We start from the raw sequence: 114,000 nt of genomic DNA, 5'->3' as shown, positions 1-114,000 counted from the left end.
GATTAATATCACCGTGTATTATATTACATAGATACATAATTTTATCAAAAAAAAAAATGTAAGATTATAAACATTTGTCTAAATTTTTGGCTTAAAAGAACACCAATTATAAAATGCACACTTTACATTTCCCTTTTGTATAATTTAAAAGTTGATGATCTAATTTCAAGAAAAAAGAAAAAAAGAGGGTAAATTAATTAAGCTAGCCTCAAACTGGTTCTTGTTTCACACAAGAACCAGTTTGTGCCGCCCAAATCAACCAATGGGGCGCCACTTATAATTTTTTTTTTTTAAAAAAAAAAGAGGAAAATTTTCAAGCGGCACTCATTAATGAAATGGTGGCAGACGTCAATACACATAAGCATAGGGGTTTCCAAAAAGAGAGGTTAGTAAGAGATCAGCGCATGAAGGCTAGCAGGTTAAAAAAATGTAGAGAGAGGGCCGGGATTTGGCATTTGAAAAGGAAAGAGAATGTCCTAGGGCGATTTAAAAAAAATGAGAATTAAAAAACAAAAAAAAACTTAAATCAAATATATTTGATTTTATGTTTTAAAAATATTTTTTAAAAAGATTAAAATATTTTTATTTGTTTTAATTTCAACGTCAACAAGCAGATTCCAAAGCCTCAGGCATTCTACTTTAAAATTTCCTTGGAATTCAATTATTTTCTTTTAGGTTACGTTAATGTCAATTGTCAATCTCATCATGATTGAAGCAAGGGTATTAAAAAGAGAATTCTAATAATATATACCAAAAGGGAGACAAATGGAGAACTGGTGGGTAATAAAAAAAAACAATTGTCAGCTAAATACTGTTTGTTGTTGTGATTTGAATGGAGACCTGGACTCCAAGGCGATAATTATGATACAAATTAAATAACTTGTCCTAACAATAACTTTTAATCTTACATTCTAATTTTATTTTTTTAATTATCCAGTTTTATTTTCTTATTTATTTAATTCGTGTCCTGATAATTTTATTAATCCATCAACATTCATTTTCTCATTCTGCAGTACATTATCTTTGTTTTTGCCTTGTGGTTTCTTTATTTAATTCCTGTAATTCTCTTGTTTGTCATTCCTTATATCTTCAACTTTAAAATTAATGGATAACCTGCTGTTGTTAATCAGCAATTTGACATTCACCAATAATTTTACAATAAAAATTATCCGACAACGGAGTTTTAGGAGGTTCGCAAGTAAAATGATTGTTAATCAAGTAAGATGATTTTTTCAAAATAATTTATAAAATAAAAAATAATTTTAAGATTCCATCAAACAAGCTGGGGGATTTTAATATGAACTTGATATCTAAAGATAATAAAATAATGAACATTGTTAATTAACGACTTGAATATTTATAAATATTTTTATTGTAAGGTTCATTCAAGATGGAATTTTAGGAGGTTTGCGAGATGATTTCTTGAAATAATTCATGAGGTGAAAATAGTTTTAGGATCCCACTAATTTATTGAGAGGTTTTCATAATAATTATAATAAAACTTTGGTATTGGAGAACAATAAAAGAGGAATACAACTCTCATGGTAATTTTTATATTGTTAACTACTTGACTCAGGTAATTTGCAATTGCAAAGTTACCGGGCTGTGAAATGGGAAGGCGATTTATAATTATTTTCTAATTATTTTGAAAGGACAGAAGACAAAAATCGAATAAACATACATAGCTAGGAACTAAAATATTACAAAATTTTGGTGAGATTTCCCTTAAGAACTAACTAGCATTAACAATGAAAAAGCATATTATAACATTGTATTTACAGTAGTTTAATTTTTTTAAAATTAATATGAGTATTCGAACTAAGCTTGTATTTAAATTAATTATATAAATCTTAAAGTTAATGATTATGTAATTTTTTAATAACCTTAAAATTTATAGAACTTAAATTAATAAATTTTAAAAAATTAATTTAAAATTTGATTAGTTAAATTATATTTATCTAAAATTAACATGGGGAATCGCGACAAGTGAAAAATTATGGAAAACTTAACATTTACATCCGAATTAAGACGTGGATTAAAAACATGAGGAACCACTTATAAAACACTGGTAATAGATGAAAGCAGATTTAACTGTCTTTGACCCATGATATGACAGCAAGTAAATATGAAACACGGGTGCTAAAAAAACTAGTAGAAAAAAGAGGAAAAGTTATTGTTACTTGAGGACATCGACAGACGACAGTGATGGAGGACGATGGAGGCTTTTTTTTTTTTTTTTTTTTTTTTTGGGTGTGTTGGGTTGAAGAGTGTTTTTTTTAAAAAATAAATTTTTTATTTTTTATTTTAAATTAATATTTTTTAGTGTTTATATATTATTTTGATGTTCTGATATTAAAAATAATTTTTAAAAAATATTATTTTAATATATTTTTAATTAAAAAACATTTTAAAAAACAACTATAACCACGCTTTCAAACATGCTTTTTGTATATATATTTAATTTTCAACTTGGTTTAATATTGTTTGAATTATATGATTTTATCTGGTTTCAGTTTTAAATTTTTAAAACCAAAATAAGTTTATTCAATTATTTTCTTGATTCAATATTTTTAATTATTTTGATTGTTCAGGATTTTTCTCACCTCTAAAAACTACAATATACAATTTTTCAAAAATAATTACACATAAATAATATATATATATATATATATATTATCATTAATTTTTATATTAATTTTTCCAATTATTTATTCTTTTATTTTTTCATACTTTACATACATTAAGTTATGTTTTTGGTTAAAAACTTTTTTACATACCATGATAAGTTTTTTACTAAAAGTTATTATTCTAATAACATTTTTTTAAATAAATAAATATATAATTTTTTTAAATAAAAACATAATTAATTTATTTTTTTAATAAAAAATCATTTTTTTCTTTTAAAATTTAAATCATCTCAATTTTTGTAGTATTTTTAGTTGCTCTAAGTTTTTTTATTAAAAAAAATGTTGTTAATACAAAATGTCAAATAAAAACATATAAATAAAGAAACTTGTTTGAATTTTGTTTTTTTATTTTATGATTTAATTAATTTGAATTTTTATAAATATTTATTTTAATAAATTTAAAATTAAATAAAAATAGGTTGTGAAGATGTTTTGTTGCATGGCGTTGGTAAAGATATAAAAGAAAAGAGTGGCACTGTCACTGTCCATACTCTGCCTTACCAAAAAAAAAAAAAAAAGTCTCTCTAAAATCTCACTCCCAAATCTCAGAGATACTCTCTGCTTCCCCGATCTCTCTCTCATCTCGGTTTATGAGGTACACACATCTTTCTCTCATTCTGTAAATATTCATATTTACTTACCGATCTGTTTCTTTTCTTCGCCGTTTCCTTCAAAACATCATTTTCTATTTTTTTCTGTTTCTTTTACTTTTAGGGTTTTTAGATTTGGGTTATCTTCTTGATTATTTTACATGTTAATTCTTTTTGTACATATCTTCTTGTTAATCCTTTATCATGTGTCATGATATTTGTTTCTTTTATTTTGGGTTGTTGAATTTGTATTAGAAAATTGAGATGGCTTTTTATATACATTATTTTTAATATTCCTGATAGGTTTTATTTTTTCTTATTCGCAGCTCGAAGGAGAGACCCACTCTTGGGTAAGGTTTTTTTTGTGTGTGTGTGTGGGGGGGGAGGGGGGGTTATTTTTGGCTTTTGCTATTTCCCAATTAAATTATAGGATATGATCCTGTATTCTAAGACAAACATGCAAAATCAGTGGGAGAGTTCCGGTTCCTGGGTCCTAGTCAGTGAATTGGGTTTTTATTTTTTTTATTTTTATTGTTTATCATTTTGTTGAACGATTTAGTACCGATACTGATCAAATTTCAGTCTTCAAATTCAGATTTGAAATAGGTTTATCACACTTCTAGTTTTTAGTTCATGCTGCTTGTTTATATATTAGTATATGTTAAAAAACTGATCGTGTCTGTTCTTGTTTTGGATGTCTTGATTTTCATATATTTGTTTTAGATGATACCTCTTGACTCAACCTTCCTACTTTCAGTGGCACGCGGATTAAGACCCGCAAACGGAATATCGCTGCACCACTGGACCCTGCAGCATTTGCTGATGCAGTGGTCCTGATATACTTGGATAATGCTGGTGATCTGGTAATTTCCTTTTTCTTTCTTTCTTGCCTTCCTTTTCTCGTGTTGTTTCTAAATCTTATACACATTGACCGCCTTATCTTTTTTGTTGTCTGAATATGCATGACTGGTTCATGTTCGTGGCTCTTATTGATATTCCCTATGTGCAGGAACTTGTTGCTAAGAGCATTGAATCCTCAAACCTTAACTTCTCAAGATACGGTGACACCTTTTTTGAGGCAAGCTCTCCATTTATTATAAATCTACTTTCATTGAAGGGAACATTTCATTGCTAGTTTATTGTTTTTTTTTTTTTTTTGAATTCAAGAATGTTGATCCTAGTGAAAAAAAAAAGATTTAAGGGAAGTTATATCTTTTTGCATACACTTGCCGGTGGTCTATTTGTAGAACATAAAAGCAGCATCTTGCTAAAAAATGCAGGGTCAAATCCTTTGGATTAGCAAGCATGGGATTGCTTTTAGAGGAAATGGGGTGTTTTATAGAATCATGCTATACTAATTCTACAAGTTACCTTCAAGTTCCAAGTTCAATTTTTTGTTTTTTTTTTTTAACTTGATTTGTCTTTTCTAAATGCCAAAGGAAATGTCGTTGAGAGCTAAAATGCATCAGCTCAACATCAGTAATGAAGATGCTAATCTATGCGATATATGGAAATATGTTAATAATAGTGTCCTTATATTTTCACCTGAAGTGAATTCTTAAATTCTCAGCCAATCTAATTTATCATATATACATGCAGGTTGTTTTCACAGGAGGCCGCACACAACCTGGCACAACAAAACCTGATGAAGGGGAGCGCCATCCTTACTCTATTATAGATTGTGAGCCTACACGGGAAGTCATTTTACCATCTGTAATCTACATACAGAAAATTCTGAGGCGCAGGCCATTTCTCATAAAGAACCTTGAAAATGTTATGCGAAGATTCCTGCAGTCGCTGGAACTTTTTGAAGAAAATGAAAGGAAGAAGCTGGCCATTTTCACGGCACTTGCATTCTCCCAGAAATTATCTGGGCTGCCACCAGAGACTGTTTTCCAGCCTTTGCTTAAGGATAACCTTGTGTCCAAAGGGATAGTTCTTTCATTTATAACAGACTTCTTCAAGGTGTATCTGGTTGATAATAGCCTTGATGATCTGATTTCAATTCTGAAACGGGGAAAAATGGAGGAAAACCTTCTGGAGTTCTTCCCATCCGCAAAGCGATCTGCTGAAGGTTTCTCTGAGCATTTCACGTGAGTTTTCCCTCACTTCCTCCTTGATAGCAGAATGAAATCCTTTTTGAGATAATTTATAATTTTCTTGTAATTTTTAAACTTTTTTGTATTTCTAAATGCAAATCTACACTTTGTAATGCTGGTTGATGAAATTGTTGTGGTTCTTTATTGCATTTGTGGATTTAGCCTTTTAAACCCTTTGATTTAGTGTTGCTGATAGGATATATAATGTTTCATGGCCATGGAAACAATACATGAATTTTTGGTACATGTGGATTCTGCTCAATTTTTTAGTCTTTTTCTTGTTAGTTGTTTCATGTGGAGAATTGTGGTTCAGTTCATCACCTGTTTAACTGCCTGATCACAATGGAATTTGTGATGTGTCTTTGGATGATGGCTTCCTCCTTGGTCATTTCCAGAAATGGACTGTATTCTTGTCATTTGCAAATAGTAAGATCTCATTGTTTTGGAAATAAATAAATAAATACAATTTTGGCGGTTGAATTTGGAAATTGGCGAATACATTTGTGATCAATGGTGTGTTGCTTCATTATCTGGGAATGGAATAGAGCCTGACATGTTTCAGCTTTTCTGATTGGAGTTGAATGGTTGTACTCATTTAATCATTATTAATTATTTCGGTGGAAAAACTTTTAACTGAGATAACAAAGGTAATTTATAGATGCTCGATCTAACAAATGTTTGGGCCCAACATTGGTATAGTGCAAGTGTGGTGAGATTTGGTGATTTTTGTATTTTTGGGTGCGTTATATGTCTTGAGAAGTTTTGATGAAAATGTTAGTCAGTTGATCTCCCTTGACAAAACATTAACTAAAACGTAGCTGTAGCTTAAAGCAGAAAAGTAGTGCTAGTTTCTATGCTCAATGAAATTTGCCAAAGAAAAAGATAACTAAAATGTTTGCTGTGAAATAATAGGTGTGATGCTATTTGGGTTTGGTCATGATATGTGGTAGGCAAGTTTTGATACAAGTAGTTTTTCTCTTTATTGTTTAGTGAATTAATTCCGTGATAATTTTTTTCATGTTTAGATTTTGAGATACTAATTTTTCCCAATTGACTTTTTGTACAATTTTGTCAATTTAAGTTCTTTGGCGTATATGTTCCAACGATGCACTCAAACTCTTCACTTAGATGGAAATGATTATAAGAGTTCAAGGAAGATAAATTATGCGCAAATGAATTGTATATTCAATTGCATGATAACTTGTCCACCTAAAACTCTCTTGTTCTCAAAGCATGTGCAAATCTATAGTCTTTGTGCTTCCCTAGCACTCAAAACTCTTAATTTTTTTTTTACTTGTAATCTGGAACTTGTCTATATCTAAGCATTGTTGATTTTCAGCAAGGAAGGACTTATACCTCTGGTTGAATATAATGAAAAGAAAATATTTGAGGTGAAGTTGAAGGAAATGAAATCTGCATTAACAACTCAGATAGCAGAGGAAGTTGACATATCTGAAGTCATAGACACTGTGAAACAACGAGTTAAGGATGCTAAGCTACCAGACATTGAAATTGTGCGTATTTTGTGGGATGTATTAATGGATGCTGTTCAATGGTCTGGCAAGAATCAGCAGCAGAATGCCAATTCAGCTTTGCGCCAGGTATGGCTTAAGCACAACCTTGTTTTTGACTCATTTTATGAACAACATTGAGGTCATTTTCCATTTAATCTATGGAAAATGGAAAATGACCTCAGGTTGATGCAAATGAATGGAATTCTCTTCAGTTGGAAAGGAAAATTGACTAGATGCAGGACAGCTTAGGGGGCTGTTTGGGTCTGAATTTAGGTGCTGTTTGAACAGTAATATAATTGAGTTTTAGGGGATTTTACTTTGATGGGTAATTGTTGTAGGGTTGATTAGGTATTTTTGGGAGGCTGTTTAGTGATTATTGATGCGTGTTGTATTTTCTCCTGGAATGTGATTCACATTACTATTCATAGGAAGCACACCTAAGAGAAGATTGAGTTTTGCTTGATCAAAAGCAAACTGCTGGAAATTTTATTCAAAAAGGCTGTCTGTTCCGACAAGGATTTATTATCCTATTTAAGAAATACTAATGGTTTTATTTAGGAAAGGAAAAACCTATTAAAGCTAATTACTGATTATCAACAAATAAAATACAAATAAAACCCAGACCTAGAGAATTATACAGATTATCAACAAATCTGGAAATTATGGAAATACCCTTGTCCACAAAAATACAATAATTTTGCATCTTTTGTTTTGATCCTGTTTTTTCTTTGTACTTTTTATACTTGCAAGTAGTTTTCATTTGCTGATCACATTTTATTTTAAGTTCCATGAGTTCATTTAGAAGCTTGTTTTGTGCTGGTCTTTACCTAGAGATGCTAAGTTTCTTGTTAACTGGTACTTGTGTGCAATGGTAATGTCAGTTCATGCGGAGAATCTATCTTTTTTTTATAACGTGCTGATTACTGAGTGCATGACATGGTAGGAAGGCTTAGCCTATTGATATTTTTTTTTCCTAAGTGGGTTGTCTTGTCCAGTGTCATATAAGAAAAAAATTAAATTTCATGGTACTTTTTTTTTTTTTCTTCTATTGATCAATTGGTTTGAGTTTCAAGTTACAGTGAAATCTCAAATCCTAGGGTAGCCATTCTTGTTTACCTTTTGCCTTGAATTTCTTATGGTTATTGGGGCAACATTTTTGTGAACTTTCAAGTGCTTTCACATTTCGTGTCTAGGTTACCTTATTTCAGCATGTAGTTTGGTGGACTAATTGTATATATTTGAAGAAAAGGAGAGCTGGATTTTAAAGATCTTGCTTGTTACCTGGATACATTTATTTAAGTGTGAAGTTCCCTGTCAACTTGTGGCATCTACATGTCAGTTTATTGAATAGGTCACCAGTTGTAATTTTAATGAAATAATGTTGTGTTTGGGACGGGTTTTCTTTTCATCAAGCAGGTAAAGACATGGGCTCAACTCTTAAACACATTCTGCACCAATGGAAAACTTGAGTTGGAACTCGTGTATAAAGTTCAGATGCAATGCTATGAGGATGCTAAGCTGATGAAGCTATTTCCTGAGATAGTGAGGTCTCTCTATGATCAAGATGTGCTTGCAGAAGACACCATTCTGCATTGGTTCCGCAAAGGAACAAACCCCAAGGGCAGGTATGCAAGCTTAATTCATATACTCTATCAGGCAACATAAAAACAAACAAGGCTCATCATTAAGTGAATTAGGAAAAAAAATAAAATTCTCTGGAGGTGTGCTGTGTAATTCACTTCATTCCATCAAGTTTCTTCACTTTTGGCATCTTGTACTGGCATTAAGCTCTATATTCTTTAAATAACTTTGTTATCATTAAAATCTGAGGGGATCAATAAGGCATACAGTGGGATGAATTCTTCATTTGTATCGCAATAATAATTAGAAATAAAAGAACAGAAAACCTGGTATAACATCTTCCTTACAAGTTGAAAATGCATTATTTAACCTTCCATTATGACATGGGAAGGTAGAGTGGCCTGGTTTCATACCAATTCTGTATACATTGCGTGTTTGGTCTGGTCTTCTTTATATTTAACAAGAGTTTAGCTTATTATATTCTTAATCTGACATTTGGTGCTGCATTAATGAAGCTAATCTCTCTCTCTCTTGTTACTGGGAATTTGTAGACAAACCTTTGTGAAGGCCCTGGAGCCCTTCGTTAAGTGGCTAGAAGAGGCTGAGGAAGAGGAATAAGGGCAGCTGGATCAAATGTTGTTCACCTCCTTTTATGCTTTTCTTAGCTATCCATTCCTGAGATGATAATTACTCGTAAATTTCCAGCTTTCATAAAACTTGGCGTGCCTGCTCTGTTGATCACGATGACAATGACAACCATTTATGGCTATGATAATTGCAATAATTAAGTGCTCTTCTCTTTTCCAGCTGATGTGATCGTTTAATGTGAGTTCTTGAACTAGACCTCGTAGGTTGAGCCACCGGCCAATTTGCATCCTTGTTTGTGCAATGACTTGAAGGAAATTAGCCGTGCTTTTCCTGTCATTAGATTGCGTGAGGAAGCTGTGCCACATGCAATTAGTTGTAACTTGTAGTAGCAAATCCCCTGGAAAGAAGATGTTTATTGAAAAAGTTGCATACTACTTGGTATTCCTTCAGTTTTGGGATTGGAACACTGGATTTGTGGTGGTGTGCTGATGCTGACCAGTTAGGGTCATGTCGAACCGAGCAGAGTAATTTGCGTCGAAGCAACTCCATGATTTGTGATCCGGAAGCTGCTGATAAGTCTTGGTTTGTGTGGGATTGTGGCTGTGGATAAGTCTTGTTTAAAGTGTTTTCTTGTTTATAAATATATTAAAATTATTTTATTTTTATTTTTTTAAAATTATTTTTCATATTAGTATATGTGATTTTAAAATATATTAAAAAAAAATTATTTAAAAAAAATTTAAAAGTTTTGAAAATACGGTTTCCACTATAATTCTAAACAAACACACTGAAAGTTAATTATATCGTGCAAAATCCATAAGCTTCAAGAAAAGCTAACTTCATAGTGGTATTTGAAATTTTATTATTAAAGTTGTGGCATGTCTTTCACGTTTTAATTTATATATTTAACATGCATTTATGGATTTTATCTATTTAACATGCATTTATGGTATTATAGAATATGATATTTTAAAAAATATATTTTTTATTTGTTAATATTTTTATTTTTTTATTTTTAACATTAACATATTAAAATCATTAAAAAATATTAAAATAAAAAAATCAATTTAATATTTTTTTCAAATAAACATATTCTTTAAAACACACTTCAAAACATTCCTTCAGGAATTCATGAAGAATCTTGTTTATTGATGAATTTAATTCATTCAAGTAATTTTCACACGTGTGCGGATACGGGGAGAGATGTGCATTTATTATTTCTGATTTTTTCACGATTGGGACTTGATTCCTTTATCATGTGTCAGCACATCATTGAAATAACAAAAGGCACTATATAAATGAAATAATAAAAAAAAATCAAATTTTAAATAAAAAAATACAAATTATGTTTCTACCAGTTAAGCCATTTCAATTTGATATTTTTTTAAATATAATAAGGGGTCGGGCCCCCTCATTCCCTGCCTGCAAGCGTCTTCTAAATGCAATTAGTATAGCATGGTGAAGTAGCCATTGTCCAATAGTGTTGGCTAGAACTAATGCACGGGATCCTAGAATATGATGTTTTTTAAAAATATTTTAAAATTTTTTTATTTTTATTTTTAACAACAACGTTTCAAAATCATTAAAAAATTACTAAAAAAAATATTAATTTAATATTTTTTCAATGCAAATACATTTTTGAAACACAATTAAAAGCATACTTTCAAACATTCACGAAGAATCTTGTTTATTGATGAATCTTGTATTCCTTCATATAAGTTATTTTGTTTTTCTTAGTGGAGAAATAAATTTGTTAAGCTTGGAGATAGTAGAGGTTCTTCTCTTTGCATTTTGCACAATTGAAGCTTTCCAGCATCAGACCTGTAGTGTGAAATGAAAAAGCATGGCATGCCATCATATTCATGGTTTTTCTCTACAATTATAGATGTCTATAAAAGGATGTAAAGTTTTGTATTGGTAACTCTAAGGAATTAATTTGGTATTTAAGGAGGTTTGTTCCTTCTTTGATTTTTAAGGTTTATACTTTAAAGCTCGAGAAAATAATAATTTTTTTTTTCAAGGGGATGTGCCTTTAAAATTGTGTAAAAATAACTTAATTTTGGTAGAGAACCCTTATCATCAACAAAAAAAACAAGGGGTTTTTTTGGCTGTTAATCATCTCCCAATACTTGTTATTAACATTTTTTATTTTTTTGTATGTCACATTAGATTACACAGTAAAGAGCTATTTCTTCGGCTTGGATTTCATTTTAAAATAAATATTAAATCATACAGTTAATGTTTTCATATAATCGTTGTACTCTCTATTTTTTATATTTAAAAGATCCTTTTTCTGTCTTAATATAGTAAAAAAACAAAAAAAAAAAAGAAGCTAAAACTGTAGGCATTTTCATTCCACACACAATTCACTACTCATTACAATTGTTTAATTATATTTTTCCCTTCTAAAAAAAAACCCAATGACCTTGGTGTTCAGGTATTTTTATTTTTTCACACACCTCATTAGTCATTAAAAAAAAATATAAGTGTTTTTCCAATTTGTTGTAGCACAGTAAAATAATCTAATTATCCTCCAAATCAAAATTTTTATAACTATCTAAAAGGTACTTTTGTCTTTTGATTTTTTAAAATATAATAAAATGACATGTTTACCCTTGGAATCAAAGAAACTAAACCATGTGTCTAGTTGTCTTTTGATCTTTTCACATTGATATTTTTTTTTGTTATTGCCAGTTTCACAGAGAAAGATTTGATTTTTTTTTATATAGATTAATTATTAATTAAATGAAAAAAGTACTTTGAAACGTGTTAGTTTCTTGATATGCAATTGTTATATAAACACAAAATTATATCGTTTTAAAATAAGACTCATAATTTGTTCCTTTAGGTGAGTGTTTCAATCCACATGATATCAATTATATTGTAAGCCATGATCCTTAAATTTAATCATAGTTTTAAAACTTAATTCGGGGTAAGGCTCATGTCACGTGTTAAGAAGATCAACTCGAGTTGACCTGAGTCAACATAAAATAAAAGTGGTTATTATCATAGTTTTAAAACTTTATTTAAGGTAAGGCTCATGTCACGTGTTAGAAAGATCAACTCGAGTTGACCTGAGTTAACATAAAATAAAAATGGTTATTATCATAGTTTTAAAACTTGATTTGGGGGTCAACCAGGAGCAAGGCCCTGATCACGGACCAAAAGGGTCAATGTAAGGATACAAGTTGTTAGTATTGTTGTTTTAAAACCCGACTCGGGTATCAACTGGGGTAAGACCTAAATCATAGATCGAGAGGGTCAATATGGGCTGACCCAAGTTAATATGTGTATAAAAATAATAATTATTATAATTTTAAAAAACCCGAGGCAATGTTCAAGTCATGAGTTGGAAGGGTCAATTTAGCTGACCCAAATGTTTTATTTTTTTTTCAAAAAATTCAATGGGTTTTCAACCCGTGTTTTATCCATCTATTGTTTATGAAACTTTGCCTAAAATTTTACAAGCACCGTAGAGTCATTAGGCACACTATTGGAGTCTACTCTAAGGCCTTTTCAATTAGTGGGCCCAGTAAGGTCAGATCTTAGGACAATGTAATTGCAGATCAAATGAGGCGGGATAATGTTTTTTGAAGGTTAAGATCTATTGTAGACACTTCTATTGTAACCAATAAGGAAAGAAAATGATTGAGGATCATTGTTTGGATCCAATGCAAGCTGAAGTTGAAGTCGGGGCTGGTGACTGAGAAGTTATCATGGTAAAAAGGAATAAAAAACATCACAATTCTCCTATAAGTGGATTGTTTGAAGGTAATGCTGCTCAGGTTGTGTCACATAATCATAAGGGAAAGAATACTGTTGAGGTTGATGTAGTCATAAAAGGAAGGGTTTGTGAAGGAGTCGTTATAAGTGTAACCACCAGAAGTGGGGTAAGGAAGCATACTCTTCCCCTTAATATGGATGTTGTTCGTTGTGGCCGATGTCTTGATGAAGCTTCACATGTATTTCCCTTAGTTATAGTTTCTAATGATGATATTAAAAAGGCTTTATTCATTATTGGAGATGACAAATCTTCTAGGCCTGATGGTTATTCCTCTATCTTCTTCAAGAAGTCATAGGATGTTGTTGTGGAGGATTTCTGTGTTGTTGTGCATGACTTCTTTGTTTTCAAGAAGCTTTTGAAGCATATTAACCACTCTATTATGGATTTGGTTCCCAAGTCTGCTAATGTAACTTCTGCCAATGATTTCAAACCAATATGTTATTGTAATGTGGTTTATAAGGTGATATAAAAATTTTTAGTAGCGAGATTGACTCAAGCTCTTGATGGCATCATCAGTCCTATGCAAAATGCATTTTTGGGTGGTAGACGTATGGTTGACAATATTAATTTGGTTGAATAGCTTCTTAGGCAACATGAAAGGAAAATGGCCTCTCCTAGGTGCTTTATTGAAATTGATTTTAGAAAGGCACTTGACTCGATTCAATGGTCTTTCCTAAGACATCTCTTTTTGTTGCTTGGTTTTCTTGTTAGATTTGTTTACTTAGTCATGATATGTGTTGAAACAACTTTTTACTCGGTGGTCATAAATGGAGAACTTTATGGCTTAAATTAGCTTCTCAAAATCTACATTTCATTTCCATCCAAACTGTGGTAAGCTTGATATTTCTCACTTTGTTTTTGTGGATGATATCCTTCTTGTGGTAGGCTTGGTATTTCTTACCTTGCTTTTGCAGATGATATTTTCCTTGTCTCTTGTGGAGATAGAAGTTCAGTACAAACTCTTTTTCAGCAATTGATAGCACTTTGTTACGATGTCATAGTCACACAAACTAATTAACCTAACTTAAATAAATAAGGTAGTATAGAACAAGCATGGGGTCGATCTCATGAGAAAGATTTAGTTCATATTTTATGCTATATGATATGCAATTGGGGGGGGATTTTGAGGTTATCTAGGCTATAACATAACAAAACAATCAAGCTGAATTAAATAAATCAGAAAACTATTAAGAGAACAAACATTGGTTTCAAATAGATGTCTACTTACAGAAATCAGAATCGATCATTGAAACGATACATCAATTTATACTATAAATATTTATCTTTTCTTAACACTGGTTAGTTAACAAATTCACCATATAACTAACCCTAACCATCAAACAACCACAATGTCCGCATTAATAATTTAATTCAATTGCAACCTTAACAACTAGATAAGTTGATTAATCTAGATAACATAACTGTTCGCAATTCATTTTTGATTTGATCGAATATTTTCCCTAACATTAATAACTTAGATTTGCCACAACTATTAATCTCAGTTGTTTCTCAAGTTTATATACCACAACTCTGATTCTAATAGCAAACTTAGCAATAGATTGTTTACAATAATAACTTAGAGTCTGTTCTAGCAATTAAAATAAACAATCATAGGAAATAAACATAGGAAAACAAGCATGTTCATCATATAAACTAAAAAGAAAAGGTGAGATAAATCTCACAGTTCTTGAAATCCGAAGGTTTTTGTGTCCTTGCAACCAAGAAAAAGAGCTTAGTTTTGAATGTGTATTGAACAACTAATAAAAAAGAAAGAAGAATGCATGATTTTAGGTTTTTTTTTTTTTGCATAGGAAAAGGTGTGTTTTTCTTCTCTTTTCTGGCTGCCCCTCTTTCTTTTCTCTCTTTCTTTTTAATTCCTAGGAAACCCTAATTTCTTTTCTATAAAATAGTTATTTTCTAAATAAACAATTTACATTTAAGTATTTCAATAACTATTTGCTTAAAAAAAGAAGATATAGCCTTGCATAAAATCTTCAAACTTTGACTTTTAACTTAGAGGAGCTAAATTGCTAAAATAAAGACTTGGATGTCATTTTGGATGCTTTTAGAAATACTTTGAACTTGTTTCTTCACAAAACCTGTTTACTGGCAGAATTCATATGTCATCTTATAAAAATTATATCTGTCTCATATGAGATCCTTTTCTACTAAAATTTGGTAGACTGATAGGTCTTCGAGTTAGGAATCCAAAAAAATTAAGTTTGCATCTAATAGACTTCTGAAGCTCAAGATATTCAAGTAAGAATGGATGAAGGTCAACATTGATAGAATGCGAGATTAGTCTCTAAAAGCTGTGATTTTTATGCTCTTTCTATTTTTATTTTTCTTGCAATATATATATATATATATGTATGTATAGAAAGCTATGAATATTAGCTTTTTAATGTCATTGGAATCACTTCATTTTAACCTCTAGAGCTCAAGCTCTCACAAAACATCAACTAGACATCAAATTTATCAATTATCTTCAAACTTTTTTTTTAATCTTTTATTCAAAAGTGCCTTCAAAACATAAAATAAAGAACATCAAGGTATTTTATATATAAAATAAAAAAAAAATTAAATAAATATAGATAAAAATTATCAAATAATATGATTGCATCACGATGTTATATTCCGTAAATTTGAAGTTTTGTTTTATATGGTGTTATATTTTCATGAAAAAAACCATTTCTTTATCAATGGTAGATGATGTTAGAGGGCTTGACTTGCTGGCAATCTTCTTTAATTGATAGTCTCACTACTGCTTTGCTGTTGTTGCTTGTTTAAGGGTTTCCTCATAAGCTTGATTACGCTGGCTTATAAAGATATCCTATTGCTTGGAAATTTCTTCGGGTTGCTGCTGCTGCTCCTGGCTGTCTTTGTATGTTGCTGGGGTTTGCTGCTGGTGGACATTTCATGTGTTGCGTGTACTTGTTGCAGGGCCATCTTATCCATGGTTATTGCTACATCTTGATTTGAGTCATATGGATGCCTCCTTATATGTAGTTGCTTTTTCTGCTACTGTATCTTTGGTAGCTGCTGCAGAGATCTCCTTTTGCTCCATTATGTTGATTCTTCCTTGCTGTGCAGTCTCTTTTTTGCCGATTTCATGTCCTGATGTAAGGTGGCTTGTGCTGCTGATGCTTCTTTGGAAGTTGATGCAGGGATCTACTGTTGACCTTGATTTCAGTTTGGACTGGAGTTTTGGGTTGTGTGTGGGGTCTGTTCTCATTCTAGTTTTGTTTATGAGGCATTCTGCCTTGATCCTTGGTTTATATTTCTTGTTCTCCAAGGATTTTAGTGCTACCTCTATTGCTATTGTCAGCCCTGGTGCAGTGGATAGCTTTGGACCCGGTTTCATACAAAAGATATGTTGGGTTATACGCTTGTGGATGGCTGGTCTTTCCTGGGATCTGTCCCATCTATGTGTTGTCTTCATTGCTTTGTGGCTGGCGGCTGCAGCTATTGTTGTTGACTCCTTACCGTGAATGCAAGATTAGTCTTTGAGGTCTCGGTCATCTTTTTCTGTTGTTTCACTTAGTGTGCTTACTAACCTCTCTAGGAAGCGTTTCCTTCAGCGGCTATTGTATCAGCTGAAGTATTTGCTTTGTGGTGGTTGCCTGATTGTTCAGGCTAGATCACTTTTGAAGGATCGATGTATGTCCTTCCTTGTGTTTTCTTTCTCTTTGCTTCGATGGATGTCACACCAACTCAGCTATATATGATGTAGCTGCTCTTCATGTTCACTGTTGCTGTGCTGCTTCCATTTGTTGGTAGCTGAGTTGGTGTTGGTTGTTCAGCCATGTGTCTGATCGATATGGCTGGCTTCTTACACAGTTGCTTTTTGAGCTCTTCAGCTGGAACATGTTTAATTTGAAGCCTCTCCAGGCGGTGCTTCAACTTTGCTGCGGCTCCTCTTTGATGCTCCAAGCCTCTGCTGGTTTCTGTTTGTAGCTGATCTCTCATGGCCTCTTTCTGTTGGTCTGCTGTGATGATTATGCTTCGGTGCGTTTCATGTTTCCATTCAGGCTGGTTTGTTGCTGATCTACTTCGGGGGTTTGATGATTGAAATCTTCTCTATTTGGCGGCCTTGGTTCTAAGTCCAATGCTTCGTCTGCTGGAGTCATGGATGAGCTTCCTTCCTTTGACCGCGTACGGTGGCTGCTGCGGTTGTCAATTTTTGCTTATATGGATGAATATGGGCTGCTCCTCATCTTGATATATTTTTGATGTGATGCTTCCATTACTTGGTGACTGTGGTTTTTGGTGTTCATCAAGCATGCTCGTGTATGTTCTCTCTTTTTGCCTGTTGGTTAGGTTGTGCACCTTCTTATTGATTAGGTTTCTGGGTTAACCAATGCTGGTTGTTGTCCCTCATGGCCTTGCATGGCCTGTTTCTTCATGGAGCCTGTTCCTTTTAGTTTTTGCTGTGCAAGGTTAGGTTGACCTTGTTTTTGATGGCTATGGTGTAATTAGGTTTTTTCTTTTTCTTTTTTTAAGGGAGCTTATTCCCTTGAAGTTTTTTCACTTATATATATATATATATATACTTGTATATTTTAACCTGCTAGTTCTCTAGCTTTCTTGCTTTTTTATATTTTTAAAAAATAAAACAAATTGTTTTATATTTTATTTTATTTTTTCTATTGTACAAAAAAAATTGCTTTATCTTATATATCATTTAACTGCCAAATATAATTTTATCCCAGTCTTATTTTTTTTGTTTTGTTTTTATTTTTTTTTGTTTTATCTCATATATATATATATATATATATATATATATATATATATATATTAAAGGTCTTATCCTAATATAGAATTAAGGTTTTTCAGAAATGAATATCTATAATAGATTAGATTTATATTTTGTAATGTATTAAAAACTAAATTTAAATATGAGTAAAAACCCGACCCATAATGTCTCTTAGAAGAACATCTTTCTCTAGAAATTGCCTCTCCCTCTCCTTTTATCAAGAGCGAAATTTGCGTCGGTTTTCTTCTCTTCTGTGCTGTTAGTGGTTGCTATTATTTCTGCTAATCCAATCCTGCTTCCCATTTATGGTTCTTTAGACATTAGATACATATACACAAACACTCCCTCTCTCTAAACATTCAATCTCTCTCTGTCTATCCATTTTTCTTGGGATGGTCTTACCTCTATGAATGCATTGTTTTTGTGCCCATCAATGCTTCTTTACTCTTTTGAAATTTTGTTGCTGCCCAAATAGTTTGTTTTCTTTTTCTTTTTCCTGGGTCTCTTGATAAAAAAAAAAAAAAAAAAACACAACTTGATCTGGTCAAATATTGCTCTTTATGGGTGGTTTAGGGATGATTTGAAGCTCAATTTTATCAACTTTGCATTGAGTAAAACATATATATTCTCTTATGATAGATCTTATAACATAGATCTGTTCTTTATGAAATATATGCTCTTTTGTAGTATTTTTTAATATAAAATGGAAAGGACGGGAGTGAAGATTCTTATCCCTTATCTCTAGTGCTTCGTCAACACCAAAAAGGGTCTATAAAAAAAACAACTTTTCCTTGTGTGTGGGTAAGTAGAAAGCTTTGGATTTCCCTTCTATTTGGATGCTTCATTCTTTTTTGGTGGATTGCTTAATCAAGTGCTCCTTGTTTGAAGCCAAATCTAAAGCTTTATTTCTGTATTTAGGCTGTAGAATTCCAAAGGGTTTTCTTTTTCTGAGGTTTACTATCCAGTTGAATTTGGTTGATTAATCCAACCATTCCTAAAACAGTTTTTAGGATCTTCACCAATCAGTTCTTACGGGTCCTCCTTCTGAAAATAGTGGTTGTGATTGTCTGGCTGGTCTGGAGTGCATATCAAATATCATCAGGGCCCTCAGGATGGGGTCCTGCTTGTCTGCAGAAAGCAGGAGCCCTCGCCCTGGAACGCCTTCCTCTCCTGCCTTTGGCGTCAGGAAGAGGAAGAAATCTAAAAAGCGTCCGGGGTCTCGAAATTCTTCGTTTGATTTTAGGAGGGAAGAACCACTTCATAGGATTCCAGGAAGGTTGTTCTTAAATGGGTCTAGTGATATCGCTTCATTGTTTACCCAGCAAGGCAAGAAAGGAACTAATCAGGATGCTATGATTGTTTGGGAGGTTAGTTCTTTCTTCACATTCTTCTGTTCATTAAAGGATTATTCTCATTGAAATGCTCACAATAATAATAGAAATTTGCAATATATTTTAATCACCTTAATGTTTCGCTTCTTACCTCAGCAAAATAATTATAGTTTGTTCTTTTCTTGAATGCATTGTTGCTATCTCGATGCAGTTGCTTGTGCAGTGAACGTAGTAGTAGTTAATTAATTATTCCGCTTACAAGTCAGTCTGTCATTCTTTTTTTAAGAAGTAATTACTTGTAGCTTCTCTAGTGTCTTTCTTTCAGTATAGTAGCGAATCATTGAGTTGTTTCATGAAATTTCGCATCAATGATAAAAATAAAAAACAAAAAACTGGACACCCTCTATCTATTTGCATTTACCATGTTGAGCCTGAGTTCAGAAACAAAAGATTCCGCTGATCCCATTCGTTAACGATTCCGCTGAGTTCAGAAACTCTCTATTTGTTTTGATCTATCTTACCATTATCCTGTTATCCTTATTGGACAAGGGTTTGTTCCTGTAAGGTATGTAATCAATCAATCAATTGTTTCCTTGTTGTGACTATTTCTTACTTTCATGTGATGTGTCTATATTGAAAATGAAGCATATCCTGCTTCTGGTTGGTCTGGATTAATTGTAGTGAAACACTATCATCAGTTCTGGGAGCATGACAATCTCTGCAGGTTTATGCCTGTATGCACTATGATGGAAACTTTAATGTTTATCTGGTAATTAAAATCATACGATGAGATTGAATAGATCTTCATTCTTGTGTTGTAATGGGCTTATTTTTGGTATAGTTTATAAATTTGTGTCATTGCCATACATTAAATATTTTTCCTTCTTAACTTGGATAATTGTACAAGCTATGTATATTTTTTGGAGCCTGGCTATTATGCAAACTCTATTTGTTTGTTTTTTCTTCGATGTCATCTAAGTATTTCAGATTAAGAACTGCTAATATTATCTCTGCCATGCAATATTGCTGGTCTCTTCTCTGTATTAGAAGTACAATGTTATTTATTCTCCGTGCTTTAACCTGAAATCAAAGAGAAAAGAATAAAGGAATAATAATTATAAATGAAAATAAATCACACCCTTTGAAAATAAATCTCACTCTTTGAAGCTTTGTACACTTCCAGAATTTTGGCTCTAGGACAGATGCAGTTTTTTGTGGTGTTTTTGATGGCCATGGACCTTATGGTCATATGGTTGCTAAAAGAGTGAGGGATTCTCTCCCCCTGAAACTGACTGCTCATTGGGAAATGAATGCAACCAGTGAAGCTGTTCTCAAGGAGATCAGCCTTAATACCACAGGGAGCATGAACTCTGAAGACGCTTCCTTTATATCTGCTGATGAAGAACCTAGGGCCTCTGTTGATCTCGAGGATGCTGAGAAGTACCCGGAAAATTTTCAGACTCTGAAAGAGTCATTTCTGAAGGCTTTCAAAGTCATGGACAGGGAACTGAGGGTGCATGCTAATATTGATTGCTTTTGCAGTGGGACAACAGCAGTTACTTTAGTCAAGCAGGTTTCTACTCATGAAGACCTTAATGACATATAGCATACTTAGGATCTTAAAATTTTGGGGCTTAGTTCTTGATTATAATTGTCTGATGTTTGTGTAGGGTCAATATCTTGTCCTAGGAAATGTTGGGGACTCAAGAGCTGTACTTGGTACAAGGGAAAAGGATGATTCTCTTGTTGCTGTTCAGTTGACTGTGGATCTCAAACCAAATCTTCCAGGTAGCTCCCATCTTCATTCTCTGTCCATAATGAATCTTTCCAATTGTATCTTTTATTATTATTATTATTATTATTATTGTGTATGCTGTTGGTGTGCTGTGAGGCCAGGAGTTTTATTAGGCAGGAATGGTTTGTCCATCACTTACAGTTGATGTTGTTGAGGGAGAGAAATGGAAAATTCTTATGTCCTATTTATGGATATAGCTTTCCTTTTTCTATCTCCATTGGTACAAGGAAAATCAAGACATGCAGTAGAGTACAAAATCCTATGCTCTAACATGGATTATAGACTTGCATATTCTGATACATAGTTCAAATGTTACCAATATTCCTTGATGATCTAGATAGCATTGGTGATTTGATTTGTGTGTTTGATCTGTGGTCCATTCCTGAAGCAGAACACTGACAATTTATGTTTTCAAAATTTGATTGACATTGAATCACATTTTGTTCTATTTAACTAAATATGATCAAGAGAAAAGCTGAGGGAGCATGATGATTGATGACCTAAGATATCCTATGCAAAGAATACTTGTGTTGTAAGAGAAAAATGGTGCCATCAATGGCAGTGATCAAGCATATGTGTGGTATAAATTGCAAGTGAAGTTTGTATAACGGACAGGACAAGGAAGAACTAAATGATCTTGAATAGATACTGGAACTGCATTAGTCCAACCACAATTGATTTGCAGGTAAATTACTAAAAGGACAGATGGCTTAAGGCTTAAAGGATGTCATTTTAGTGATCAACATCCATCCTAATTTCCAGTCCCATCTTTTCTTTATAGACAGTTGCAATCTCAAATCTTCCTGCATAAAAACTATCAAATTGTTTTGACAGCAATACATGAATGGTTGTCAACTGGACAAATGTTTGCCAAATAGAGCTGTGTTAGCATGTTTGCCGCTAGTGTCTTCCATTTTTGTTGGCTACTGTTTTGGAACATGTGTTTACTTGCTATATGCGTCTATGGTTTCATTGCCCAAATCCCTAAACCAAGGCGATAGAGAGAGCCCAGGGGCTGTAATCCATGGTTTTCAATATCTACAGTCTCGTATCTGAATTTCAACAATAATATGTTTCATGCTGCTAACTACATGGCATTGTTTTCCATTATCAGTATGTAACATCTGTGTTCTGTGGCACAACTACTGTGGCTGCATCTGCAATTGAAAACTGTGCTGTAATCAAATTTTGTAGTTTTTACTATCCTATTTTTTTGGGTCTCCTACAGCGGAAGCAGAAAGAATTAGAAAGTGTAAAGGGCGGGTTTTTGCTCTTCAGGATGAACCTGAGGTAGCTAGAGTCTGGCTACCGAATAATGACTCCCCTGGCCTGGCCATGGCACGGGCTTTTGGAGATTTTTGTCTAAAGGATTTTGGTCTCATCTCTGTGCCTGATATATCTTATCGGCACTTAACTGAGAAGGATGAATTTATAGTGTTGGCAACAGATGGGGTAAGAGCCATTCTTATTCTTTAGATCATTCTCCGTTTACTGTATAGTCCATGAAACTAACGTTCTATCTCTCATCAATGGGATCTTTTGCTGTTTTGATTTATTTTAGATTTGGGATGTGCTCTCGAATAAAGAGGTGGTGGACATTGTTGCGTCAGTGTCGTCACGTTCCTCCGCTGCTAGAGCCTTGGTCGAGTCAGCAGTTCGAGCCTGGAGGTACAAGTATCCAACCTCCAAGATTGATGACTGTGCTGTAGTTTGCCTCTTCCTCGAAACGAATGATTTATCTACTGCTTCCAATATCAAGGCAAATGAACAGCTTGCTTCAGTGGACCAAGCTGACAATGGCAGGCAGAAAGAGGATGATCTCCCCAGTCTAACCTGTCTGGACCGCGCAGGAGGAAATGCAGAGGAAGATTCCACAAAACAAGATGAAATGCAATTAGAATGTGGAATAGAGTGGTCTGCTCTCGAAGGAGTCTCTCGTGTTAACACCATGTTGAATCTACCAAGGTTTGTGCCAGGAAAAGAGGGGAAGAAGGCCGCAGGAGAGGCAAAGACTCGGAAATGATAGAAGGAAGGTGTGTGTGTGTGTGTGTGTATATATATAATGGATTTATCAATTAATTTCTGTTAATGTTAGGTTTTCTACAGAAGGGGAAAAGATTGTTAGGGCCATTCTCTGTCTAGGGTAGAATTGGAATTTTTGTAAAATCCAACTCTCCGTTTATTTTTTTTTCCTATTAAATTTTATGTGACCTGTTGGATTTTGTTGATAATAATCTGGTCATGGTGAAGCCTCCTTCCTTCAAAGTTTGAATTTCTTTTTTTTAATCATATTCAGAAATGGACTCCTTGGAGAAGATTTCACCTCTCTTCTTGCGGGTTTCTATTTTATTGTTTTTCTTTTTAGTTGTGGGGATAAAGCAAAGCAACGTTGTTTTGCTTCCAACCATTTTTGCCTAATCTGAGATGGAAATTATTGGAAGACTTGTGATCTATAACCCAATTTTGTACCCTAATTTCTTTTAAGAAAAGAATTACATTTTTTTTTTTTAGTGCCATTTCTACGTGTTTTCATGCTTTTTAATATTTTTGTGAGTTTCAAGTTAAAAAATAAATAAATAATAAACAAAAGAATGGCTGAAGAAGGAAAAAAAGAAAAAGCAAAAATCTTAAAGTGCAAGTCGGATCTCTCATGTTATCCAAACTTGTATAATTTGGATTTTATTCGAAGGTTAATCCAGTGCTGATGAAAGAATCTACCTTAAAAATCAATCCACGTGCACCTCTATGAAAGATGATAAACCTAAACATAAATCCATTTACTCTCCTTTTATTTCCTAACATCTCATCTCTCCTCCTGACAATCCATGTTTTCCTCGCTAGTGACAAAGCAACTTGAGTTACAGGGAATCTCTTGTCTCCTCATCTACACAATAGCTTAATAAATCAATAAATTTGTAATATTTATATTATCTGACCCAATTAAAATAAAATATTATAAATGATAGTGAGTAAAAAAATTCATAAAATAGATATCATGAGTCGAGATTTTAAAAACTTGCGCAATCTGAGCTAACCCGTATATTTTATACTCCTTTAATTTTAATATTTGATAGTTTATGGATTAAACATTTATTTTTATTTTATTCAAAAATATTTTGGTTCTAAAATTTTTATTAGTGGATTTTCTATTAGATTTTTTTAAGGTAACAAAAAAAAAAAATTATCTTTTTGCAAAAGGAGAGGTGAGTAACTAGAATTTAATGGTAGTGAAGACATGAAAATTAGACCTAACATTAGAAGTGTTATGACACATATAGTTCATATTGTGGGTCTACCTCTAAATGCAAACCCATGAAAATTATTAATATAAGCCGTGAATATTTGTAATGCTTATAAAAAAATTAGCCTAACCTATGAATATTTTTAATATTGATATAAAAATAATAAATTAGCCTAACCTAATATAAAAAAATTAGCCTAACATGTGAATATTTGTAATATTTTATATAAAAAATAAATTAGCCTAACCTAATATATCCAACCCGCTTGAATAAAAAAAAAACAAATGGGTCAAGTTTACAAGTTGTAAAATATCAGAAGATGGGTTGAATATAATTTTAGATCTAAACCCGACCTAGCTATATCCATGAACACCCCTAGCTGTAATCATCGCTAGTAGCAACAACTTTGGCTAAAAGAATAAAAAAGGAAATGATAAAGATACATCTCGATCTTCCTCATCAATTGGCGATGATTGACACCACCTTCATTGATGGTTGAAGAGGTCAAGAGGCATATGTTCAGCCTAAACACACACACCAATAAACATCGACAAGTGCGGTCAAACGCCTCCACCGAGTCCATTTGTCATTGCATGTAAGCTCTCATGCCTACTCTAGTTCTCATTTCTAGTATGTTTGTCTCCTTCTAAAATTCATTTATAATTATTTAGGTAATTTTCATCGTGTTCTTTTGTAATTTTATTTAATATTGAAGTGTTGTGGTCATACCATTATGTGATACCTGAAGGGTATAATGTTTTCGAGGAGCTTGTTAGAGTGATGTAAGATTAGTGGTTAATAATTTTGCAAAGAAAGTAGGAGGAAGGTTTTAGAATTTATTTGATTTATTTAGGATGTAAAGATTTTTTTTTACTGTGAAATTTATTTTTTGTTGATTTCATTGAAATGATTTCCCAGATCATTACAAATATGATTTTCCTCGATGCATAAGGGTTCCTTAAAATTATTTCTTAAATTGTTATCAATTTGATTTTTCCTTGTTATGAGAAAATTATTTAAATGGTTTCTGAAATCATTCTCGATTTGATTCTCCACGTTGTACATGAGTTTTTTAAAATGATTTTTCATGTCATTGCTAAAATGTTCTCTCTTTTTTTCAAGTAGAGTTCTGAACTATTTTTATGATTGTTAATGACCTGGTCATGTTTATTTTTTAGCAGAGTTTTTAAATGATTTTAATTCATTGCTGAAATGTTCTTTCTTGTTTTTCAAGAAGAGTTTTTAACTATTTTTATGGTCGTTGTTAACCTGATCTTGTTCATTATTGTACAAAGTTATTTGTTATAAAATTATTCCTTCTTTCTTTTAAGCAAGGTCTTAAATTGTCGTGTAGGGTTTTCAAATGATTTTTTTAATTCATCATTAAATTGTTCTATTTTTTTTCAAGTAGAGTTTTGAATTATTTTTAAGTCATTCCTAGCTTAGCCCTGTTCATTTCAAATGATTAATAAATTAGTTGTTGAATTGTTTTTGCTTATTTTAAACAAGTTGTTTGTGAATTTAACTCCTTAAACTAAACTATCACCAGTTTGCTTGTTTCAAGTCATTGCTCTCTCTCTCTCTCTCTCTCTCTCTCTCTCTCTCTCTCTCTCTCTCTCTCTCTCTCTCTCTCATGTATAAGTTCTATAGATATGAATTTAAATTAATGCAAGTTGATTTTATTTCTTCTTCTTTTATTTCAAAATCAATCCTATATTATTTAAAGGTGATTTGCAAATTCTTTCTTATATATTTTTTAGACATATCTTTGTTTAATTGCTTTGTGTTTTGTTTTCAAACCATATTGCCTCTTTACCAATTTGATTTGATTCTATGTTCAATATAAATATGACATAGATGGAACAAACACAAGAAAAACAACCATCATAAGAACATATAATTATGCTGAAAAAGGATCACATATAAAATTTTACTATTGAATATTTTTGTTTAGTAAGCTATGATAGGTGGGTTAACCTCATCCGTATTGATGGAAATATAAACGACTATATAGGGATATTAAAGATGTGTCTAGACACAATTATGTGTTTTAATGATGAAAACTTGTCTTTAGAAACATGTAAAAATGGTTGATATGATGGGAATATATGAAGATGGTGGATTATCAAGCTCTTCATGCAAAAATAAATAAATTAATAATAACGCTTCTTCATTGCTTGTATTAACTATTTATCTAGTGCAATAAAGATGATTTTATGTATGTTTTTCTTTAAAGATAAATTCATTGATTTCTAGAATATATATTAAATATTATCTTACTAGACATGTCAATCTATATATTGCCAATTGATTTTTACTTAGAATTTAACTATAATATGAAAAAAACTACCTTAATTAATCAAGAACTAGGATTCTAGACCTCAAACTCTAAGAAAGGGATGTCTCTTCCAAGAAGCACAATCATGTAAAAAGAATAAGAGTTTAGGGAAATAAATTGTAGGAGTTTAAATATACTAAATGACAAAGAAAAAATATAAATCAAAACAAGAAAAACTATATGGTGAAAAGAATAAATAAATTAAATAGTAGAAATTGGATATGTAGAGTTGACCATTATTTATAGTAGTATATGGCCCCATTTATATTTTTATAGAGTTTGAATCTTATTTACATAGGTAATTCTAATTCCATACAAATATCAATATCAAATAAATATGTTTATTAAATCCTAATACAAACAAAACTCTTTTCAATTGAAAGTTTAATGATTCCTAGGCTAATCTTTGAATTTTGATTAATTATTATGTTGAGGACTTCACTCTAAATAGAATTGTATATTTAGTTTATCCACACATATTTAAACTCTATCAATTAATTACTTTCTCTTTATTGAAAATAAGTTCTGGTTGCTTGGTTGATTGTTCGACTACTCTTTTAACTTTTCTAGTTAATCAATGACTCTTCCAACTTGGTAAATTCTATTGATTCACAATCGACTTCAACTTTCTTCCCTTATTTTATCATGAACAATCATTATTCTTTATGTTTGACAAATGTATTTTTATTTTAGGTGTAAATAAACTTCAACCCGATATTTATTTAATGTCTTGTTTACATAACTGAGAATAAATGGTCCTAAAGCTATGGCTCTATCCTCAACTAATGCTATTATTAGTTAAACTAATGCCATTATTATCTTTAAATAGGTCTTAGTTAGCGTTTTGACCTAGAGAAAATCTAATATCGATCTACAAACTAGTGTAAAAGGAAGGTTATATGATTATGTCAGGTTGGAAAGTTCTATTTTTTACTCACTTTTTAATAGAGTGTATATCTGGGTTGATACTAAAATGTCTTTGAATTGAGCCATTAGGACTTGTGAGGAGGCACAAAGTTCCTTAAATAGTATAAATATAACTTTTTTTATTATGTGCATTCCAATGGTAAAAAGCTATTTAGAAAAGCTAATTATATTTTAATATATTTCATGTTAAATTAATGAAGTAATATGAAAGTTAAAAGATATAATTTAAAATTAAACTTAAAATTTATTTATATCAATATTTTTAATTTTCAGTTTTATATGTTACTGTTAAAAATTTAATTTTTTAAAAGTAAATTCAAATTCAAACTTTGAAAAAAACCGCCAAATTTTAAATTTTGATTTTCAATTTTTTTTAAATTCATGCTTTGAAAAAATGACCACCACCATTTAAAATTTTAAAATTTTAAAATTTTGAAAAAATGACCGCCAATATTTTAAATTTTAAAATTTCAAATTTAAAAAAATAAATGTCAACATTCTAAGATTTCAAATTTTGAAAAAATAATCCATCTATAAATATTCTCATATACCTTAACATTTTTTCTCATCATTTCATTTTTTTCTCTCCAATCAAAAATATATTTCATTAAAATTCATCATGAATCATTCTAATTTGAATTTTTATGATACTTTTGATTTTGATGATGACACTTCTTTGTTTGCTTTTCAAGTTGCTACTGCTATGGTTGCTGAAGAAGAATCGAATAATCAAGGGTGAAGAATAGGGTATCGTGGCTTTATTCTTGGTCACAATATTGTCAATCGTAATGAAAGAAAGGTGAGTTAAGGTTATATAATGATTATTTTGCTGAAAATCCTAAATTCACTGAAACTCAATTTTGAAGAAGATTTAGGATGAGTCGTCGTCTTTTTCTTCGGATCGCAAATGCAGTGGAAGCTCATAATTCATATTTCAAACAAAATATAGATGCTCTTGGTGTTCTTGGATTATCTTGCCTTCAAAAGGTAATTGCAGCTCACAGAATACTTGTATATGGTATTCTTGTAGATCTTACTGATGAATATCTTCAAATTGGAAAAAGCACTGCGATAGAAAATCTTCGAGCCTTCGTCAAAGCAATCGTAGAAGTTTTTGGTGATTGGTATCTAAGGGCACCAAACGAGGCCAATATTTATCGATTATTATCAATTGGAGAGCAGCGTAGATTTCAAGGGATGTTAGGGAGCATTGACTGTATGCATTGGAAATGGGAGAAATGCCCAATTGCATGATTTGGGATGTATACTAGTCATTGTTATGAACCAACTATAATTCTAGAGGCGGTGGCTTCACAAGATCTTTGGAATGTCTGGATCATTAAATGATATTAATGTTCTTGATCGGTCACCTATCTTCGTTGCACTTGCTGAAGGTTATACTACTCTTGTCAATTATAAAATTAATGAGCATGAATATACAATGGGATACTATTTAGCAGATGAGATGTATCCTAATTGGTCAACTTTTGTTAAGACAACCTCAAGGCTATTAAGAGCAAAGAGAAAATATTTTGCAAGTAAGTAAGAGTATGCAAGAAAGGATGTGGAGCGGACATTCTCGTTTTGTAATTGTACATAGACCTATTCAATACTGGGATGAAGAAACACTTGAAAATATTATGAAAGCTTGCATAATAATGCATAATATGATTATTGAGGATGAACGAGCAATGAACTTTGAATTTGACCATAAATGTGAAGTCAATTCCTTTATCTCAGTGTCACATGGTGAAATACCAGAACTACATGATTTTCTTCAAACTTATAATCGAATAAGGGCTAGAGCAACTAGCTCTCAACTACAAGAAGATTTAGTTGAACATTTATGAGAACAATATAGTAACAAGTGGAATCATTAGCTTTGAACTTCTTATGTCATCATAATTTTCAAGTTTTTTATGTTTTTTTTTCATTATGGTTGTTATCTTTTAATTTAATTAATCCTACTTATTGTTGTTAAGTGCTAGAAGAACTTCAATAAAGTATTATGAATTGATACCACTTTTATAATAATATATTTAAAATAACCAAGAAATTTATAAATATTTAATTAAAAATACATTACATTAAACAATAAATAAATATAGTTAATTAAAAATACATAACATTAAACAATAAATAAATCTAGTTAATTAAAAATTTAAACCCCTCTTTTGCATAATTTCTAAATTTCTATTTTAAAAATACGCTGCAGAAATTGGATCCAAATTAGAAATATCCATTTTCATAATTTGTTCTTCTTTCTCATTCTTGTCCAATTCTTGTTTCTCTTGACTTTGTTGAATCATCATAGCTTGTTGCTATAATATAACTTTTCTGTCTTGTTTCTTCTTATCCGCAATTTCAACTAGAGTATCCCTGAATTGTTGTAAGAGATTTGTTACAGTTGTCTCCCCAACTTTATCTTTTCCTTGTTTACATTTTATGTCGCTCCTTTGCAGCCTTCTGACCAATTGGTCTATCTTGATAAATCAACGGTTCACTATCTTCTCATGAACTAACAGAATTAGGGATAGATGGAGCTAATGAAGTCGAACTTGCATTGATATGACTTTTTTGTTTCTTGTTTGACTGTTGATGTTGACTTTCACGCTCAAATTATCATTTGGGTTCTTTTCTTAAGATAACCCAACAATGTTCTAGTTGAATCGTTTGTCAACGTAAGAACCATACATTTGTCGAACATCATTAATCTGGTTAGTAAAAAATTAGAGAAATTAAATAATGTTAAAATATATGTTAAACAATTTAACATGAAAATGAATATTAAAATTACCCTTAATTATTCGGTCATTCTACTTTGCTGACGATTTTTAATTTGAGTAACAAATCCAACAAATTTACCAACTTCTCTATTTATTTCTTGCCATCTATTCGAGATGCTTCTTTGGAAATGATTATTCAAGTTTCCTCCATTCTCTACAAAGAAAGCATGTACTCAAGCCCAGAACTGTTTTGTTTGTTGTTCAACTCCTGTAATTGGATCTTTGCTTATATTTAGTCATGTAAAGACAGGTAAACAATCTTCCTCTAGTGAGAAGTTTTTACTTCTTTGTGATTTTTTTATTGTATGGACATTTAAATTTGAGTATGTTAAGTAATCAATTAATTGATTAGAATAACTTGGTTGAGAGAGAATATCTTCTTACTCACTCATAAGAAAGTTGGTGAAAGAGCTTGAAAATTTGAATCCATCTACATAAAAAAAAAAAAAAAAAAAAAAAAAAAAAAAAAAAAAACCCTCAAGTTAAAACCTTTTAAGAGAGTGTAAAATAAGCACACATTCAATGTCTAGCAATTTTGTAGCTTACATACATGTAAATTAATAATAAACATTGCATCTTATTTGTTCTAACATTACAATTTGACTATTTTTTGGAATTAAAAGAGGATTGATATATTGGTTTAATTGCATTTTTAACAAGACAAAATATAATTAACCTTAAATTAAAACATACAATCAAAAATAAATTTTAAATATGTCACTCTATATTTTTATCAATATCAGCTACTATTATTACTTTTTTTCAATTTTGTCAAAGATAACAACATAAATAAAAAATTGTTTTCCTTAACCCATATCAAAAACATAAAATAACAAAGGAATAAAAATCATCATAAATATCAAATTAAAAACAAAAGGTCTACAAAATCAAGAGATATTAAAGAGAAAATAGAAAAAGCTTTTAAATAAATATACCTTTTAATATCAGCTAATTAACACAACCAATGTTATTAATTAATCAGAGAATAATTGATTCTTGTTTTTCTAAATTTGAGAGAAGGGTGAAGCACAATACAAGATTTAATAATAATAATAATAATAATAATAAAACAAGTTTCTTTCCTTCTGCTTTTAAAAAAAATAAAAAATTGTTGATCAACAACTATAAAAATAGTCGTTGGCAATGGTAACTTTATTTTAGCTATTTCTACATAAACATGTAAAAATAACTTTTCACATATTGAATAGCCATTTTGGTTATTCTTTTCTCTATTGTGTTAGAGTTATAAAAAAAGATATAAAAGTTAAAAATACATATTTTTAAATTTAACTCTTCATTTGGCTCTCCGGTTAGAGATGTTCTTAGGCCCTACATATTCCTCAACCATGCATTCTAGGGCTTTGCTCATGATTACCTAGTTGAAATATAGGACACAATCATTGAGATTTGGGTAACAAGTGATTAGGGAATATCTTGGTTGTGCATAGTTATAAGATGTCATTGTTGATTATTGTAGTTTTTGCAGATAAAATTAGGGATTTTTGGAGAGAAGTTGAAAAGCTAAATATTAATCATTGTATTGAACTAAATTAATTAGCATGTCAGTTCCTGTGCAACTCTAAGTAATGCATCTAAGCTTTTCATCTTCTCTCAAAAAATGAAAAGCTAATTAATTTAGTAGCATATTGATTTTGTTATTTTGCTATGTTGCCATGCAAATGATCAGCTATAGATTAACAAATTTACATTGTAGTGATCAACAGTAATGCTCTGGCGTAATACTATTTAGTGGGTTCTTATTTTGCTATGTTGCCATGCATCTCTGTCCCTTTACTGATTTAATCTCCTGGCCTTGCAAGCAGTGCATATGAAGTTTCAAGAAACACTACTCAATACTAAGATTATCGGGAATACCTTCGTTCTCATGTTTTGAATTCTCAAAACTTGTCGAATAAGGAATTATTCAGCATATTGGGCATAGTACTCCTCTCTTACAAATAGGAGTATAACTTCTAACATACCTAATATGTCAAATAATTTGAGTATAAAATAAATACAATATATTAAAGACAAGTTGCAGGTATCTTGGAACAGAACTGAAGGAACAAAAAACATTTAGGCACCCAAGGTGGAGGACATAACTTTCTATGTGGTTATAAGGCAGTAATCACTGGCAGATTGGTACACTATACAACCCAAGTTTGATCTACAACGATTAATAGAGGAACATAGGCGAGGCAGGTCTTACAAGGTTGTCCTCAAGAACTGTACCACAAAATATAGGACTGCCAGAAATAGCGCAATCTGGTATGCATCTCTTTGGAAGCTGTCATCCCTTTGAAAGAACTGTATATCCAAACAGATTATATGACAAATTAATTAAGAATACTGGACCAGGAGACGACAAATACCATGCATGTTCAAATTTTTAAAAGCTGTTTTTGCTCGAAGCTAATAGTAACACTTACCTTTGTTGGATCACCAGAAGGGTCGGGATATATCTCCAAGTTCTCCTTTTTGGACGACGGACGGTTTGTCAAGCTTTTCACAAGATCAGATAAATCCTTTCCATTTTCAATTGTAGCAAATAATCTACGAGAAGTCCAGAAAAAAGCCTGACCAATAACTGAAGAGGCTGACAAATCCCAGAACTCTTCGTGCTCAATCACTTGGCCACTGATCTGGTTTACAGTGAACTTGGAATGCACTTTAACTGTCAAATCTCCCCCCACACCAGCAATAAAAGATTTGGGCTTTCCTGTTATTGTCCACTTGATACTCAGGATACTTGTTGACAGCATTATCATTTCTTGTACAGTCTACGACAGTCAAAGCATGCAGAACTCACATAAATTAAAGGGAAAACAGTACAGAATCATACAATTTTAGAACGTGTAATGGCTAGTCAGAAATGTAAGATGAACAAACGTTATGCTTATAAACAAATCAGCAATCTGTTTCCCGATGAAGTTGTTCGTGTTGTTTATTTAATTGTGTTTTTTGAAAAATGCAGATGAAGCCAAGCATGTAAATGTGGCTCTCAGTCTGATATATTTATGCATACTACCATGTTTGACTAAATGTAGAAAAGGAGTCTTCGAGCAGCGACTTTAAGAAAATGGTGACCATGTACATGGGACAGTTGTAAATGGTAAGGCAGGCCCCGACCAGACGACAGGTGAGCCTGCATGTGTGTGCCTGTGCACCTGAACGGGCACCTATGCGCTGTAGTGAAAACAGAAGACCAGGACGAGGCAGAATGCTACGCCGTATTACTATTGTAAATATAACAGTATGTGATATAATGAATGAAACGTTCCGAATTTGCAATAGAGAAGCACTCTCACCACAGAAGGGTTATCTAGAGCACCAGTTGCCCAGAGTGGTCTCTTGTATTTCTCACGACCAGTAAAACTTCTGAATGGATCCTGCAATTACTAATAAAATAGAAGTTCCAATTTACTATAAGCAAAAGAATCGCAAGAAATTATGTTTGAGAATGCAATATCCCACCATCCCACATAAAGAAAATGTAAGTTTCTAGCTATTTATAAACAAGAACATTTGTAGATTTATCATGTGCTGTTCTATTGAAATAAAATGTTATGAGATCACTTACGAGCCAAAATGAAAGACATAATTAATAACCCATGTATTTAGTGATTTTCATATGAATTGACTGAATTATTTCTTGTCTTCAGTAAAAATTCTGCTCTGGTTTTGAAGTCATATTATATTACATTCCCTAATGGCAGACTGCTCTGTAACCAACTGCAATCACAAACATATGACTATAAATACTGTGCTTTTCTCTGAGATGGTTGCATTTGCAGCTTGGTGTATTCCATTTCAAATATAACTCAACTCTCAAAAGCAGTTTTCTTGTGATTTGGGTCTCTTTTGGCAAACGAACCAATTAGGCCTCCGTTTAGCATTGCTACTTCTGTCGACCTTTGAAATTGCAGTAACTAAGGTTACAGTATTCTTCTTTTACATATTATGCATCAAACTAAAAGCCACTTATGGAAATTACTTTTCTTTTTTTGGTTATCACTCAAAGTTAAAAATACCTTTAAATTCATAAGCCATGCCAACATTACAATCAAGACCCCACCAAGCTCTGGCAAAACCGTATTTCATTTTTCTTGATACAAAAAAGTGAAAGAATACCTTATATCTGACAGAAACTGCGAAGGTTCCAAGGGCACGATTGCCTTCACGTAGTTCGAGGATATCACGTACAAGCTGTCTGGCTGTCGATTCCACCAGTGGGCTACTGATGCACTCGAACTCATTGCAAAGCTCACCAAAGTCCATTCCATCAACTATCCTATCAGCTTCAGAGCTTTCATTGGCAGGCTCAGCTGGAGACAGTTCAGTCCTACTAGAATCATTTGTTACTGCATGTAGACATTATTGAGTTTAATTTGTTGATCAGTAAGAAAATCAATCCTTTTTTCTTCCTACATATTTATGTATGTGTTTGTGTGAGCTTTTTCTTGCTAGGAAATTAAAGAGGAAAGAGAATTAAGGCTATGTACCTCTCAGTATAAAGGGGTGGTGAAGAGAGGATGTAAAAGGCCTGCAGGTGAAGATAAAACGATTACTACTTCGGCAGCATTGACGGAGAAAGCTACCAGGAGTGGCAAGGGAAGTGGTTGAGGAGGCTGCAAGAGCAGAGGAAACAGAAGCATTCATCTCTTTCCATTCTGTTTTCTAGTGCATGTGAGTTGGTTTGAATTAAATATGGAGCCTGTTCTTTTGTTTTTCTGTGTACGATATAATTTTGTGATTTTATGGATAAGGTTTGTGATCTGAAGATATGTACTGCACTTGGGTTGGCCACTTGTTCTTGAGGTTTCAGGCTCAAAATTTGCCACATATATGCACCAAGTACCATTAATGAGAACCATCAAAGACAAAACAGAACAGTATAAAATAATAAGTCAAGACTGTTTGATGCGGATATGAAATTGAGGGATTATATTAACAATTAACATATTAATAGATTAACATTAACAATTAATATTAACATTGTGCTCTAAGAATCTGAAAAAACATTACAAAAAAACCCAAAATGACTCAGTGTTTGCCTATAAATCCAACTCAATACAAAACAATATAATGATGAATTTACCATACTTAAGAAAAATCAATGAATTCACTATTAAGGATAATATTGTTTTTTTTTTTTCCAAAATCCATTAATCATTCATTAGATTGATCTGGAGTAACTCGGTCTTTTTAGATTCTTAGAGCACAATGATAACTTAATTATCTTTAAAAACAAAATTTAATTAGCTGATGTCTAGGGATTTTTCTTATTTTTAACCTGGTTTTTTTAGTTATAATCATCTAGACTGAAATTTAATTTGGTATTTTAATAAATATAAAATATAATTTTAAAACCAAAATTATTGCACATGTAGGATGTGTTGCTCACTCTTTAGGAGGCGTATGAGGTGTCGCCTGGCAGCAAAACATCGACTTTTACTGTGGCATTGGGAGTGGCTCATCAAGCGCATGTCAACGAAAGACAAAAAAATGCTACTTCAGCGGCCTCTTTTTGTTCTCATTCCTTTTTCTTTTTTTCTTTTTCATATCCCCACCTTGGGTTTTATGCATGCTATTTCAAAAATTAAATATGTCATGTCAATTTGTATTTGTATCAATTTTGATTCTATTGCTATTTATTTTTCTTTTAATGCTTTTTGATAACTTGTTTTGTCCTGTCAATTTTGATCTTCCTTACTTCTTTCCATTCCCTCAGCCAAACAATATGATGACGTGTAACTTTTACAGATGACATTACCGACAGAATTAACCCGACAGTAAAGTATATCCGTAAACAAGCTGATGGAAAACTCTTCTCGGTATATATTGAGGGAATTATGGAGAGTATTACAGTGGGATTCAAAAAAGACAAATTATATGTGACGTGGCATTTTTACTGATAGAGTTACTAACATAATAATTTCATCAATAATGTTGTTGGTAATTTTTTTATGACCTAGTGATCGACCCTCGTCTCCCCCTCCATTTCTCCTTCTTCCTTATGCATTTTTTTTCTTCAACAAACAGCCACCCCTTCACCCTAATCTCAACACAATTCAACTTCCCACAACAAATCCAACCAGAACAACATTCAGTTTGTCAACATCTGTGTTCTGATTCAAATTTTATTGAGGATTCTCTACTTTAAGTAAGCAAATCTACCCTTTTTTTTTATTTTAACTCAATTTTAAAATGTTTTTTTCTTCTTCATATTTTTATAGTATATGTATTTTGTTTGGGTGTTTACTTGTTTTATAGTTTTTTTCTCATACAAATTTGTTGTATGGATTTATGATTTGTACATGTAAGGGGTTGCTTTAGATTTTATAAAATTATATTTGTTTATAAATTGATGAAACTTATGTTGAATTTTTGATGCAGGTGTTTTGTGATGAAATAAATAATAGCTCATTTAACAATTTTGTTTTATATTTTGTCAATTTTAGTGTCGAGTTGAAATTTTTGATAATTGTGTAGAAATTTAAATTTATATAGATAATGATAATGAATTAAAAGTATTATTAAAATAGATTGAATAAGTTTGAGATAAATCATATTTTTTACAAATTTATTTAGTTAACATAGTTAATTAATACATGTTGTCATCATTATTTTTATATAAATTTGATATAACTAATGGATGATCGTTCATGAAGGTATAGAGATTCACCCTTAAAGTTACATATGATGGATTATTGTAATGGAATTCAGGGTTTTATAATTATACACTATCTAATCCAAAAAATATTAGTTGAGAGGATATTAGATGTTAATGCAAAAAGGTGTAAAAATAAAGAGTTTTTCAATCTAGATTTTGTAATGATGCATCTTTTATAAAAAAAGGTTCATGGATAAATACATGTATTGGAACATATATGGAGAACCATATGTTACTCATGATACCATGGTAGAAATAATGATTATGTCAACTTCTAGTTCAAATAATATGCATAGAGTTGTAGATGATAATAGTAATCCTTATAGGAATATTGTTATAGATGCGATGATAATTAAATCAGGATCTGACAGTCAATGTTCAATTGTAAATAAAAAAACGAATGTAAAAGCAACTAGATTTTTTTGATCTTTTGAAATATTTTGATGAACCATTATAGGATAGTTGCATAAATCACAATCAATTATTGACCATTACACAGGTGTTTACCATGAAGTTAGATTATGAGTTGAGCAAGGCTAGTTATGACAGAATTGTTAAATGGGCAAGAAACATTTTATCTTAAGAGAACATACTAAAAGAGAACTTTTATGTTGTTAAGTCTATGATGAAACCCCTCGGTCTAGGATCCCAAAAAATTGACATGTGTCCAAAATTCTATATGTTGTACTATCTTGAAAATGCAAAATTGACTTAGTGCAAAACTTGTCGGCATTCTGTTATAAACCTAGAACTGACAGTGGAAGGATTTTTGTCACATAAAAAATATAGATATTTCTCAATCACGCCTAGATTGCAAAATTTATTAATTTCACCAAAAAATACTGAGCATATGAAATGTGTAACACCCTCATCCTTCAAAAAGAGGTTAAATATGAAATACTACAATAAATTCACATTGTTAAACTAAGTATGTGTATTCTTTATGACTTCTTTTCATGGTCAAATTTTTATTTTTTTTTTTGTATTCATACACATCATCATGTTCCTCTATTGATAGTCAATTGTAATAAAATTTTGACAGAGTTTTCTCTATAAATGGGCATACTAAGTTATCGACAATTGCCTTCATTTCATAATTTTTATAACCACATGGATCATTCATCTTAGAGCTGATTCCATGTCATCTCAACCACAAATCATTCTCAATGTCATATATATAGTTCACCTTTCAGTAATAACATCATATGCATTCACAAGAATATAACTATAAATAATTGCTAGGAAAGGAACCTATTAAATCACTTATACATATTCATCTTATATGCATTCACAAGAATATAACTATAAATAATTGCTAGGAAAGGAACCTATTAAATCACTTATACATATTCATCTTGATATATATATATATATATATATATATATATATATATATAAGTAAAATCTAAGCACATATAGAAATTTGTCATAGAAAAAACATGATTATCGTCCTATATAAGGTATTTATTTAAAGACTTCATTGCATAAAACAAACATAGATAGGATAATATGGATTAATTATAAATGCTAAGCATGACATTTTACTTTCATGCTTAGCATTCATAATTAATCTAAAATTCAGATTTAACTTCATAAGTTGTAGATGACATTTTACTTACCTCCTTCTCTAGTCGAATGAGCTTCATCAATAGAAGATCTTGTTCATGGTGTTCCCCTTGGACCATAAGAATGTTTTTTGTCAGTACATTCTTTAAAAATTTACATACTCATTCTTTATACAAGAAATACTTCTTTTACCTTCATATCAAAACTCATTATGTACAACAATACATGATAATTCACTACAACACTGCTTAGTGTTTCTCTCCCTACTAGAGTTATAGAACTCATTTTTATTTACAGTTTATTTATTTAGTAATTTAAGACACAAATACACAACATAAAGGAAGAGGGTTAAACCCAATTCTATTGTTTACATGTTTAAATTCGTTGAAATACTATGGCACGCAAGTTTGTTCTATAACACACAACCTGAACCTTCTTTAGTGTTTAATCTATGTATAAAGCTATATAACTCCAAATACAGTAAGGTTTGTTCCCTATAAAAGTTAACATCATTGAACAAATTCTTCATGAAAACATTTACCCTAAATGTTCTTAGTTGTAATCTAAATTTTCATTTTAAGGTCTAGTGCACATTATGTCTAAAAATTTCTAGTTTGACTTATCTTTAGGTATTTACCTATATCTAGGGTTCTATAGCTCTGATTTAGGTAATTCTAGTTCCATTCTGGTTTGGTAACATCCTAAATCCAATTCTGTAACGATCTTAAAAGGTAACATCCTAAATCCTTCTTTAACTATATCAATTTCTAGTCACAAGTTAGCTAACAACACTATTAAGATTTTTGGTTTTTATGTCTAACACATAAACAATCATTTTCATGTATTTACCATTCTTTCTAACATCTTTAATTTACAAAACATGTTATTTTCCAACAATGATCATTCTTGATATTTTATATATTCAAAATTAAACTTTATAAGAGCATGCACCATATAAATTTATTTACATGTTCATATTTCAACACATCATAGCCTCTTGTATGATCCTAAACTTGTTTATTTTAACATGTATACATAATTCAACATAAAAAAGTGTCCCCATATCTTCTTCATATTTGGCCAAAGGCTTTAAGCCTTTCCTTACTCATTTTGTTCTTCAATATTTTCTAACATTATCAAGTCTTCTTCTCCTTCACCTTTTACACTTTATTCACACTTTTATCCATCCAAAAAAAAATCCCTCAAGAACTCCAATCTAAGAGTTAATATCTTTAAACAACACATACCCAATGTATTAGAAATTGGTCTAGGAAAGTCAAGAGTGAAGAGAGAGACACTCTCGGTTGTAGTGAGAGGTAACGCCTTTGTGCAACACTGTGCCCGTTGATCTTCTCATTGTGCATCGTTCCTCTTATTCACTCCATAACGATAGCTTCTATTCTCACTATGGGAAAATTGAAGACAAAATCTAAAACTATTTGGTCTATTCAAAGGGATTTTAAACTTCAGGCCTCATGTCAAGTTTCCCCGAATATTTCTAGGGCTCAATTTCGCAGTCAATCTCCTGTTCCCTCTGACTCTAGTTCTTCGTCTAAAACTTCTCCACCTCGTACCAGAGTGGTCTTTGCTGACTATGTTACTTCATCTAATGGAGTTAGAAGTTCTAATCACAACAGGAACAGAGTTATACGGCAAAATCATCCCTCTGCTTCAACCCATTCCCCTTGTGCCACTAATGATGACTTCCTCGATGATTCTAAGGCTAGAGCATCGGTGAGCACTGGAACGACTGGGTCTTGCCCACCCATTCCCGAGTTAAATCAAGGCTCTCAATCAACCTCAAGGCAGAGAGGAACTCCTACTCAGCCATTAGGGTATGTCCAAACCTCTACAAAGGATACCATTCTTGTTCGACCATAGAAAAAGGATAAGTAACCCTAACAAGGTACTTCTCCATCTCCTGGTCTTATTCATTTCCCTGATTTTACATCCTCTAATTTATGCCAATTTAAAGATACAGACGTGGCCAGCTCTATTGATTTGGGGAAGTTTTGTTTAATTGGTTTTGTTGCGGGAAAGTTTCCTGGGTATGCATCCTTGTCTCATTATATTACTAAAAACTGGAAACACCATGCAAACTTTACAATGCATGATTCTAAATGGCTCATATTTACATTCCTCACTGAACATAAAATGCTGGAAGTTCTCGGTGGTGGACCATATTATGTGTTTGGCAGGCCGTTAATTCTGCAGGTCATGCCCTATTTCTTTGATTTCAAGCCTAATGACATGACTAAGCTGCCCACATGGGTAAGATTCCCCAACTTGCCTCTTCAGTGCTGGACCCCCCTTTGCTTATCCAAATTAGCTAGTGTTATTGGGAAACTAATACGCTATGATGACTCTACAACTAATATGACAAGGCTATCTTATACCCGGGTTCTTATTAAGGTGGATTTACTGGGAGATTTGCCCAGTTCTGTAAATGTTGTCCTCCCTAACGGCTCCAACCTTGCTCAACAAGTTATGTAGAGTCACTTCCCTGTTTTTGTAAATCATGTCATATTCTGGGGCACACTAAACTTGCATGTCGTAAAGGCACAAAACCAAAGCGAAAGACAAGGCCTCAAGACATTCATGAAGACTCTAGTTCTCCCTCTGCGGACACTATGGCAGTGAAGAAGCAACAACCATACAGTCAGAGGCCTCATGTTGACCCTATAACCACTGAAGTGGCCACCTCTAAGACTAGAAGCCACTCCTCTCCTAGGCGTAAAAGAACTAAGTGTGCTGACCCAAAACCAGTCTCAGACTCTGGAAAAGAAGAGGAAGCCTTACCGGTTAAAAGACAATACTTAACCAGGAGCAAAGCTAGCAAAATAGAAGCACAACCTAGTTCTGGAAAACCAGGGAAATCCAAGGATCTTGTGCTCTTACACAGCAGCTCTGATGATACGGCGCCATCCTTGATGATGTAGATGGATTGGGGGTTTACCTCAATGTTGTTCCTTCTTGGTTTTCTTGTTTGTGTTTAACTTGTTGCTGGTTGAGGCCTATTAGTTAGCTTGTAGCCTATTCTGAATATGGTTTTTAGATTGTTCCTGACTGATGTTGTACATAGCTTATTGATGGCTGACTATTGCTAATAGTGGTCCCTCGTGGTCCATGGTGCTACTTTGATGCTGGTTGTTCTCCTAGGAGATGCCTTGAGTTGAGTTTCATTGCTGTTTATTTGCTGCCGGATATGGCTTGTTTGTTGAATCTTGTTTGGCCTAGTGGGAGTATGTTCCCCTAAGATTTTTTCTCTGCATGAGGGTTGTTCATGCTTTTTGTAGTCGGATATGGCTTGTTTATTGATGCTGATCTTTAGATCCTGTTTGGCCTAGTGGGAGTATGTTCCCCTAAGCTTTTGAAATATATTTTGCTTTACATGAGGGTTGTTCATGCTTTTTGTAGCTGGATATAGCTTGTTTATTGATGTTGATCTTCATATCCTATTTGGCCTAGTGGGAGTATGTTCCCCTAAGCTTTTGAACTATATTTTGCTCTGCATGAGGGTTGTTCATGCTCTATTACTTCTGTTCATAGGCTACCCTGCTCTCACGGGTTATGGGAGCTGGGAAACTATTTTGGATGCTTGGTAGGTATTGGATCCATGTATAGGGGATCCTTATTTTCTGGCTTGCTTGTGCTGGGGAGACTGTTTCCCAACACCTGCTCTCGGTAAATTGCTAAGGTTTGTTCAAGGGAGTCTGTTTCCTTGAGCATGCATAGTTCTGCTAGGTTCCAGCTTGTACTGCAAGTTTGTCTTGCTCTTTTTTATCTATAAAATTCTTACATTTGATCAAAAAAAAAAAAAAAGAGAAATTGGTCTAGGAAGGTATTGGGTTTGTCCAAGCTATGTTTTCTGCTCCTCAAAACCTTTTATCCCTCAAATTTCTTTGCCTCTCTTCATTTCCCCCTATGTTGCCGCTAGCTTCCTCTCTTCTTCTCCCTCTATTTGTTTTGTTTTTTATGTTTAAATCTTCACTCAAACCCCTCATTTTCTCTCATATGTTTACTTGTATGTGATTTTCTCCACTTGTTCTTTAAGAAGAGGTCTTAAAGAGAAGAGTGTCTCTTCTTTTTCCTCCATCTTCTATTTTCTTGTCAGCCCTCTTCTACATCCTAAGGCTAATGGGGTTTTCCCTTCTTCTTCTTTTTTCCTTCACGTGTTCATACATTTTCAATTTAACCTATTTATCATTTTGTCTTTCTCATACTAGGCCCTAATTTCTCCTTACCTACTTATATGTGTTTCAATACTTTACACTGAAGCTTTGTATTTTACTAATAGGTTTCTTCTTTATTCACTTAAATGCTAGAATGAATATAGCTTTGTTTTTTCATTGTAAAAATATGGAGTTAGTTTATTTTAGATCAAGGGTCCCAAAGCCCAAAGACAGCTTTGTCTTAGACAAGAATGCATGGTTACTTATCTACCAATGACTTAAAAGTCTGTGTTTTTCTGATGAACATACCTCAAACATATCAAGGTTGGTGAATTTAAAGAATTATAGATTGTATGGAATGAAGAGCCATGACTACTACGTGTTTATGAAAACACTCATTCCATTAGCTTATTGAGATTTATTGCCAAAGGAAAACAGGATACACTCATAGAAAGCAATCACTTCTTTAGAGACATATACTCCAACAAGTTGCTTGAAATGAATATTGTCCAAACAATATGAAAACTTGAGATGATATTCTCTCCATCATTTTTTGACTCAATTGAACATTTACCATTTGAGGTAAAAGTTGGAGTCTTGGTCCAATATAGATAGATATATTCATTCAAGAGGTTAAGGATTACACATGCATCGTAATTAAAATTTTATTATCTTTCTTTTCAGGTTTCAAAACATTTATTTAATTCAATATAGATACTTGTTCAACCTTAAAATAATAGTAAAACACAAGGCACATGTTGAGGCTTCAACAAGCAAAGCCTATATTATTGAAGAGATCTCAACATTTATCTCATACTATTTCATGCCTCAAATGAGAACAAGAAACAACCATGTTCCAAGACATGATGATGGCGGGGAAGCTTGTTTGTGTGGGAACTTGTCAATATTCTCCCATCTTGAACAACTCGTGCCAAAAAATATTGTGAGGGGAAGATATTTGCCACAAATAGAATTCAGATAAGCACATAATTATGTATTGTTTAACTGTGATAAACTAAGACATTTTATTAGTAAGTTTACTACTTAACATGTTATTATTTTCAAATAATTTATCTCTTATAATATCATAAAATGATACATTGTTGCATTCCTTATAGGCAATATTTTCAATATTTATTATCCTAAAACTCACAGCTGATTGAATCTCAAATCTTTTGATTATAATATGAACAATTTTTCACATGGTTTAGAACACATGTAACTACTTTTTAATTATTCTTTTCTCTCATGATACTTAATTTTATTACACATTTCTCATTAATTGTTCATAGATGTACTTTATATATACCAGGTTTATCAATTGGAAAGGAATGTTAGTGTTACTTTGTCTTTACTAAATTTGGGTCCTAAAAGAAAGGTGAAGTGCTATAATGGGTATTTCATCAATGAACATGTGTTTCATATTGAAGAATATAGGCAAGATAGAAAGACATATAACAATAGAGTTTATGTTAAGAGATCGACTTCTAATAAGTTTGAAGTTTACTACTATGAGAAGTTGGAAGAGGTTATTGAATTGCAATATTATAACGAGCATAATAGTGTATTTTTATTTAAATGTTATTGATATGACACCCTAACAGAGAAATCAGAGTAACAAGTATTCTGTCAATTGACATGTGTTTCATACTAAAAAATATGGGTAGGGTAAAAAGATAATCAGAGTAATAGATATTCAATCAATTAACATGTGTTTCATACTAAAAAATATGGGTAGGGTAGAAAGATATATAATAGTGGGGTTGTGTTAAGGGATCGACTTCTAATGAGTTTGAAGTTGACTATTATGGAAAGTTGGAAGAGGTCATTAAATTGCAATATCATAGCAAGCATAATAGAGTATTTTTATTCAAATGCTATTGATAAAGGAATCAGAGTAACAGGTATTTCATCAATGGACATGTGTTTTTTACTGAAAAATATAGGAAAGGTAGAAAGATATATTCCAGTAAGGTTGATGTTAAGAGATTAACTTCTAATGAGTTTAAAGTTGATTACTATGGGAAGTTAGAAGAAGTTATTGAATTGCAATACATAACAAGTATAATAGAGTATTTTTATTCAAATGCTATTAGTATGACATCATTGATGGAGGAATAGGAGTAGATTCCCATCATGGTTTGGTCGAAATTAATTCAAAAGCTAGACTCTGCAACATCGTGTTGTCTATGTTTTTGCCAAGCAATGCCAGCAACTGTATTACACATACACTCCTTCTTTTATAAAGTATTGTTCAAGAGTTGATTGGTGATCGTAGTAAAAACCAAATTCAGGGGTTATGTTGAGGTTGTTTAGGATAGTAATGATGAATTGACTGTGGAAGATGATGTTTTTCAACTTGATGAGTTAGTTGATCCATATTAAGTTTTGGTCCATATTAAGTTGCTTCGTCTAATGACTTAGAAGAAAATTCAAATTTTCACATAGCTAAGAATATTTTTATTAATGTTGACGCTGAGAAGTTGAATGATGTTTTGAGCTCAGCGGACATACATAAGTTGATGAAAATGATAGCGACAAAATCAACGTAAAAGATTGTGATGGAGATGAGGAGAAGTCAATTGACGAAGAAGAAAACAATTCTGATTAATTTGCATAAGACAAATGTGTAATGCCATAAAATATAAACTAATATTTATGAATAAAATTATGTAATGAAAAATTATGTTAATTTATTATTAAATGATAATTAAATATTTATTTTATTATTATGATGTGAACTAGTGTTATTATGCAGTGTGTATAGCAATGAATTTAAGTATTTGCAAGATGGATAAATAAGAAATAAAGATACAATTTTGTATCAAACATTGTTTTACACTAATAGAAATATCGACATAATGTGTCAATTGGTATATTCCAGAAACCATGAGAACCGTTCCCTTTCACCATGACATTGTTCATGATGTTCATTACCTACGGGTATACAGACAGAATATGTCTATCGATAAATTCCAAAGACCATGTGAAGTAGTCACTTCTTAATATAGTAATAATTAATGATCTTTTGACTATTCACTTTTTTACCAGCGGAATCATTAATGGAATAATAAGTCATTAGTAATATTTGGAGGGGCTTTCTAAAAATTGTCGTTGAAGTTGAAAATTTTCATTTCACTTTATAGATGCAATTACTGATGAAAATATTAAAAATATTAATATTTATTTTTTTGTCTCTGATTTCGTTGGTAAATAGCACCTAGATACCAAGACTATTAAATTTCAATTTGAGTTTACAAACATAATCATGGACATAAATATTAAAATTATTAACATTTAATATTATGTTGGTAATCCCATCAGTAAAAACTAAAATAAAAAACTTAAACCAAAACAGTTGGGGCTTCATCTTCTTCTTTCTTTTTCTCTCACACTCTCATTTCTCTTATCTTCTCTCTCTAGATCAAGCATTCACTTCTCTTCTAATCCCAAAGTATGTTGTCTTTCTTCATTTTTCTTCTTAATTTTGTTTTTTTGTGGTGTATTAACAATGTCTTTTCTTTTGTTTTTATTATGTTTTTTTTTTTTTTAATTAAGAGTTGAAATCAAGCACTATATTAAGAAAAGTATTTTTCATTCCTTTTTCTTCTTCTTTTTTGTGTTTTTTTTTTTTTTTGCATTATTTATGTTTTTTTCTCATTATGTTTGTTCAATTTTGTGTTCTTAATACTTTTATGAATTAATAAATGACATGAATTTTAGTTATTGAAATACTTTTTGTATTATTTTGTATTTATTCCATTTATAATAAATTTTTTATAAATTTAGGATTAAAAATATTATCACATAGACATAATTGTGTTGAGTTTTAGTTATTATTGTAATAAGTTTTGCATTATTTTTTTGAATTTAAGTAGTTTTTTTTTTCAATTTTGTTGTTTAATTTCAATTACATGTGTAGGATTAATTTTAATTGTTATTTTGAATTTTTGTAAATTTATAATAATTTCTTGTAAATTTATGATTAAAAATATTATCACGTAGCAAATACAAATTTTCTATGAAATTGAATTATGCTAAATTTTTAGAAGAAACTGAGTAAAATCAACTAGTTTGTGGCATATATGTTGTGTATTTGTAGTTTTAAAAAATTTAGATGGTCTCTCGTATAAGGGAGAAGCTGCCAAAGTTTTTAAAAAAATAGGAATCATTTAAAGTTTTTATTTGTTAATTTGTGTAGATGTCTAGGGAAAAGTCTATTGCACGTCGCGAAGACAGGATCTCTGCGAGTTCTTCTAGTAGCGATGCTGATGACCATGAGTCATTTGGTGCCGACCAATAATAGACACCTATGGCACGAGCATTTACTTACGACACAGGCTTGCCAAGTGCGATGCTGCAATGTTAAGGGGGTTCCTTCACAGCAGGATCCATTTACCTGCAAGTACAAGATCTAGTAGAAGGACAACATTTCAATGTAAGTTTATTTTGCTTTCATAACGACATGTTTAATAATTTTTGAAAAAAATAATAATATCATTTAATGAATGCAATTTTAGGCTTATAAACATTAAGGTTGCTACAACAATAATATCAGCCTTTAAATCGTCAATGAAAATTCTATTGTTTTATTGGAGCTAGGTTTCCAAACATCCTAAATGAAAACTGTAGGTCGATGCATTGTTTTTAAGGGTCAAGGTTAGTATTAACTTAAATATTTTTTATATATTAATTTGGACCATTTATTGAAATTACTTAAATTTTCCTTTTATAAATTTTTATTTCAAGGAAAATTTTGAATTGGAGAGAGTTGGTGATAATGTTGTGATGAGAGTTTGGAAAAATCAAGCTGCAATGAGGTAAACTCAAATGCAGGATAAATTTTTTATTCTAAATATTAAAATTTTATTTTTCATTTGCTAACAAATAATTAATTTATGTCATACAGGTTGCATGATTTTTGGTATAAGATGCAAAAAAAAAAAAAAAAACCAAAAAATATGCAAAAAAAAAAGAGAACTTCCACGTCGAAATGACATACTGGTTTGGAATGATTTTAGACCGTCGTACATCTTAGAAGCCATATGAGCAGAATACATTCAGCATGTGATGTCCATGGGTTTCACTCGACGGTCATATTTCGATACGGAAAACTAGAACCAACGTGTTCACAGTTCCATTACCATGCACACTAGTGACTCTATTATGTTTGTTTTTTTAATAGTTGTTTTTTATAAATATTTAACTAACAATATTTTTTTTTATTGCAGGTATGGTTCTTAAACACGAGCCAAGCCCAATGGATCTTTTTATTAAAACACATGTATAGGGTGATGGCCGCCAAAAAGCAGTGCAACAATTCGTTGATAACTAAGCTCAACATGTTTTGTTATGTTGGTTTTTAATCTTCTTCTTTTTTTAAATTATTATTTCCTTGAATTTGATGAATTTGTTTTATATATAGGATACATATAACAGTCGGTTGAATGAGAGATATGATGACGATCCTTCGACCCATCTGTATATCGATTCATATTTGTGGTTGGAGGTAGGAATGTCTGGTGGGCTTGATAGAAATCGGGTGTAAGAACTCTCTAACACTACGGTCAAGAACTTACGGATGACCTATAGTGCTTCAATAGTTGGATGTTCGCAATCGATTACAAGTGTTCAAACTCTAGAGTTCATTGCAATGTTAGACCAACGAGTATACGATTGGATGACTCATTTTAATGATAAATATGAACGACTCATTGTTGATTATGAAAAACTTCGCTAATTGATAATGGAGATGAGATTATAGATGGGTAGTTCATGTACACCCCCTAATTGGCCCCATCGTCTCGACGATAACCAGCCTCCTCTTCCTTTTCCTCCAACAACACCTCTATTTATTGTATTTGAACGTGCAAATGTTTAAATTTGTAATTAATATTTGATTTTTTATACTAATTTTATTTAAAATTATAAAATAAATTTATTTTAATTATTTTTCTACTTATATTCAATATATTTTTAAAAATATATTTTTTTTAAAATAATAATGACAGGGTTATTGGCGAAACTATATCGTCGGTATATTCCAAAGAGTTTGAAAAGAATTATTGCAAATGTTACTATTAGTGATAGGGTTATCGACAAAACTATTCCATCAATATAGTCTAGATAATTGAAAAAGAATTACTATAAATGTCACTACTACTATTAACACACCAATAAAATTACATATGGTATTATGTCGATGATAAGTTATATTTATTGATGGATATACTGATAAAATAAAGCAAGTAAAATTTTTTTGGCATGCTTTGTTTGTTTGTAAATCCATTGGTATATTTATGATCGACAAACTCATCCACCGTCCATAAATTACAGATAAGAGTTTTTCTGATGGATTGTTTTTGTCCATAATTATGTCGGTAACATAATATGTGTGTATCAAAGTTGTCAATTTTGTTTTGTTCTTGTCAAAATGGCTAGCATATCTCGTACCGTTTTAAAAAACAAAACAAAGTGATATTGAAATGTCTAGTTGATGACTTTCCCTACAAGATTATGATCCTTATTTTTATGTTAATAATGAAGATTATGTTTGATTTATGCTTCTTTCGTATTAAAACCTTTTATTTTTCTTAATATTTTGGCATTTTATTTGTGTTGAACTACTTTAAGTTAGAGTTCTTTTTAGTCTTAACTCTTAACTATTTAGGAATGTCTTAAATTTTGAAATTATGTTTAAATGTTTGACATTGTATTTGTATTGTATAATTTGAATTTAATTTATCTTTATATTTCAATTGAAATCATAGATGTTGAATTAATACACACACATGCACTATATCATTGGTATGTGTTATGTTATGGGTCAGATCAAGTTTTTTTATGTAAAAAAAAAATAATCCAAACATTGCTAACCTTTTTTTTAGTAGAAAAAAATTAAATTATATGAGAGTTGAATCGATGTGATTGATTGACTTCGTGGATTTAAAGGCAACCAGAAAAACCAGTAAACACGTAGTTTACATCCCAAAAAAATCAAAATGACATTTTTTATTATTATTATTATTAAGATGACAATATATTGGATCAACCTGAGTTAACATGTCAAATCCGCTACTCTGGTTAGAGAACATGATAACTCTTTATAAAACAAATTAAAATAAATTATAAAGTCCAATTCTGAATCAACCTAATGTTGAAAAAATAATTAAAAAAATAATTTAAGTCAACTAGGGTTAACCAACCAAACCTATAACTTGAATCATGAGACCGGGATAACCTCATAGAAAGAAAAACTAAAAAAAAAACACGGTTAACTTTTCAAACTTGCAACTTAGTTCACGAGATTGAAATAATCTCATAAAAAAAAAATTATAAAGCTCAATTCTCAATCAACTCATTGTTGAAGGATGAAATTGAGAAAATATTCAATCTAAGAAAATATCATAATAAAACAACCTAAGTCAACCTAGATTAACCTGCAAAACTCATGACTCAGGCTATAAGATCGAAATAACCTTAAAGAAAGCAAATCGAAAAAGTCATGAAGTTTAATTCCTAATAAAATTAACGTCGAGGATTGGAATTGAAAAAAAAAACCACCTTAAGAAAAGATAAAAAAGAAGTAAATTAGGTTAACTTGCATAACTCGTGACATAGATCATGAGATTATGATAACTAGATATAAAACAAATTGTAACAAATCATAAAGTTTAATATATAATAAACCAAATGTTAAAGTATGAAATTAAAAAAAAAAAAACATTATTGCAATGAATAGTATTTTGTTAGTTGATGCACAATAATAATATCATCTTATAACCTTATGTATATGTATATAGACTACTTAAAAAAAATTAAATGTTTTGGCTTAAGATTGAGCTTGATTGAGAGACTCAAAACTAAGGTTAATTAAAATTAGCTCACCATTTTACTCGTATCCAAATGAATTTAGAATCAACAGGGCTTTCACAAACTTTCAAATTAAAGCATATTTATTTCAATTAAACATTTGCATTGTATCCGCCCGGGGGGTATGAAAAGATGGGGTGGAGAAAAAAACGATTAGTTACTATTCTTCTAGTTGCTTGGCTAACCATGGAGGGAAGGGATGGGAGCCAATTAGCCCAAAATTGGAAGAATTGAAAACTACAAGTGAGAAGTGAGAAGTGAGGAAGGATCCTTTCAATCCTTTGGGAACAAAATGAACATCCAATCCTTCACTTCTCATCCATCCATCCCCTACTTTCTCAGACAAAACATACTTTAAATAGCCTAATTGATGAAGTTAGGGATGCAAGTAAATAACTATTCAATTTTTTTGATATTTATATCTTATTTATATTATCTATCAATGTAAGAAATTTACATATTTATAAATTATTTATTAGATTTCAAGTATATATTATCTATTATTATTTCTTATTTAATAAAAAAAATAAAATAGTTAATATATATATATATATATATATATATACACATCTTAGTATTGATATAAAGCACATCTATATGTATAATATTTATCATATAATAAACACACACACACATACATATATATATTAAAAATATATATATTTTAATAATATAAATATATAACATTGATTAAATTTATACGAATATAATGCAGGTTTAACAATATTCATACCCTACTTATTAAAAATATAAATAATTATCCAGATGATACTCCTCCATTTATATTAGAATCTATTGGGTTCAAATTATATTGCCATCCTTGTTGAAATTTTTTATACACTATTTATTATTTATATGTTAAACAAATTAGATATCCATTATCTAACTATTATATATGATTCATTTAAAAAAAAACAAAAAACAAAAAAAAGCACGTGTCTTTATACATTGTATTAAAAAAAAATTAAATTTATCCATGGAAAGGGTCAAAGTCTTGACATTTCAGATTAAATAAATTATCATCCTTGTGATATGATGAATCACGCTTCTTTAGGGCGGCTAATTTTTAGTCTCTTTACATTGTTAATCAGCAGTCATCGTACGGGATGTTTCATTCAGAATACATTTTTTATAACAGAAGTTTCAATCTTTAATCTTCAGGATGCAGCCACATCCCTTCATATTTCCAAAAAATAATTCCAAAGGGCAATTACCAAGCACGCATGTCAAAACAAACAATAAGCTCAAATTGGTGACACAAGGAAATGAGGAATAGAGGCAATTGTGTTACCGTTGCATCTCGTAATTGAAAAAAGGAACCGTTTTACCAAGCAATGCTACATAGCACGAAATGAACAGAGTCCAGCTATTCATGTCCATTCGTGTCCCTCGGTATTGATGAAATAAAGAGTTCTCCCCTTATTCTTTATTTTTTACCAATTATAGCAGCCATAAGCAACATAGACCGCCATTACAACAGCAGCTCTCTTGTTATACTTTAGCATATTGGATTCATCAGCAAGCATTAACAGGCATGGCATAGGAGGCAAGATATATCTCAAAATTTATCTTTACACTTAATTTAGGAGAGAATTAGTAAGTCGCACTGTACTACATAGCTCAGATTCTACAATAGCATACAAAAATGGCATAAATCCAACTTGCCATTTCCTGAACCTGTTGTCGAACAAGCAAAAATCTAGCACTGTAATTTATAATCTGGTAGAATTAAATGGATGAAAGAATAAGAATGGGAACTCACACAATCAAGCACACCCTTTTGAGCCATCCATCAGATAACACATCTCAAGCTATGACCCATCCATTACTTGCGATGCCTCCGCTTTTGTTCAGCTCTCTGCCTCTTGTCCTCATCCCATTCCCGATCATACATACTAAATGCTGATCAAGGACTCGCAATATACAGCAAAGATCTTCAGAGAATTAGTAAAGCATGCCTTGTATATGCATCACGAGCTAGCATCACAGAAAAACTACAACTCTAATACTGCATGCCTAATGTACTACATGTCCACAAGCCAGTATAACAGAACTATACATATTTCGAGAGAGAGCAAAATGCTAGGTACAGCATATTGCTGAAAATTACCCCTTCACAGATAACAATTTGCAGCAGATAGAACAGGGATGTGGACAATTTCACTGAGTTGTAGATCATTTAATTGAATATACACAATGATGGCATGCATATTGGCCCACAAATTATTTACTACTAAAGAAAGGATTTTAAGGATACGGATCAGTATCACGACGGCCCATCTTGCCAACTACATCTTTACCATGAATCCTCATGAGAGGTTCCTCCAAGTAACTTGCATGCTGATTCATGGCCCCCTTCCGATCTCCCCTCCCCCTACCTTCATATGAATGTGACATGCCAATACCAAGGGGTGGAGGTGGTGGGGCAACAGGAGAATATTCACCAGCTTCCCCTGTTGGCAGATGATCTCTTTTAAGTTTTCGTCTCTTAGCAGTTGCACTGGAGTCTATTTCCTCCTTCGAAAGGTTGGTTTTCTCTCTCTCCCTCTCCCTCTCTCTTTCCCTCTCTTCCACCTACAAATAGCAACTCAGAGATTAAGCAAAAAAAACTTTCTAAACACAAAGAGACCAATATGAGAATAACAGCATCCAGTTCTTAAAAAATAAAAATGGGCCATCATCGATTTTTTTATATATAGTTTGGATGATATTCGAGCCCTTTTTTCTTAAATTATTCATTTTTATACGGTACTACATCAAAATTGACGGTTGCAGTTCACTACTTGCAATGTTAATCATTTCACACTCAGACGCACAAATTCATGGTGTCCTGAATGAAGCAGAAGCAGGATTGTATAAATTCCTGGGGGCTTTCCTCTTGCTTGTTTAAGTAGGTTTTTGTTCCAACTCAAACCAACAAGCACCAAATTACAAAACATGATCCATGCCAAGAAGAGATCAGGTGCACCTGTAATTTATATGGCGTCTATGCAAACAACATAGAATGTGCTACGCAGTGTTACCTCTTTGCAAAAAGTGCCAAATGTCCAGGACATCAGAAATTATGCAGCATACAGACAACTGAAGTCAATCAGCTCCAGTGAGAGCCAAATGCCAAATACTGAGTCTAACATCGGAAACCTTATCTAGACCACAAGAAATATCATACATCAACAAAGCTCCAATGAGAGCAAACAAAAACAAACATGAAGTACAAGTGACGTGTGAAACAGTTCACTTTTACACATTCATGCTTGCGTCCATATAACCTCAAGCATTAAAGGATAGTCCATTACTCAGTATGCCAAAAACATGGGAGGATCAATAGCATCTGACTGCAACAAATAAATTATGTGGGTGGCAAACGAAATGAAGCTACCATCACAAAGGATGTTAATCACTGCATTTATTATAATTCAATTTAAGCTGAGGGAGCAACCAACACTAAGAACTAATGAAAACAAAAGCACAAATGTCAGATATACAAGTATTTCTTGTCCTCTGTTAAATTAAGTTACAATGCCTAGATATGATAAACTGGATTCAACAGTTTCATGCTCAGTGCAGTCTGGCATACATGCTACATATGTTTGTGTTACCAGTCCCTCATTAAGTTTAGAACAAGTTCATTAAAAATCAAAATGGAATCAACAAGCAAGCAGCTAATGCATACCTTGATTGACAGCCCCTCTCGCTCTTCTCGCTTTCTCTCCCGAACATCATCCTCTTTTCTACGTTTTGCATCATCCTGTGAAACCAAGGAATTTTCTTCTGATCGTCTTCGTTCTTTCTCATCATGCCTAGGAGAAAGCCTCTGCACATGTCTGGTAGTTCCAAACCTTCTGTCAGCATCTTCATCTCTTCTACCAGAAGTAACTGATTGGGGAACCATATGAGGAGGTAAAGGTGGTGGTGGAGGCAAGTTTTGCCCATGAAAACGATCATCAACCTGAGATTTTTCTGCAGAGGTATCATTGTAACGTAATTTGCTTCTGTCATCTTTGGCTTTGTCAGCTAGTCTGTCAAAACTCCTATCAGCAACCCGATCCTGCCCTCTCTCAACCGAATGCTCTCTTCCATATCTTTCCATTGATTTATCTCTCGATCTGTCAGCTAAACTATCATCTCCACGGGATTTATCAGGACGCTCTGATCTTTCCCTATGGTCCCTGTCATATCTATCATTACCTTTATCTTTTGACCTATCCAAAGGTTTATCTACGCTCCTATATAGATTCTGTTCATCATTTCCCACTTTATCAAGTTCCGCAGATCGAGTATCGGTGGACCTCTCTCTTTCAGAGAATTTAACTTCACCCTCTAAATCTCTCAATTCAACATCCCCTTTTTGCCGTTTGCTTAATCTGTCAGGTTCTTCAGCAGGACTTGCTCTCTTTTGCAATTTATCACTAGACTTTGAAGCAGCAACAGAGTTATCATGCCTAGGAGAATGAACAAGTCGAGAAGGTGGCTTCTGCACATCAGCAACTTCAGTTGCTTCATCCTTTAGCATAGGTTTGTTACCTCCACTATCTGGCTTTGATTCTACACCATAAGAATCAGAAGTTCTTGTAAACATAGTAGAGACTTTTTCAGACACTGAAAGAGCATTACCATTCGATGTGAGCGCAGAAGAAACATTAGAAGCACCCCCTTGTCTTCCCTCTGATAAATGAACCTGGATGTCTTTGTCACTTGTGGAGGAGGATAGAGTTCGGCCAACACCTTTTCCAGATTTATTGTCATCTTTCACAACATCTTGCTTTGGTGTTTTAGACACTGGCCGCTTTGTGGAAACTTTCAACTGCCAATAAAGAGGAAAACAAATCAGCCAAAGGTAGACTATAATAAATCCTTTCAAGGATGTTAAGAAATAATACATATCTTATGGATCCCAAATTTCAAAATCACTACCTCATGTCTATTTCAACCAGCAAAACAGAAAAAGGTATCCTTACTTTTTTCTTTCCCTCAATACAATAATTAAAAAGAACGATTCCCACTACCACTATTTAATAAGTAGATGAGAAATAATGAATGTTTAAAATTGCCGGCATTGACACTAGATAAAACTGTCCACGTGCACCATCTAGACAATACCTCAGACTCCACCAAGTTCTTTCCAGCAACTCTGACAGTGCTATCCTCCAATGTTCTATTTGTGGAGTCATCCATCCCCTTCTGATTTTCTGCTGATCTTGATGCACCTATATGAACAGCAGCTGAGGAAACATCTGACTGAGCATTTGACCCATTGGCTGATGAACCACCTTTTGATTTCTGATGTCCTAGATCAGATTTCAAATGTGGGATATTTTCTGTTCTATCTGACCTCCCATCAGCATGTTTTGCTCTGGATACCTGATCTCTGTTTGAATTCCCAGGATCTCCATGTTGGCTTCCAGTTACAAGTGCTCTTCCATCAGCAGGTTCACCTTGAGAAACATTAAGGGCAGAACTGTTTTGTGCTGCTGCTACATTTCCAGATAAAGACTTTGATGCAGCAGATGGAGGCTTTATGTCAAGATATCCCATGCCAAATTCTTCATCTGTAACCCATGAAGGCTGCAAATGACAAGAAATTTTTTAAATACATATAACAAGAGCAGCTAAATTCACTAGTGAATCCCACCAACCTTTCTAGCAGCTAAAGCTGCAGCAACACCTGTTGCCAAAACCTTGAGATCCTCCCTTTCATCACTTTTGATTCTAGTTACCTGTACAGAATATGAGGGAAAGAAAACTAAAGTTATGGTACTGAAAAAGGTAACTTGAGATAAATAAAGGTCACCTTTCTTGACATATCTTACTCGTTTTTCAAGGTTAATACCACTCCTTTTAGTAACTGGAAAAACACCAGAAATTTTTGTCAACAAAATAAGAGCATTTCGAATTTCCATGTACTCAGATGATTCCAGACACTGAATCAATAGCCGAGACATTCTCTGACTCCATTTCCAGTGTACCTATCACCAAAGAGCAGATAAAATGAGTAAACAATTGGCACTGACAATCTCAATTATGGTATAAAAGTAAACACATTATCTGGTTTCAACGGGTGATTGCATAAATCTCAAATCTCTGTGCCTTAAAAAACTATGAATACACTGACTAAAACACTTGAACTCGGACAAAGGAAAATGAAAATAAAAGAAAAAAATAAACAAGAAATGCAAGAATGTAAGACAGAGCCAGCAAAATAAAAAAGTAAGATGCAGCACAGGGTCAGGTAAATAAAAGAGAATGATCTTCAATGTAATATATCAATGGAGATAATATAATTTCTATGGTGAGCTTTCCAGGAGACTACTTATAGCTTAATCTCGTTCTGCTTTGGATTTGCAACAAGAATCAATAACGTTTACAAGACCTTATGCACTTAAAACCTTCTAGATTTTTAACTAATACCACAGGTTAGCACTGGTGCATACCAAAAGATGACTTCCGGATTTCCCAAGGATAACTAGTTTCAATATGGGGATCCTTGCATAAACACAAGTCCACAATTTAACACGTCCAATTATGAAATTAAGAAAAGTAGGACCAATATGCACAGTATAAGAAGCACATAAAAGGCTGAATAACAGCTATTTTTCTTCTCTAATTGGAATGACGCATTATGTAGATGAATAGAATTGAATGTAGAACAATAGATGGATTAAAAAAAATAGAAAAAGATAAAGAACCAACACCTTATGCAAAGTCATCCTGATCATGAAGAAACTATTCAGAAAGATATTTCAATTTATGAAAATGACAACTACTTAGAAAGAAAATATACAACTTCAATCTCAAGAACTAACCTTAATGAACTGACCATATGTAACCCGTTGGCTGTTTGGGAATCTATAATACACAGCAAATCCAGGCATATTTCCACACTCACGTTCATATATAGTTTCATCACTCTGGCAGCAAAGAATTGCAATAGAAAAAAGGAGAGCATAAGGTTAGGAGGGCTGGGAAAAGGAAACACAAATAAATGCTTAATTCAATTAAATACAAGTGCTAAATTCAAACAAACACACACTTGTGTAAGCACATTTATGATTTATTTCAGTGAAAAAAATCTATTTTTTATATAACTTCATGAAAAAAAACTCAAAATAATTAAAGTAAAAATGAATCTGAATAACAAAAAGTGACAATGAAAATGTCAATACCTTCCAGAAGTAAGCAATCTTGAGAGTTTCATACAAAAACCTCCCAAGTCTACCTGCTTCATATTCAGTACAGCAGCATATCATAGGTTGTAATGTTTTACATATCAGAACATCGATGTGGTTTACAGTGTTGAAAAATGGTGTGCCAAGTGAATGAAGAGTATGCACAAACATGGCACAATATACAGCATCCGGCATGCTGAAAGTACAACGGGGGAAAATACAGCGCTGAAGGAACTCCATGTTGATTTTCAAAGTATCAGGACAAGAAGTCAGCCATTTGTCCTTTTCACGAGATAGTCGTCTACGAACAGAAGATACATTTTCTTCATGTTTATGGAGCTCACTAGTCAGACGATCGAGAGATTCTTGAATCCTTTCCTTCTCTTTCTTCCTTTTAGTAATTGCTGAACTAGAATTATCGGAAAGCTCTTCCAGAGCTTTAAGAGCAGCTTGCTGCTTGGCAATTTCAGACTCATAACGGTTTCTAGGGACATATAGATCATAAAGTGTGAGTCCCCAGAAAGTAGCATAGAGATCAGGTGAGAGACTATTCCAGGCTTTTGAAGGCAACATGGTTTTCACAGTCTCAAGAAGATCTGACCACCTGCACAAGATTGATATATGATCACTTCTTTACAATAAAAGCAACTTTCTTTGTAAAATCACTCATCATCGAATAAGAACAAGAATCACATGCCAAGAAATCTACCAAGGCAATCAAATTAAAAGACAAGATTATTACATTACAGGCTTATGGAGAGAGCCAAGATCCAGAATCACTCTGCCAGAATATTCTCTAGCTTCAGGCTCCAGGTTTGCACTTGTAGTAGTTACTGTTTCATTGCTGTCTAAGGGCCAGAAAACATCTAAACTACCCTCACACTTGAAGAGTCTCATGACTGGGCGGTATATTAAAAATGCAACCTAAAATGCAGAGAAAAATGACAGATTTAAAGTTATGTTCAAGCATAAGGTTTCATAAAAACTAAATTAAAAATGCACAGTAAGCAACTCTTTCAAGGTAATGTAGAAATGATAAAGCAGACATAGTAGGAGAAATTGATCAACAAAATACAGAAAATTTAGGAGCTCAAGCAATACACACAAACACACAGAAGGGGGGGACATACCTCAGGATCAAGATGATACAGGTGGACAAGATCATCAAGAGAGGGAATCAACTGAGCATATGCAGAGGGTGGTGTCACAGCACCACAGAGGAATTCCACATATTGAAGAAGAGTTCCATGACACCTATCAAACTGCTCACTGACCATTTTAATGTAAGGAGCATCTGCATTTATGACAACCCTGGAGGAAAAAATTATGAACAGTCAGCAGTCCATCAAGCACCAGGTACATCCCATGACAAATTACTGAGGTATTCAACCAATCGGCATAAAAATATTGGAAGTACAGAATAGATAAGAATTGTTTGTGACCTTAGGAGTGGAAGGGAAAAAAAAACAGTAATCAGAAATTTCAAGGATCCTGGCATCAAGTCAAGGAGTTTACTATATAGGACATTGGAAAACAAGTGGAAAACAGGAATCGAAATTTCAAATTAAAGATCCTGGACTCAAATCCAAAACTGTAGTGTGGCTCTCCTTTACATTGTCGATGACAGTCTATTTCATTGGGGAAACATGACTGTTATTAAACATGCCTTTAAAATAGTTCTCAAATCAGAAAACAACAGCATAGCTGTGAGGACAACCTCACAAAGAACATGTCAGAAGCTAAGACAGACACCCAAAGAGGACTACAAATATAAATAGCAAAATTACTCAACAATTAAAACAGTCAAAGAGAGAATTACATTAGAAAAAGGACCAAATTGTATAAACATTGATGACTATATACAAACAATCAGAGATGTACAACCATTTCAGACGTGCACACAAGAATATTCAGAGACATGTTGCACTTGATGGAAACAGATTTTCATATAAAGAGGCTAAATTCAAAATCATCCATGCTGAAATGAAAGGCAAAATATTTAAAAAAAAAAATAGATCAAAGAAAGCAAAAGGGTAAATGTCAATGTAGGCAAGATAAAAAAACCAAAACATTTTCAGAAATATTTTTGTGAAGAATATCTATTAAATTAAGCAATTATACAAAGTTCTACTCCTTACACAGATCGATGTTGAGCAATAAGTAACAAAAGGGGGATCGCGAGCTTTGGTTCATCCTTAGGAAGCAAGGAGTCTCGTAGCCTGTTAGTAGATTTGAACAGCGCCTGCAGAGAGAATACATTAGAACCTAGCTTGTTAGTCAGCATGACGTGTTGAAATTAACTCAGGGAATGGCTGAGGTGTCAAAGCAAAAACTCAGATCACAGTCAAAACTTCCATCCTTTGTAATAACAATTTCATGTTCAAGTAGCTTGCAGATAAATGCTCAAGTTCAGCAATGGAAGGAAATGTAAACCAAATCATAAGCATGGTACACTATCAACAGGGATATAGAGAGAGAGCACAGGCCCCTGAGGGAACCCTAGGATACCTAGCTTAATCTAATAGCATATAGTTGCTTCTTGGAGCAAGTTTAGGAGACTGAAGAATCTGTATTTTGAGCAACAACAAATAGAGTCTGCAGGAAAAAGACAAAAAAAAATCCTACATCATTTCCAAAAAGATCTTGTATTTCAAAAAACTATATGGTAAACCTTAAAATAGTAAGTTTCACACGTTGGGCTGGGTTTGCCGCAACTGTGTTAAATAAATCACCAGGTCACAGGAAATGCTTTTAGCCTCCTTTCCTTTTCTTTTTTTTCATTTGTCTTACTTAAATGGTCTAGGACTACATGCGGAGAGATAGCCCAATATCAGGGTATTTTGACATCACATAACCTTGGGTGTGTAATATTAGAATAAAATCCAGTAGCCTCAATCCCAAACTAGAGGGATTGATCACAACGATCAACATCATTCACTTTTGTTTGTCAAAAACATAAATGTTCCCAGATGATACAAAAGTAAATAGATGAAGTTTGCATCAATCTCAAACTAGAGGCACTGATTACAAGAATCAACATCATTCACTTCTGTTTGATTAAAATTTAAATATTTCCAGATGATATAAGAGAAAGTAGATATGTTAGTCAAATAAATCCAAGTGAAAAGGAAAAACACATGATCCCCCCCCCCCATGGAATCCAAATTCAGTAAGAAACTAAACCATTAATATACTCAGATATGTGCCTCCATTGAAATAATCAACTACTTGAAACATAACTGGCTAAAATTGCTTGGAACACTTAAAGGGGGCATTGAGACCTTGTTATTCCGTGTTACTCCAAAAGAAGTAGCTTGATACCGAAGTGTCTCACTCCCTGCCATGGCATCTAACTGTTCCTCTGTTAAGTTTTCTGTGTATTGAACATTTGCCATTTGTTGAACAAGCTCCTGAAAAATCACAAGCTCCACTGTTAACAAACAACTCAATTGTCTAGATAGAAGTTACTAGTATATTGGCCTGCACTCCACCGCGAGTCAGACCAATTTTTTTTTTTTTAATGTAAGAACAATATTAAAAGCACGAAGAATTTTTTAAATGTGTTATTAAACCTGACTAAATGGGTTAATTTTGAAACCTCCCGACTTGGCTCTTTACCTAACTCAAGCGACTTAAATCGATTGATTTCATAGGTCCAAATGCAACCTTGATGATTAATTAAAACATGACTTGGCTTTAAAAAATACTTCAAGATGACAGTCTTAAAAAATATTAAGACAATGATAGATTGGATCTACCTCGGTCCCCCTGCGACTCGAGTCATGGACTCTATTGGGTTTAATAACATTTTTTTATAAACTTTTTTTATTTAAATATATGATAAAAATAGATGCTCACAAAATTGAGCATCAACCTAAAAATAGACACTTATTTGAGACAATTCTCCCTATAAAAAGCAAACAAAATCCATAATGCAGTCTATTTCTCAACCAATCTAATATTAAATGATGAAATTAAAAATAATTAAAAGACAAAAAAAAAAAAAAAAACATATCCTATTAGTGGGTAAGCTTGTTAAACTTGTGAATCAAGTCAGGTTAGTACACCAAACTTGTGAACTAGGTTATGGACTCCACTGGGATTTTATTTTATTTTTCAAAATTATTTTTTTATTTAACTATATGATAACAAAAATAGATGATTACAAAATCGAACACCAACTCAATACCGAGGATTGTTTTTAGATTACAATGACTTCATAAAAGGATGAAACTGAATTCTCAATTAACCCAATATCTAAGGATGAAACAAAAAATAAAAATAAAAATAAAAAACTAGTTAAAAAAAGTTAAACTTGCCAGACCTGCGAATCAAATCAAGTCAACTAGCCAAACATGTGAATAGATCCATGGACTTTATTAAATTTAATAAAATAACTTTTATCTGAAACTATTTTTCTTTTTTAACTATATGAGAAAGAATAAACAATAAAAAAATAAAGTTCAATTAAAAAAAAAAAAAACCCACCAAACTCGTAAACCAGGGCAACCCGGGTTACCCTGGCAAACCTGCAAACCATATAAAAAGGTAAAATAAAAAAATACAAATTATAAAATCAAATTCTCAATCATCTTAATATTAAAAGATAAAATCAACAAAAAAAAATTTAAAAAAAAAATCATAACAAAATTAAAAAAAGAAAAAGAAAAAGAAAAAAGAAATAAAACAAAACACCATAGATTACTATTGTCATTCATAGTGCAATGTGTGTGGGTGAACAGTAGTTTTCTCACACCCTTTAATTTTTGTAACTTTTAAAAGTTTAATAAAATGATTTTTCTCAAAAACTTTTTTTTAACTATATGAGAAAAAAATAGACTATAAAAAAAATCAAGTTCAATTAAAAAAAAAAAAAAAAACAATCCACCAAACTCGTAAACAAGGGCAACCCGAGTCACCTTAGCAAACCCGTAAACCATGCCAATCTCATAGCAAGACAAAATCAAAGGAATAAATTTGACAAAAACAATTTTGAAAAAAAATCATAACAAGAAGAAAAACAAAAAGGTAAGGAAAAGGAAAAAAAAAACCATGTTCAAGCAGCAAAAAAAAATATAAGGGGCCACTGTAGCAATCCATAGTGTTTTGTGAAGAAAACTACAGTGCTTTCTCCACATGCTTTATTTTATGTTAATTTTAGTTATTTTATAAAGTTAACATGATTTTTCTCTAAAACTATTTTTTTAAGTATATGAGAAAAAAAAAAATAAACTATAAAAAAGCCAAGTTCAATTAAAAAAAGGGAAAAAAAAAAAAAAACACCAAACCCATAAACTAAGGCAAGCTGGGGGAACCTGAGTTACCTTGATAAACTCGCAAACCACGCTAACCTCATAAAAAGAAAAAAAATTGACAACTAATTCTGAAAAAAAAATTCTCTAAAAAACAAAAAAAAAAAAAAAAAAAAAAAAAAAAAAAGGAGACACTAGCAATCCACTTTTATGATGAAAGCTACAGTGCTTTCCCCACATGCTTTAGTTTATGTTAATAATTAATAAAATTCAAAACTTCTAGATCTGAATGATACCTGCAGAAGAACAAGCTCAATCCCCTGGCCCTTTTTCAACTGGTTCACTAAATACTGGAAAAGGCCTCTTAATTCCATAGATGGGTACTTCTTACACCTGGGAATAAACAAAACTCTCTTCATTCAATTTCAAGTTATCAATAAAAAAAAAAAGTGGTAGTTCTTTACATAAAATTAGAAGTTCATCAACAATATAATTTAGATAACTATAAAGAAAAAATAATTCCATCATCAGTAGATCTCATGAGAGGAAGTAATGGGCGTTTCATCAAATGACTACGAAAACAACAGAACTTCATAACATATTATGAACAAGTACAGAAATTATGCATCTTACAACAAATTAAGCATCTCTTAAACACGTAGCAGTTAATAAATAAGAGACCATATTGGGCAGACACAAGCAGCCATGTAAGTGATCTCAACAAGAGAAAACCCAAACTAGAATAATTCCACCAATTAAACTTACTGCATTTTAAGTGAAGAAAAAGAGTGATTAAGGAAATAAGCAAAGGCAATCATCTTATAAATTATGAAAGGCTTTGATGATTTTCATTAAACATAGGTGAGGTTTTGGGCCATATTCAGGTGGAGTTGGTCTCTACTTTCTTAATGAAACTATTTTCAAACTTAGTGCATTATCATAGCAGTTCAAATAAATTCAAAAGCTACTAAAAAGGGAAATCAACAGTCACCACTTCAGAAGGTATTTGTTGAAATTTTAACAAGGAGCCACTCTAGAGCAATCCGAAACACTAAGAATCAAACTCTTATTTACCCAAACACAGGATAAGAAGAGCACCTGGCAAGAAAATATATTATTCAATGTCATAGCTGGACATATGCGAGCTCATGCATCTAATGATGCACACTTCAATACACATACAACAAGCAATACATGCAAACATGGAGGCTGTACAGATGTTCAGACATGACTCAATATCTTTATGTTCATTACTCCTCAATATTTTCTTACATAGTTGCACTTGGTGTTTTGAAGCATGAAGACATGGCTCATTCGGCATACAGGAGTATAATAAACAAAACCATTATCACCCAGGTCACTGTTCTGTCAAACAACATTCAGACACTAACATGTGATACACACCTAACCGATAAGAGCATTATAGATCAACAGGATTCTTATAATTGGTTCTCATGACAATCTAGAAAAGACCAAACCCACCAATTAACTTTCATGCTTAAGTAATATTTCATTATAATAGAACTGCATGCGGAGGAAGCCTAGGCAAACAGTAATGAAGAGTGAAACAGCAATGGAACCACCACAGGTTAATTAAGGAAACATCTACTGTGAATAAATGCATCTCCTACACTAAATATGATACAGCCTTAGACTAAAAAATAGATTACCAAATCAACATGGCCGAAATCAGACCTCCTATTGATCCACACACATATACATAAGTTTATAGAAAATCCTTATTTATCCTGCAGAACTCATCATTAGTTCTCTGGTTCAAACTCTCTGATTCTGTCACCAAAATCTCAAGGGACTTCACCTCATAATCTTACAGATTAATCTCATAGTTAACCAAATCATATGCCTCCTACCTCCCCCAGTTCCTCTATCTGCTACATCTAACCCCCCAAACAAGCTTGCCTACTTTCAGACTGTAGTGAAATTTCTGGTCATAAGGTATTGGAACAAACCAGGCATCAGCCATAGCTATAAATGACATCATTAAACTAGTCTTCAGGACAGCAAAAGCATCTTAGGTAAATCCATTGATATCACATCCACCTTCCAGCACTTCTTCATTCATTAGCTTTATGACTTATCAAACCCAAAGGCCATACTAGTTACTTCAATCAGACCTTATCCAAACTCATGAAATGCTACTTGGTGAAAGAATTGGGACTTCTGGATTGCATAGGATATATGCAAGAATAAAAAGAAAGAGTGAAGAATGAAGGGAATACACACCTTGGATTAGGGCTTGGCAATTAAAACAGAATTCTAGGGACAGAAATACACTTGATAAGTGTACATTGAGCGATGAATTGAGTACATTCTATACATACAAATTTGGAACATGTTGATTTAGATGTCTGTGTCTGGGTATTTATGTCTATGAATGGATAAGAAGGGTCGCATGCAATAGGAATGAATGATATTGCCCATGAGTACATGGGAATGAAAATTTTCAGTAGCCCTGAATAATTTTGTGCTTATAAGATTATCCATATAAAGGCGGCAATAACATCGAGAAGAAGAGCTTTGTCAATATAATGCTCAAACAGGATAAAGAGACAAACCATCAAAAGTGGGGGGTAAAGGACTGATGAAATAATGAAGAGAAATACTTAAATCCCTCAAAACGTTCATTGATTTGGCACAGAAAAAATGATTGAAGAGGATAAGGATCCAAGTCAGTGACCTGAACCAGCAATCATTAGAGAAGCACCAAAAAGCAATTGACAAGTCTGACCATAAACAGATTAATTGTCCTCAGTGTTCAAGAGGTTTCATTTTTTCTCTGCAAACTCCATGCTCCTATGGCTAAGATGTATAAATGTAGCAATGACACTTCATTAGCATTCACCACATCCTTTCTAGCAGCTCTCAGGAAATAAGAAAATTTTCTATTCGCCTGAGTTGAAACCTAGACTACAAGTCTACCATAAAACAGCCAAAGCAGCAATGCCTTCCCACTCCCATCCCCCTCTCTGAATTCGGTTCAATCCAATATTAAACAATAGCATTGGGCATCTTAGGTATGTGAAACTCCAACTTTATGAAAATGATCCTTGACAATTATCCAGTGAATACACAAAGCACAGAATTAGAATAGGCATCAATCTCCAAGTTGCAACTGAAAAGTTCTATTAGCCATGTCAGTAAACCCCAGAGAGTATTCCCCACCAACCTATTTGGCTCATTGTGCAAAGACAACACGAAAGAAATTAAAAGGAGACAGAAAGAAAGAAAGAAAGAAGAGGAAGAAGAAAAAACACTAAACTACATATCATAATTCCCAGAACTTCACAAAAGAAAAGGGAATCAAGACAATTGTGCAACCTCAAAAATTTCCAGAACAAATATTTCTGAACATGACATGTTCATACAAGACATTCTTTCTCAAGAAATTAAAAGTATTTTGCATGTTGAAGATCCTCAGCAATCTATGCACATCCACTATAATCAACAAAAAGAAAGGAGATTTTTTTGTGTACTCCAGTGAACCCCATTCAATGTATTACTGAATAGCCAGGCAACCTTGAGAGCCCTGGCAAATTCCCAAGTGTTGCCTCCACAGAATTTGATTTTCCTTTAAAAGGTTCCAGGCTACATATGGGGTTCAGATTAGTTATGCATGCTATCGGAAATCATGAAGAAACTGTGGTACCCTGAAGAACACAAATATCATCACCTATACAAGCTAATGCAGCCAAAATCAAAATGGAGTGCTCTCTCCCCTTGTTCAGAACACATATCTCACAGCAAAACAATACACTTCTGGAGGACTCACATTGGTAGAATGATGTAGTGAACATCAGTTCTGACCAAGTGTATACTTCTTCCACATTCATACGAAAGATTATTGGAAACACTCATTGAAAGAAGCATCAAAGAGAAAGACGAGTCTGAAAAGAATCTGAAATATCCAGAACAAAACTGCCTTTAAATCTCAGACCATACCTAAACCTAAGCTCTTAAGGAGGACGGTAAATTAAACACCAATTCTCAGTCATTTAAATGTTGGCTGAGGAAAACCTGCCAAATAGTGTAACCATGCAGGAAAATCTTCATACTTTCCACAATCAATCACATCTGCAACTTAGAGAGTTTCAACATCAAGAACCTTTCAACAATGAATTTTATATCCCCCATCCATTTTTCTTGCTTCAGGGTTCAACATATGCTCAATAACATTTTCCAATAATGTCTTAATTATTGACACCACTAGTTCAAGTTGCATGAGAAAGCCCAGTGGCAAGTTTCACTGAAAAATCCACCTCTGAGTCAGAAATGGCCCTTCTTTGAATAGGTTTTGTTTATTAATCTTATCTGAATATTTATCTTGAAGAGGCAAAGAAGAAATAGAACCAATGAGAAGTTTGAACAATGCGATCCCAATAAACCAAGCAACCAACCCCCTTAGCACAAGCCTGGTTTCATGATAAATTTCCACCATTGATTCATAGAAAAACCACCATCCAACAAAGTCACACTCATGAATCTCAATGATCACTGTAAGGACCTTTTTGACCTCCAATCTCAAGTATGTCGAACTTGAAAGGACATAAAGGAAATAACATTATTGTCATGTTTGAATAATGTAATCCGGGCTACCTCTCTTCAATTTTCCTTTCTTTTTTTCTAAAGTTCTTTTATCTTCTAACTAACTCTTATTCAGATATCATTTCCAATTCAGACAACGTTACATTGTTTCCATCTCTAAATCCCATAGAGTTTTCCAATTAATGCCTATTCACTGCCAAGCATGTTGGAAGTGACCTAGCCTCATAAATTAAAGACTTTGAAAACCAGCAATATCCACAACGGTCTAAGCTCCCATTATCCAGATTTTGCTGAGTCAAATCTTCAACCCAGAAAATGATGTAAAGCATCCCAAGATACACCTAAAATTCTCAGTAGAAAGGTTTAACAGAGTGACTCCAATACAACTCATGCAAAATATATTAAAGTTAGTGAACAAGCAAATATAAAAATCAGAAATCAAAAAGGGAAGACACCAAACTCATACATCTGCTAAGCAGCCATATTTGTTAACATGGTACACTAGTTTTGATACAGATGGGGCCATATACATTCTACAGGTACAAAAATACAATAAAGATGACAACTAGTGTTTTGGTAGAGGAAATGTATACGTACAGGTGACCCCAAAATGATGCCAGTGATTGAAGCCAGTCTGACAAATTAAGGCCATCATCCTTCAGCTTATCACGACCACCTTGTGCTAACCGCTCAATTACAACATATTCCAAGATATCATACTCGAGCTGAAGAGAAAAAGAAATGCATTGAAATGAGCGTCAACAAGCATTACTACATAATAGGACACACAAATTGTCCATAAATTTCACAATTCATGTTGGAAGGCTCAACAGGATTAGGACTGGAATATTTATTGGTGTGCTTGCTGTTCAGATTAATTTCCAGGAATAATTTTTTTCTGTGTCAAGTTGTGGATGTACAAGTTGGGTAGCAGCCCCTTAGATACCAAATCCAGATACATCCATAGTTGATTTTAGTTTGGGTAGGTCAGCAGGATGCCCACATTTGTTAGACACAAAATACCCTCAGTATCTTATTTTGTAAGGAATTTAATTAAGGCTAATTATGTAATTTTCATCAAGCACTTTAAGTCCACATTTTTCTATGTGATTGAAGGGGAAAAAAATATCTGCAATCTCTTTCCCTCCTATCTAAAGGTCTGGTCTATCTCTCTGTCTCATCTGCGGGAAGCAATACTTCATTTTCCCCTTGAAACAGATTATCATTACCATTGTTTTTAAAACAAAAACAATCAACTTCCAAAACCTCTTTTTGTTTGAATATACCATGTACCTCCTTTTCTTTCATCAATACCTCTTTCTTTTCTTCTTTTTTAATTACTTTGCTGGTATCGTAAATCATGCCATTTTAGTCAATTACAGAATGACCAACCTTAAACTTCCAATTTAGCATTGAAATAGATGAAGCTACTGGTCAGTTTTAAGAGCACAAATTCAATGAGCTACGTTTATTTCCTATCTATTGAAAGAAAGTAAAAAACTTCAATTTCAAATTGCCTTGGAAAATACGCTGATATAGCTTTTAGATGAAACAATGAAATTCCCATCCTGAATTACATGACAAAAGAAAACAAAGGTCTTTAACATGTGCACTTTTATAAAAAGAATAGAGACATAATTTGCAGTGGGAAATTGGGGAAAGGAAACCTAGAAACATCAATATTAATTACAGAGGGAGAATGCATTATTTTTTGGAAGATGAAATGATAATCATATTGATAATGGGCCAAAACAACTAAAACCATGATATTAAACATTGTAGGTGGTACAGTTCCACAAAGACCTTTCTTGTTTGGACAGAATGGTTTCCAATGCAGAAGAGTAATTAGCAACTATTTAATTTAATGCTTTGTCAGTTTTGTTTCTATTTATTATCAGCTTGGGCATCATTGAAGATTTTATGATCCATCACAATCCTGCATTCCCATTTGTTAACTATTGTCCAAGCAAATAATGGTCAAACAATAGATGTTAAAACTTCAACACATTTATGCATTTTACACTTGCAAGAAAAAAAATTGTTAAGAACCATTTCCAAACATGATGCACCCTCAGTACTTGAAAGAGCAATCCAAGCTTCTACTCAAATTATCTTCCAAAGTTTCAGGTATGCACCAAATGATACTCCCATTGTCACATCAAATGATAGAGTAGAAAACAAGAAATGAAGTTCGTTGCACGAATAAGCAAGAAACTTAGACTAGCGTCTAAGACATTAGAAGCTTATAATAGACCCAAAGGACAAAAAAAAAAGTATAGCAGGTTTGCATCTATTATCTATTCTCCTCATTTCACCAAAAACCATCTTTCTAACAAATTCAGTAGAAATAACCAATATGCATTGCTGTAAGCTCCTCCATTTCTAGCTTGCAGATCATATCACTACCCCCTTTTATTAGAGTCTGAAACTTCAAAGCACTCAATAGAGCATTGAGTTTCACCCGAATAAATGCTATTTAATCAGGCATTCTACCTTCCCAGCCTCCTAAATATGTAGATATTACCAATAAGGATAACCATAGTAACGCATGTATTATTCTTATTTTTCATTCTCTAATAATTGATGACATAAAAGTGGCATTTACACTTTCCTAAAAAAATCACAATCAGATTGGGAATCATTACATAGAGATATTAATGTCCACTTAAGCATATATCTTATTCAGCTAGAGAGAGATTCAGGAGAAGAGTGCAAGCATTATATCTAAAAAAAATAACAATGATAACGAGATGCATGCAAGCTGATAACTGGCAACCAAAAGATTTTCTCAACTTCAAAAGGCTACAAGTACAGTTACATTCATCCGCACAAACTGCAGCTAGGAAGGCAGGCTAAACTAGTGACAGATGATTCCAATGATTTATTGTTCATATTTACTTAATCGATGACAGGTTTTGAACATTAGATTGGTTATGTCAATAACTAAAACAGATCATATCATCGCAACATAAATTTGATATTTTGCAGCAGAAATTGTATTTAACTGTCAAATTTCAGTGTTTATGGAAGTGTAAAAGAAGACAGATCCTTAAGTATAACACAAGAAGCTTTTATGGCTAAGAAAGACATTAGATTTCAAATGCTCAAGGAGAAGAAGATCATTAGAAATCAAGAGAAAATTCAAACCTGTGTCAAATACTTGAAAGCATCCACAACAGGAGTGATCATATCCCTGTATGCCTCAATCTGCATGCCAAAGTTCCAGCAAATAACTTTCCCTTAGATTTGATTTACAAAATACAGATCAGTGACAACAAATGCATCATTTCTTATAAAAACAGCACCTGATGAACAATAGTTCGAAGGACAGTCATCGGGTTGGCATGAGCTAGTTTTGCAACCATCCTACCCAGCTGCTTCAAATTTTCCTTTGCAAGCCTTTTCAATATCCTTCTTGTATCCAACTGCATGATAACAGAGAAGTATTAAACAAACAGCAGTAAATAAAAATGAATAGGGTATGATTCACTTAAAGCACCAAGCTTGCAACAGTAAATTAAGATATACAAATGGTACCTTGGCTGTTTGCCTTGCAGCCAAAACCATTGGATTCCGCTCATCATCTTTTTCCCATTCACCATATAAACGATATCGCACCTGGGAAAAACAGTGAGTAATTTAGCCATATTATCTTTCAGACGTAAAAAATATAAAAAAAGGGCAAAAGACAGTAATAATGCCAAGCCAACCTCATATGGAAGGAGACTCATTACTTCCCAGATCTCCTGCCCAGCTGCTGGATTTGCAGGTACCAACTGTAAAGAAGGAAGTAAGCATGCTCCCAGGGCTTCCTCAACCATTGACCTACCTTCCCTTAGGTGCAAACGAAGAACTCGATTTCTTGTAATAAGAGATTCACCATTTAGAGCTCCATCACCACTATCTACAAGCTCAAGTGCAGACATATAGTAACCTCTTAACACTCGACAAACCTATCCATAAGAAACAAGCAGGAAAATTAAAATAAAATAAAACTATACAATTTAGAAGAAAAAAATTCACCAAATATTAAAAATTAAACCACGCACCTTCTGCAGCAATAACGTATCACGGTAAAGATAAGGTCCAACTGTTACAAGCATCTGAAAAAATTCTTTGGGAAGATCAATTAAGGAGACATGGCCTGAAGAACTTGTCACATCCATGGCATCAATACCAGCAACTGCTGGAGACCCACAATTTTGAACATGTGGTTGACGAATAATATTATATGCTGATGAGATCGTCTTTTCGATGAGCCTGAATATATATCACATCAAAAACAAACAATGAAAGTTCATAAATTTTCCATGGCAATGGGTGCAGAAATAATGAGAACACGGAAAGAGAATTTTTTAGATTGGATTCTAAAAATTTACACACTGATCTTAGTGCACATTCACATGGACTTTAAGGTATAAACATGGTCAATAAAAATAAATTCAAAAATTCAAAACATTGACTTTACCTAAACAAGCCATCACATATTTGAGTATGTGCAACAGGATTTAGAGGAGAGAGACGTTCAAAAAGTATATGGGCATGATACCTGACAAAGAAGAAGCCACATGAGCATGATACCTTGGGGAAAAACTATGCAGTACAATGAAACTATGGGTCTCCCAGCACATTTCAGTGGCAAGTACAACAAAAAAAAAAACTAGAATCCATATGTTTGAGCTGGCAAATTTTTTTATTCAAGCCTTCTTTTTAAATGGGGTTTGAAGCAAGTTATTGCAATGGGAGAAGAGCTTGTGACATTCTACTAATAGTGAAACTAGATTGATACAGTTAACATAAAAAAAGACTCCCAAAACCACTCATACAGCTCCTTTTTTAATATTTTTTGGACAAAAAGCATAACAAACACCAAACGATATAATTTCATCTCATACCCCTAGAGTTCAAAATAAAAATGAGTGACTAACATAAGTCCAAGTAGATACAGCATTTATGCAATGGGCCAATGAGCTAGTAGCTCAACTGCCAGTAGAGTCCCTCATCCCCCATGAGGTCTCAGAGTTCAAACCTTTCCTTTGTAACAAAGAAAAACATAGAAAAATGAATGAAAATATATTATTCATGTTTTCTTCCTTCTTTTCCTAAACTTAATTATATATATGAAAAGTCCTAGATCGTTAAAAAATGAATAAAAAGAAGGGGTCGAAACAAGGATGAAAAACAATTATTTTCAATACTAAAGCAAACAAAAACAAAGCACATTAATTGGCATTTGCTTTTACAATTAAGTTTTAAATAGCAAAGGGTTAAAGTAAACAGTAGCAAAAATGTCTAACATAGCATATTCAAGAATTTCTATATGAACCTCACAAATACTTAAAAGTTGGGTCCAAAAATTATTCAATCAATAAGAATCACGGTGCAGAAAGGAGAGAACAAAACAAAAAAAATAGTCAACATTACAATCCTGCAGACCATATTAAATCAACAGTTTAGTACAGTCTAAAATGAGAACATGCGCTCAAGAGAAAAGGCAGTGGAAAAATATTCTAGGTAAACACAATACAAAGACTAAATTAGTAAAATGGAGGCCAAGAAATATCATAAGTAGAGAATAACCATTCCTCCACAAGCCGACAGATAATTCCATAAAATATTAACAGAACAGAATGTATACGAAAATATGATAGACATTCAGAGACTCATCTCATCATCATACGACATTGATTCAATTAAAAGAGAGCGAGTAACAGGAGCAACTCTGGAAATCACTCAGAGAAAAATAAAGGCAAATGAACATGAAAAAGTTCCTCGGCAATGTGGTGTCATTTTTTGTGGATGACTTGAAGTGGTTGCCAACTGATAAAGAGGAAAATGGTAGCCAGATAAAAGACAGGGGAATGATGGAGGACATTGATGGGCATGTAGGAACCAGGTGGACCAGAGCTAGTGACTTGGACCTTTCAAGCTTTACGTATCTCTTTGTTGAAAAGCTTTCATGACAATTGCTTTGTAGGGATAGGTGACAGTCCTGAGATCTTAGTGCATCATCAAATTTGAAGTTCAAATGTAATTTTACAACATCACTGAAGAACTTTGGGGTTCATGCACCTTGTTTTTTTCTCATTGAGCTATAATTTCTAGAATTCCTCGTTAGATATCCAATTTGGTTCAATGCAAGCAATTCAAAGCAAGAATTTTTCACTAGTGGGGGATTAACTGAGCAATTCAGGATATTTATGGTGTTTGTTTTGCTGAAAACATCTTCCTGGATCTTGGAAAAAGAGCTATTTTACATAGTTTGACTATATTAAGGAGAACAATTTCTTGAAAAATAAATTATTTTTCTTTGGTAGTTGTGAGGTACGATAGCAACACGGTGGTGGTGGTGGTGGTGGCAGCATAGGTGCTAAAGAAGTGGGTTGCAACAGTTGTTATGTTTGTAAGAAGGTGGTGTTAGTGCTGGCAGGGGCAGGCCTGCAGTTGTTGTTGTGAGGTGGTGGTGGTGGTGGAATAGGTTAGGTGACGTGTTAGACATTCAGAATTGGTAGTCCCATGGAAAATATTTTGTTCTCCTTCATGAGGTTGACTCAGAAAATATTTTCCTAACAAGCAGAATCTCAAGATTAAACCTACCAGTCATCCACAGAAAGGAAACCAATCAGCAAGCCCAAAGTTTGATTTTTTTCAAGATCGGAGAATCGTTCAGCTACTGCCTCAGTTTCCATGTCTAAGGCAGCAAAAAGATCTATTGTCACATCTCCTTGCTTCTCATCATCCATGAGGTCCTTTCCAGTAGCAGCCAGATTTATTTTTCCAATTTTGTAGGCCTGCAAAATTTGCATAGAAAACAATATCAAAGCATGCCTAGATAAAAAGATTAAGATTAAGAATTATCTGAATATAACAAAGCATATAAACACTTCAAACAACCAGAAAAGCAACATCTACAGTCCACTACAAACCACTGGCAAACACCATTACATTGAAAATGATGGGAAAATATATTACAAAAGGTAAAACGAAAATGAATGTAGAAAGATATAGAGGAATACTATTATAAGCAGCAATACTAAAATTAGCAATATACCTCATCCAATCGTTTGGAAGAAAATATGTTATAATGCTCAAAAGCCTCATGATCCTTAGGGAGTAAATGTGCACATCTGCAATGATGTGCAAATTAAATTAGTACATATGATAAAAAGAAAAATCATATAACCAATATGTACAACAACGCAAAATGAAAAATAAGCAAATTACAAAATATCAAACAAACTGAAAAATACTGCTAAAATGCAAAATAATGACCTGAACTAAGGCATAGCACAGCATCAACTTCGGACTATTATATAAAGAAGCAACAGGTAACATGTATGTAACACAACAATATTTTCTCACAGCAAAAATCTGAAGTGCGTTGCCAAAGTTAGTAGCTGAAATCAGCTGCTTGATCAATCCCAGTAAGGTTTTCTTCTTTTTTTCTGGCAGATTAGGAATGAATAATTAAGTAAATGTTTTAACACAGGTAAAGGAATGTGATCCTGCACAGGTTGGTTTATCAATTAGGATAAGCTAAATTAGTTACTATTTGACATTTTGGATCTTGTTTTGCCAGGTACAATTCAGACCTTAAGCGACCTCACGCAACTGTCACTATTCCCTCCTAGGAACAGCCTGGAAAATCTAATGAATGAAGGAATCCCAAGAGAACATATGTTGATTCAAATTACAGAATCCTTTATTAGGAGTAGAAATTCTTGAGTAAACTTGACACAGCAGCTTTCTTTAGAATCTATTTTATTATATTTCTGATATTAGGGTTACTTAATTAATCTAGGGTCATGTGATTAGCATGCGACTTTTTAAAGAATTTTCTTAGAGGCTGTGGTTTTAGTTGGAGACTAAAGGCATGTTCCCTCAAAATTCCTTTTTTTTTTTTTTTTTGCATAAAATGATTTTTGTTTTTTATTTTTCCAGATCGTTTTAATATGCTGATGTCAAAAATAATTTTTAAAAATGAAAAAACATCATTTTGATGCATTTCTAAATGAAAAGCACTTTGAACCGCCATCGTTATCACAATCCCAAACAGGCCATAAAACCAGCAATCCTTATCCTACAAGCATCTAGGGCAGTAACTAATATAAATAGGCTGCTAGGGTTATTTTATAGTTTTTATTTTTTTTATTGAAATATTTTATTACAAACCCTAAACTCAATTATCTTGTTCCAACTTCAATTTTATCTTAATTATAGCCATTATTCTGCTGTAATTTCTGTTTTCTACTGTTTTTCCCTTTCCCACATAAGTTCAAATCTACAAGCAATATCTAATGAAAGGTTGGCTAAACAATTAGGATGAAAATGCCTTGTTGGTGTATTGTAAGATTATAAAGACCACTGTCTAGTATCTTATAGAGTTTTGAAGGATGCATGATTAGGTCGGAATGAGTAATTGAAAATAAAATACCCCTCAAAATAAAAGAGCACCCATTTCCTGCTGTTTATCCACTAAAGGAACACCAATAAAAGACCCTGAGGCATTACACTAAAAGGAACACTATCCTATCCCACAACAAACATGATTGCACATGACGAACTTCATACTGAAGGTGAATTAAAGTCGGCAGGTAACCATGGAAACATTTAAAATAAAATTAAGAGTGATTAAAATAGCATCAACAAAAAATCTCATTCTTCATTAATATCTGCAAATTAATTATAATCTTAACACTTGATGAATTGTTACAGTAAACAGATGCATTATTTTCAAATTATCAATTCTCGTCTTGGCAACAAGCAAGTATATTGATGGAATTTACACAATCAGTTAAAGAACTTCTAACTAGTAGTTCTTGAAACTTCCAAACTATTTAGTATTAAGGAGATCAATGATCACAGAACCATAAGAAATCACTGTGCTATAGAATAAAGCTTGGGCAAGCCACTTACATACTATCAAGATCAATGAACTCTTCCCTCACTAGTAAGGCTGTAAGCTTATAGAGCCCAAATGGTACAGGGCTATTTAATTCCATTCGCTGATAATATTGAAACTTAAAACCAAGAATTTGTGATGCATGCGACTGAAGAAAACAAAATCAGTAGTATTAGCAACCCAAACACATGTTACTTGAGCATAATTTAAAGTCCAAACATCTATGTGAACCATAGTAACAATATTTTATACCTTAGGAAATATGGGAATCAGTTCCAAAAAGACATTGCTATCAGGCTGAAGTTCAAAACACTCTAAAACCTGAAGATCAAAAAATAATTGCAAGCCGACAATTAACCTCTGATTATCACATTCTGCATCAATACAACAAAATGAAATGCATGAAAGTAACCAACAGGAACAGCTTACAATGTCGAAAACACGATTTGGGTCCAGATCAAAATGACCGATCAATGACTGCAGAAGTTGCATTAATGAGAAAATGTTAAAATGTAACAAAAATATGGGTCAAAGCTGAATAATAAGTAATAATATGCAAGCTCAAGTGAAAACCTTAATGATGCCTATTGTCGCTGCTGATGTATTTTCAGCTGTATCTTCGGAACCTCGACAGAGAAGAGTAACCTGTAGATCCACTTAAACACTAAATATCATAATGAAACCTACTGCATCTGCTAGACCAATGATACAGTATAGGAACAAGACAGTTTACTCGTTTGTTTGTAATTTAGTTGTCATTATTATTAATAAAATATAATATTTTATTAGAATTTTTATTCTTATAGTTTAGGTGACTAGGGTTTCTTGGTGTCTATTATAACACCATATCCTTTGTAGAAAAAGAAAAGGGAAACACATATTGTTGATTCAGAATTGATAATCGTTTCCTCTGTCTATTAGAAGCATCTCGTACAAGGTTTTCTTTGAAACACTCCAGCCCTCTTCTACATGGTTTTCTTTCTTCTTGATCAATGTTTCCCTTTCCTGTAGGAAATTCTGCTTCTTCTATCATTGCTATTACATTTTTAACATCAAACCAATAAAGTTATCTGACCATACCATACCTAAATAAATTGAGTAAGAGTGACTTCAAGTAAGAACTGCTCACCGAAAGCTAAGCAAACATAACTAACATATCATGTGCTTTATAATGGAAGACAGAAAAAAAAAACTTCAACAAATCAAAAGATAAGCCATTCCGGCTTATATCCACCATTAGTTGGTCAAAAAAAAAAGCTAATCTTTTATTTTGGCCCTGACCCGCAACACTTCAATTTTCTGCTAGTTTGCACCTTCCACACTTCCACTTGATATAAAAATCCAATTCTTTCATTACTAGGTAAAGCATTATAACTAGGCATCAAATCATGCAAAGCTGAACAAAAAGGAAAGAACATATTGTAATAACTTCCATTTCCTTTATCGTATAAAGAAAAATGTGGTGGGGGGGTTGACGCCCCAACTTGATACAGTTTACGCATATGATTCGTGTAATAATAAATATGCAAGCTTTGGTTAGCTGTGTATCCCAAATAAAAAGATAAACTCCATGTAAAACAATATATTCATATATTCATGAAAATGCTCCAACCATTTATTAGATAAGAAAGGGGCCAAGAAAATAATTTCCCCCAAAACAAACAAAAATAGCAAGTACATAAAAAGTGCACAGGAGAGCCCCCTAACGAAACATAAATAAACTCTAATGCACAATCTAGACAGTCCAAATTGACAAGTTACATGGCATTGTCACTCCAGTTCCAGGATGGCTTACTGGATTAAATTAAAGAAACCATCATCATCAAATAATGTAAGCAAAAATGAAATTCTTTATGGTACAGTCTACCACTAGTGAAAAAATGATTTGTTTTCATGCAAGGAAATCGTTTGGTTGTCAGAAACATAGAGCAAGCTTTGTTGATGAATTAATGTACTGGTGGTAAAGATACAATTAAACAAGTACCTAAGAGCATAAAAGTTTCAGAGCCACATGTGACTGCAAAGAAAACCTATTGGGAAGAAGCAATAATGTACTTCCCAACATAAGAATACTAACAGAAATTTAAGGAAGCAATCCTCTTCTTGAAAGCCTTTGATATTTTATATGATGAGAGAAGAATCAAATGAAAAATATCATGTACTGATATAACTAATTATAACAAAATATTTCGTCCACTGTCATACATATGTAAAAGGGTGATCAACATATTAACTTAAAAATTTTACAAAGAGCAAAGAAATAATCAAATATTTAGCATACCAGTTTGGCATAGCCCTCACTCTCTTCACGGAGAAGGTTAAATTTTGTTTGCTGATAAAGAAGACGAGTATTTACCCTGACCTGAAAGCAATAGAAAAAATATCAATAGCAAGCAGGATGAAGTATCTAATGAAAATGTAATTTAAATTGCAGCAAGTGAATATCACGGTCAAAGAAAAAATAAAGTTGCTGGTTGATCTAGCTATATCAGTTGAACAAGCAGAATCGCAATGTTTTCCTCGAATTTCATTTGATCAAGTGCAAGATCAATTAATCATCTAAACATTGACATAATTTCTTGTTCTATCATAGGTGCAATACTACAACAAAATCCAGAGGATGTGCAGGAGAATTAAAATTATTGAAAATACAGGGATAGATATACCCAAATTTAATTATAGTAATAGCTCCAAATTCAAAACTATAGTTTGTGCTTGTTAACATTTTAATCTATTTTACCTCTTTGCCCTTCAAGTCTTGAGCCTTAATCTTTATCATTTCAGCTTCCCATAAAAATTCCTCCTGCAAAAAGAAAAAAATTTATTTTAAACCTCTTTGTTACAAGGTCTAAAATTGAGAGACCAAATGAGCTTATGAGATAATGAACAGAAAAAACATTTTAAACGAACAGAAAATCCACCTCACAACGCTCTTGGAAAAACCTCAATGGGACCAACGCAGATTCAACTAGCCATTTTGCCTGAAAAAAAGGAAAGGACTTTATGTTGAAGAGTGACTGCAAAGTAACACACAAATTGAGAAAAAACATGGCGCCAAATATAGCCAAGTAAGGCATCCGACACATAAATAAATAATTCAGAACTAAGGCATAGTGCAAGTATATGTTCATGAATAAATGCCACATGGACACTTAACAATCAGAAGAGACTAGACAAACAAAGTATTACGCTCACAAGTTAAACTAAATGGAAAAGGCACCACCCTCCAAGCCCCAAGGAAAAATTCTACTTAATGAAAAAGGACAACTGAGCAACACTTATGTCTCAATAAAGATTCTCATGTCTCAATAAATATTCTCATATATATTCCATCTAAAACAAAATATGAAGCACAGGCAAGAACATGTAGTCAAATACACATCATAGCAAGCCATACTAATAGTACATAGCAGATAATGCTTTGGAGTACGAGAGGAAGATAAACAAGCATCACTAGCATACCCATGGGAAACATTTAGTAGTGTAAGTTCACATATGTACTAAGACTAAATTTTGAGGGTTTCCAAACAAGAAATATTGATTTTGAGCTGATAAAGCAAACAGAAAATTTAAGAGCACATCCTGCATTAATCACAATGAAATTCACAAGGATAACACAAAAAAAAATGGAAACATGAAAATAAATAACAGCTGCAGCATAGATCAGTTACTTCTACTCAACAAAAACAAACAGAAACATGACCATCAAAAACACAAACAAAGCCTTTACTTAAAAGTTATCAATACTAACCAGCTTTATGAGACGAGATCGGTACTCTCCAGACATTGTAAGCTGCAAAATCAGTCAACTGCATGAGTTTACAATAAAACTAGTTGATTACCACAGATAATAACACAGCAAAAAATTAGATTCCTAATGCCACAGTTATAATTAAGCAATATAATATAGCATATCAAATAATAATGATGACTGTCATTATTTTGCAAAAACAACAATACAATGCCAGCAATCTTGCACTTATTGAATTATAAATTCTTCTTCCCTTACAAAATTTATCTCCTGTTCCTATTTTTGCTCATCTATTCTTCAGGATTTCAATATAAAAACCCCGCAAAGTTTCTTTTTTCCATCATCCACATAAAAATGCATTATCTAACATCTGATATAAATAAATTATAAAAAAAAAAATTGAAATCTGGACATAGGTTAATTCAAGCAGAAATTTTTTTATTTTACTCTTACTTAACAAATAATTCAAATTCATAATAACTCTGATATATTCAAAAATTAAAGCAGAGGAACCAAGAAAACTAACATCTTGAGCCATTTGAGTAATGATATCAGCGAAATTCGAACCCAACCCTACAGCAGACATTTTATCAACAAACTCCACAGAATCCAAAGCAGCTTTGCACTTCTGAAACGGCAATTCTCCTCGAACCTAAGAGAATCAATCAAGACAAATAAAATTATTCTTCAAGGATAAATAATAATGATGATGATGATGATGATGAGTGAAATTGGAAAGCAAGTTAGTAATAGTAGTACCAAGGTCCAGGATAGCTCGCAGAGAAATCGAAGAACAGGTACAGGGTGAGGGAGACGGAAGCTACGGTTTCCGCTCTTTAATTCGAGGAGAAATTCTTCAGTTACATATAAACACTCCATGGGAGGGAGACTTGTTGACATTTATTTAGGTTTTAAACAGTGGTGATTTTTGTTAGGGTTTGGAGAATTCAATTAGATCATGACATAGCTTTCTTTGGGGAGAAAGAGAGTTCAGAGACAGGGTAAACCCTAACTGAGACCGTGAAATGATGATAGAATAGAAGGTGCTTCTCTTTCAGTCTTCGCGTCTGGTTTCAACTGTGTTTGGAAAAACGGTGCGTTTAATCTGTTTCTTTTAAATTGAAAAAAAAATGATGTATTAATATCTAAAATAAAAAAATAATTTTTTATATATATTTTTAATTAAAATAATTTTTAAAAAAACAATTTGCATTGTAATACTAATAAGACACCGTTTGGCATTGCGTTCCAAACGGTGTTTCATCAAATTTCAAAATTTTTTTTTTTTTTGCTAAAATTAAGTGTGGTTTGTACTTTTTAGATTGTTTTGATGTGTTGATATCAAAAATGATTTTTAAAAAATGAAAAAACATCATTGACATGTATTTCGGTACAAAAAGCTATTTGAAAAGCAACCGCTATCATACTGTCAAACAACGTCTAAGTGGGTGTTAAGCGTTGCGGCTGGAAGCAAACATTGGTTTAATATTAACTATGTTTTTATTACACGTGGGTTCCACTCAAAAACTAAGGATGGATCTTGGTTTCTGAAACAATTGCTTTTCTCGCGGCATTGTTCTCCTTTCTCTCACTGACACTGTAGAATTAATTAACATTGCAAAATTTTCCCAACACGAGAGCTTGACTCCATTGATCTAGACTGTCATTTCCCAAATTTCATCCTTCCCCTCTGATCCCTTCTCTCATCTCTTGCCAAAAAACAATGAAATATTTGCAAAAATTTTCAAAAACAACCAGTTACAGGACCAAGAACCAGAGTCCCTTTTTGTAGTTGAATTACAAGTACAAGAGTCGAAGGAAGAGAAAGAGACCACTGAGAATGAGACCAAGCTAGTAGAGAAAGAACCCTAGAATGAGACCACCGAGAGGCTCCATTGTTCAAATCTATAAAAATCATGCCCTTATTTCCCAAAGTTAGATACCAAAGAGAGTGTTCATCCTTGTTCCCCTCTATCCTTTCTTCTTTCAAACGAAGATATGTCACCTTTACCGATATAAATTATGCCAAGTGGTCTCCATTGTTTCGGTTTGTAGAAAAAAGCAGTAGATGCAAGCTGGGAAAAGTCACACGAGAGAGAGACCTGTAAGATCCTGCCTTATCTCCATCTTTAATTTTTTTTATTTAACTCTTAAATTTAATTTATGTGTTGCTTCATAATTATATTTACTATGCTTCATTATATGTTGTTATGCGTTGAAATCGATTTCTTTGTTATCGTCTACTAGTTGACAGTGCTGCTACTTGATTTTTTGTTTGTTCACTGGAAACAATGTGATTCATCAATGTTGATTATTGTTGAATATGATAAACAGTAAAGTTCTTTACAAGTGATTTTTTATAAATTTTTGAAATCCCAGTAGTTGTGTGATTAACCGAGGGGGAAAGTTATTTCATTTGTGCTTTGCTTGATCCGTTTACGTTAATGAGCAAATTAGTTTCTGTCATTCTTTGTTTGTGCAAAAATCCCCATGTAATGTTGAACTTTAGATTTATTTACAGTAACACTTTTTACAGCCATTTTCAACATAAATGTTTCAATTTTTGCCTTGCCACAAGCTTTCCTAGGAAATTTTAATTTTAGATAACTATAGTTAACCGTGGCCTGCGATGCAAGAAAAGAATATTGCAACGAAATTAATTGTGACCTGCTTCAATTCTGTTGCCTTATGAGCCTTTTTGTTTGTCCTGCAAAACCTTTGTTCTTTATTTGTCACCTTGAATTGAAAAGCAAAGAATATGTTTTCATGTGCTGCAGTTTTTGTCGTTGACAGATGAGCATAATCTCACTTGTGTTAAGATAACCATAATAAGTTAGATGGAATTGGTGTTCAGCTACTGTCAAGGTAGGATCAACTACTTGAAAGTATGTCTACTAAAAGTGATTCAACTTCTTTGAATATGGATCAAGAAGGCTATAGTATTCCCGAGATGATGGTTGAGCTCCACTCAATTCCTAGAGTTTCAATTGATTATGATTGTCATGACTTTGTTATGGATTATCTTAGTTTAAGAAGGAAAAAAGAAATGTGGTACAATATGAGTGATCTTGAACAAAAGTTCAAATGGTTGCAGTAAATGTATGCATGAAGTAAACGTGCTTAACTGACATGGTATGATTTCATTTTCTTAAATGTTAATCAATTAACTATAGTCAAGTGCTAACTAAATATACTGTGTGATGTTATTTGACATGATCGATAATTTATTTATACATGTTTTTTTTTTTTTTTGCAGAATAGTGTGATGATAGTTTTGAAAAGAGTGGTTTCCAGTTGCCAGATTGCTCATCTGCGGAGCCTTGCATGTATATGTTGGTATGCTTGTCCGGTAGCCTGTTGTTAGTGATTTGAAGTTGGTTGCTGACATTCTATTCGATGTTTAAGGTGTTTCCTTACCGAAACTACTGCTTACCTGTACACGAATTGAGGCTGTTTTTGACCATACACAGATTGTGTCACTCTTTTTAGCTGAAACAAGATTGTTTCTATAAAGAAAAGTTAGTTTGTGTTAATGTGGTGTTAGGTTCAGCTCTCTATTTTTTTTTACTTCCCCTCAGGCCCCCCTCCTTTTTAACAAATTGGATTGTTTTTTATAGGAGAGTAAGAGATGGTATCGGTTTTTTTCTTGGTTTAAGTCCTCACCTTCCTGACTGCTTTATCAATCCTTGCATTTCATAACAAACCAAAAAAACCTTGTACTCTCAAACCAAATTGTCAAATGTTGATTGAGTTAGGAGTTTTGGACCAGCATTGCAACGGCTCCTAGTGTGACCACTCATCAAGAACCATACTGGAGGCATAATACAATGTTAGGTCAACAATAGGAGCATGCATTTTATCTTATCTAAGATGTGAGAGGTGCATTAAATGGCTATGTAAAAGGGTCTCTTTCCAGCTCCTTCACAGGGAAAATCAAGAAGAAAATGAACAATGGTGCCAAACAACACCATTTGTTCCTTTTAATTCATTCTTTTTTTTTTCAATGTAATCCCTAATATTCTGATTTTGTTAAATTTAGTAAGATTTCTTTCAATTAATTCCTTGAATACTTCAATTTTGACCCTCAATTTTTGATGTCTTTTACGATATGGTCATTGGTCTTAGATATTTTCAATTTCATCATCAATTTCCCCTTCAAACTTCTAATTACTTTCCATTAAGCCCCTGATTGCACCAATTAGGCTATCTAAAATTTCGATTGGGTCCCTAATCTTTTAATTAATGTAAATTGACCTGAAGTAGACCTTTAAACTTAATGTTTCTTTAATTGAATACTTGATTGAGTCAACAAAACCTATTAAAAGTTTAATTAAGCCCTTGAACTTAATTATTTGTTTTAATTTTGGTCAAATTAACTTTCAAACTTAATTTTTTTTTCAATTAAGTCCTTAATTAAGTCAATTAAACTCATTAAAAGTTTAATTAAATCCTTAAATTTAATTAATTCTTTCAATTTTGGTCAAGCTTGGATTTTAACCTCCATTTTCTTTCCATTAGATCTTTTTTCTTTCTTTAGCCCATCTTGTCAAAATATCTCTAATCTGACTATTTTTTCTGGCGTTTTGATATGTAGCATCTTAAAGGCTCACCTTCTCGTGTCCTGAAATTTAAGAAGGAAAATATATATTTCTTATAAAATACTTTTTCGGAACCTAAAATTGGGTTATGATACTACCTAAGGTAAGTTGCATTGTTATTTATCTTGTATTCTTAATGGGTTTGTTATGCCTAATATATTAGTGGTCTATCTACATGTGTAAAAATAGATGTATTGCAAAACCCTCAATATAAGGTGGATGGTTAGGCTTTAGCCAATCAATTCTAAAGTCTTGGTCAATATTTTCATTCCTAGTTATTATCAATATGATAACCGGTGAAGGTTTATTCACTCTAATAATAATTAGTGGATTAACACATCTAAAGTCAAGTTACTTTTGATCGAGACCTATAACTATTAGTGGTCTTTTTTAGTAACATTAGTGAATAACTAGGATGGGCCTACATAAAGCTCAGTTGGTGCAACCTTAAACCTAGATAGGTTGTCGATAAACATTTATTTATGTAACCGAGGTCAATGGACAATGACTTGGGAAGGTTCATTTATCATATGGTACTAGTTTCACTTTTATTTGGTTGAATGAGATTTTATACCACAGTCCTAAACATCTAAATAGCTATTATATATTCATCTACTTGAAAAAGAAATTTAGTGATATCAAATGCCCCTTTTAGACTAAAAGTGTGACAATGACCTTTGTGGGTTTATTTGTTTTAGGGTGTGTTGTTATATTAACAATCATACCAACTAGTAAAGACTTATTTATGTATAACCATTGTTAATGAACAATTTCTTGTTACACCTAATCGACACATAAGAGTAACAACCTTTTATGATTTATTTATATTAGGAATCATTAATTGGTATTTGACTTAAGCATCTCAAAAGAAGATTTTGATTTTTAAAAAACAAATATAGAATGAAGGTGTTACTCTCAATCAACATCCAAAGTAATGACTTGTTATAAGATCATTTACCTTGAATATTAAAGGTGAATAACATATCAAAATTGAAAAATTCTATTAGAGATTAAGTAAACACAATTTAGTAAAGGAAGTATTTTTTAAAACATTGGCATGTTGGCTTTTTCTAAGTAAGGCCTTTTAATATAGGTTAAAACCCCTAATGGATTTTGTAACCGAAGTACAAAACCCACATGATAGAAACATACATGTATGAATGGAGAAAAAACTTTCTTATGTTATTTCAATTGAATGGCAATGTGAATATGCTTCTCTTACAAAAAGAAAATAATACTATATCATTTGAGATGACAATGAAATGGTAATGAACACATAAAATAATAATATGCAACTTGAAGGATTCAGTTGAAATGCATAAAGACAAAAAAAATAAAACAGACTTATAAACATATTGAACACATTTCCAATGCATATTTATTCATTAAACACATCATGTTAGAAAACTAATCATATAAGAAATTCAAATTTTCACACACAAACATAATTAATCAAGTGTACACACACAATTACAATCAATCCTAAAATTCATTCAAACCAAAAATCTTTATCACAACACTCATAAAAATAAACAATAAACCAAAATAATTATTTAAAAGATGTTAAGGGTTCAAAATGGACCTCCTAGGTTAGCTAGAGTTGGGTTGAGTGGCTAGAATAGTGCTGGAAATATTGGCAACGAAGACTAGAATTACATCATTTCATTCAAATTAATAACGGAGAAAGGTGGTGCATTGACCGCCTTGCAGACTACATCACCTCTTATGCTTCCTATTGGTGGAAGTGGTGTCGATCATCAATGTTCAACGATAAAGATCTGGTCATTCAAATTTCAACCTTTTTTATCCCTCTACTATAATTTTTTTCCGGATAGTCTTGGTTACAACATGTTTTTAGGTTTAATAGTAGAATGGGAGGCACGTTGACAACCCTACAGGTTGCGCAACCACTTGGTGCTAACAGTGTAGGTTAGTAACAGATGAAAAGAGATTAGATGATTTGAAGTTCTAGCGTTCTATTATCTTTTTCTATCCTTCACTGTTGTTTTGTTTTTCTTTTTTCTCTCTCAGTTTCTTATTAATTTATTCGGTTGTTGTGTTGTTAGGGATGTCATGAAAAAGCTTATGGTGGGCAGTGAGAGGTATGGGTGGGTGGCTAAAGTTGGTGGGGAAGAGATATAAGTTTGGTGTTTATGAGGAAGAAGATGAATAATTTCCCTTCCTTTTCTTCTCTCTATTTTATTTTAATAGAGGCTAGGGTTTTTTAGCTAGGAATTTTCTTGTTTTCATGGCTAGGGTTCTCCTGTTTCCCCCTCCTCGCGTAATATTCACCCTTCTAATTATAGTCTAACTTTCTTGTAATTTTCTATTCAATTACTTGACCCTCAAGTAACTCAATTTCACTTTAGTCTTTCATTTCTCTTGTTTTGCACTTTAATGTTTTGTCCATTTTGCTTTTATTTTGATTTTTTTATTTTTTTATATTTTGATTTTCAAAAGTAATGTTAACATCAATTTGATAAGAAATCAAGAATTATGAAATGTATGCATTAATGGATGAAATACATCAAAAGCATATTTTTGGATTTTTTTTCATTTTCAAGTTTTTTTATAGAGGTTTAAATTTATAAAATAGGAACAAAGGCATCGAAAAAAATATTTTTTTGAATCTTGGTTTTTTTGAAAAAGAAATCAAAAGGAAAAACATAGTTGAAAATTTTAAAATAGATGTGCGAATAGCCGAAATATATCAAAAACACAATTTTTTGAATTTTTTTATTTTTAGATTTTTTGAAAATATTTTGAAAAGATGAGACAATTTAGGTTATAATACAATTAAACAAAAGGCATGAACATACCATAGAAAAAAAAAACTCATGTATAAACTAAACAAACATATAACCATGGATTTAAAAGACTAGTTCATAAGAATAACATGCATTAAACTAAAAAGATTCATATAAAACATGAATATATACAACTAGATATAAGTTAAAATTTTAATATAACAATGAAACTAGTTTTCAGAAGGAATTAAACAAAACAAAAACTCAAATAGATAAACCTCAATATTGTTGACCATAAAATATTATAATTTATTAAACTAAAGAGCAAGGATTGTTTAGTTTATTGTTATGAAAGCATGCTAAACAAAAGTTATCCAATTAAATACTAGAGTTCATACATGTTTAAAAATTTAAGCATGTACTAAAATAATTTATGGCAAATATGCTTTAAGTAAAAATATTACAAAAGTATTCTAGCATGAAAACTAAGCATATATCCAAACTTACAATTGATATCAAATCAAAAACATACCCTGAATACTAATTAAACAATATATCTTTGTTTAGATTAAAACAAAAAAGAATGTTTACTTGTTAAGGGACTTTAAAATAAAGAAGTTTTTGTTGTTATTAAAGATAAATTCTTTGTTCTTAAGGATTTATCGTTCCTCACTTGGTACAACTATGATATTTATAATAAACCTCCTAAGATTCCAACACCATCACCTTATTTATATGCGCTACTAAATGAGGTCTATAAACCAAAGGTAATAAATTGAAGTATCTCTCAACAAAATGAACCTAAACTCTAGATTTTAGAAGAAAGTCAAAGCTTAAAACTTGAGGAGAAAACACTAAAATTGAGGCGAGGAAGAGTTTAAAATCTAGAAAAAAAAAAAAAAACATTGTTGAAAACTCTTCCTTCACCCCTCTTTTTTATAGTGGATTTTAGAAAATAAAGAATTAGCTCTAGTAATAACTACAACTAATTCATGACATATCTACTTTGATAACTCACCATAAAACAAAAATTAAATCTAAACATTTTGGTCATAAATTTGATGTTTTTTAGTTAAAAAATTGTTTAGGTTTGCAAAAAATGTTTCTAGAAGAAATTAATCAATTTATTTATTCATTGATTAGACTGAACAAAACATGGGCTAGATTGAATAAGGCATTGGGCTGGAAGAATAATTCCTCATGAAACAAAATGAACTAAGCCTAAATTTTAGTTGGCAAAAAATATTTTTTTATAACCCAAAAAATTATTTTACAATAAACTCAAATTCATGCATAGGCCTAGAGTCTAGTCAGGTTGGTCACGTGTCTGTGTTTGTTCCAATGCCAAATATATTTAGCATAACCCACATGTGGGTTTAAGCTCAAACCTTATTTTTCTTAGGACCACTCCCTTTAAAAGCTTGGGTGCCTTTTGAATCCAACTTTAATTTCTTAACTTTCTAATATAAAAACACCAAGAAAATTTTGTTTCTTTTCTATATGAAATATAGTTCTTTTAAATGGTTTCTATAAACACCAAAAACATGTCAACCAAGTTCCTTTTGAGTCATTTTCTCATTCACTCATAATTTATCTAATCATGTTAATATTTTATGTCAAAGAGCTTTTAATAGGAATTAAATTCCAACAAGGTCTTAACCTTAAAAGTAAGTGAATCTTATTTTTAATTTGGCCTAAAAATACCATTAATTATGTTCTAGAACAAATTTTTCAACAAAAAAAGAGAGAAAGTGAAAAAAGAAGAAGAAGAAAAAGAAGCCAAGAAGATAATAATATTGTCACTAAAAATTATGGAGATTCTATAGAATGAAGATTTTGGGGGCTATCAAGAGGACCTACAAAAAAAATAAGGGGGAACAAAACAAAAAAAAAAAGGATATACACTAAGATAGGTTTAATTTAGAAGAGGTAGTCTGGTCTAGTTAAACTAGAACATTATTTGGTTTTTGGGTTATAAATAGAGCTAAACACCTTGAATTTTAGATGTTATTTGTCTTGTTGGAAAGCTAAGACGTTGGTCAAAAACTTTTATTAAGATTCCAAAACTCATTTCTATCATCTTGAAGTTCAAACCATAACATAAATAGAGAAGTTTGAATCTATCCAGAGTTTACTGCAACCTAGATCTTATTTTAGTTTTTAGCCTATATTTGAAGTTATAGAATTCTAAATAAATCAAGCTAAAACGATTTGGAAAATGAGAATGATATTTAAAACTTTTAGGAATGGCCAAACTCCAAATTATATTGTTTTGAGGTTTTTAATTCAGAAAAAACAACATTTCTTTCATAGTAGTAGTAATAAACTTCATCAAGCAATAAACACATGCCCTTTTTGGAATAAATGTTTTGATTTATGCCTAATCTTTCATTTTAGTCCTTCTAAGTTGCTTTCGCTTCATTTTATGCTTGGCTTTTAATATACATATATACAGAGAGGGAAAGACACACACACACCAAAGTTTTGAATAATATAAGTCTTAGTGAAACCTAATATATTAGTTTTCCTTTGTAGTTTGTATTAAGGTTTTCCTCTTTTATAATTTTTGTTTAAACTTTTTAAATGTTTAGGTTAATGGATCTTTTAATTTTGGAGACCAATATAGATCCAATACATTTTTTTTAACCTTAAAACAAGTTTAAGGTACATTGACAAGTTTTCATAAAGTTAGTGATATTTTGATTAAACTTGTTTTTAATAGTTAGATTAATGAATCTTCTAGTTTTATAATTCGACCTAGACCTAACACATGCTAAAACAATACATCAATAAATTTTAAACAAGATTTTGTCAAGTTATAATCAAATTTTGTTTAAACTTTTTAAATGGTTAAATCAACGGGCTTCTAGTTTTCAAAATTAACATAAACCTAACATGTTAAAAACAAAATAAAAAATCTAATCAAGTTTTCATTAAATCAACAATATTTTGGTTAAATTTGGTTTTAACAACTAGAACAAATGAGTGTTTTAGTTTTAAAAACTAATATAATCCTAAGCACAATGTTTTTTAATAAAAACAAAAAATATAAACTATCAAAAATATATATATATAATTATTGAATTGCAAGACTCCTATTCATTGACTCAATAGATACCTTGAAAAAAATATGGTAAAAACAATGTCTCTCTTTATAATCAACTTTTTATTCAAATACTTAAAGGGTGTTTAGCAATGCGTTCGAAAAACTCTTCTGAAAAAATTTAAATTTTTTATTTTATTTTAAATTAATATATTTTTAATATTTTCAAATCATTTTCATATGCTAATTTTAAAAATATATATTTTTTTAATATATTATTAACATACTTTTCTAAATAAAAATCACTTTAAAAAATAACCACAACCACACTTCTAAATACGGTCTTAATCAATCAAGAGTATCTTTATAAATAACCTCTTATTCAAATACTTGTATATTTTAGGATATTTAATTTTTTGAAAAACAAAATGGTGATTCAATTTCTATATTTCCCTTTAATTTGAGAGAGAGATTTCATGCAAAAGACTAAGAACACAACAACATCCAAATTTCAAACCATCTTGCGCCTGTAAGGTGTGGAGTGGTTTCAACATATGCCTTCATCCAAACAAAAAAACAACTCAGAAGAGGATGATTCTAAGGCGATTATACGTTAGAAGAAGGGGATGATACCCCTCTTAAACGATAGTACACAGTACGAAGAGGGAAGAATCCCAGAATTTTCAACAGAAACAAGAACGGACAGAGAAATAGTTTCACAAAACAAAATCCCAATCAACATTTAATTATCAACACACTTAAAATAAAACCAATCACTCGGAGAGAGTAAGCTCATTGTTCATAACAAATCGTTATGCTTTGCAGACAATTCCTCATTCACACAACCAGACATCATCTGTGGCCAACAAATGTCAGAATAAAGAGCAAGCTTGGAAAGAAACCACCACTAGTAAATTACAACATTCAGTTCTACAATTCAGTTACAAGTTCAAGCCCCAAAACAACCAAACCACTGGTACTAAACCCTCTTACCTACGGCTTCAACCAATCGCACCTTTTTTTTTCAAGAGATGTTTTTCAAAAAGAAGAAGTTCCCACTCATACTTGTCTACCAGCAGCCTCAGCAATAAAGGGCAAATAAGGAGTCTTACCCAAAACAGAACTTGCCAACCCATAAACAAAACAGAAGCAACTAAACAGAAACAGAGCATTATGACCCCAAACCATCAACTTAAACCCTAGCCCGGCCCGGCCCGGACTAAGGATCCGGGTCAAAAGCAAAGGCACCACCAATAGAACATCTAACGTCACAGCTTGCATAGCATTGAACCTCACGTACTGGCTAAAACTTGGGTTTCTCACCACACCCAAGTAGAGAGCAAAAAAGGCCACAAAACTTGCATATGGGATTGATCTGTAGAGACTCAAGAGAGGGATTAGAGGGTCAACTAGGAGAGCAAGAGATGGGTACTTAGTGAAAAGAAACCGTCCGTACTGGAGAGAGTTAAAGAAAGGGAGGGTGTAAGAAACGGCCGAGACTAACCGATCTATGGCGGGCGTGGGATTGTATGACATGCGGGTGACGGTGGATTTTTGTGACAGACGGGTTTTAGGGGGGAATTTGAGAAAGGGAGTTAAGGGAGGGTTGAAGGAAGAAAAGGGGTGGGATTTTGATAGGGTTTTTGGTGTGGGAATGGGAGATAGGCGCAGGAGAGAGATGGAAGCCATTTTCAGAGAGGGAGGGTGTGTGCTGCTTGAGGTGAAGAAGGCGCAATAAAAACACAACGGAGGAGAGTGTAAAATAAAAATGGGTATTAACGGTACCGTGGTGCACCTCAGAAATATATATATATATATATATATATATATATATATATATATATATATATATTATATTAATATTAATTACAGAACTCTAAAACGCGTGGGGAAAGTACTGTAGCTTTCCCCACGGTTTTCCCTGCTAAAACATATCGTCTCTGTCACGAAATTAAAAAAAAATAAAGACGTCATGATGTGGTGTTTGTTTTCTTCCCCTGTAATTAGGTCTTCTTTTTTCTTCTGTCAACGACATCATGATGGTGTCTGAAAAATTAGGCTGCCGAATTCTAAATTGTCTGACATCTTATCTTATCACCTTTAAAATAATAGAATGCCAGTCTTTTCAATCTTTGGCATCATTTCCGTTTTCATTGTGCATTTCTGATATTTGAAAACATTGTCAGCTCTCCTTTTCCCTGGCCAGAACCCACACTAGCAATCAACATCTACTACACTAGCAATCAACATCCACCGTTGTTTTTCTGCCTTCACCAGTGGCTGAAGTGGATCACCAGCACCTCCACCGTCGACCACCAGCAGCTCCACTGTGGACCACCATCCTCACGACAGACCAGCAACAGCAGCAAGTACCTCCCGCAGGCCAGGTTGCTTCTTCTCTTCTTGCTTTTCCACGCAAACCATGCATAAATACTGTAAAAAAAAACAACAAACCCTGTAGAATACATGAGTAATTAATTATCTGTTGCTTGCAATCTGCTTTACCAAAGGAAATAGCCATTTGGTTAATTATTAATTTGTAATAATGATTAACAATTGGTTACATATATTTGGTGCTCCATTTCTCTCTTTTGCAATCCGGCTCAATCTAAGATCATGTTCTCCAAAAGAGGGGCTTCTCTGTTTTCTCTTTTCTTTCTGGTTCCGGCAGATGGTGTCAACTCCAGAGGAAGCAGACTGCAAAGTCTTCTACAGCAATCAACTTTTAAAAATCCGTTCTCAAACTCGGTTCCTTCTCCTCCGCAGATCGTCGCCTTCGTCAGAACGCAGCCCACTGGATCGAAGCCGCACGGTCCCTTCTTTGCTTCTGCGTCGGCGGTGCTGCCTTAAAGTTCGGCCTTCACTTTCCTGCAAATCTTCTCCACCGGTGGAGATCTATCTTCACCTGAAACAAAAGAAAAAGGCAAACCCAAACAGCAGTTGGTTTTAATTAATTTGTTTACAAGTCTGTTCTTGGTTCTTTCTTAGAGCTGGCGTCGGTGAGAAATGAAGAACGGGCGGCTACGGTTGAAGAAGGAAGCCGTGGGTCTGTCGCCGGCTAAGAGCTGTTGCTGGAGGCGGCTGTGCAGGGGAGCCGGTCTGTTTGGTTGAGAGTGAGAGGGGTAATGGAAGCTGGTAGTCGTGAGGCAGATCAGAGGAAGAGAGGTAGTTGTGGTCTGATTTTGGAAGCGAGGGAACTGGCTGCACCAACTTCGCCGCCGGTTACCCTCACGTAAACGTCGACCACCTGAGATGGGTCAAACTTCGGCGGCATCTTTGCTTCTCTGTTGCTGCTTGCTGCCTGATGGAAAGAGAGGGTGATAAAAGCGAAAATAAAAAAGGGGGGGCCTGCAGAGAAGATGGAAAATGTTTTTAATTAAAAAGTAATAAAACAATAATTATAGGAAAAAAAAAGAGAATGAAGATAAAAAGCTAACATATTTTTATTAGATGGGAATAAAAATAAGAAATGAGAATGAAATTTTTTTTTTAAATGAAAAATAATATATTATTAAAATAAATATATGAAACTATTTCGATTGTATCAACTCTACTATCATTATCAATGTTTTTTTTTGTCGAAAATTTATTTAATTAACATATGTAGACATATTGTAATCAGTTGAAGTATTTATTTTTTTATGTGCATGAGTTGTTCATTCAGTTATTTGTTGATCGAAATTGCCTGCTTATTTCATTTTTCTTTGATTTTCTTTTCATTTGGTGTTTTTAAAGTTAGTATTTTTTTCTTCTTCTTCCTGGTTTTATTGGATTCTTCACATATTTTGTAAGGTTATCTTTTTTTTCATCGCGTCTTAAATTATTTTAATATAGTAATATTAAAAATATTATTTGTAATACATTTTCCATCAAAAATATATTTTATACAGAATCTCAACCATGCTATACATTTTCCATCAATTATTTTATTAACGAACTAATTTTTGATTAAATTAATAAGATTTCAGAATGTTTTGTTACATTGACTTGATCAATTATTATATACAACATAGTTTTTCAATCATATAAATCAGATTATGAGTTGTTTTATTAGATTGACTTGATCAATTATTGTATAATTTAAATTAAGATTTAACCCAAATTAAATTCTGAATTGAAATTGGCGGACTGGATACAATTAGAGGAAGAGACTGGCAGAGCCAATCACTTCAAAATGATCCACTGTGAGTGGTAAGATGAAATGGGACCCATTGCCACAGGTAGGTTAGGAGTCATTAATTACAACTATAGAATTAAATAATGAGCCTTGAGATATGCAACCATGGGGAAAAAATTAATGTTACCATTTCACCAGTAGCTTACCCGCCAAACTTGCTCGGGGGCGTGCTTAAGTTTCTTAGTGGAAGCAACTTTATCAAATAAGAAATTAGGAAATCAATTGTATACTGAGATCTCTCTCTTAGTCTTAGTAGAAGCAACTTTATCAAATAAGAAATTAGAAAATCAATGGTATACTAAGACCTCTCTCTCTTAGTGGAAGCAACTTTATTAAAGTGCAATGTGCAAGCAACTGTTTGAAATTAAAGCCATGTTCTTTTCTTTGGAGAAGTCAAAAGAATTTAGGCCCCGTTTGTTTGCAGGAATGTGGTTTCCTTTTGGAAAGTGAATTCCGGGGAAAGTGAATTCCTGGAAAGTGAATTCCGGGAAAGTATTTTCCGATGTTTGGTAGTGTTATGGAAAATAAACTGGAAAATACTTTCCAGTGTTTGGTTGTGTTATGGAAAATGAACTGGAAAAATAATTTATTAATGAATTAAATTTTTTTCAAGTTTATCTAATATATATAAAATATTTAATCACTTACAATTGTCATAACCCAATTTTTGACCTTTTTTTATTTTTATTATTAAAAAAAAAGATGATGAAAAATAAAAATAAAATAAATGAAGGATGAATTAAAATTTGGGTTAAAGGCAACATGATTGGAAGTTTAAAGATTTAATTAAGCTCTTGACTAGTTTAATTAATTAAATCAAGGGTTTAATTGGAGAATTGATTTAATTAAAATTTAGATTATTTTAATTAATAAAATCAAGAATTTAATTGAAGAATTAATGAGTTTGAGGAATTAATTAAACTTTGATTTAATCAAAAACCCAGGACTTAAATAAAATAAATCGAGAGAACCGGCTTCGTCTTCAAGCAGAAAAACCACAAATAATCCCCCCTTTGTATTTTAATTCACTGCTACAGTAGCAAGTGAATTATATCACTTGCTACTGTAGCAAGTGAATTATAATTCGTCTTCAAGCAGCAGACCACAAGTAATCTCTCTTTGCATTTTAATTCACTGCTACAGTAGCAAGTGAATTATATCACTTGCTACTGTAGCAAGTGAATTAATTCATTGGGCAGGCGTGCGCTACGCACGCCAAAAGGAAAGTGTTTTCCTTTCTTTAAAAGCGGAAAACACTTTCCTTCGAAACGTTATTAATTTTAGGTTGACTGGAATTCATTTTCCTTTGACCATTTTTTCTTTTTGTTGCCAAACATAGGAAAAGCAGGAAAGTGAATTCCAGGAATTCACTTTCCTGCAATCAAACACGGCCTTAGAAAGGGAAGCGAGTTGTCTTCCATCTTTTTCCTTTGTTTTGTTTTTTTTTGTTTTAAACTAAAAGAAGGGTAGGTGGTAGCCTAATTACAGCCGTTATGAAAAATGCAATCGGCTGCCTACAAGCAATGTTTATATATTTTAGAATTGTTTTGATGTTATAATATTTTCATGTTAAAATTAAAAAATATTAGTTTAATATATTTTCATGTAAAAAAACATGAAAAAAATATCTTTTATTATCTTAGACATTGTAACAATACCATAATCGTAATAAATAATAGAGATCGAAATAATACAATGAAGATAGCAAATATAGAAAATATAAAATTTTTGTTTAAAATCATCTCATAACAATACCATAATCGTAATAAAATCATCTCATGAAAAAGTATTATTTTTTTTAATATCTTAAAAGAGTATTATTTTTTCATAATTTTTTATCAAGTGATTAACACATGAGAGGTTGATCTCAAACCAATTCAATCATTTTAATTTTTTAGACATGTTTGGTATTATGGTTATTATATTTTCAAAATACTTTTTATATTGAAATACATTAAAAGAATATATTTTTTATTTTTGAAAAAAATATTTTGAAGATTAGCGCATCAAAATAATTTAAAATATAAAATAATTTTTTTTAATAAAAAATAAAATTAATATTTTAAAAAACACAGGTTGATTCAAATCGACTCTAAATCAAAAATTCATATAATTGTGGATTCGTTCAACTCATTTTTGTTCTGGAACCAAACTAATTCTAGATTTAGTTTATCAATTCACGAGTTAATCAGGTTTACGAAACATCTTTTTATTATATTAGTTGTCAGGATTGCCAAGATCAAAGTTATTATCGATTCCGGCTCATAACCCGGTTAATAAATTTATTTTAAAACATATTTTAAAAAATCAAGTCAAATCTAAATATTATGAGTTTAGAACGAAATCAAGTTAACCTGACAATTATATTAGTTTAGTTTGTTAAAGTTAATTTTCTTTATATTTAATTATCAGACTTTCATACTTTCATGATACGTATCCTGAGCTTGACAGGTTAACTTGGTTTGATGGGTTAACCCAATTAATTCTGGGTAAACCCGTCATTGTTTTTTCTATTTAGTTATCAAACTTTCATTACGCGAATCTCAGGTTTTACGGGATAACCTGGTTTAAAAGGTTAACCCACTTAATTTATTTTTTTTTCTTTTTCTTCATTAGTTTTTTCCTTTCTGTTGTTTTTTTTTCTTTCTTTCTTTTAAATTAGTTTATTTAATTATCACACTTTTATAACACGACCTTATATAGCCAGACCCACATCCAAAATTCTTGAGTCCGGTGTTGCAATTAGGCTCACTTAAACTTGGGTCATGTAAGTTTAATTTTATTATTAATATTATAAATATTATTTTTAGGTCAGGCGTTGCAGCCAAACCCAAGATTCTTGGGTATGGCCTTGCAAAAAAACCCAAGATTTTTAAATTTTTGTTGTTTTTTTTATATTTTTATACAAAAAAATGACCCGCGGCATAGCGCGGGTACCAAAGCATTGTAGCTTCCCACGCCTCCTATACATCATTTTTTTTTCACGCCTCACTATACTTATTATTAATATATTATTATTATATTATTATATTATATTATTCCTAAGCATGAGAGTGTTTTTTTTCCACGCCTCACTTTACTCATTATTAAATATATTATTATTATATATTATATTATATATTATTTAACTGTCTTATTTTTTTTCGTTTTTTAATTTTTTTTGTTTTTTTAATGAATTTTTTTTTGTTTGATTTAGTTTGTTGGTATTAAATTTTTTCTATTTAATTATCAGATTTTCATAACATGTATCCTGGCTTGACGGGTTAACTTGGTTTGATGGGTTGACCCAGTTAACTTTAGGTAAATCCGTTAATTTTTTCATTTATTTAGTTATCAAACTTTCATGATGCAAATTCCAGATTTGACGGGTTAATCCAGTTAATTCATTTTTTTTCTTTTTCTTCATTAGTTTTTTTTTTCTGTTAGTTTTTTTTTTGTTTTTTTCTTTTAATCAATCTATTTAATTATCACACTTTTATGACACGACCTTGCAGCCAGACCCACATCCAAGACTATTGGATCTGGTATTGCAGCCACCCCACTTAAACTTGGGTCATGCAAGTTTAATTTTATTATTAATATTATTAATATTATAAATCTGATAACTAAAAAAAAATATATAACATTAACAAACTAAATCAAACAAAAAAATTCATTAAAAAAAAATTAAATTCTATTTAGTTATCAAACTTTCATGAAAGGGTTAACCCAATTAATTTAATTTCTTTTTCTTTTTTTCATTAGTTTTTCTCTTTCTGTTCATTTTTTTCTTTGTTTTTTTTTAATTAGTTTATTTAATTATCACACTTTTATAACACGACCTTATAGCCAGACCCACATCCAAAAATTCTTGAGTCCGGTGTTGCAATTAGGCTCACTTAAACTTGGGTCATGCAAGTTTAATTTTATTATTAATATTATAAATATTACTTTTAGGTCAGGCGTTGCAGCCAAACCCAAGATTCTTGAGATGACCTTGAAAAAAACCCAAGATTTTTTAAATTTTTGTTCTTTTTAAATATTTTTATACAAAAAAAATGACCCGCGGCATAGCGCGGGTACCAAGGATTAGTTAAAGTTAATTTTCTTTCTATTTAGTTATCAGACTTCCATACTTTCATGGTACGTATCCTGAGCTTGACAGATTAACTTGGTTTGATGGGTTAACCCAATTAATTCTAGTAAACCCGTCATTTTTTTTCTATTTAGTTATCAAAATTTCATTACGTAAATCTCAGGTTTTACGGGATAACCTGGTTTAAAGGGTTAACCCAATTAATTTATTTTTTTTTCTTTTTCTTCATTAGTTTTTTCCTTTCTGTTGATTTTTTTTCTTTGTTTTTTTTATTAGTTTATTTAATTATTACATTTTTATAACACGACCTTATAGCCAGACCCACATCCAAAATTCTTGAGTCCGGTGTTGCAATTAGGCTCACTTAAACTTCGGTCATGCAAGTTTAATTTTATTATTAATATTATAAATATTATTTTTAGATCAGGTGTTGCAGCCAAACCCAAGATTTTAAAATTTTTTTTTTTTATATATTTTTATACAAAAAAAAGACCCGCGGCATAGCGCGGGTACCAAGGCTAGTAAAGAACTCTAAAAGGCGTGGGGAAGCACTGTAGCTTCCCCACGCCTTTTAATTATACTTGATATAATAATAATTATTATTATTATTATTATTATTATATTATAATTTTTTTTTCCTCTTCTGTAGCAGCTTTTTTTTCCGTTTTTTTTTCTGTAGTCTTTTTTTTTTGTTTTTTTTTTCTGGGGCTTTTTTTTTCCCACTTTTTGTTTCTTCTTCATTTTTTTTACATGTATTTTTTCTTCTTTTTTTTTAACCCAAAATTGACTTCTTCTTCTTTTTTTTTTTTTCAAAATTATCTTTACTCATTTTTTTAAATATTGAGCTGGTTGAAAATTTAACTATGTAGCTTTTTTCTTTAAAATATTGTGGATTGCTATAATGTTCTCATACATTGTTTTTTTTCCTTTTTATGATTTATTTATTCTTTTTTTTTTTTAAAATGGTCTTTGTAGATTTTTATTTTTTTATATTAAGTTGGTTGAGAATTTAGCTTTGTAGTTTTTTTTTTTTTTTAAAAAAAAAAAACAATATGGATTGCTACAGTGTTTCCCCTACATGATTTTTGTTTTGCTGCAGTGTTTCCTCACATATTTTTTTTAAAAAATTATTTTTATCGAATTTATTTTTTCAATATTGAGCTGGCTGAGAATACCCCACATGTTTTTTTATTTCTTTTTTCTGTTTTTCCAAAATTGTTATTTTTTACATATTTTTTTTTGTTTTTTTTTAGAATTATTTTTGTTGATTTTATTTTTTTTGCTATTGAGCTGGTTGAAATTTTAGTTTTGTTTGGTTTTTTCTTTAAAACACTATAGTTTTCCCCGCGTGTTTTTTTTTCTCGCTTTTGTTTCTTTTTTTTACATGTTTTTTTTTTCATTTTTTTACCCAAAATTGATTTTTTTTAAATAGTCTTTGTCAGTTTTTTTTTTTTATATTGAGTTGGTTGAAAATTTAGCTTTGTAGCTTTTTTCAAGGAAAAAAAAACACTATGGATTGCTACAGTGTTTCCCTTACATGGTTTTTGTTTGTCTGCAGTGTTTCCCCCACATGTTTTTTTTTAAAAAATTATCTTTGTAGAATTTATTTTTTCAATATTGAGTTGGTTGAGAATTTAGCTTTAGCTTTTAGCTTTCCCCATGTTTTTTTTTTGTTTTTTTAAATTTTTCCCAAAATTGTCTTTCTTCTTTATATTTTTTTTTCATAATTTGTTTTTGTTGATTTTATTTTTTTTTACTATTGAGCTCATTAATAATTTAATTTTTTAATTTTTTTTCTTTAAAACACTAGATTGCTGCAATATTTCTCTGCATAGTTTTTTTATTAAATAACTTTTTTTTTTCAGAATTATCTTTGTCGATTTTATTTTTTTTATATTAAACTGATTGAAAATTTAGCTTTGTAGTTATTTAAAACACTGTAGATTGCTACAGTTTTTTCCCACATGATTTTTGCCTTGCTACAGTGTTTCCCCACATGTTTTTTTTTGTCGATGTTTTTTTTCCAAATATGTTTTTGTCAAATTTATTTTTTTCATACTGAACCGGTTAACAATTTAGCTTTTTCTTTTTCTTAAAACATCGTTGATTGCTACAATGTTTTCCCATATGCTTTTTTTTTTGTTATGTTTTTTTTAAATGGTCTTTGTCGTTTTTATTGTTTTTGATATTGAGCTGGTTAAAAATTACAACTGTAGATTTTCTCATGAAACACTATAGATTGTTATAGTGTTTCCATTGATGTTTTTTTTCCTTTCGTTTTTTTATTATATTTGTCAAAATTATCTTTATTGATTTTTTTTAATACTGAGCTGACTGAGAATTATAGTTGTATATTTCCTCACAAAACACTATAGATTGTTACAGTGTTTTCTTAAGTGATTTTAATATTTAGCTGGTTGAAAATTTAGCTTTAACTTTCCCACATGTTTTTTTTTTCTTTTTTTTATTATTTGCTTTTTTCTTTTTTTTCTTCCAAAATTGTCATCTTCTTTTTTCCATTTTTTTGTGTTTTTTTTATAATTGTTTTTGTCGATTTTGTTTTTTTTTAATATTGAGCTGGTTGAGAATATAGCTTTGTAGTTTTTTCCTTTAAAATATTGTGGATGGTAACAATTTTTTTTATATGATTTTTTTCACAAATCCACAATAATGCACAAGCATGCAACAAGCCCGCGGGATCGCGCGGGCATGTCACGTCTTTTACTAATATATTTACTTATTAATATATTATATTATTATAATTATAATTATTATATTATATTATAATTATAATTATAAATATAAATATTATTATATTGTATTATATTATATTATATAACTATTTTTTTCCTTTTTTTTCTTTTTAATTTTTTTTTAATGAATTGTTTTTTGTTTGATTTAGTTTGTTAATGTTAAATTTTTTATTTATTTAGTTATCAGATTTTCATGATACGGATCTCGGGTTTGATGGGTTAGTCTGATTTAACAAGTTATTTTTTTCATTTAGTTTAGTTTGTTAAAGTTAATTTTCTTTCTATTTAATTATCAGACTTTCATACTTTCATGACACGTGTCCTGAGCTTGACGAGTTAACTTGGTTTGATGGCTTAACCCAGTTAATTCTGGGTAAACCCGTCATTTATTTTTCTATTTAGTTATCAAACTTTCATGATGTGAATCCCAGGTTTTACAGGATAACCTGATTTAAAGGGTTAACCCAATTAATTCAATTTTTTTTCTTTTTTTTTCATTAGTTTTTTCTTTTATGTTGATTTTTTTTCTTTGTTTTTTTTAATCAATCTATTTAATTATCACACTTTTATGACACGACCTTATATCTAGACCCACATCCAATATTCTTTGGTTCGGTGTTGCAGCCAGGCTCACCTAAACTTGGGTCATGCAAGTTTAATTTTATTATTAATATTATAAATATTACTCTTAGGTCAGGCGTTGCAGCCAAACCCAAGTTTCTTGGGTATAACTTTGTAGAAAAACCCAAGATTTTTAAATTTTTATTTGTTTTAATATTTTTTATGCAAAAAAAAATGACTCTCGGCATCGCGCGGGTCAAATGTCTAGTATATATATATATATATAAAGTGTACTATTTTTTAAAAATATTTTCTAGGGTATATAATTTTCTCAGTTTTTCATTTCAAAAATTCTCTTAGCATTAGCCATGGTGAGGCAGGGCCCGGAATCAGTGGGGTTCTCGACTGGATCCGGCTGCACGTCACTCGGGCTCCAATGTTCCAAATTTTACTAACTAAATTTATTTTCAATCTCAAATATCTAAATCAAATGAGAAAAAGCATACATTAAATAGTTTTCATTAAATAACACGTACCATTTTTCCATTTGTATTTTATTTCAACAGTTTAGAATGAAACATTAGACGTCTTTCTTGGTGGTAGAAAAAGCATTGCAACACATGGGATTGTGACCTAATAGTTGAAGGGACTTGTTTCTTTTCTCCACAGCAGGGTTCAAGTCCCACTTGTGTATGCTTGTCGTCATCGCGGTGCCTTACATGTTCATTGGGCTAGCAGGATGTTCAGTGAATCCGGGGATTAGTTGTGGTGCGCGCAAGCTGGCCCGGACATCCCGGGTTATAAAAAAAACAAAAAAGCATTGCGGATCAAATATAAGTCCTCAGCAAAGCATCTTTCACATTTGAAAACACCCCTCCAATGCATGATAAGCAGAAAAAACGCGCAACGCTGTCTGACATCGTTAAAAAGGTCATCATCTAGAGATGACATATAGGGTTCAACCAGTAAACAAGAGTAGTTTCACGCTCAGCTTCAAGAGCTTGCTCCTGTTGTTTTCTTAATTGTATAAATCCATACTACAGGCGACAAGGAAGGAAAACGAGTGTTTGGCAGTAGTCACTTGGACATTACTGACTAAAACCTTTGAGTTCCAAAAATATTTTTGAATATATTTAAAAAAAATTTATTTATTTATACTTCAAAGTAATATATTTTTAAATATTTTAATATATTGATATCAAAAATAATTTTTAAAAAATAAAAAAAATATTATTTTAATATATTTTTAAATAAAAAATACTTTAAACAACAATCAAAACCTTTCTTCTAAAAAGAAACCAATACTATGAGAACCCCGAAGGATGAACCATTTCGTTGGACATAAATTACGCAGAAGACAACTGCAAACAATAACAGAGTTCGGACATAAGGCCACATCCCTAACGGTGATACAAGTCGAGGGTAGGAATCTAAAATGAGCGACGGGGCAAATTTAAAAAAATAAAAAAAAGACAAAAAAGTACTACAATGATAGAACGTGCCTTTTACCCGCTTGCAAATAGCTAAATTTGTAACAACTGTTTTTTTACAACATTTCAGTAGACATTATAACGTGCAAGCAAAAGAATTGGCACTTTACCCACTACTAAAATGAAATTTAAGCTGAACAATGGCAAATTGAATGTAGTTGTAGATTTCAATAAGATTAACTTTTGTTCATCGAGGAGCTAACAAAATCTACCAGTAACCACATTTCTTGCTTCAACTTTTCAGAAAAAGTAAAGAAACAATCATCTTGGATCTTGAGCCCCTATAGAAAGAGGAAAAAATAAAGGTGATGAACCCAAAAGCACCTATATTTGTAGCAATCTCGGTATTTTTCAAAACCAAGAGAGTGCACATGCTCAGAAGATCCAAAATAGCAGGCAAATTTGAAAAACAAGATCGAATTCAGCTGCATCTGGCTGGACGGACACTTTTTACTAACATTTATCTAGAATGTACGTGTCCTGATTTTCACTCTGGTGGGGAAAAAAAAAAAAACAAACTACGTTACTTAGCAAATATAGAAAGTAAACAGGTACCATCTTCATGCTGGGCAACCCAATCCAACTTTCCCAAACCCAAAAATAAAGCTTGTGAATTTGTTGTCATGGAAAAAGAATTACAACTTGTCAAAGCAGCATCCTCAACGCCACCGGTAGCATAAAGCCATTAGAGCTGAATCTAAACTATATCAAGGGTAAGGAAATTTCTGTAGATAAAACCCTAGCTCTGGCTGAGCCACGCATGACAATTGTGTGAGTGGGAGGGGAGGCAAGGATAATAATAGGAGAAGAATGAAAAGGGCGCGCAGCTCTGAAATTCATGTTGCACAGGAATGACTATAAACATAAAGAACTTAGAAAACAGTTCAACTCCGGTGTCCCCGATATTAGCAGACAACTGAAACTCCACTGAAAGTATCAGAAAGACAGAAACTCGTACTTGAGATTCAAAACCACAAGTTTACTGACCGAGGCAACAAACACAAATTTCCATACCCAACTGCTCAACAACAAGATCCTAATATCGGTCATAGCGCCTGAAAAAGTGAGAATTAGGAAGCCATCAGTAACATGCTCGCACTATAAACAGTTAGAACAAAAGAACCAAAAACAATCAAATAATCCACATTGCAGTGACCAAACATGCTAACATGTTAACTGAATAGTCTAGGGGAAGCATTATGTCTGGGGTGCTACAGCAAATGTAACAGCAATCAAATTCTTAACAGTTGAAATCTAATTTTGTAAACACAGGACTGTCTGAGTGGATTGGTTTGTATGCGAAGGAAACAGCTTTAGTGATGATAGATGTAAGAGCTAAAGCCTAGTAACTTGAATTAGTAACAGTTGAAATCTATTTTTGTAAAATAAAATTTTGCAATATGGGAGGTACCATCTTAAGAATTGCTCCCTTTAGAAATATACTAATTGACATCATGTGGAAATCTTCCAGTCATAATATGCTAGGAATCATTTCTATTTCCAAAGTGGAGCGTGTGGATGCATAACAAAAACTTCTCACAAAAATAATAACTACTTGAACTCCAAAATGATTTTTGTTAGATTTAAAAACAACAAACACGTTTATCCACCTCTAATAAAAAATAAAATCAGTTAAAAGACATAAGCAGTCATGATTTAAAAACAAATGAAACAAGAAATAGACAGAATAATACAGGGGTGAATTACCTATGGCGATCATAATCCCTTGTATGTTCCCTAGATCGAGAACGTGATCTGCGAAGACTTCTTGAATCATAACTGTGGGAGCGCTCACGTTCACGATCATATCCACGATCCCGGTCATTATACCTGTCATGATCTCTGCTCCTTCGATCATAATCCCTCCCCCGGTCACGGCTATCTCCCCGATCTTGATCCCTGCTTGATTCTCTGTCACGGTCTCTACTCCGTTCTTTTGATCTACAAGATAGAAATATCAGTAATGTGAAGGTCAAGGAAGGAAAGACAGAAGAAAATTGCAATAAGAAACTTGATCTGTCAAATAATAGCTTAAATGAGAATACCTTCTATCATCGTACCGGTCACCCTTGCGGTGCTTGTTTTCCTAGAAAATTAATTGTGAAGAATTGAAAATCATTCTTTAATAAAATGAAATATCACTTCACTTGATATACAGATGATCAAGCCCAAACAAAAACTGCCACTGGTTTAATGAGTGGAACAGCTATATCCAACTGCAAATGTTTGAACAGTTGAGCATTGTTTCACAATAAATTTAGCACTCCAAAACAAACAAGCTGTCCAACACCATCCAAAGGCCCAAACAGGAAAACTTGTTAATGATAAGGAAAATGTAGACTGAAATACATGCACAAATGCAACAAGTACAAGGGTAACACACATAAAGAAAATCTTCAGTAAAATAAACAGCAAGTGAAGGTTATTTTACTTTTTCCTTACCTCTTTACCCCTTTTTTTCTCAATTTTTCAGTAAGTTGCAACTACAACAGCCAGATCACAACAATACCATACACCATCAGTGTTAACCCAAGTTCAAGAATACAGCTTTGACAAAATAGACTCAAATAATATTTCTCAAACTAAATTGCGGAAAAAGAAGAAGAAAGAAGTCTGGTTTATTAAATCATCTTCTATTCTGCTTTCTTTGACAAACCAAATCAGAACTTTTTGTAATACTTTTGATCAAGATCCACATATTCTCTTCCAAAAAAAGGTCAGCAAAAATCAGATATTTTGCAATCATGAAACAAAATTTTTTAACTTTTGACAAGATTAATACTAGGATACATCCAACATCTAATGATCTTTTAGCATACAGAATGCCAATCTACACATACAGATTAGACACAATGTATTTGCACATTTGACACCAATACAGCAGGTGTCTTTTGCAAAGAGTTACTGCCTTTCCAAGTTCAGCAGCCATACCAGGTTAGGAAAGGAAAAGGAAAGAAAAATAAACAGTAACAGGTTATTCTTCTTTGAGGTCAGAAAAACTCAGATCAAATACGAACTGAGAATCTCTACAGTATAATGTGAAATATTATACCAGCACCTGAGCCAACATATTCACAATACCGAGTCAAAGACATCCCAAAGATGAGGTAAAACAACAATGATTATCCCACATAGCACAGCATGCCAATTCTAGCCATTGCTTTTAATGCGTAAACTGCAGCAGAATTTTGAACATATGAGTTTCATTAATAGAGAATTGGGGACCATAAGCAATTGAAATGGTTTTGGTATGTTCAACACACACAGGGGCGGAATGAAAGGGTGGCAAGCAGGGGCCTAGTCATTTATGTTTTATTATTTGGTAATTCAATGTGAGGAGCTGTAATATTATTTAATGACATGGGTCCTGCATACAGTAAATATATTTGCTATCCTTTGCTTTACTTTTGAATTCTTTTGACTTTGCCTTGATTTTATGGTACCTACATGCCTACATGGAAAGAAGAAAAATATAAAGTTATCAATGTATTTTGCTACGTTCTCTCCCTACAACCCTAATATAAATGTTTGCAGCACAGCCAATCGATACAAATCACAAATAAAATTTATTTGCGGAAAGATTGAAGTAGAGTGCCGATTAATTCATCTTTCATTAAACAAAACAAGGTAATTGGGTATTGATAACTTAAATTTAAAATATATTTTTATTTTCTTTTGAGATGTTTATTAAGAATTTGATAAGGTTTTTTTTATAATTTTATTATTTTTGCTCTTTGTTTTTCAGATCTGCTAGTTTTAACAATTGTTTTTTGAATTCTTGATAGTGATTTTTTTTTTCTTAATTAATTAGATATATTTTATTGGTTTGTTTTGATTATGCTTGGATTTTTTTTATGTTTTGTTTTTAGCAGAGCCACCAAAATTATTAATTTTTTCTCACGATATATGTTTTGATTTTAGGTTGAACCATGGACAAAATAAAATGAATTGATTTTTTTTTGGAAAAAAAAAGGAAAAATATTTATCCACTAATTAACAGGTTGATTCGATTTATTTTAACTCTTCTTGTTTCAATAACAACCACTGAATGAGCTTTCTCAGCGATGAAGATTGTTAAAACAAGACTTCGCAATCGGATAGAGGATGATTTTCTTGCAAATTATTTGATTGTCTATATAGTAAAAGAAATTGCTGAAAGATTCATAATTGATATGATAATCGATGATTTCTATTCTATGAAAGAACGATGAACACAATTAAAATAAACATGTAAGAATCATTCTTTATTATTTTTTACTTTATTTCAAAGTTCATCAAACATAAAATAATGCTTCACTTTAGCTAATGTTTCTTATATACTTTGTATGTTTATATTTGATAGGTATAAAGACCAACAACATTAAAGTGATGGATACATAATGAAGATGAAATTAACTTCATTGCTTTGACTCAATTTGGTATTGCTCCAAACCTTTTACCTTATACAAAGGTCATTATATGTTTGTAATAAGTTATTTGAATAAAACTAAATCGTGCTAGTTTTTTTTACAACTCATGTATAATAAATTAAAACAAATATTATATCTTGTTATATTATTTTTGGCTACCCCTAACAAATAATCCTAACTCCGCCCCTAAACACACAGATTTCCAGTTTTTGCACAATTAACCTGAAAAAACAAGCTGTGAAAGAAAATGGATCTATTGACAAATAGTCCAAGCAAGCAATTTTTTCATTTTCCATACCTGAAGTTCTGTGAGTTTCTCACGAATTTGCATATAGCCTAAATGAAGCTTCCCTCCAAAATGATCTGCAAGTCGTCGGTCACTGAAAAGAGCAGAGAGACATTTTCAAAAGGATGTCAACAATGAAAGGGAAGTGCACGCATAATAAGTTGCCCCATGATATTCTAACAATATCATGATCTACAAATATATAAAACAGAAAATGACGCACATTCTTTAGCTGCAAAAGTTATCCTCGTAAAACTGGGCCCAAAAGCCTGCTGGTAACAAGGAGGTATATAGTTGGGTCAAAAGCTGAACCACTTGAAACCCAAATACTATTTGTTTCCCTCGTGAAAAGGAAAAAAAAAGGGAAAGGATTGCACTTGTTTGGAGGGAGAATATAAAAATTATACCTATCATACACGCTCAGAAAAGCTCCACAAATGTCACAAACACGTAGCTTCTGATCAGTCTGAGACAAAAAATAATAGGAGTCAGATTTGGTGAATTAGTGGATAGCATAGAGAACCCAGATTAGTAAGCATGGACCGACCTTAATAACCAAATTCTCCGACGTTGCCACTACAAAATAATTTTTTTCCTTTTTTTTTTTTGGTTTGAAGGGGGGGCGGGGGGAGCAGGCTGCATGCTTAAGTAAAGCACATTTCAACTGAATAATTGTAAAATTTCTATTGAAAGGATTAAAGACATTGACTACTTACAAAGATCCCATTGGAACATGCATGTTCTTGACTGGAACTGATGGTTATGTAAGAATGTTCACATTACATGAAAAAACTTTTGAGAAGAGTACACAAGCCTAAGCAGTCAGGTTGTTATTTGATGCATCAGGTCTCAAAATGCATAGCTCTAGCTTTTCTTTTAATACTATGATAAAAAAAATGGCATGATTCATTTGTAGACTGGTGACCTTTGTCATTTTCATTTTCGATTTTTTTCCTTTGGAATTGAAAAATAACAAAAAGAGGGAGAAGTCAGATAAATTAAAACTAGTAGAAATACTCACAATGCGCACATCAGCAGCAGAATACTTGGAGGAATCCACAGTAGGGTCCTTCCTGGCAGGAAGCTGAAAAGAAGAGAATACAAGTATTAAGTGGTAGAAATACACCAAAGAAATAAAATAAATCAAGATATATAGAAAGGAGTAAAGCACCAGGGTCAACATTAACGTAAGCCAAAATTTAAAAATTAAGAACCTTTTTAAGTGCTTCGGCCTCTTCCAATGCCCTTTGAGCCTCATCTACCATCCCTTGCTCACCTGAAGAATGAATAAGATTTTGAGAACTGCACAAGACATACTGGAAATAAATGGGTAAAATGCAGGGTAAAATATAAAACATTTTAGTCACCCAAATCTCTAAACTGCACACAGGAGACTGTGCATGCAACACAAAGACATAAATCCTAAAGCCCACTAGATTTTCAAGCATAGTGTCTCATACAACCAAATAAGGCTCAAAAGAGCATTATGCTAACATTCTCCATTCAACTATACATCTCTAAAAATATGAAACTTAACAAAGCCCAACTCAACCAAACCCAGTAGCACATTAATGAAATTGATCGATGTATTCTTTTCCAATGCATTGTTCTCTTTATCTGTTGACAAGCACAGACATGGTTTGGCATCATATTGACAATTGGTGTCAAGGAACCTAGTAAGAGTGCTATATTTTCCAACAAGTTATAAATGCATGAGGATGTTAAATAAATAAAATGAGAAGAGCTAGTCACTGAATACTATTTCTTCTCGGATCTTTCTATATTTAGTCCTTTTGTTCTTTAGGAAAGTAAGGAAGATAACATGGAGAAATAACTATTATAGCTTTGAAAAACACAACCACAATGGGAAACAAGCATTGAACATAAGTATATTGCGTTAATTTGAAACATATAATGGAACCTCAAAGACAAACAAGTACAACCAACTAGCATCTTACCAAGATCCTCTGCTTTCTTCAGCTTCTCATTTATCATCTCCTGGGTGCGAGGATCAGGAGCAGGTAGTGGTATTGGTGCTGATGGTGGTGGATTTGGCATAGGTTGAGGTAAAGAAGCCCTGTCTTTATTGAAGGCCTCCAAAAGTTGTGCAGACTGACACAAGATTGCCACATGCATAGAAGTCATAATGAGATTCAAGATTGCAGAAATATTTTTTCTTTTGGGAAAAAATCATACAAGCCTATGCTGAAGATAACAGTGGCCTCAACAAGCTAAGGAGATACTCTATACCTGCTTCTCTGCTCTTTCACTTCTGAGTTTTTCCACTTCTTCCAAAGCTTGAATCTTAAAATCTGTTGTGCCTTCAAGATCTGCAGATTTATAGCAAGATTTTATGTCAGTACAAAACCAACACAAGCCAATTCACACCCAAATACACTTAATTTTTCAAGAAATAACAAAGGTAAAATCCATGCACACACTATCCACATTAGTTTATATACATGCTACAGCAAAGACAGCTTACATTCTAAATCAAACAAAAAGGTAACAGTTAGGACAACTGTATAACACTCAACAAGCTATCCCAATAACTTTGACAAACTTAAAACTATTTCATACTCCTTCAATATGTACAACAACAATGTTCTAAATAATTGCTAATTGGTAGACTTTTCATCAACATTGGGGACATGAATAAACACTCCAATATTCTCATGATACCTAGTAAATATAATCCACTAAAGATAAATACTCAGAAGCGATTATCGTCTACAAAGGACTATACTTCATTCTAGCAAGTTAATTCAGCACATAAACTAGCTCACAACAGGAACCTTCAAGATAATTAGCATTCTGATGTAAACCCAAAGTGCCAAGTTTTCCTGGAAAATGTTACTGCATTCTAAACATTAACAGAAGGACAAGAATCGAACATATTTCATAGAATCATTAACAAAGGATTCTTAAAATACAAGAATTTAAAGAAGTAGCTCTCATAAATCTCACCATATTTGTCAGCTTCTTTCAGCTTCTCCTTAATCTTCTTCGACAGCTCAATAACCTCAGGAGTCTGCAATTTAAAAAATCAAATTACTTAAAAAACAAAATGACATAAAAGGGAAATAAATCAAAAGAGCGGTAATGCTGCTGCCCATCACCTGGGTAACCTCAGTGACTGAAATAGCAATAGCTGCCTTGGCGTCCTCATCTTCAAGACGCTTAAGTGCTCTACCGATTTTCTTATCGCATTCGACAATAAGCTTATCAATAACATTCTCTAACTCCACATCATAGCTATCAACACCTTTCGCCCTCGCTTCTTCATAACTAGTGTGAAAAGAACTTCCACTTGTATAAATTCAACATTTGTTAATAACTAAATAAAATACAAATAAATGTGAAGCATACTCTTTTCTCAGCTGCAAGGAATGGACTTTCGGGCATGGTCCCATATCCATTTTCTGAAATTCAAAAACAAAAAAACGCAGACATTACGTTAGGGTTTTTAGAAATCGATGAAGAAATGTTAGATATGGATTAAATAGATGTAAAGAATAATAAAAATAATACCGTTAGTTGGAAGAGCTCGTGAGGGCAAAGGCCAACCAAGTACAAGCGACAAACATCACGATCGTAGTACTTGCGATTGACCTCTCTTACGTCGCCGTTTCGATTCGCTCCCATGAGCACATCCAGCTGCTTCCTCATCGCATCCATCTTCTATTTCTCCAATCTCGACTGAGAGAGACAGACACTGCTGCTGCTTGCTTTCTTGCTTTCTCTTTGTCTCTGTATGCTTGTTTTGTTGAGATCGAGAGAGAGACGAGTCTCTCTATCACCAGGGTTTGATTGAGAGATTTTCTTCTTCTTAAATTACAATAGTTGGGTTTTTGGTAGATAGACTTCTCCAAAATATATACGAGGTTTTTGTTATTAAATTAATTATTATTATTATGAAATTAAAAGAATTAGTATCCTCGAGTGTTTCAGAGTAGCTGATATAACTCTACACGTTACCACCCTTTTTTTTGTTTTTATTTTCAGGTTGGAAAAATATTTTTATAACATTTTAAAAATTAAATTTTTTATATGTTTTTGATTATTTTAATACATTAAAATTAAAAATAATATTTCAATATATTTTTAAATAAAAAATACTTTAAAAATAACCACTATTATAATATCAAACATGTTTATAATTCATAAAACTTGCGTTGCACCAATAGTTGGATTACATTTCTTTAACATAAAAAATACTCAGAAAATAATAGTTTTTTTTTTAAAAAAACAAGAAATAATAAAACAATCTTATGAGCTTTAATTAGAGCTTATGAGGCAATCCTTATTACAACTGCATCAGTTTGAGTCCGAAATAATTGTGCAAAAGAGACATTGTTCTTATTTGATGGTGTTATAAGCTCTATGTAAGCTCGACTGTTTGCCGGCAACCAATTTAGGGACCTATTTGCCACCTCTATTATTTGAAGTTCACCAAATTTTTATTTTTATAAAGAACAAAAAAATCGTTCTACCAATTAAAAATCGATCATCCAATTCAAAGACAGTTGAGAATCAATCAAAAATGGTTGAGAACCAGTCAACTGGTTAAGTTGGCATAATAATTTTTTTATTTAGATTAGAATTTTTTTGTATTAGTTTAACTCATATATTGTCTAGAACTTTATATCTGTAAAAGAGTTTATAATTTAACATTATGAATAAGCACAAAAAAAAAAGAGAATCGACAAGAGAGCATAGATAGAAACACTTAATAAAAATATACATTCCTAACAACCTTCTTCATCTTCTTTAGTTTTTGACCTTGCTGTATTGATTTTATACCACATATGTTTTACTTTCAACAAGAAATATAGGAGTTTAGGTTTGATTATCTGACATGACAAATCCAAACTTTCCACTTCAGTATACTAGGTCGACAAAGGATAACTGTGAAACTTAATGTGTTAAGTAAAAGCTTAAATAGATTCCTAAAATGTATGAGAGACGTTTGAAAAAAACTTTGAAGAGCCTATAAATAAAACAACATTGCCTTTAGCTCAAAAAAGGGTCGTGCAAAAGACATAAAAAAAGGATCAACAAGCACTCAAAATCATCCATCGATATTTAGATGATGCCACTTTTAGGATAGTGGCCAACACAACCATTGTCAAGCATGTATGTGAAGTTATAAGAATCAAATTAAGTAGCTAACGATGTGCGAAATATATGTTTACAAAAGCTACGTGGTGACTTTGAAAAGTTATATATGTTTAAATTGGAGAATATTTCAGAATATTTTACAAGAGTAGTGGTCATATACAATCAATTAAAGAAATATAAGGAGAAGGTGGAAGACACGTGTGGTAGATAAAATCCTATGCTTGCTACAAAAGAAGTTCTATTATGTGGTGATCATGATAGAAGAATCATAAAAATATGGGTGTTCTTGCAATACAAGGTCTCATAAGAAAATTACAAGCCCATAAAAAAAAATCAATAAGATTCAAGAGGATGTAGGTGCATAAGTGTTTTTTCCAAAGCAAAATGGTTATCGATATTCTCAAGGAGATAGAGGATGTGAACAAAGCAAAGAAAAGGGAGCAAGAGGTAGATTTGAAAGAGAAGGCTGAAATAACCTTAACAGATTAACCGATCAACCATATAAAGCAAATCGGTTGACCGATTACATTGATAATAGCAATTCAAGATCCAGGTATGACAAGTCAAAAATTAAATGATATAATTGTCATATTCCTAAATCCATCCAAATATACTCAATGTTTTGTTAATTATTTAAATTGGTCAAAACTTGCTCGCAAAAAGATGCTCACACTCCGTAGCGGCAACATGTATACTAGAAAACCCTAGATTTTGCTTCTTTAGTTTTTATAGAGGAAGGAGAGTTCGTAGGCTGTTCTTATGGACTATAAGAGTAGGTTTTTATTCTGCCTATGGCACATGTTAA

General features: G+C 32.2%; 7 protein-coding genes across 14 annotated transcripts; 3 read left to right on the top strand and 4 right to left on the bottom strand.

Annotated features, from left to right (window-relative positions):
* Nucleotides 1–3,145: 3,145 nt before the first annotated feature.
* Nucleotides 3,146–9,282, top strand: LOC118040613 (uncharacterized). Its single transcript, XM_035047585.2, has 8 exons — nt 3,146–3,282; nt 3,604–3,627; nt 4,035–4,140; nt 4,287–4,355; nt 4,877–5,370; nt 6,716–6,977; nt 8,307–8,515; nt 9,023–9,282. Exons 1-8 carry the CDS (start codon nt 3,278–3,280, stop codon nt 9,087–9,089), a joined length of 1,236 nt encoding a protein of 411 aa, XP_034903476.1. The 5' UTR covers nt 3,146–3,277; the 3' UTR covers nt 9,090–9,282.
* Nucleotides 9,283–17,761: 8,479 nt separating this feature from the next.
* On the top strand, nt 17,762–22,990 carry LOC118040555 (probable protein phosphatase 2C 33). Its single transcript, XM_035047514.2, has 6 exons — nt 17,762–18,400; nt 18,518–18,966; nt 20,114–20,503; nt 20,601–20,718; nt 21,954–22,177; nt 22,287–22,990. Exons 2-6 carry the CDS (start codon nt 18,712–18,714, stop codon nt 22,746–22,748), a joined length of 1,449 nt encoding a protein of 482 aa, XP_034903405.1. The 5' UTR covers nt 17,762–18,400; nt 18,518–18,711; the 3' UTR covers nt 22,749–22,990.
* A 5,118-nt stretch (nt 22,991–28,108) lies between these two features.
* Nucleotides 28,109–28,486, top strand: LOC118040608 (uncharacterized). Its single transcript, XM_035047580.1, has one exon. It carries the CDS (start codon nt 28,109–28,111, stop codon nt 28,484–28,486), a length of 378 nt encoding a protein of 125 aa, XP_034903471.1.
* Nucleotides 28,487–32,016: 3,530 nt separating this feature from the next.
* On the bottom strand, nt 32,017–34,782 carry LOC118040564 (uncharacterized). The gene is made up of 5 exons (XM_035047525.2): nt 34,521–34,782; nt 34,150–34,379; nt 33,327–33,407; nt 32,448–32,798; nt 32,017–32,325 (listed from the first exon to the last, which is right to left on the bottom strand). The coding sequence occupies exons 1-5, from the start codon at nt 34,675–34,677 to the stop codon at nt 32,224–32,226; spliced, it is 921 nt and encodes a 306-aa protein (XP_034903416.1). The 5' UTR covers nt 34,678–34,782; the 3' UTR covers nt 32,017–32,223.
* A 17,073-nt stretch (nt 34,783–51,855) lies between these two features.
* Nucleotides 51,856–81,008, bottom strand: LOC118040576 (THO complex subunit 2). 5 transcript variants are annotated; one of them, XR_004686101.2, is made up of 33 exons: nt 80,695–81,008; nt 80,462–80,587; nt 79,936–79,977; nt 79,106–79,165; nt 78,925–78,987; nt 78,466–78,546; nt 76,758–76,829; nt 76,614–76,661; nt 76,437–76,505; nt 76,199–76,332; nt 74,334–74,409; nt 73,880–74,073; nt 71,751–71,831; nt 71,332–71,542; nt 70,993–71,235; nt 70,820–70,900; nt 70,588–70,707; nt 70,430–70,489; nt 67,880–68,007; nt 63,016–63,112; nt 60,749–60,877; nt 59,606–59,709; nt 58,598–58,778; nt 58,210–58,391; nt 57,465–58,071; nt 57,105–57,209; nt 56,112–56,267; nt 55,938–56,018; nt 55,402–55,866; nt 53,975–55,105; nt 52,559–52,875; nt 52,064–52,196; nt 51,856–51,978 (listed from the first exon to the last, which is right to left on the bottom strand). XR_004686101.2 is itself a non-coding variant. In XM_035047549.2 (33 exons), the coding sequence occupies exons 1-33, from the start codon at nt 80,833–80,835 to the stop codon at nt 52,127–52,129; spliced, it is 5,586 nt and encodes a 1,861-aa protein (XP_034903440.1). In that variant the 5' UTR covers nt 80,836–81,008; the 3' UTR covers nt 51,856–52,126. The 5 variants fall into 5 exon arrangements, 4 of the variants coding, with proteins under 4 accessions (XP_034903440.1, XP_034903441.1, XP_034903438.1 ...); XM_035047549.2 differs by having other exon boundaries at nt 51,856–52,196; nt 53,975–54,846; nt 54,916–55,105; XM_035047550.2 differs by having other exon boundaries at nt 51,856–52,196; nt 53,975–54,834; nt 54,916–55,105.
* Nucleotides 81,009–91,037: 10,029 nt separating this feature from the next.
* LOC118040574 (protein TIC 20-II, chloroplastic) lies at nt 91,038–92,124 on the bottom strand. Its single transcript, XM_035047546.2, has one exon. It carries the CDS (start codon nt 92,010–92,012, stop codon nt 91,383–91,385), a length of 630 nt encoding a protein of 209 aa, XP_034903437.1. The 5' UTR covers nt 92,013–92,124; the 3' UTR covers nt 91,038–91,382.
* Nucleotides 92,125–103,751: 11,627 nt separating this feature from the next.
* Nucleotides 103,752–111,956, bottom strand: LOC118040573 (U1 snRNP-associated protein usp106). 4 transcript variants are annotated; one of them, XM_035047542.2, is made up of 13 exons: nt 111,606–111,952; nt 111,444–111,496; nt 111,194–111,362; nt 111,042–111,105; nt 110,325–110,404; nt 110,033–110,186; nt 109,289–109,350; nt 109,096–109,158; nt 108,482–108,540; nt 108,087–108,168; nt 105,425–105,465; nt 105,087–105,320; nt 103,752–104,434 (listed from the first exon to the last, which is right to left on the bottom strand). In XM_035047542.2, exons 1-13 carry the CDS (start codon nt 111,750–111,752, stop codon nt 104,416–104,418), a joined length of 1,227 nt encoding a protein of 408 aa, XP_034903433.1. In that variant the 5' UTR covers nt 111,753–111,952; the 3' UTR covers nt 103,752–104,415. The 4 variants fall into 4 exon arrangements, 2 of the variants coding, with proteins under 2 accessions (XP_034903433.1, XP_034903434.1); XR_012167684.1 differs by lacking the exons at nt 103,752–104,434; nt 105,087–105,320 and adding an exon at nt 108,298–108,343 and having other exon boundaries at nt 111,606–111,956; XR_012167683.1 differs by lacking the exons at nt 103,752–104,434; nt 105,087–105,320 and adding an exon at nt 108,298–108,346 and having other exon boundaries at nt 111,606–111,955.
* Nucleotides 111,957–114,000: the final 2,044 nt, after the last annotated feature.

The sequence above is a fragment of the Populus alba genome, chromosome 13 (assembly GCF_005239225.2).
Source record: "Populus alba chromosome 13, ASM523922v2, whole genome shotgun sequence".
NCBI classification, from domain to species: domain Eukaryota; kingdom Viridiplantae; phylum Streptophyta; class Magnoliopsida; order Malpighiales; family Salicaceae; genus Populus; species Populus alba.
This window is presented reverse-complemented; position numbering and strand designations above follow the sequence as displayed.

Coding starts and splice junctions, on each gene's coding strand:
- LOC118040613 (XM_035047585.2), top strand. Junction 4,141..4,286: donor TGGATAATGCTGGTGATCTG/GTAATTTCCTTT, acceptor CCCTATGTGCAG/GAACTTGTTGCTAAGAGCAT. Junction 5,371..6,715: donor GGTTTCTCTGAGCATTTCAC/GTGAGTTTTCCC, acceptor GTTGATTTTCAG/CAAGGAAGGACTTATACCTC.
- LOC118040555 (XM_035047514.2), top strand. CDS start 18,712: ATGGGGTCCTGCTTGTCTGCAGAAAGCAGGAGCCCTCGCCCTGGAACG. Junction 18,967..20,113: donor ATGCTATGATTGTTTGGGAG/GTTAGTTCTTTC, acceptor GTACACTTCCAG/AATTTTGGCTCTAGGACAGA. Junction 22,178..22,286: donor TAGTGTTGGCAACAGATGGG/GTAAGAGCCATT, acceptor GATTTATTTTAG/ATTTGGGATGTGCTCTCGAA.
- LOC118040608 (XM_035047580.1), top strand. CDS start 28,109: ATGAGTCGTCGTCTTTTTCTTCGGATCGCAAATGCAGTGGAAGCTCAT.
- LOC118040564 (XM_035047525.2), bottom strand. CDS start 34,677: ATGAATGCTTCTGTTTCCTCTGCTCTTGCAGCCTCCTCAACCACTTCC. Junction 34,380..34,520: donor CCACCCCTTTATACTGAGAG/GTACATAGCCTT, acceptor GTCTACATGCAG/TAACAAATGATTCTAGTAGG. Junction 33,408..34,149: donor CAGTTTCTGTCAGATATAAG/GTATTCTTTCAC, acceptor TAGTAATTGCAG/GATCCATTCAGAAGTTTTAC.
- LOC118040576 (XM_035047547.2), bottom strand. CDS start 80,835: ATGTCAACAAGTCTCCCTCCCATGGAGTGTTTATATGTAACTGAAGAA. Junction 76,506..76,613: donor CAAATCGTGTTTTCGACATT/GTAAGCTGTTCC, acceptor TTTGATCTTCAG/GTTTTAGAGTGTTTTGAACT. Junction 71,543..71,750: donor ATATGTGATGGCTTGTTTAG/GTAAAGTCAATG, acceptor ATATATATTCAG/GCTCATCGAAAAGACGATCT.
- LOC118040574 (XM_035047546.2), bottom strand. CDS start 92,012: ATGGCTTCCATCTCTCTCCTGCGCCTATCTCCCATTCCCACACCAAAA.
- LOC118040573 (XM_035047542.2), bottom strand. CDS start 111,752: ATGGATGCGATGAGGAAGCAGCTGGATGTGCTCATGGGAGCGAATCGA. Junction 111,497..111,605: donor ACGAGCTCTTCCAACTAACG/GTATTATTTTTA, acceptor TTTGAATTTCAG/AAAATGGATATGGGACCATG. Junction 110,405..111,041: donor GAAAGAAGCTGACAAATATG/GTGAGATTTATG, acceptor ATAAATCTGCAG/ATCTTGAAGGCACAACAGAT.